The 144,179-nt window shown below is 43.3% G+C and overlaps 3 protein-coding genes across 10 annotated transcripts in view; 1 reads left to right on the top strand and 2 right to left on the bottom strand.

Annotated features, from left to right (window-relative positions):
- LOC119809666 (glutathione S-transferase A4) overlaps positions 1 to 23,047 on the bottom strand; it is a 25,074-nt gene extending 2,027 nt beyond the window's left edge. The window contains exons 1-7 of one of the 4 annotated variants that reach the window (XM_038322648.2): positions 22,937 to 23,038; positions 20,240 to 20,376; positions 20,088 to 20,135; positions 16,643 to 16,747; positions 15,313 to 15,364; positions 12,634 to 12,766; positions 4,086 to 4,227 (exon numbers count right to left, since the gene is read on the bottom strand). In XM_038322648.2, the coding sequence (XP_038178576.1) occupies positions 4,086 to 4,227; positions 12,634 to 12,766; positions 15,313 to 15,364; positions 16,643 to 16,747; positions 20,088 to 20,135; positions 20,240 to 20,296 (537 nt within the window). In that variant the 5' untranslated portion in view covers positions 20,297 to 20,376; positions 22,937 to 23,038. The other 3 variants (XM_038322649.2, XM_038322650.2, XM_038322651.2) reach the window with 3 other exon arrangements.
- Positions 23,048 to 38,947: 15,900 nt separating this feature from the next.
- On the bottom strand, positions 38,948 to 103,396 carry Cilk1 (ciliogenesis associated kinase 1). Of its 5 annotated transcripts, none has more exons than XM_038321794.1 (15): positions 102,646 to 103,396; positions 83,271 to 83,328; positions 79,997 to 80,269; positions 75,428 to 75,482; positions 70,498 to 70,619; positions 69,593 to 69,672; positions 59,378 to 59,510; positions 56,469 to 56,640; positions 54,250 to 54,417; positions 51,496 to 51,807; positions 48,475 to 48,665; positions 48,210 to 48,358; positions 45,384 to 45,512; positions 42,351 to 42,473; positions 38,948 to 41,493 (listed from the first exon to the last, which is right to left on the bottom strand). In XM_038321794.1, exons 3-15 carry the CDS (start codon positions 80,095 to 80,097, stop codon positions 41,339 to 41,341), a joined length of 1,890 nt encoding a protein of 629 aa, XP_038177722.1. In that variant the 5' UTR covers positions 80,098 to 80,269; positions 83,271 to 83,328; positions 102,646 to 103,396; the 3' UTR covers positions 38,948 to 41,338. The 5 variants fall into 5 exon arrangements, with proteins under 5 accessions (XP_038177722.1, XP_038177725.1, XP_038177723.1 ...); XM_038321797.1 differs by lacking the exon at positions 102,646 to 103,396 and adding an exon at positions 100,669 to 100,879; XM_038321795.1 differs by lacking the exon at positions 102,646 to 103,396 and adding an exon at positions 98,256 to 98,370.
- Fbxo9 (F-box protein 9) lies at positions 103,076 to 133,629 on the top strand. Its single transcript, XM_042054728.1, is given in 16 exon segments — positions 103,076 to 103,825; positions 106,981 to 107,064; positions 109,164 to 109,322; positions 110,796 to 110,853; positions 110,959 to 111,017; positions 113,059 to 113,159; positions 116,385 to 116,473; positions 116,476 to 116,514; positions 120,393 to 120,507; positions 127,989 to 128,038; positions 128,041 to 128,106; positions 128,286 to 128,376; positions 129,278 to 129,373; positions 129,653 to 129,746; positions 130,885 to 131,036; positions 133,107 to 133,629. Coding segments are annotated over 16 exon segments (1,365 nt in total). The 5' UTR covers positions 103,076 to 103,822; the 3' UTR covers positions 133,216 to 133,629.
- The last annotated feature ends 10,550 nt before the right edge of the window (positions 133,630 to 144,179 follow it).

Genomic DNA, 144,179 nt, shown 5'->3' with positions numbered 1-144,179 from the left:
TAGCAAGAACGGGTGAAGTCAACTCTCTTGCACGTACCATGAAATGATGGAATCTTTTTGGGAATGAGTCAGCGATTATCAAGGCCTATGTGGCAAAGCGCTGGCACTTTCTGAAAAGCATGGAGGGAGTGAAAGAAAACTGTACCTGCCAGTACAGGGACACATGGGAGCTAGGATTATTGGGAACCCAGCTGTTGGGACACAAATCAAAATAAGTCACCAAAGGAATCAGAAAACCAAACCAGAAAAATAAGCTAATTTTTCAGTACCCAGTGGAAAGCAGATATAAAAAGATACCAGAGTCAGCTTTGAGTAGCAAATACGTAAACTATGGTTAACTCCACAAAGAGGGATATATATATATATATATATATATATATATATATATATATATATATATATATATATATATTTGGGAAGAGGGTCTGGATAAGTGATTCAATGATTAAAAGCACATACACCTCTGTAACTCCAATTCCAGGGGATCTGGCGCCCTCTTCTGGCCTCTATGGGCATCAGAATCAGGCATGATACACAGACATGCAGGCAGGCAGAATACTCACACATATAAAATTCTTTTAAATCTAAAAAAAATTAATGAAAATAAAAAGGTCTTAAGCAAGTAAGTAACAGGATTGACATTTGTAAATGCCAAGTAATAGCTCCATAGAAACTCTGCTTTGGAAAATTATCTAAATGATCGAACAGGGGTGTAAGAAACTTCAACAAGAGCCTGTAACAGAAGACCCAGCAGAGGAATCTCCACCTGACGATGGATGGAGAAAATGACAGAGCCCCACATTGGAGCACCAGACTGAGCTCCCAAGGTCCTGATGAGGAGCAGAAGGAGGGAGATCATGAGAAAGAAAGTCAGGACCATGAGGGGTGCGTTCACCCATGGAGACAGTGGGACAGAACTAACAGGAGATCACCAACTCCAGTTGGAATGGGACTGATGGAACATATGACCAAACCGGACTCTCTGAATGTGGCCGACGGTGGAGGCTGACTGAGAAGCCAAGGACAATGGCGATGGGATTGGATTCTATGGCGTGGACAGGCTCTGTGTGGGCCTTATCAGCTTGGTTGCTCACCTTCCTGAACCTGGGGGGAGTTGGGAGGACCTTGGACTTAACATAGAGTAGGGAACCTTGATGGCTCCTTGGCCTGGAGAGGGAGGGAGTGGGGGTATGGGTTGAGGGGAGGGGAGGGAGGGAGGAGGAGGAGGGGAGGAGATGGAAATTTTTAATAAAAAAAGAAACTTCAACAAACCACAATTATCTATAATTGAAAAGAAAACACCTCCATTTATATTGAAAAACTGGGCAGAAATACATGAAACCAATTCTTACACTTCTCTTTTGGTGATGGGGACTAGTTATAGTTTCTGTTTATAGCCTATGTTTCTGATTAAGATCTTCAAATAAACTAAGCACAATAAACGTGGTGGTTTGAATGAGAATGACTCTCCCCGCCCATAGATTCATAGATTTGAATACTTGGTCACCAGGGAGTAGCACTCTTTGAAAGGATTAGGAGGGCTAGCCTTGTTTGAAGAAGCATGTCCCTGAGCTTGGGCTTTGAGGTCTCAAAAGCTCATTCCAAGCTCTTTCTGCTACCTGTGGATCCAGATGTAGAACTCTCAGCTATTTCTCCACATCTGCTTGCATGCCACTATGTTCCTCACCATGATGGGGACTAAACCTCTGAAACTGTAAACTATAAACAGCCCCAGTTAAATGTTTTCTTATATAAGAGTTGCCATGGTCATGGTGTCTCTTCGCAGCAATGGAATGGCAACTAAGACAAACATGCTAAAATCTATGATAGAAAATAGTATCAAGCTACTTATAAGATAAAACCAAAATAATACAAATAGCACCCTAATTGTTGCTATTTGAATATGCTAAGTATTTATTTTTAAGTATTAAATAAAAAGAAAGCATGCATCTTCATTGTTTATATAAACCACACTCCAGAGTAACTAAGTATGTCATGTAGGAGAGAGATTTGCATTCTGTCTCTGTCTAGCTATGTAGCCCAGGCTGATCTTGAACTTCACATTCTCCTCTGACTGATCTTCAAAGTTCTGAGAATACAGGAGTGCCCTATTGCGCTTGGTTTGGGAGTATCTTTGTGTAGAGAATAGTCTATATAGTGAGTGAAGACAGCTGGGCATGGTGAAACACACCTACAATCACATACGTAGGAGACAGGAGGAGAGTACACGGAACCTGTCTCAGATTGATAGATATATAGATAGATATATAGATAGATATATAGATAGATAGATATAGAGATAGATAGATAGATAGATAGATAGATAGATAGATAGATAGATAGATAGAGGAGATCAATATTTCACATCTAATAAATCAGCGTGGGCTGGCATTATCTATTGTACAAAGAACAACCATCAGACAACTTGTGCTCTTTGATGATTTACACAATGCCATCTATGAAGTATGCTGGGGGCCAAATAATTGGACCTGAGTCCAATCAAGATTATAATTCCAGATTCCAGGACATTCAGGAATAGAGGAGTAAGTTGTGTTGACTAAAAATCATGAAATCACAAAAAAATGCAATAGAAAAGGAGGGGAGACAAGAAAGGGGTAGCTAACAGAGAAAAGGGAAGCTTAAGTCTTCTAATTAGAATTGTAAAGTTAAGTTTGATCCAGATTTGAACAAACGAGTTATTTTTAAATGTTTAGAGAAGTACTGGGTAGACTCCCTGGTTTACAATCTACAGCATAAGCAGACTAAACTGTGTGACATTTTAGATGAAAGGGCTTCACTGGCCTTGTCCCTGGATCAAAGGAACTGTCTAGAACACTGAAGGGCTGACAGAACTCTGCGTCTCAGTTTACAAAGTATCCTACAACACCTTTTGTTGTGGGCCCTGCCCTAACAGGTCTTCCTCACCATTCCAAACACTGCCCTAGTGGCTTGCAATCTTTCAACATGTGTTGTGAAAACAGTTTCATTAGCATTTCCCACTAAATGTTGCACAAAAGTTTCCAATTTAAAAGCTTTTGTCTTTTTTATTCAGGCAGTTAGCTTCCAGTACTGGATTCAAGGTGAATTCAAGGTGGTTGATACCTTGGACTAGCAGCTTATTGATTCTTTAAAAAACAGAACAAAAATTGTTTCATTAGAGGCTCTATAATTTTGGGACCCATATTATTAAAGTTTGACCCTAGGGGCTAGAAAGATGACTCAGTAGTTAAGAACATTGTTTGCTTTTCCAAAGACCTGGGTTCAATTCCCAAACCCACATCGTAGTTCACAACCACCTGTAATCAATTCCAGAGGATCAGATGCCCTCTTCTGGCCTTCACGGGCATGGGCATTCATGAAATTCATGGCATACTTGCAGGCAAAACACCCATTCACATAAAATAAAAAAGTAAATATATTTTTTATAAGTTTTGACCCTGTCTTTGTTACTTTTTTATTGTTATGAAAAGACACCATGACTAAATCAGCCTCTGATGGAAGAGTTTATTTGGGGCTCACTGTTTCAAAGGATTAACATCTGTGATAATCGTGGTGGGGAACATAGCAGCAGGTAGGCTGGCATGGTGCTGGAGCAGTAGATGACACTTTACATCTTGAGACACAAGCATGAGGCAGAGTGAACTCACTAGAAATGGGGTGGGCTTTGAAACCTCAATGCCTGCCCCCAGTGACATACCTCCCTCCGATAAGACCACACTGCCTAATTCTTCCCAGACAGTTCCATAAAAAGGGGACCAAGTATTCAAACTATACAAGCCTATGGGAGCTATCTCACCCAAACCGCCAGAGACCCCACAGCAGGAAAGCTCTCACACAGCCAGGCCTTTAATATATGTGTTTTATTTTGTGTGACTGTATACGGGGGATATGTTTGCCATGGCATGAGGAGGCCAGAGGACAATTTATAGGAGTTGGTTCTCTCCTTCCACCATCTGAGCTTCCAAGACTGAATTCAAGTTTTTAGTCCTGACAGCAGGTACCTCTACCCACTGGTACCCATTTCACTTACCTTTTTGAACACTCATTCTTAAATATTCTGCATATTAGGAAGTATACAAGCTTACCTTTTCAAAGACAGGGAAGTAACGGGTTTTAGCTCTCTTCACTATTAGAGCATAGCTCTCCTCTTTTTCCTTCGGGGGTTTAAATGCAGCCTGGGCAATCATTATCATCAGGTCCAGCGTGCCATCGGTATACATATCAATCCTGAAAAAACACCATAGACTCCCATTGGAAAGGAGCCTTCAAGAGCAGGCTTCCCAGTGCAACACTGGACAGGATACATAGTGTTAGCAAGTGGTGTTTGATTCTCCCAAAAATCTTCCATTCTCAGGAATGAGTTCCAGAACCCAGTCTAGCTAGGTGACACAGTAGAGACTCTGAAGATGTTTACTGAACGTATGAAAAGTAATAGATGCCTCTAAGTCGAACCCTGCCACAAACAGAGTGGGATTGTGGTGGTTTGGAGATTTAAAAACATTTAATAAAAAGTAAGCATCAGGCTGGGCGGTGGTGGCACACGCCTTTAATCCCAGCACTCGGGAGGCAGAGGCAGGTGGATCTCTGAGAGTCTGAGGTCAACCTGATCTGCAGAGCAAGTTACAGGACAGCCAGAGCTGTTACACAGAGAAACCCTATTTCAAAAAACCAAAAGAAAGGAAAAAAGGAGGAAAGAAAAAGAAAAAAGTATACATCAAAACAGTATTTATAGGTCATGGAACTGCTTCTCCATCTGTTTCCGTGGGGAAGGCGTGGGAGTGTAGAGACAGATTGCTGCTTCTGAGCTTCGCGCATTCCCATGTGACGCTTTCTCGGTTTTCTAAATAATGGAGCTTGGCCTTTTCTACTACTGCACTTTCTATACGTACCGATCTCTCTAGCACGTCCATGTGTGCCATGATGAGATTTTTAGGGACCTGTACTTAACCCCAAACCTAGATTAAATTCTATAACTGAAAGTATTTTTCCTACCCTACATTCATTTACTTATCTGCCATGAAAACAAACTATTTATAATACAACTATAATAATACGACTATCCTTAGCCAGGTCTAGAACAGCATATAACAGAGCAGGTATCTGTGGCATATAGATGCAAAACAAAACAACAACAAGAAGAAACCCTACACCTTTTATCCTCCAGTATTTATGATGAGACCTGTCAGGCCCTTCTATGGGGGCTTGTTCCCAGGCTGACCTTGTGAATGACAAAAGAATACAATGGAAGTGTGAGGGAATAGTTCTGGGTTGAGCTTATGACACTTCCATCCTTTCCCTTTCACTCTTAGAATTCTGTCTGTGTTCCATGAGAAGATTAGAATAACAGTATGGAAGTTATATGGCCTCTTCTTCCCCCGAACCGACAATCTGCAGTACCCAAACCCAGAACTGCCTAGCTCACTACTGCTTGGCAGACATGTAAGTGAATCTAGCTGGGATAAACCCAGCCTAGGCCAGATAGAGGCCACCCAGAAACCTATAGACAAGTGCTTGCTCATTGAAATCTGTTTCAGGTTCACACCCGCTGTGGGAATTTCTTCAGTCAATAGCTTTTAGGTTACTGGCATATTTTGGGCATGGTCAAATGTACTGTATAAACAGATGTGAAATCATGTGCAGCCCGTTGGCTGATAGATTAGGTTCCTGTTCCCTGCTCACGCAGAGGACTGCTGATCTGTGAGTCCACCCCTAAATAAAGATATCTTTATTATACTCCATTCTGAACTAGTGTGGTACTTTTTTACTGTAATCAAAAACAGACTGGTGCCCAACATGGTATGAAGAGACATCAAAATGCCAAATGTTTTAATTGTGGTAGAACAAGACATTTGAGAAGGGATTGTAGACAGGCATTCATAGAAATAATGTCTCCCCTGGAAATGACAAAATAGAAGGTCTCAATCTTCTGGATTATGTAGAAGATGTGGCAAAGTCTGACACTGGACCAACAAGAGACAAACAAGGCAACCCATTACCATTAGGAAACTCCTTGTGGGGCCTCTCACAGGCCCCCAGGACAAACATAGTCCAATCATTCCCAGCCACTATGAAGGACTTGTCTCCTCAGGAAAATTTAAAAATCCAACCTGTTGTAAAAAAAGCATACTGTTCTGGATGATGGAATAAACATGGAGGATGAGTAAAAAATTCCCATAGCAAATAGGAAATGTATATCTTGACAGACTTCTATAAATGATCAAAGACCAAAGCTGAGAGTACTACTAAATAACATTGTAATTGAGAGATTACTGGACACAAGTGCAGATACATGAGTATCATTACTCCAGAATCTTGGCATCCAAATTGGCCTCTTCAAGAGACAGATATCCAATTCCTAGGAATTAGAACCCTATTTCAAGTAAAACAAAGCACGAGATGGGTTGAATGCATAGGGCCAAAAGGATAGAGAAGAAGGCTGAGGACGTAAGTAGCTAATATACCAGTGAATCTCTGGGGCCATGATCTGCTACAGCAATGGAATACCCGGATTAACATTCCTGTAGTCCTAGAAATGAGACATAAACCAACTCATGTTTCTGGGAAGGATATTATAAGGTACTATAAAAAAACAGTCACCAGTCATTCAGGCAGTACAAAAACACAAAACAACTAGCAAACATTCAGAGATACAAATGACCCTACCTTTAAAATGGCTAACTGAAGAACCAATATGAATTAAACAATGACCTTTTACAGAAGAGAAACTACAGGCTTTAGAACAGCTGGTACAGGAGCAACTAGATGAAACAACCATCCCTTGGAATTCTCCTGTATTTGTTCTTAAAAAGAAATCTGGAAAATGGAGAATGGTGACAGATCTAAGAGCTATCAACAAGGTCATTCACCCAATAGGCCTACTACAATCTGGAATTCCTTTGTCTTCCCTATTACCTAAAGGATGGCCTCTCATAGCTATTGATTTAAAAGATTATTTTTTCACTATACTTTTGCAAGAATAGAACAGAGAAAAACTTGCCTTCACAGTGCCTATTTATAGTAATTCTCAGCCTACTAGGAAATATCAATAGACCATCCTCCCACAGGGAATGTTCAATAGCTCCACCCAGTGTCAATATTTTGTAAGTCAGCCATTGGAAATAATACATAAAATATTATCTAAATCTATGATTTACCATTACATGAATGACTTTATGCTATCTGATTCAAATGTAGATACTTTAGAATGTTTGAAGAAGTAAAGAAAGTATTGCTTAAATGGGGATTACAAATTGCTCTTGAAAAAATACAAAGAGGGGATTCTATCAATTACTTAGGTTATAAAATAGGTTTACAGAAAATTAGAACATAAAAAGCACAAATTAGAAGAGATCCATTGTGGACTCTTAATGACTTTCAAAGATTGCTAGGAGACATTTCCAATCTACAACCCACTGTTGGGATAACACCCAATCTAATAATTCATTTAATAAATAAATAAAACCTTAGATGATGAGAAAGACTTAAATAGTCCCAGGGAATTAGCAGGTGAAGCTGAGAAAGAATTAACTTTGATTAAAGAGAAATTACAGAAGGCACATGTGGATTTGGTGGATCTGAATCTTAACTGCATTGTAGTAATATAGCCCACCAGAATTAACCCTATAGAAATTTTAATGCATAGGGAAGATATTATCTTAGAATGGATCTTTTACCACATAAACCAAGTAAAAAAAATTAAAAACTTATGTGGAAAAGGTCTTTGAATTAGTTATAAAAGGAAAATTGAGACTTTGTCAATTAGCTGGAATAGACCCAGTGAGATTATAGTACCTTTTACTAATGAAATTAAAAAATTATGGGAAGACAATGAACCCTGGCAAAGAGCTTGTGCTAATTTTTTAGGAGAGATTAATAGCAATTATCCCAAAAGCAATAGACTTAACTTTATAAAGAGAACTACTTGGATTCTTCCTCACATTGTATGTGACACACCAATAACCATAGCTCATACATTCTATACTGATGCAAATAAATCAGGAAAGGCAGGTTACAAATCAAGAGATTTAAGTAAAGTGGAATAAAGCCCTTATAATTCTGTCCAAAAGTCAGAATTCTATGCTATTCTCATGGTACTAAGTTATTTTGAAGAAACTCTCAATATAGTTCCTGACCCACAATATGCAGAAAGAGTTGTTTTGCACATTAAAATCACTGACTTTATATCAAATGATACAGAATTGACTTAATTATTCAATCAGGTTCAAGATATAATCAGGAATAAGCTTTGTCCCATATTTGTCCCATATACATAATACAAATCTGATCCCATATGGGTCTGCCAGGTCCTCTAGCTCAAGGTAATGCAAAACTTGATCGATTATTGATTGGAAGTGTGCTGAAGACCTCAGAATTTCATTAAAAATATCATGTCAATAGCAAAGGTTTAAAGAAAGAGTTTTCTATTACATGGCAACAAACTAAGAAGATTTTAATGTCCTACTTGCTCTTTCTATAACAATATACTGCTACCTGTAGGGAATAACCCAAAGGGTACTCAAAGGGATAAAATCTCGCAGTTTCACTTTGCAGAATTTGGAAAATTAAAATACGTACATCACACCATTGACACCTATTCAGGTTTTCAATGGGCAGCTATCTTGAGCTCAGAAAAGGCTGATTCAGTAATCACGCATTTATTAGAAGTTATGGCCATCATTGGTATACCTGCACAAATAAAGACAGATAATGGTTCCACATGTGTCTCTAAGAAAATGAAACAGTTTTTTGTTTATTATAATATAAAGCATATTATAGCTATACCAAACAATCTTACAGGTCAGACAGTCATAGAAAGATCAAACTGAACTATAAAGGATACATTAAACAAACAGAAAGGGATGGAAAATATCCCCAGAAATAGATTGCATAATGCTTTATTTACCTTGAATTTTCTTAATGCTAATGAGAAAGAAACAATGGCAGCAGAGTAACATTGGATAATAGAAAGAACTTCTGAATTAAATCATCCAATGTATTTCAAGAATGTGTTGGCTTGGGCTGGAGAGATGGCTCAGAGGTTAAGAGCATTGCTTGCTCTTCCAAAGGTCCTAAGTTCAATTCCCAGCAACCACATGGTGGCTCACAACCATCTATAGTGAGGTCTGGCACCCTCTTCTGGTCTGCAGGCATACACACAGACAGAATATTGTATACATAATAAATAAATATTTAAAAAAAAAAGAATGTGTTGGCTTCATAATGGAAACCAGGAGATGCTATGTTGGGGAAGGGGTTTTGCTTTTGTTTCCACAGGAGAAGAGAGGCTATGGATAGCATCAAAATTAATAAAAATTTAGTTTGAAAAAGAGAGACCTCTTGAGAAAGAGAAATGACAGCTTAGCTCATCCACAGAGGTGACAATCATTCAGGTGGTAAAGAAACCTCATAAGGGTTGGGGCAGGGTTCTGATCTTGTCTTTGCAGGAAAATACTCATCTTCAAAAAGTCAAGACAACTTGGACATCTAGATGCCTAAAGAAGAAAAGATAGCTATCCAGAAAGAATCACCAACCAAAGAGGAATCTGACTTATGGTACCATATCCTCTACAGGGTAAATTTTTATTATATAAATTTATTTATATAATAAAATAAAATATAAAATATAATATAATATATTTTATTATATATTTCTTAATACAATAAAAACATAAACCACTTAAAAATCAAAGGTGACTTTGGAGTTGGACAGTGGCTATTCTTCTCTAAATCCAAGCATGTTGTTAAAAAAAAAAATCAGAGTTTCTGTCTCATATCAAGAACCATCTGGTATAGGACAGAAAAAAGAAAGAATTTAGAAAAAAACTTTACTTCTCCCCATACCTATTTTGTCTCTATTGTACCTTTCATTAAATATATGTCTATATGAATAATGTTTAAGTTTTCCCCAATGAACAATAAATTATCCTGAAGTAATCTTTGAAGTTTCCAGGAAGAAGATGGGGCCCCACAACAATGATATCACCTGGTTGATATGACATCATGATGTTGATAGTGGTACTTTAAGATTGGTTTTGGGTACCAGCTGCTCAAGATGATTCCAACTTGGCTAGCTGAAATAGTATACCTTCTTATAACATTCTGGCCAGAACTTCAAATAAGAACTTCAGAAAAACCCTATCAACTATTCAGAGACTATTTACAATTATACCAGACAGCAATCTTGAAACTTAACCATCATTTTAGTTTTTACAGGATCCCATAGCAATAACATTGCCCCATGACAGCTGAAAGTAATTCTAGAAGATGATACATCCTCTCCCAACAAAGTCTGTCCTCAGGGTTAGGTACATCTATTAGGGGTTAATTACAAGTGGTATAGGGTTGGGATTGAGGTAGAAATTGTGTAAGCTCAGTGGTCTCTTTAAAAAAAAGGAATTGGATGGATTAATAGGTAGATTAGTGTGAGCTTATTCATAATAATAGTAATAAAGTAAATACTTGTGAGCTACTATTTATAGACAATCTACAATGCTATAAATTCTTGTATATTGTTACAAATTCAAATTATATATTATGTTGAATATGCTTCTATTTTTGTTTATAATATTTGTTTTTTTTACATTTATTTTTTATTTATCATGTATACAACATTCAGTCTGTGTGTATGCCTGAAGGCCAGAAGAGGGCACCAGACCTCATTACAGATGGTTGTGAGCCACCATGTGGTTGCTGGGAATTGAACTCAGGACCTTTGGAAGAGCAGGCAATGCTCTTAACCGCTGAGCCATCATCTCTCCAGTCCCTGTTTATAATATTTGTAAACCTATGCAAAGTTATTTTGTCATATTGTGTGCATGCATGTTTCTACCTTGGCTTAAGATATTTTGCATATTGATACAATTTCAGGACATATTTACCATATTGTACTATACATTTCTACCTCTGATCAAGATACTTATATACTATTTATATTTTGAGGTCCTTGTCTTCATTTGCTCCACAGTAGTTTAAAGATTGTCTAATATTCTAATATAAAGCTTTAGTCTTTAAGCTATATAAGTATTAAGATTGTAGGTCAATAGTCATCCATGTTTGTCATACTTATAGTTAGACTAATTGGATTCTTTAGATATACAGAGATTCTATTCTGCATAGATAGGTAATTTTCAACCATTCCAAAGAACTGTAGAACATGGCATTTAAATAACTTAGGATTCTGTTGATGCGAGACACCATTGCTCCTGGCAGATCTGATGTATTCCTGAGAGAATGTTGGGCACCAAAGACACTCCACTTAGAGCTTGTTTTCCTCTTGGCAAAACTGGCCTTTGGGCAAGGAACTGCTGATGCCTTGACCACTGACAAAATGCACAGTATCCAAACTGGACAAGCAGGATACAATAAAAAAAAAAAAAGACTGCCAAACCTTGCCAAGACAGGGTAAGATGGTTTTAAAATTTTATTGCCTCTGAAAATAGTCTGTCAGTTACTCTAGGCCTTAGCCAAAGTTGATAGCTCCAACATTGCAAATGAGACTTTGGGTGATTGCCCAGGTAGCCAGTTGTCTCTGTCATTTATTGCATCTTTTGGAAGTTGCTTGATTGTACTTCCTATTTACTCAAGTAATATTATTTCCCTTCTCAGGTCTTTGATGGGGTTAAAGACTAGATACTCATGGTTACTTTCCTCTCATGACTTAGCCAAGCTATTTCTAAGACAAGACTTAGACTCCTTAGGATAGGATAAGTATTGAAACATTTAGCATATGTTTCTTGCTTGATATTGTTTATGCTGAGCCAGGCGATGGTGGCGCACGCCTTTAATCCCAGCACTCGGGAGGCAGAGGCAGGCGGATCTCTGTGAGTTCGAGGCCAGCCTGGTCTACAAGAGCTAGTTCCAGGACAGGCTCTAAAAAAGCTGCAGAGAAACCCTGTCTCGAAAAACCAAAAAAAAAAAAAAAAAAAAAAAAAAAAAAAGATATTGTTTATGCTGGTTGTAATTCTAATTCTTACATTTGATATTTGTTTTTATTGTGTACAGTTTTGTATTAGGCTTAGAACTCTTTTATTTTAGATAAAAGGGGAGGTGCTGTGGGAATTCCCTCAGCCAGTAACCTTTAAGATACTGACCCATGTTGGTCATGGTCAAACGTACTATATGCACAGATGCAAAACTGTGCATGAGATCCTTGGCTGTTGGATTCGGTTTCTGTTCCCCACAAATGCAAAGGACTACTGATCTGTACGTCTACCCCTAAATAAAGAGACCTTTATTACACTCCATTCTGAGCTTATGTGGAACTATTTTATTGTAATCAACAACAGATAGCAAAGTAGATCATTGGTAATATGTTCAAGGTTTGCTTGCTTAATCAGTCATTCACATCTTCATGTAAAATACTTTACTAGGGCAATTTCTGAGATCATAGTTTTCTAGGCATGAATATGAGAATACTAAAAGCTGATTAGTATGGGTTATATTCAAAAGATGGGGTAGATATGTGCTCAGAATTCTGCACAAGCCCTGCCTCCTCTAGCAACAGCACCTCCCCTATGTTCCCTTACTCTCTCCCTTCAGTTCCGGTTGAACCATGTAATCAAATCAGGTTTCGGTTGGTATAAGACCACATATGCTTGGCTTAAAAATCTAGTAGAGGGATGAGCACTAAGGTACCTGAGTCTCTCCTTCAGGTCCTTCCCGTACAAGTTGTACTTGGCAGCAAGGTAGCTGAGGATGGCTCTAGACTGTGTCAGCGGCATTCCATCAATTTCAACCAAAGGGACTTGATCAAAAAGCAGGCGCCCATCTGCGATGTGAAAGAAGAGATGGTAAGATATTCATCTTCAATGATTTCAGCGGTTGCAGCTCATCTACAGGATGGCCCAACTAACTCCCCAGAATGGTTTCTGCTTAAAATGATAATGACAGGCCCCAGTAGGTAAGAAACGACAATCATTTATTTTGTGTTAAATCTGAGCTTTGTTTTATTACTTCATGCTTTTTTTTTGTATATGGAACAACAGCAATTTAAAAGAGTTTTCTGGGGGGCTGGAGAGATGGCTCAGCAGTTAAGAGCACTGACTGCTCTTCCCAAAGACCCGGGTTCAATTCCCAGTACCCACATGGCAGCTCACAACTGTCTGAAAATCCAATTCCAGGGGATCTGACACCTTCACACCAATGCACATAAAATAGTTAAATTAAAAAAAAATTGTAAAAAAAGATTTTTTTTTCTGTATTTATTCTAATGTATACATATTTATAAACTGTTTTATACAAATACATATACATATATTTTATACAATATATTTGTACATATGTTTATAGAAATACAGAGTAAATTTTACATATATATAAAAAGATCTGAAAGCTTAAGCTGTGTAACAGTGTTTGGGCATGAAGGTTGCCAAGAATGCCTCATCCCCAGATATTCTGAGCGGGGACTGAGGACTGAGAATATGCGTCTATTAAAAGCACATCGCTTGCTGCTGCTGTAGGGCATGACAGCAGGAAGGACACAGCCACAAGAGCACATCGCATGCAGTCATGCATTCTAGCCATGCACGCTGGAACGAGCTACCTACCTGAGCTTCGGCATCCTGTCTCTAACAATAATACCCATTTAGCAGGACTTTGAAAGGGGACAATAACTGCATAACAATGCCAGGAATCCAAGTAAATCAAACCAGGTTTTCACTGGTGACTGCTTACATAACTGTAGCTCACTGTTGCTCACCAGCAGGAAAACCTTTTGAGACTTGTGTAATTTTGTCCTTGGGGGGATACTGTAGTGTGTACACACACAGACTAAGATGCCTGTGGAGTCACTAGGCAAAATAACCTCTCCAAGGCTTAGGCAGCATCATGAAAGAGGGGCCAGAATGGATGCAAGAGTGAGAGGATGGGGAGGGATGCTGTGAGATGGTGCCTCTGGGTCAACTGCATCCACGGAATCACAGCAGCTATGGTTACTGTGCTTACTAGCTTAAGACTGGGCCCATCAACATTCCATCATGGAGAGAGGAGGGGCATTAGGGCCCCCATTCTTCCCTGAGGAGCCATTGATAGTTAATGGATCCTGGAGGAGGGGGAGTTATTGTCTTTAGTGGTATGGCCACTTGTAAAATGTCTGTGCTTTAGTAAACAACCTCTGAACCATGCTTGTGCAAACAATTCTAATTAAATTCAGTGAGTAAAAAAAAAAAGACATAAAAGTAGGAAGGGGACTGACAGAAAGAAGAAAGCATTCAGTGGGGGAACGGGGAGGATAGGCGAGGGTAATGGGGTGTTATCAAAATAATTCATACACAGGCTGGAGGGATGGCTCAGTGGTTGAGGGCGTTGCCTGCTCTTCCAAGGGTCCTGAGTTCAGTTTCCGGCAACCACATAGGGGCTCACAACCATCTAATGAGGTCTGGTGCCCTCTTCTGACCTTCGGGCATACACGCAGACAGAGCATTGTATACATAATAAATATTTTAAAAAAATAATTCATTCATACATATGAATGGAATTGTCAGAGAATAAATTTTAAAAGTAAAAAAATGAGCATGGTTCAGTCTCAAGTACATCCTGTGTGTCATAATTTGATAAATCTATTAAAAACACAAAGAAAAAATAGGTGTGAACCACAAAACTTTGGGGAAAGCCTCCTTACCCTGTTCCCAGCCACTGAGATAAGGTTAAGCCTTGCTAAAGGAAGTCAGGTGCTGAGCTGCTAAGGAACTATACTATTAATTAATTGAGGCTCGTGCTGTCAGATACTTGGTACATATGAAGGCTACAGAGATCCGATAGTGGATACAATAGCTTTGCATCAGGAAAACGGGGATTAATCAGACAGCGTTTGTAGGAATGTTGGTGCCAGTCCCTTCTAGAAGCTGCCATTCCTGAGACCTGTCTGTGTTCTGTATGATGACTATGTTGTGTGGGAAGAGCCTGCATTTCGTCCCAGCTAGCTTACACCCGAAATAATCACACAAATACTTTATTCATTTAAACACTGCCTGGCCCATTATTTCTAGCCTCTTATTGGCTAACTCTCACATCTTGATCTAACCCATTTCTATTAAATCTGTGTTTCACCACGTGACTGTGGCTTACCGGCAAGATTCTAACCTACGTCCATCTCAGGCCGGAGATTCATGGTGTCTGCCACTCTGCCCTTCTTCCCAGTATTCTGTTCTGTCTTCCCCGCCTACCTGAGATCTGCCCTATCAACTAGGCCAAGGCAGTTTCTTTAATAACCAACGAAAGCAACACAAATACAGAAGGACCTCCTACACCATGACTGTATTTCCAGAAACAAGTTTTGGTTTTTACCTAGACAGCATCGAATGACTCAAAGCTCACCCTTTTTCAACTTCTCATATTGTTCTCTTGTCTCCAGAAATTCTTCTTCAAACTAGAGTAAGGAGAGAGAGACACGGTTATAACTTTAAGATGGGAAGCAGGGAGACAGAGCGATTCCGACACCTTTTGGAAATGCCTTATAGCTTTCAGAGTGAAATCTAAAAGGGAACCGCAAAGCTGTCAGCTCCCACCTAAAAGTAAGATGGGGCATGTATTTAGAGATTAACTGTCAGGGGTGTCCAGCCTTTTGACACTGTGACATGATGTTGTTGTCTACAATGTATTGGCTGCATTCATAGCTATCCTGGGATGCATGTGGCTGGGGAGCTTCAGGTCAGATGAGCCTGAAGGGATGAAGGGGTTTACCTACATCAAGGATCCCCAAGCCCCTGTTTTCCCACTTTTGTTTTGCCTGGACTAGCTCTTCTCTTACTCCAAACACTTGTCTTTGCCCCAAACTTCTCCAGTGATTTTCCCTCCTTTTTTTTTTTAAAGATTTATTTATTTATTTATTATGTATGCAACATTCTCCTTTCATGTATGCCCACACACCAGAGGAGGGCGCCAGATCTCATTACAGATGGTTGTGAGCCACCACGTGGTTGCTGGGAATTGAGCTCAGGTCCTCTGGAAGAGCAACCGGTGCTCTTAACTACTGAGCCATCTCTCCAGCCCAATTTTCCCTCTTTGCCCCCCTTCTTCCTATTTGGTTTTTATAATTTTTCCTTCCTACCAGATCAAATTCAGTTTATCTTTGGCACTAATATATTCAAAGAAAAAGATCCAAAGATCCCACTCAAGTGAGGCTGTAGTCAGGGTGGTTTTGTCTTTCACAGCTTGAGATGGTGTGGGACAGATGAGCAAGCTAAGGAAGAGTCCTTATAGGGAAAAATGGAAAACAAAGACAGCAGTAAGCCCTTACTCCAGAGGGCCTGGTGTGCAGACTGAGAGAGACAATTCTAGGCCAACTCTATAAAGTCAGGAGCAGGGGTTAGAGATAAGGGAAGAGCCAGTTAACAGATCACACATCTGGGCTGGGGCTCCAGCGGGCAGCCATGAACATTCCATCAGTGAGGTGCTCAGGTAGGGGTGAAATGGCCTCAGAAAAACCAACCAGTCCAGTGGAGAGAATGGGCTAGATGTACAGTTCTTCCTCTAAGATCTTTTCATCTCTAGGAGCTTCAGACAACCCCAGGCCTTCATCTCCCCTCTACCCCTGCACTGCACGCATGACTGTAAACTCCCTGCTCTTCTCCTATCTAAGAAAACAGCTGGAAAGAAAGGAAAGAAGGGGCTGGGCCTTAAGTACCATCCCTAACCAGAAACCAACCTCCACTCCCGCCGCAGCCAGCAGCCAGCGGATAGACTCCATCCTGCCTCTGCCCTGAAAGTAGTAGAGCTTGGGCTTGGTTTCCATGACTCCTGGTTCAGTTTCCTAGGGGGCAGCAGTAAAAAGTACATTTGAAAAACAAAGTAGCACACAGTGTATGCTTGTCACCGTTTATAGCCAGGATGAAACAGGGTAAGCAAAGTTCTTGTGCAGGGATACACATACACACACACACACACACACACACACACACACACACACACACGAGGTAAAGCTATGGAGAAAAATCACAAAGGCAGGACAAAGGGGTGGCTCTATGAACATCTGGCTAGGACTGGGGAGGGGCATTTGAGGTTTCTTGGCTGTCAACAAGGTCCCGCTTCTTGAACAGAAATAGCAGTCTTTAAAATTAGCCACTTACATGTGTATAAATTGTTTGCTTTATGCTTTATAAATGTTGTCGCTCACAACTAGAGACACAAAAGCAAACTATACTCAATAAGGGTATTGTTAGGGCCCAAGACCCCAGACCTGTAAGCCAAAAGAGTCTACAAGAATTGTTTTTCAGATTAAGACATAGTTTCAAGTTCCTGGGACAGGGCTTTCATATCTAAAAGAACATCTTGCAGTTGTCTGTGCCGCATTCTTCCCCAGATGGTATTTTTCAGACAACTTCCCCTTTGGCCTAGGGCTCAGTAGTTCTCCATTCCCCTCTAACCTTACCCCTCCCTGCCAGATCTACCCTATAAAAAACAGAACCCTGCTTGCAATAAACAGAGCCTTGACGCATCTCAGACTGACTCTGTCTTTTTTTTTCCCTTTCCCCCCATTATTCCTAGGTGATGCCTCCTCGAGACCCATAAATTACCTGGCCTGCTGGACAGGTCAGGGTATATTATTTGATATCACCTCTGATATTTGGAGAAAGGAACGAGGAATTGATATAATGGTTTCCCGAATATCTCTGAAAAAAAAATCTTAGCCTGGTCTACAAGAGCTAGTTCCAGGACAGGCTCCAAAGCTACAGAGAAACCCTGTCTCGAAAAACAAACAAACAAAAAAAAAAACAAAAAAAAAAATCTTTTCTAACATCAGCAAAGAGGCAGGCCTGCTTGAACTGGAATGTCCAGTGGGAACTTGGAGCCTTTAATTGGTGCCAAAGACTTTATTTTTCCAGGTAATAAGATGTCAACAAAATAGCAAAAAATATGTTAATCATAATGACAATTTAGAAAATACCAAGCTGGGGCTGGAGAGATGGCTCAGTGGTTAGCAGCGCCGACTACTCTTCCAGAGGATCTGGGTCCAATTCCCAGCATCCAGATGGCAGCTCACAACTGTCTATAACTCCAGTTCTGGGGGACCTGACACCCTCATACCAATACACATAAAATAAAATTAAATATATTAGGTTTTAAAAAGAAAGAAAATGCCAAGTTTAGAGCTAGCTAACTTCATAACCCACTTTCTCCAATAGACAGGTCATTTGAACGAAAATTAAACAGAGAAACATCTGAATTAAATGACATCATAAATCAAATGGACCACAATGTAATAAAGCCTAAAATCAATGAATTACTAGTAGTTATACAAACTCATGGAGATTAAAAACCACATTACTGAATGATGGCTGGGTTTAAGAAACAACCAATAGGAAAACTTATGAAAATTCCTAAAATCAAATGAAAATTAAAACAAACACAACAAAAATATCTGGAACACATTAAAACCAGCACTAAGAGGGAAATTTATGCTCTGGAAATTAGGAAAAGGGTTGGAGATATGTCTAGGCAGTTATGAGCACTTGCTACTCTTGTTTAGGACCCCAGTTCAATTCCCAGGACCCATCTGGCAGCTCATAACTATCTGTAACTCCAGTTCCAACCCCAGCTCCAAAACAATCAAATGCCCTCTCTGGTCTCCTTGAGCACTGTATGTATTTGGTGCACGTATACACATGCAGGCAAAGCACTCAGACAGATAAAATATACATATGTATGTGTATATTTTACTTAGAAAGAGAACAAATACATGACTTGATACATCTCCAGAATTTGGAAAAACAAGAACAAATCAAACCCAAGTCTAGTAGATGGGAAGAAATAAAATAAATTTGAGCAAAATGAATGAAATAGATATAAAGAAAACACAAAGAATCAACAAATCTTAAAAGCTGGTTCTTGAAGAAGCTAAACAAGCTCAATAGATTGTTGATCCAATTAATCAAAAAAACAAAACCAAAAAACCAAAAAACAAAATCAGTCATGAACAAGAAAACATTACCACAGACACCAAAGAAAGTCAGACTAGCATAAGGGAATACTTTAGAAACCTATACTCAATTAAGTTACAAAATCTTAAAGAAATGTATGAATTTCTAGATGCACCCAAACCACCAAATTTAAACCAAAAAGAGATCAGAAACCCAAAGAGATCCATAACAAACAAGGAAATTGAAGCAGTAACAAAGAGAGGTCCCCACCCTACAGACCTTTAGTAAGAAGAATGAGGCGGGAACAAGACATCTTCCAACTAGACAACGGCTACGGAATTCCATTAGACGTTCAACGAAGATATGCAGCTAACATTTCTTGTATTCGTTTAAAAAAAAGAAAGTGATAGAAAGACAAGGAGCACTCCCAAACCCCTTCAAACCCAGACCAGTATACAAAGGAGCATTTGAACAGTGGTGAGAAAACCAAGGCATCGTCAGTCCTGTGTCTCTCATCCAGCTTCTGCTTGAGTTGGTCTGAATTAAATTATTTTTAAATATGCAAAGTGCTACTTTTTTCAGTAACCACTTCTTCGTGCACAAAGAAAAAAGTGGCACCTGGGCATAGTGGCACCTGGGCATAGTGGCACACATCCCAGGCTGAGGCCAGGGAATCCTGTTGCATGTCTCCAAGTGTCTGGTCATTTGGCAAAATTATTTAGCATCTGCTCTGTGTATCTAAGTTTCCTTAGATATGCTGTTCCCAAATATATTTTGCTAAAATGCATTATGATCAATTAGGTCGGCCTCACACATAGAGATTAAAGTTTTTGCCAAAAGAAAAAATTATCACAATTTTTTTGGTTAAGTATATTGAAAGATATAGTATCATTAAAACAAAATACCATACTGTTGGCCTGTGGGTGTGTGTGTGTGTGTGTGTGTGTGTGCAGTGATAGAATATTTGCTTCACAAGCAGAAAGTCCTGGGTTTCACACACACACACACACACACACACGGTGAGCACACATATAACACAGCATTACAGAAATTGCACAGAGCCTTACGGAACGTCGTAGGTCACTTTCTTCTGTTATTTGCTTTCAGTTGCTATGATAAAAACTCTGACCGACAACACTTGCTTTACTTTTCCTGGACATAGTCTGTTGAGGGAAGCCAAGGCGGGGCTGAAGCAGAGACTTCTGAGGCATGGAAGGAACACTTTCTACTTACTGGCCTGCATCTCGGGTCTTGCTTAGGCCGTTGTTTTAGACTAGAACTCTGAAAGGCGAGAATGGACTTGAGAACCAACAAATCAAAAAACTCCGGTTCCTACTCCTCGAGAGTTGGCCAAGTATGTACTGAGTTAAACAGAGCTAGCTCACCAAGTGGGCTTTTGGTGCGATGACGTTGGGAGCTGAGGTTTCAGAATGGGAGCGCATGCGCGCAGCAGTTCATTCCAGAGCTCATTTGGGTTGAGCAGAGAGCAGCCATGTGTGACAGCTTTCGGCTAACTGGGTCACTGCTTAGAGAAAAGGAAGTAAGTCCAAAATCTTCTAGAAGACTGAAGAACACTACTCCTACTACAATTGCACGAGTTAAGCCACAGGTACTAGCTGAAAATTTCAGCTCTAAACCAGGCAGGAGAATGGTCTAGGGTTGCCCGGGCTACAAAGAGAGTTCATCGCCAGCTTGAGCTATTTAGTGAGACACCGTGTCAAAATAAAAGTAAAAAGAGGGCTGGAGACATAGCTTAGAGCAGTTACTGAGTATAAACAAGGCCCTAGTACAACCGAGCAATAAAAGAAAAAGAAAAATTGCACCTCTCTTTTTAACTAGGTTCTATGAGCCTCAATCTTCTCATTCATTCAAGACCAATGGTGTTCTTCATATCCGTTCATTGATAACTCGTTTGGTTAGCTATGACATTGAGAGGAGATAACATGCAAATCGCTGAACATAGCAACCGAAAACTGACCCTTCTACCTCCCAGATGAGACCCTTCTACCTCCCAGATGACGGCAACATTTGCATGTGGGAAAAGAGGACCCTTGTTTCTGTCAGGAGGGAGCAGCGCTCTCCAGAGCGCACTTCTGGATCGCCGGAAGCAGTTCCTAGGTGCCGCTTAGGAAGGTAGAGATGGGGCTGGAGAGATGGCTCAACTGGTAATAGCCTTGGCTGCTCTTCCAGAGGAATCAGTTTCATTTTCCAGCACCCACATGGCAGCTCACAACAGCCTATAAGTCCAGTTTCAGGGAGGATCTGACACCCTACTGTACACATGTGGTGCCCAGACATACACGCGGGCAAAACATACACTTTTTTTTTTTTTTTTTTTTTTTTTTTAAGGAAAAGAATTGAGGAGACCTGGTCCAGATGAAATTTGGGAAACTGAGTCTAGAACGAAAATTCAACCAGCCTGCCCTGGGGCTCTTGTCTACTTTTCCCATAAACTAACCACTGGGCCAACACGGGGACATGGGTCTTTTGTGTTGGATGTCGCCAGCTAGCATAGGCTCCTGCTTGAAATCAGCCCCTCCAAAAAGCTCCCAATTAGTTATGTGGATTTTTATTGCAGCCACACAGCACCCCTGTGGGACAAAGGGTCTGACCTGGGTGCTTGGTTATCTACTCCCCATCTTTCTTACTCAGACACTACACTTTTTATCAATTAAGTGGATTGATTGGTTTATGTTCCCCAAATGCCAAGGGCTTACACACTTTCTTAGATAAAAAACGTAAAGCCAAGCAAGAGACTCTTACCTACCTAGGTCCTCATAGCTACTCAAGAATAAACCAAGTGAGCTGCCCTGTGGTCTTTAAAGACTAGGGCGGGCAAGTCTGAGAACAACAACAAGTGAATCATAGCGTTTTTTTTTTTTTTTTTTTTTTTTTTTTTTTTTTTTTTTTTTTTTTTTTTTTTAAAGCCCTAGCTTCTCAGCGCAGCACAGCGCCCTCCCTACACGAGTAGGGCGGAAAACTTCAGAGTTGGATTGTTTGGGTGGAATCTTCCCAACACCTGGAGTAGACACGTAAATGCTGAAAGATTTTGTTTACCATTGAAGCGTTATGGCACGCTATGGCTGCCGCCTATCTCCTTTTCAAATAGGAAAAAAAAATATATTTGAAATTTTTCTAGGGAGGAACAAATATATAGTGGCTCAAATACTAATAAAATTTTTTTTTAATTTTCTGCTTTGTATCTTATGTCAATCAGTGTCAGTTAAAACCCCACTTAAACCTTACATGCTTTTGAAGCTAGAGTTGCTGTATAATGAATGAGAGTGTTTTAGCATGCCCAGCCATACAGAAGCTGTGCACAGACAGTGCAAGCCTGTAAGGCCATGAATGGATGCCCATCTGCTAGCTTCTCCAGTTACACACACTCCCCGGTAAGCAGGGAGGGAAGTTAGGACAAGTAATAAAGATGAACTTTCAAGATGGCTGGCTTCTTCTACACCCTCCTGGCTGGAGACAAAGGCCAGGCCCCTTCAAACAAGGCTTTGGAGGCTTTTTCCTCCTACTAGCCGGCCCACTGAGGAAAAACCAGCTCAGCAAATTCCAAGCAGGATCAGGATGTGTTTACACAACGGGTCGCAGGCCTGCAAAACACCTTTCCTTCCAACTGACCAACCCTAAATTAGGGGAGGATAAACAACTCTTCAGAGACTTAAGACCCCAGCCCTGCTGAGGGGCTTTCACTCTGTGTGTGGCGCCTCATCCCCAGCAAATGCCCCTCGACTGCTGATTCTGTCTGCTCTTGTCTGCGGTGTTTGAGATCTCGTCACTGCCACCTCCTGAGGTCGAGGTCTTTCCTGCCTTTTAATAATTTATTTGGCAGAGAAAGCGAACCCTACCAAGACCCCTGGATCGTATCAATCACTTATCTTCTATGCAGAAAAATTTGTGCCTTTTACCTGGCCTACACGAGCTTTGAAATAATGGCCATCAAATAAATCACAAATTAAAACAATTGCCGATTATAAGCTGTAGATTTAGTGTAACTATTCAGTGCAAAAGGAGTACACACACACACACACACACACACACACACACACACAAGCACAAGCACACACACTAACCTTATTCTTCTGGTCTCCAGGCACTGGAGAAAGAAGCTGCTAAATCTGTTAAATGAAAGTTCGGAGCCCTTCAGAGTTGATCGCAATCTTCCGCCCACCAGCCAGTGAGCTTTTAGGAAGTGCGCAAGCCTCCAAGGCTTCAGTTTACACTTGCAGCTCATTAACTCTTTGTTCCCCGGGGAGAACTGGTGTGCTGGAGGAACTTTCCCTGGCTCATTCAACAGACATCTCTGAGTACACTCTTTGGGAGGTGTCGGCACGACAGAGGGGGCATGGCGATTCCACTTCTTGTGCTGGCAGTGTTTACATTCTATTTGGGGGGAAGCTAGGAAATATAAACATAGACAAATGCGCTGTATTCAAAATATATTGAATGGTTATAGCTTGAAGATCCGTGGATTAGTTATATGTCAACAAAATCATAAAGAAGAGTAGAGAAAAACAGGCAAATGGGAACATTTATGCTATGGCTCATTTTTGTGCTGCTAAAACAGAATCCTTGAGACTCAAGAGTTTATTTTTGAAAACAAACTAAAAGTTTACTGACAGTTCAGCAGGTTGGGCAATCTGAAATTGAGGGGCTTTCACCCAAAAAGGAAGGCTATCTTCCTGCCTCATTCTACAGTACAAGGACAAATGAAAGGAAAAAGTGTGTCCTCCTTAACAAGAAAGGGAGGGGGCAAAGCCATGCCTGCATCCTAGGAGTGGATTCCTAAGGACTGCATGAATTTGCCCCTCCCTTTCTGTCTCATTAAGGAAGAGCTTTTCTCTTTCATTTTACCCTATATTGTAGAATGAGGCAGAGGCATAAACAACTGTTTGAAACAAAGACATGATTGCCATTCCTGGAGCAGGCAGTACAGAACCATATGCAGTTAAGGTTTCAGGTGGAGACATAGCCCAATCCTTAGGAAACAGAGTGTTAATCATAAACAGGAATCAACCTAGTTTGTCTTAATAGAAGATGACCTTAAAGCCAAAGATGGAGGCAGGCTGGTTCTTCAACCCATCCCCACTCCTCAGTACCAGTAACCCACTCATGACAGCAGAGCCCTCATGGGTCTCATCACCTCCTAAAAAGTGCTGCCCCTCAAAACTTGCATAATGCATCATGGGTTAAGCTTCCTCCATAACAGGCCTGGCAGAGACAAAGATACTAGAAGACACTTTGTGTCTCTAATCTGACTATTGAACAAAGGGCCTCAAAGAAATGGGGCTCTCACCAGGAATCTCAGAAGGGCCTGGCCAGAACTGGACAGGGCCTTGCCTTCTGCGAAGTGATTTCTTTCTCACAGTCTCTAACAACTTGTCAGAGCACCTTATAAAATGCCACCGAAATCCAGAAAAATGACGAGTCTTTGTGGACAGGACGTCGAGACCAGGACTGCTTGGATATACCTACCTTGGAATATCTGTTTAAACTTTGATCTCACTTCAGGACCTAGAAGACAGACTGGGAAGGTGGGGGATGGCTAGATGACCATATGAACCAAATCTCCTTTTTCTGTTTTCCACTTTTAAATAGGCCATCTTAATGTGCTCATTGAGGGTGTGTGGCTAAGTCTGACTGAGGAAGAAGCTGGCCATCTTGGAAATCTGCTACTTTTCTTATTCTCTCCCTATCTGTCTCCCTGCTGGGGAGTCTTTCTGGAGTGTAGACTCTAATCCTAGTCTCTCACTTCCACATCGGAATACAGAATTTGGGGTAAACAGAAATCTGTTTTTCCCAACCTCAGGTTTGGCTCTACAAGAACCATTTTATCAGCCGGGCGGTGGTGGCGCACGCCTTTAATCCCAGCACTCGGGAGGCAGAGGCAGGCGGATCTCTGTGCGTTCGAGGCCAGCCTGGTCTACAAGAGATAGTTCCAGGACAGGCTCTAAAAAAGCTGCAGAGAAACCCTGTCTCGAAAAACCAAAAAAAAAAAAAAAAAAAAAAAAAAAGAAAAAAAAAAAAAAAAAAGAACCATCTTATCCTCTTTAAGGTGAGAACTGTCTGTTTTGTTTTGTTTTGCGCTGAAGAATCCTAGTAGGATGATGAGGCTCACAAGAGCCAGAGAAATTAAATTTGCAAGACTCATGAAGTTACGCCTTGAGATTGAATTAACAAACAGTCATGACGGGGAGGAGACTCTTTTGGGCAGCCGACTTCAAGCTGTCCAGTGAGCTCTGGCGATGCAGCACTCATTGCCTATGCTGAGGCGGACTTCTCAATGATGTAGCTACCCTACTCCTGAGAGATCATTCAATCAAGCTCCTGTACATAGCCATGACCATGGTCAACTAATTGGTTTACAAATATAAATAGGGTTCTAGATCAGCTCCTCGTGTCTGTCAGCGCCGCCCAATCTGGGATGAATAGGTATTGTTTGCATCTCTCCAGGAAAAGCCAGAAAGCACAGCAGAATCTGCACAAGGACCTACAGATCTAAATGTGTGTTGGGGAGAGGCAGTCCTGTGCTCCCTGCTGTGGGAGCACAAGTTGTCTAAGGGCAGGACAACCTTTTGGGGAACCCCAGGGTGTCTCCCTCTAGGCATTATGGGGTGACATGCCTCCTTGTTGAATGGGATCTACCATGTGAGTGAGTACAGGGGTGTCATCCAAACAGCTGATGGACCAGAGAACATGTTGCCATCCCTGAAAGTATCATGTATGGGCTATGCTCTCAGGCAGCACTGTGTGGCCACTGCCATGGGAGACAGGAGATGCAGCTGTGCTGAGCTGTCTGCCTAGGAAACAAGGGGGGACTTACAGTGAGAAAGAAGATGCGTGGAGAGTATTCACATGCCACTCTGATTTGGTAGGAGGAACAGAAAAAAGAGTAGAGGAGAAGGAGGAATTGTCTTACCATGTCTTACAGCTGGTGGTCTATAAGGGAAAGAGAGTACATATTAGAATCTATACTCAAAAGCCTTTCCTTACCATGGTGTCTTAGGGTTTCTAGTTTTGAGAAGAGACACCACGACCACAGCAATTCTTATAAAGGAAAACATTTAATTGGGGTGGCTTACAGTTCAAAGATTTGGTCCACTATCATCATGGCAGAACACGGTGACATGAAGACAGGCATGGTGCTGGAGAAGGAGCTGAGAGTCCTACATCTTTTTGGGGGGAAGGGGTGAGGTTGAAGACAGGGTTTCTCTGTCTTTGGCTGTCCAGGAACTCACTCTGTAGACCTGGCTGACCTCAAACTCACAGATCTCTGCCTGCCTCTGGCTCCTGAGTGCTGGGATTAAAGGTGTGTGCCACCACTGCCCAGCTGAGACCTACCTGTTGATCCACAGGCAGCAGGAGGAAGAACAGTAGCACACTGGCCAGACTTGTGTTTATAAGACCTCAAAGCCCACCCCTACAGTGACAAACTTCCTCCAACAAGATCATTCCTCCTAATAGTGCCACTGCTATGGGCCAAACAGTCACACACATGAGTCTGTGGGGCCCGTTCCTATTCAAAACACCACAGATGGGAAGAATCGGTACCGAGAAAGCAAGGTTGAAGAGCTAGGTAACACCTCTCCAGGTCCGACTTTAATGTGGGGGATGGAGAAACCCATGTTTTGGCATGCTGACGAGGATAGGACTATTCACAGCAGAATTGAGAAAAAACTCATCTCTGTAGGGACAGTGAGGTTGCTATGGGGCTTTAGTGGTCTGGCTGGGCCCCATGGGATGTGGTGGTCTTTATGTCATAGGAGAGACTTCGGGGTTGGTGCGATTTAGACCAGCATACAAACTGGGTTTATCATGAGAGACTAAAACATTTAGGAGTGGGTGAAGACAAGGGAAAGAAGACAATGGGCCTGCCCAGGTCACTCAAAAGGACATGTGGCATGACTTATGTCAAGGTAGAATTTCTAGAGAAAGGACTGACCTGAAGTTCTCTGTTCATCTGCTCTGGAACGCTAGAACCTGAATGGAAGCATCCTAAGGGAGTAAAAAGAGTAGATGTTAGAACGGTACAGGTGAGCAAGATTAAAGTAAACCTACAGGTTAAGTATACTACACACCCAATGGAAAGTGTACACAAGGTAGAAATTGTATACCCAGACCTAAGCCATTTTAGCAGCCAGGGGTGGCTAACCATGGCAATGGCCACGGTCCTGGGCCATAACCTGTCAGAACCAGGGAGCTGGCTCCAGTAACAGACCTAACAGGAAGAGCATAGCCCTCCTCTATCACGATCCTGGACTGAGCTAAGCACTGTGAGCCAGTCTTGCTGTGCTGTTGTGGGTAGGAAGATGTGTGATGGCCTCCCGACAGAAGCTGTGAGAGTGAGGGTGAGTATGGCTCCTCCCAACACTCCCCTTGTCACAGTTGGTGACAGCAATGACGACATCTTTTCATCCTTTTTTTTTAAAGAAAGATTTATTTTTATTTTGTGTGTGTGTATGAGTGTTTTGTTTGCATATTTGTCTACCACATGTGTGCAATGCCCACATATCCGAGAAGAGGGCATCAGGTACCCTGGAACTGGAGATACAGACAGCTGTGAGCTGTCATTTCAGTGCTGGGAACTGAACCCAGGTCCTCTGCAAGAGCAGCAAGTGCTTCGCACTGCTGATCCATCTCTCCGGCCCCCAAGAGAGAGAGATTTTCATTCTATGCTAGACCTTAGTAATGCTTCCTCTTTAGTATCCCTTTAATTATCCAAGTCCTTTGCTGCCCTGGAGTGGAGAATGCTTTGAGTCTGAACCAGTTTTACCCTGTTGATTTCAACCAGGGGCAGTTGCTGAAGCCACAGGTGATAACATGAGGAAGAAGTCCAGAGTTACAAGTAACTTCTTCCCCACACCCCAATTCCTGAAAAGGTGTTTTAGTTAACAAAGGGAGGCTCATAAAGATCCACAGGGACAGATAACCTTAACTTCCTTCAAGGGAGTGGAGCTGGTCATAAAAGACACCTGGAAACTTTCTCGTTTCATTTTCAACAAAGGAAACTAGGTACCCACAGGGGAGGGGCAGGAAAGGTGAGCACCCACACTGACATCAAGTGTCACATTTCAAGTGCTTCACAGACACAGGGCTGCCATATAAGGACACTGCAGAATAGAACACCTCTGTCTGCCACTGCAGTCCCAGATGGCACCAGTCTCTCAAGCATACTTGACGGTGTTTCTCTGCAGGCCACTTACCTCTAAGTTTGCTGTCACTGGGAAAACAGCCCAGCACTTTCTTCAACACCTGTGGCCAACCCTTTAACTGCCAAACCCCGGGTGAGGTACAGGTATGGGTTCAACTGGGCCTTAGAGGGGTCAGGCATTGAACACAGGTGAAGACAGAAGTCTCATGCCCTGTAAGTAGGAGCTGGTGTTACACAGGAAAGTGGAGTCATAGTTACAGAGATCTGTTGTCCCTCAGTAGAAGCTTAAGTTGGGCCTGGACCCTGCTTATGGCTGGCTGCTGGTGGTTAGCCAAAAAGATGGCTGCAGGGGGGGGAGGGGAAGCAGGCTGCCCAGAGGTTTAAATGGGATCCTTTATTGACTTACTTCTGTATAGGAAGCAGATAGCATGAAGGAGACAGAAATGGGAGGAATGCTGCACTGGAGAAAAAGGAAGGGGCACAAAGAGGTTAGCTGGAGGTGGAGAGTCTGATAGGGAGGGGGGAGGGAGGGAGGGATAGAGGAAGGGAGGGGGGAGGGAGGAAGCTGGGCAGAGTGGGGAAAGGCCACTTTCATCCTCCAGCTATGGAATTCCTGAACACAGAGCCACGATAATTTTAAATCTGCATTCCCTCTTGCCAGTAGGGCTTTAGGACATGGTTTCCCAAATATTCAGCCTTTGCTCTTCCACAGAAACATCTTTTTTTCCCTTAAATCAGCTCTGAACACGGTTGCTTTCACTGCTGCACTCGTCATTCTGCAACATGGGAACTGCTCTTCTGACTCCAGAAATTCGGGGGGGGGGGGGAGATTATCCCCCTAGAAGGCAAATGTCCTTACAGGTGAAAGATTGAAAATACAAAGTTAAACTGCTGTCTGGAGAAGCAAGAGAGAAAGAACCCATTAGCAGCCACGTCTTGGTCTCCAAATAATACAACCCATGAAGAAAAAGCAGGGCTCCTGAGAGTGAAGACCACTCTGTGATCTGTGATGACCAGAGAGTGAGGAAGTCTCAAAGATGAAAAAGCATGTTAAAGGCCAAGGCATTATTTTATGAGATTCCCTAGCCACATTTGGAATAACCGAGAAAAAACAAACAACAAAAAATAAAACAAAAAAGGTATTTGATACACATAATAATGATGATGCCAAAAAGTAGGGAGTAAATAAAAGCTGTTTTGCAGAAGAACTAGAGCTAATTAATGAAAAGTCAGTGCTAATTAAAGATAAAATTACAAAACCACCAGTGTTCTAATGACTTATTTTGGTAAAGATCATAATGGCTATTGAAAGTTTGAGGGAATGTCTGGATATCACCCGTGGATTTCCTGATTATTATGAAGAGAAAAATGTATCATGTATCTTTATAACAGAAAAGCACAGAGAATTTACCAACTACCTAATCATTAAACTTAATTTCCAAAGGAGGACATTCAGATGTCCTCCTGTTCCTCCTGTTGTGACACTTAGAAGGGCAAAGTAACACCGGAAAAACAAAAACAAACAAACAAAACAACAACAACCCCAGCACAAACAGTCCTGCAACCACAAGGTAAAAATCAGGCCTATCCACGACAGGGAACCATTCTGTGAGCTAACAGCCTGGACTCAAGGTCAAAGACGCGGTGGGAGACAGGTATTATTCTCAGTGAACTCTGCTTGATGCTCTCAATACTGTCAAGGTGTTGAAATAAGGGAAAGGCTGAGAAACCATCGGAGTTTTTGGGAAACTGAGGAAACAAGAGTAAATACAGCAGTGATCTCTGGAATAGCAAGAGGACCTCAGTGGAAAAGCATCGCGAACCCCTGATCTGCTGTCCATTTACTCACGCACCAGTGACTTTCGTTCTCCAACCGTTATGTAAGGTGTTAGCACCACGTCACAAGTTTTCTATAAATCTAACGTTATTCCCAAGGGAAGGTTTACAAACCTCGTTCAGTGAACTGCGACATGCTACTAAAGGTTCTGCACAGGACAGACTGCTTTGATGATATCAGCCTGCTAATTGTGGTGGGCGTGATAATCCTTCCTGCCAGAAATACTTATGTGTGGCACTCCCACGGGAAACAATGTCTGGATTAAAATACTCCAACAAATCAAGAAGAGGCAGGAGGCACACCGAACAGGATCAGCATAAATTGATTACTGTCTATCAGGGTAGGGCTGCACACATAGAATTTATGCAATGTTTTGTTTGTTGGTATCTGAACCGTTCCATAGGAAACTAAAAGAATAGAACAGAAGCAAAAATGCACATGCAGGCAAGGAACCAAGGCTGCCAACTGGGCACCAGGAACAGAAAACTCGCCTAGAGGGTGTATAATTAATAAAACTGGCAAAATTCACGTAAATTCTCTTTGTCCTTATTAACTAACAGATATCCATTGGCCTTGACTCAGAAACCAAGGGTATCATAAGGGAGTGGGGGTGAACCTTCCGTTAATTATATTGTGTTTTCAAAGAAAAGTCCCCTACGGGAAGGATTTTCTGGCTGAATGGGACCTGCTGTAATGTGGATGAAAGACTCAGTGTCAGTGGGCCGGGTACCTCTAGCTCCAGCATCAGCGAAAGCTCATCTCACGGAATGCGACTATTCCGCTCAGATAGAGGGAGGACGTCTTGATGGCCTTTTGACTTTCTGAAAAATCGAAAGCAGCACAGAGCGGCGAGGTGTGTCCTCAACAGTGTTCTGGGCATAATAAAACGTTCAGGATTTGAGAACGTAAGTGTTTTCTTTTATTGTTGCGTTTCCTCTCACACAAAACGTGAAGGAAAGAGCAAAACCTTAGCCTTGGCTTTCATATTGTCTGTCTCTTATTCTGGACCCGGGGAAGCTGGGGCCGTTCGTTTGTAAAGGCATTATCCTGCCAGGGCAGAACTCCACAAATTCTACACACACTGCCATGGTCCGCGCCGGGTCACGTGAGCATCTCGAGGCCGGAGATGCTTGGGGTCTGCCGTCCAGACCGCCTCAGCAGAGCTGCCGACCGGCGCCGAGGACACACGGGAGGCGGGGTGCACTCGGGACGCGGACGCGGCTCTCACAGCAGAGCCAGGGCTCAGGGCACGTCACGCGCAGACAAAGCCGAGGGCGGAGCTCCAGGAAGGCCTCGCCAATCCAAACGGCTACGTTTAGCATACTCCGCCCGGCTACAAAGCATTCTGGGTAATTTGAAAACAATCTAAACTTAATCACTTTTACCTTAATAGCAGAAGGGAGATAAAATTCACCTTTTAGCACGAGAAACTATTTAGGTTTTGTTACGAGGTTATATAATGGCAGGGAAGAATCAGAAAAAGTCGACCTATATGTAAAGAGACAAATTTTCACGAGTTTATAAGGCCGGCACGCTCCACCGTTCTCTCGGATGTGAGGGCGATCTGGCTGCGACATCTGTCACCCCATTGATCGCCAGGGTTGATTCGGCTGATCTGGCTGGCTAGGCGGGTGTCCCCTTCCTCCCTCACCGCTCCATGTGCGTCCCTCCCGAAGCTGCGCGCTCGGTCGAAGAGGACGACCTTCCCCGAATAGAGGAGGACCGGTCTTCGGTCAAGGGTATACGAGTAGCTGCGCTCCCCTGCTAGAACCTCCAAACAAGCTCTCAAGGTCCATTTGTAGGAGAACGTAGGGTAGTCAAGCTTCCAAGACTCCAGACACATCCAAATGAGGCGCTGCATGTGGCAGTCTGCCTTTCTTTTGTCCCTAAAACCTTACTTTTTTTATTTAATTTTTTCTAATTTAAATTTATTTAAATAGCACTGGCTGTTTTGGGAGTCTTCTGTTTTGGGAGATCTGGGTTTAAAGGGGTGAGCTACCCCACCCAGCTTAGGAAAATATTATTACTGTAACTGTAGTAGTCAAGAAAGTCATCCCATTTAACAAGCCAGACTCGTGGTGAGAGGGGAACTTTAGAGAAAGGGTAAGAAAACCCGAAATGCTGGAGGAGTTCAAAGTATTATGAAAGTGTGCTTAGATTAGAAAAGAGATTTTAAAAAAGAGAAAGAAAAAGGGGGGGAGGAAAGGAGAATTTACACTTTTCTGTAGCATTTAGAAAAGCCGGCCGATTTGGGAAGCTGCAGGCATTCTGAGAAGGTAAGGCCTTATGTTATTCATTGTAAGGCTAATTACTCTACCTTTTTAGCACGACTTACAGTACCTCCTCCCTAGGGTGGTCCTTTATTTAGGTGATTGACCTGGCCCAAGTAGAATACCAGGTCTCCACCCAGAGGAGAAATTCTATTCTCTTGATCAGGAGTTTTTTCTTAATATGCATCTATTGCTATACACTAATATCCACCCCGCTCAAGAGGTAACCCTTAATTATTAATATCTGGCCTCTGGCAAGAACTTGGCTGCCAAGAGGCCCCAATTGTTATGTCTGGCTTTTATTTTTATTACATTACTTATTATTTATTTTTATGTTGATGGACTTTGTCAAGTTGGGAGCATAGGCACCAGCCCCTCGCATCTATCCCAGTCCCCAGGCCTGGTCTGGCCTCCAAATCCCAGCAGGCCAGGTCCTGACCCCTCCCTGGGGGTGGAGTCAGGACCACTCCCCCACCCAGGGCATTTAAATGAGCCTCCAAAAGAGGAACTAGTAGTCTCCCATTTCCTTCCTCCTGGTGGTCACGTTTCCGTGGCTTCCCGGTTCCCCCTCAGGGCCACCTGAGAGCGCAGAACTCCCATTAAACCTGGATATTTTTAAATTTTGCTTGATTGGGAATTTTGCGTCGACAGGGAGCTCGCATAAGGAAATATTCCTAACAGACTTCTTGCCTATGTGTAGGTGTGTGCACCACATGTGTACCTAGTGACTGAGGAGTTTACAAGAGGGTGTTGGATCTCCTGAAACTGGAGTTCCTGATGGTTGTGAGCCACATATGGGTGCTGAGGACAGAACCTGCGTCCTCTGCAAGAGCCGTAAGTGCGTTAGGCCTTTGTTTCTGGCTCTTAGCCAAGAAATAAACTTGTTACTTTCCTTTGGGATCCTAGCCTAGGCAATTTCTACCTCCTGTTCTCACCAGCCCCTTTAAAGAGGTAACCCTAACTGCCACTAGGAATTGGATTGGTGACTGACCTTGATGCTTCCACAAGATTGCAAGCGTTGGGTGAAGGAACTCTAGCCGGTCCAAGAAGGACCTTGGATCAGACAGGTCCTGCCCTTTCCCCATTCCCTCAGCCTTACAGAACTGTTAGATTACAGTCCTGGAGCTAGTCGTCAAGGTCTATTATTTTCTTTGTCCACTGAGGCTGACTATCAAGGTCCATCCTGCCCCACTCATCCCATTCCAGACCCTGCCCCTTTGTGTGTGTGTGTGTGTGTGTGTGTGTGTGTGTGTGTGTGAGAGAGAGAGAGAGAGAGAGAGAGAGAGAGAGAGAGAGAGAGAGAGAGAGGGGAAGAGGGAGGGAAGGAGGGAGGGAGGGAGTGAGAGAGAGAGTGTGTCTGTGTGTGTCTCCCCACACTCAGGAGGTTTCTCATGTTTTTCTCATTCCCTGGGAGTTGCTTAGTTCATTAAAGCTGGACTTTTAATTCTGCCTAATCTGATCCATTGCATTGGCAGAGAGACTTAATATTGGGGTACAGAAACCTTTCGCCAGCTATTGTTATGCCCAAATCTGCCAAGTCCCCGCAAAAGTCAACAAGGAAACCGAGTCCCCGTATGTAAAAACAAAGAGCCTTTATTTTAATCAAGTTTGCAAACTCAGTCTCTCCGCATGTCCAACGTATTGTAATAACTGGATAGTTAGAATTGGGTTTTTATAGTAGTAAAGGTGGGGGTGAGGGGTCTCGGAGATTTAGGACCCCTGATTGGCTGACATTTGTCTAGGGGTGTCCTGGTGAGGTGTGCTGGCAGGTAATTCTATCTACAGCGGCTGGAATCTTAGGCATTTCCTTTGTACGATCTGTTCTTGGGTGGGTGGTGCTCTGGTAATCTGTTTGTGTTTTTTCCTGCTGCCAGGTATTCCTTCAGGGTAAACTACTGAGACTCAGACCTCTTATTAAATTTATCGAAGGCCGAGTTCTACTCTGGCAGGTGACAATGGTTGGAAATAGAGAACTTCCTATGGGTGACCTGCCCATACTTAGCTTGTCATGGCTGCCCTCACACTATCACAATACTAAAGTCCAGTGTTAGGATCCAAGAGAAGCACCCAGAGAAGACCAACAGCCACGTATGCAATAACAAGAGCGCTTTATTAATTCCAGCATTGGGCTGGCACTTGGCGACCCCCAAAGAAGGTCATAAGCTCCTTTTAAGTGGAGCTAGGGGAATTCCACAGAGGAGGGATTAATCTGGGGCTGGCTGATTGGTGGAGGAAGGATTAGCATGGGGACTGATTGATGAAAGGTGCTAGTGGTTAAGGTTCTTCCAGTAACAGGGTAGGGAAAGCTATCTTTAGTTATCAGGAGACTGGGGGACACCTGCTGAGCCAGCAAAGGGACGTTGGGGGCCTGCTGAGGCTGCAGAAGGGGACCATGGGATACTTGCTAAGCTAGCAGAAGGCTGTGGTTTTTCTGAGGATTGCTTGTTTAGATCTGTCCCATTTTAGTGAACTAAACTTAGATTTAGTAACTAAAGCTTAGATTTCTGTCAGGCTACTAGGGGAGCCTGGTTTACACCTCCCATTCCCACACCCCCCAGCTCTTTCACCAGCAATTGATATTCGCCTTTTGGCTCATCTAATTAACATACCCAATGAAAATTAAACACCTCATCCTAACATGGGGTTCCCCTTTTATATTTGCCTGTGGCCACTTTGTCTCCTCTAGCCAGGGGCAGCCTTTTGTTCCCCAGGACAAACACCCCTTCCCTATCTCCCTTGTTCCTTTTCCCTTCTATTTCCTGCCTTTTGTCCCTCTGGGGTAAATAAATCTTCTTTTGTTGAGAACTTGACCTTGGGGGTGTCTTGTGCCAATTTTGAGATCCCTTCATTGGATATGGATGTAGCAGTTGGGGTACCCCTAAAAGACCCCATCTAAAAGACCCCAAAAGTGCATCAGTGGTTTTGTACAACTTTCAAGTGTAGGGAAGAATAGGTTTCTGGAAACAGACTTAAGGAAGACATGCAGAAAGTCTCTCTCTGTCCCACCAGCCAGTTTCCAAATTACAACACAGAGATTTATTAATTATGAAAGCTCAGCCGAAAGCTTAGGCTTATTTCTAACTAGCTCTTACATCTTAGACTAACCCATTTCTATTAACTTACTTTCTGCCTGGTGGCTTTATTATGTCATCTCTGTATGAAGAGTCCAAGAATAAGAAAATAAAAATGTAGATTCTAAAAATAAAAATGTAGAAATAAAGAAATATAAAGTTATAAGTCTAGGAGAACGAGAACAGACTATCAGCAGCTTTCTCAGCAGATCAAGGCTCAATCATTACAGTGAGCTATTTTCTCGGATGCTTGGGAAGCCTCCATCAGCTTAGATCATTTCATTTTACAACTGGCTGTTTTATTTACAAGGTCAGAGCTTCTCCCTGCAAATTGAGACTGGTGTCCTAGCCATCCTTGATAAACTACAGATGTGAACTGAGTTAACCTTTAAGAGACAGAGATGCATGATATATATATGTGGGTAGGTATTTTTTAGAATTGTTCTTACAATTTCCAACCAAATGTACTATATGTTTGTGTTAATTTATTGGGATGACCTGCTCATGTAAATTATCAAGACAAAATAGGAGCATATGTCGTCTTAATTGGTGCTCTGGGCTAGGCATTGTCTCTGTTATGGGAAACTGGCACCATTAAAGTGGAGGCATGTGGCTTCAGTATACACTGCCTGGAGGTACCATTTTTCCTTAGCAAGAATAAAATTCTTAGTGAGAAATAGTTGTGCAAATAACATCTCAAATGGACTTAAGCCTGAAGAATGGGGAGTGTTATGATTTTAGCCACAATAAGGCTCACACTTCTGGGTTCTAGGGCCATGCATGTGCAGACAAGCCCTCAGGCAGAAGTGCCTAACGGCCCCTGGGATGTTAAAGGTTCACGTGTGAGCCACATGTGGTATTGTTGCATCATCCACGTATGACTCAGCTAAGCACTTGCAAGCATGCGTGAGCCCCGTTATCTGTGTATGACGTAACCATGCGCTAGGTAGCCCTTAAAAGCTGAAGGCACCCCATTTCCAGCTCTCCCCCCTCTCTCCCCCTCCCCCTTTCTCTCTCTGCACACTGACCTTCACCAGGCCTGTACACCTCCCCCAATAAACTCCTAAGTGGGTTTGTTGCGTGTTCCGTGTTTCCTTCTCACTCACGCCAGGTAATTTCAGGGAGTTTCATCCCTTGGACTGTAAAGAGACATATCAATCATTTTTGTCTTTGTTTATATTTTTGTTGTGTAATAATTTCCTCTGAGAACCTTCTATCTTTAAACTGCTTATGACCCAGTATATTAAAGGGGAAGGTGAAATATTCTATTCTGCAAAGAAGCTCATTAAGTTCAGGGAGTAAACAATTAAAAGGTTTCCAGAAGTCCCTAAAACCAACCAAATACACTAAGCCCTCCCTCTCCACGCACATATATATGTGCAGTAAGACCCACTAAGCTACTTTCAGACAAACTGAGCTGTCTAAAAGGACAGCCTCTAGCCGGATGTGGTGGCACTTGGGAGGCAGAAGCAAGGAGGTCTCTGTGAGTTCGAGGTCAGTTTGGGGCCCATGGTGAGATGCTGTCTCAAAAGCAGGCCTTTAATCCCACCACTCAGGAGGTAGAGGAAAGTGGATCTCTGTGAATTTGAGGCCAGCCTGCTCTACAGCATGAGTTCCAGGGCAGCCAGAAACCTGTTTTGAAGGACCCAATCCACACCAAACAACAACAAAAACAACAACAGTTAACAATATTGTCTTCTCGGTTACTGGCTAGTGAAAGGAGCCAAAAAGAATGAAAACACTCAAATCTATTTTTCTTAAATTGTAGCTTTATTTGGAGGAGAAGTTTCCATATATAATGTTAACACCATCAAACAACTTCGGATAAAACCACTCAAAAAGGAACATTTTGTTTCATAAGGGTCTCTCTTTACTTCCTGTGCTTTGACTTCTAGTTAAAGGAAGATCACTTTATAGTCAAATCAGTGGAGCTAAACCCCGTTCTGTACTGAGAATATGGGAGATCAGAGGCTTCATCCAGGAGGTGTTCAAGTCACATTATCAGTGTTCAAGGAAAAACCAATACCAATTAAGACGACACATGCCCCTATTTTGTCTTTATAATTTACATGAGCCGGTCATCCCAATAAATTAATACAAACATACAGTACATTTGGTTGGGAATTGTAAGAACAATTCTAAAAAACACCTACCCACATATATTAAACGAACACATCGCTACAGTATGCTTAAAACGTAAAACAATGAACAAAACATATTCTTAAAAACATATTGCTTCTGGTCATACAGTTGGAAGAATCTGTGTCCCCCCCCCCCCCATACCCCAATGGCACAAAGCAATGGCTCAATGTTATGGAAATGGGACTTTATAGGACAATATGGTGCCATTAACTCCAACAGTACTTATACTGGAATTGAAAGTGAAGTCTTTCTTTGACACGCTTTGGCTTCATATATTCATTCAGGTCTTGATATTTCTAGAACGTGACAGTGACACTCTCAGATATATGTAGTCCTTAGGCAAGCACTATGTCTGAAACATTGTTTTAAGATCAGTTTTCTACATTCATGGGACTTATAGTAAAGAAAACATGATTAACAGTGGTTTTTCTGCAAATGCAGTTTCCCTTGTCTCTGTGAGGCAAACCCTAGCACCTTAGCACCAAAACTGGCCCCAAATGAGCTACTCTGTACCATTTCCTGACTTGCCAGAAAGCTGTTTTTGTTTTTGGTGGTTTTGTTTTGCTTAAATAATACATCTCTTTTATTTAAAAAGCATTTGATTTAATGCAGTGTTAATTTAAATTTTATCTCTATGGGTGTTTTCTCTGCATTCGTAACTGTGCACATGTGCACGCCTGACCTGATGCCCTCAGGCCAAAAGAGGGTAGATTCCTTGGAACTAGAGTCATAGATGGTTGTGAGCCACCTTGTTTGTGCTGGGAAATCTAACCTGGGTTCTCTGGAAGAGCAGTGGGTGCTCCACCTCTGAACCACTCTCCTGCACCCCCAAAAACTGTGTGATTATAAATGAGATCTAGTAATGGCTAGGTGCAGCCTAACTCCTCACTCCTGCCAGTGTTCGCTTTACATTGCATAATTCCACAGTAGCTAAAAATACATGCAGCAGGCAAACTCGACTATCTCTGTTTAAAGAGGTCTGCTTCCTTCTATAGTACATAGCTTGTATATAATTTCTCCTTTACCCATTTTGATGAGGGAGAAGGACTTCTGAGGTGTTTTGCTAGTTCTTTAGAACTTGGTTTCTCGTCATCTAATTTTCTTAGCTACTAGCCGTTTCTTTCATGTAATCGAGTATATTTAACTCCTCAAGGGACACTTTTGCTAGAAAAGGAAGGAGAGCGAAGGCAGGGCTACAAAGCATTAGGAAAACAATTTTAACGTTCCATAACCAGGTAGCTAGGATTTTGTCAATTAAAAAAGAATGTAATGACCTTAGTTAACACTAGCTAGATTGAGAGAATGTGGTGTTAATGATTTATTGGTATATCTAAGTGGTATCTACAATTTAGAGCCAACTTTCCAGCTAGCTGAGCAGGATTTGAGATTATCTTCTTATACATAATATAGAAAAGAGAAAATAAATATTAACCTCGCAGTAAAGGACTCATGCCTCAACACACAGTTTGTTGGTTTGAATATAATACAGAAATGAATGGTTTCAAGTTGTGTTTGCTTCTACATTTTCTAAAGCCTTGCTGCTAGCTTGCTGACAGGGAAAACATCCCTATCAAACCCAAGCCCACTATGCGCCTTCTTCATGCCCCTCACGGTCAAAGTGCTTAGTCAAGTGTATTTTTGAGTCAGATTCTCCAAAGCATCAATTACTTTCTGATTTTAGGGCAGACAGAGCCCATTGGAAGTCATTACTAATACATCAAAGCTATCATTAACCCATTTATTAGGTTGGACCATACGGGAATGTCTGCATTTACCTTACCCTACCATTTCAACCTCTAGAAATGATCATTTCATATGGTTTACTTTGCTGTATTTTGGAAACTGTAATCAAAAGAGTCATTTGGGCCCTGGGAGAACATGAATTAATACACCATTGGGGATTGCTATTGCACACATTGGCAGTGACCCTTCCTTTTGTAAGGTAACCACGAGTGGAGGCAGATGTGCAATACAGAGATGGAAGAACGGGGATCCTCCACATCGTTCTGTCTCCAAACTAGCTTCGTCACTTGCAGAATTGCTGTAAACATTCCTCTCAATGGAATAGCCTGTCCAACAGAGGTCTCACCCTTGAAAGAGACCACACAAGGTAGGGGTTGAGATGTGGCACAGTCTGGACATGACATCGTCACAATTGTCTTCTCAGGTAAGTTGAAATTCTCCCCCAAGTCTTCCCCACTCCTAAAATTGTCCTGAGAAGTTGATTGGATAGTTTAGGAGCTGCCTCTCGTCAGGTGCAGAGAGCTGAGTTGAACGCAACATTCGTTCTCAGTTAAAAAATGAAACAGCATGTTGGCGCACACCTTTAATCCTAGCACTCAGGAAGCAGAGGCAGGCGGATCTCTGTGAGTCTGAGGCCAGCCTGGTCTACAGAGTGAGTTCCAGGACAACCAGGGCCACATAGAAGACACTTGGCTCTTTTGGTCATTCATCTTGGCAGGGATAAAAGTTTAATTGATTGTATTGATATATGTTAGGAAATTTTTACAATAAAACAATGAAAAATTATAATAAAAAGGTACCTTTGACATAAAAAAAGCTTCCCTTTGAAGGGAGTTTAACAAGATTTTATAAAGATTGTATGTGTGTTTGTGTTAGTGGGTGGGTATTTACACTCATGCCAGTGCCGGCAGAGGCCAGAAGAGGGCATCGGATCCCTTGGAACTGGAGTGGCTGAGTCATCTCTCAACCCAGAGTTTTTAAAAATGGAAAAAAGCACGGACCACAGGGGTGGGAGGGAGCCTCCTCTCTGGCTCTAGGGAGGTAGGTGTAGACATTGCAATGGGCTGAACCTCCCCACCCGGCCTCCACGGCTTGGCTGACTTTTAGCTAAGTGGTGTTTTCTGAGTCTGCTGTGGGTGAGGAAGGCTTGCTGGCAGTGCTGTGGGAAGGAGGTAAGTCCTGGCTGGTAGGCCCCATGAAGCAAGGAAAGCTCACCTGAACAATGCCTGGTGACCACAGTTCCTGCCATCTCCCTCGCTGGCTGTCCCTGCCCAACCCCTCCCTTCACCCTCATCCCAGGTGTGCACTGTGTGAAACTGGAGGCCAGTGGGGATTTTAACCAATGGAGAGCAGCAACCTTGTCAATAAAAAAAAAAAAAAAAAAAAAGAAAGCAGAAATGTGATAGTTTAGTGTGATTATGCTTGGTTTTTATCTGAATATTTGCAACCGTATTTATGAGTGCTATAAAATTTCACAAATTCTCTGTTCTGTGACAGCTTAGAGTAGAAGAATAGTATAAAGATGGTAGGTTGGGGCTGTGAGGCATGTACAAAGCCCCGGGTTAAAACCAAGCACGGCAGCACTCAGGAAGCTAGAGGCAGAAAGGTCAGAAGCTCATGCGATCCTCAGCTACTCAGTGAGTGGTCGGTAAGCCTGGGTTACATAAGACCATGTCTCCAAACAATAACAACAACAACAATGACAACAAAACAATTTCCGCCCCCAGAGCAACCAATAAGTGCTGTTAAGAAAAACAGGAGATGGGCCACTTTCCTAAGATCAGTCCAAGAAAGCCTAAAGGGCCAAATGAGCCACATTTAAAAGTAGCCACTTCACAATATTTGAATATATTGAGTAAATAATCCCTTGTCGTACAGCATTAAACTGCACCCTGTCACAATACTGCATCAGTACCATATATCTCAAAATCTGTATAAAATATCATGTGGAACAACAAACAAAAATTACTTAATCTTTAAAAAGTCCATTACAAAGTTGACTGTATAAAATGCTAAAACATAATCCATATATACAAAATGTTGTTAAGAAAATAATGAGACCCAGTTTTAGAATAAAATAATTTTATACAAAAAGAGGGTATTGCATTCAAATCAATATTTTTAAAAAAAACATTTAAAAGAAACTTTGAAATGTGTTAGTTCAGAACAACTGTGAGCGTGAGTGCATCTCCACCACCACGCGGTTCTGGTTCTGCAGGTACCATGGGAGCTGAGGGAGAATGGCCTCCCGGCCGAGACAGTCACCGACGGGATGGGTACTTGGAAGACCAGTCTATCCTCCCGTGTACAGGCTGGGCGGCTGGAGGTCGTGGAATCAACCCAGGAGTGCTCCTAGGCTGGGTGTGAAAAAAAGGTCGCCCCGGGTGAGGTCTCATGGCCTTCAGGGAAGAATAGCCTGCAATGGAAGAGAAATGCTGAGCTGACCCATGTGGGAACCAAGCAGGAAAGCACGGCACAGGGACAAAAGTCTGGGGCATCCAGGAGGAACATTAGCCTGCCTCCTGCAGGCAACAAGAAATCTTCCAAAGAAGACTGGCCTAGTCAGAATCCCAGTGCCACTTTTGGCCCCTCTTCTTCTCTCATCTACAATCTGTCAGAAAATCCTGTTGGCCCTCGGTCCCCTGTGGACTCAGAATCTGGTGAATTGTTATCAACCGTTAACAACCCTGGCCTAAGCTATGGCTCCTGCTTCTAACATTGCTCCCATTTACTCTACTGACAGCAATCAGCTGGAGGATGCCTGTGCAAATGGCGGTCCACACAAAACCTCCTACTGATGCCAAGATCAGCCAATGACAATCCACTTAGTCTTTGTACAGGGACCCACTCTCCAGGCTCTATCATCCCAGACTTCCTCAGGCTACTCCCCTATCTCTCTTGCCCCTGTGCAGCCTGTATTTTGGCCTCTCCACTGTTCCCTGGATTTGCTAAGCCTGAGATGCTCAAAAGCCTGTCTACTCAAGAATCCCATGCCAATCACAGTGCTCGAGTGCTTGTCCACCAACCTCCTCCCTGTCTTTGGCTTTTTCCTTAGCGCTTATGAACATCAGCCTTTAGTATATATAATTATACACACACATTTATGTAATGTAAAAGCAAGTGTAAATATATATTTACATTTATTCATTTCACACGTGATCTACAGACGGGCAGGGAGCGCTGCCTGATGCCTTCTGTCCACACTGTTTCTGTACAAGGCAGCTGTTAGGTCACTACTGGATGACGTTACAGATGTTTTTAAATGTAACTCACCGGGGGAGGGGTCGGCCAGGGGCGCAAGGTGTACCCTCTGCATAACAGAACCGATTTCTTTCTTCAGGAAGGAAGGGATGTAACCGCTAGTCAGTCCGCTGGAACTCGTGGAGCCTGAGCCAACTGAGGCGTGGAAAGGAAAGTCGTTACTACAGAGACAGACTCCATTATACCGAGAGTGCACAACAGTTTGCTTTTATTTTCTTGGGAAGAAAAAAGAATGTGGAGAGTTCTGAGAACGTAATCCACCACACCACAATTAGAGAGGCCAGCCCGGCATAGGAAGAGCCTTCTCCAACATAGCATCTATGCAGGCGGCTGTTAAATAAGGAACCTATTTGATAATTTCCATGTTGTTTTCCAAAGAATTGGTTTAGCCTGTTCTGAAACTTTCTTTTTCTACCCCATCCTATGGGATATCCTTTATGTCAGTTATACATAATGCACAGCTGAACATAATTCACTTAACTGATCGCACATAGGAAATTTTATTTATTTAAGTTATACATATAAACCAAATATCCTGTTGATAATTGGAAAAACTAACTAAGAATAAAAATATTTTTAAACTGGGTGGTGGTGGTACATGCCTTCAGTCCCAACACTTAGGAGACAGAGGCACGCAGATCTCTGTGAGTTTGAGAGGCCAGCCTGATCTACAAAGTGAGTTCTAGGACAGCCAGAGCTGTTACACAGAGAAACCCTGTCTTGAACAGATATATACATATATATTTAAATTTGTTATTATTGTGTCTGTATGCTGTGTGTGGCAGTATGAATGCCATGGCGAGCATGTGGAGGCCAGAGGACACCTGCGGGGTTAGTTCTCTCCTTCCACATTTACATGGGTTCCAGGAATTGAACTCAGGGCTCCAGGCTTGCACAGTAAGAACCATTAGCTGCTGAGCCATCTCATCGGCCCCTAATAAAAATGTCCTAAAAAAGGGGCTGGAGAGATGGCTCAGAGGTTAAGAGCATTGCCTGCTCTTCCAAAGGTCCTGAGTTCAATTCCCAGCAACCACATGGTGGCTCACAACCATCTGTAATGGGGTCTGGTGCTCTCTTCTGGCCTGAAGGCACACACACAGACAGAATATTGTATACATAATAAATAAATAAACAAATACTTTAAAAAATGTCCTAAAAATTCATTGTTTATGTCTACCCGCCATTACTCTTTCCCTAATTCCCTTTCCCTCTCTTTTCTGACGTAGAGTCTCACTACAGAGCCCAGGCTGGCCCCAAATGGGCAGTCTTCCTGCCTTAGGTTCCCGAGAGCTGGGATTATAGGTGTGTACCATCAGCTCGTTTATATCATTTCCATCTGAGAGTGGGGTGAGGGCGGACCGCAAGCTGCCCTCTTTTGTATTCCAGGGGGTTAATGGTATAACGTGAAATAGCAGGTAACCAGCTAACACAGACAGACAAATGAGTATTTCTAAAACTGACCATTATGACTTAAAAGCATGCAGGGATGATGGAGAATGATATTACTGGCCACTGAACAGACACAAATTCCACCTGTGAGGAAGTGCTAATGGTACAGTTGCTTTGTCTTGATAGCAAAAAAGGCATTCAATAATTGCTTAAGGCAGAGTGGGAACACGTCCTGGGGTGTATGTATAAGGTTGGTCAGATATAGTCATTGTGCAGTACTGGTTAATAAGGAGATAGGAAGAAAAATGAGAGGAGAATTTGAACAAGTCTTCACTGACCCCCCAAGGGGGGAAAATCACTAAACACGAGTGGCATGGGAGGTCCTTCTATGTGTTGCTTTTATTGGTTAATGAATAAAGAACTGGCTTGGCCTATAGCATGGGAGGAGGAAGGCGGAGTTAGAGAGACGCTATGGAGCCACTGCCGGAAATAGGCGTGCTGAAACTTTGCTGGTAGGCCACGACCTTATGGCGATATACAGATGAATAGAAATGGGTTAAATTAAGATGTAAGAATTAGCCAATAAGAAACTAGAGCTAATGGGCCAAGCAGTGTTATGATTCATACAGTTTCTGTGTGATTATTTCGGGTCTAAACTAGCTGGGTGGCCGGGAAGAACAAGTGGCCTCCTTCCAACACATGAGGAACAAACTTCCTTCTTAAAGACTTACAAGTTTAGACACAGGTCACCATTTTACATCAGATCAAGACTCACTTTAGTCTTGGGTACCAAATGTCACCAAGAATGAGGCACAACCCCTTCACCTAGCTGGGGAGCAATCTGACAATATCTTTAAAGATCAAGATGGTGTACCCTTCAACCTAAAATGCTGATTCCAGCAGAGGACCTGGCGCCTGTGTGCATACTAACATGAGCACAGTAGTGTATGGTGTGGGGTGGTGCGCGGCAGTGCAGGGCGGTGGGGGAATGGTGTGGTGTGTTGGAGGGAGGACTTAGCTAGACGCTGGGTCTTGAGTGTGTTCTTAGGTGGGGTATGATGGACACAGTATTCCTAAGTGGAACCTAATGGAAGAAGGGGAGCTGGGAAGGTTAGGTGTGTACTAGGTGCTGTGGAAGAGGAACTAGCTCTCAGCAAGGGCTGGGAAACAGCATGGGGAAATTGTACCAGGCTAATCAGTATGGAGGACTTTATTTTTTAAAATGCAAACAGGGGGTGGGTGCTGATAACCTGTCCATCTTCCAATCAGAAGGGATTCCGATGTTCTGGGTAGGGCAGGCTTACCAGTTGGAAAGTCCAGTTGGCGCAGAGAAGACCAAACCAACATTGACCTTAGGTCCAGGTGCCCAAAGCACACCAGGGTGTCAGGGGTCAAATCTGCTAAGTTTTTAAACTTATTTTTGGCTTTCCCCTGGGTCAGGGACTGCTCTACTTCCCATCTTCCTGGAGGTCAGAGCTGAACCCTGAGGGCTACTGTCCAGAAAGGGAACAAGAAAAAAGAAGGGAAGCCCAAGAGATGCCTGTGTTTTAGACCAGAAAGGCCTCACCCCACAGTTCTCTATGTGCCCCTCCCTCAACCCTGCAGCATCCAGAGAACTTGCTTCTGGTCACTCAGGAGGTAATAATTATTACTTACCTGAAGTTATTTTGCTCACTACTGAAACTGTTCCTGAAGACTTTCCAGACAAACCAGAACTGGACCATGGGTTTGATGGAGGAAAGTCCTTGCCTGGATTTGGAAGCACGCCATTTCTTATATTTATTCCTAGTAGAGAAGAAAATGAACTTAAAATGCAAAATAAACCAGACAGACAGAAGCAGTGGTACATCTCACAACGGAATATTAGTCAGCCCTAAAAAGAACAGGGTCTTGCCATCTGCTGTGACATGGACTTTAGCCCACGGAAAGCAAGCTGGCACACAAAGAAAAAGAATGCATGGTCTCACTCACACGGGGAAGCTAAAAAAAAATAAAAAAAATACAGAGATTATAAAATAAATATATAGAGATAATTGAAAGAACAAAACAAAACCCCAAACCCCGAAAACCAAGCCTACAGTTGTTGCCAGGGGCCCAGGGACAAACAGAAGGAATGTGAAAGTGACAGTCCGAGACCAGAGTAGGATCTGCTATCCAGGCACGGCTCTAAAAGTCCATTAACTGAGGACCACCGCTAACAAAACTCAACTACATATGAAAGCTTTCCTGAAAGTGTACATTTTTGTTGTTCTTGCCATAAAAACAATTAATGGTAACTCCATGACAGAGTGGATACTTTGTCACTGTTAGGTCCAAAGCAGCCCCACCCCCAGTAGCAGCACAGCTGACAGTGAGGTAGATTACAGTCTGGTTCAGCTCAGACTGGACTCTGACTAGGTAAACAGAAGGATTGCAGCTGGATAACAAAAGCCCCAAATCAGCATTCCTGTGACACATGTGAAGTGGGTTTCTGTTTGTCAGGAAGAACCAATATTTCCTTATCCTCCACTACCGTAGACAACCTCCAGCAATGGGCGTCTAGCCCTATTAACACATACTGTAAAACACATCCAAGTCCCCAGACTAGCTCCCAGGTTATTTTGGCTTGCATGCCTGTCCCACCTGCAGCTACCTGCTCCCCTTAAAACTGACAAGGCTTTCCCAACTTTTGCTAGTCTCTCTGACTTCCAATACATAGCCACAGCAGATTTGAATTTCCCCAGATAAACAGTTCCTTCTACCCATGGAATGGTCCAGTTTGGGGGTTCCACTGCACCCCTGCTGCGGTGGTTTGATGAGGAATTGTCTACCCTTCCCCCCCCCATAGTCTCATATATTTGACTGCTTGGTCATTAGGGATTACTGCTACTTGAGAGGGATTAAGAGGTGTGATTTTGTTGGAGGAAGTGTGTCACTGGGGATGGGCTTTGGTTTCAAAAGCTCAAGCCAGGCCCAGTGCCCCTCTCTTCCTCCTGCCTGTGGATCTGGATGAAGAACCCTCCCAGTTCCTTCTCTAGCACCATGTCTGTCTGTGTGCCACCGTGCTGACAACAGACTGAACTGCAAGCCAGTCCCAACTCAATGCTTTCCTTTCTAAGAGCTGCTATGGTCGTGGTGCCTCTTCACAGCACTAGCACAGTGACTAAGACACTCACAGTCACCCTAGTGTGTTTCTTGCTATTTATGTGAGACCTGTGACATGACGTTAGATGCCTCGATCAGACACAGTAAAGATCATTTGAAATGTAAAACAAATCTTATACGAAATTTCAAAAATAAAATACAGAACACATGAAATTTCTGTGGTGCGAAACCCCCTAGAAACTGATGATGGTGTCATCTGACAGATGCAAAGGGAAGAGGCCATCTTTGCGTGGAGCACGTTGTCTCATTTGAAAGTAGTCTGAGAAGTTTTCTTAGGCCTCAACTATCAGATCTGTCCACATCTTCACTTTCTGGTGCTCTCCCTCAGGACTCCTAAATGTTCTCATTTGCTCTCTTCCCAGATGACTTCTTGTCTGTCACTCAAGTTCTCTCCATTCCCCACCCCCACCCCATACTCTGCAGCCCTTGGTTTCTTTTTGTGTCTGTTGTCTGAGGCTCCACCTTCTCACATGGCCTGGACCACCCTCGACGTTAGCTGCTGTTGACTTCACTGTGCCAACAGGCCTCATTAATGCTGCTTCTTCCCACGCAAGGCCACCCAGGACAGAACAGAGAAGCCTTGAAGCTGACCTCAAGACAAACCTCTGCCATGCTCCATGTCCTTGCCGATGCCAGGCTCCACAGCTGTTCTTTAGAGCTGAGGCTCACCCACCCTTTATCATCCTCCTTCCGCCTGGATCCCTCCACACTTGTCACCCTGGGAACTATCGGTGAAGGGGAAGCCTAGCCCAAAACCTTGTTTTGTAAGGCGTGTCCCCCTTGGTTTAAAGGCGTGTCCCCCTTGGTCTAAAGGCGTGTCCCTCTTAGGCGTGTCCCTCTTAGGCGTGTCCCCCTTAGGCTAATATTGACTTATAAAATCTTGCGGGCCTGCGGCCTGCCTGCTCTTTGTTTTCCTGCCTTCCTCGCTGGAACCTTGGATTTGTAAGTTCCCTTTCCTTTCCTTTATTAAAACTGAATTATATATATTAAAGCTTGTCTGGTGAATCATAACTGCCGATCAACCACGCACCTTCATATCGGTCTAGACGTCTAGGATAGCCGGCCTGAATTCACCACACTCCCAACCACAAGGGAACACGTTAATGCATCTGGAGGCTTTACTCCTGACTGCATTCCAGACTGGCTTCCCTGCCTCTCACCCAGGTGACAGCTGCAGCTTGCAGGCCCACTAACTGCAGACTCAAGTCCTCTAAGAACTTTCAAGGATTCTCTAATCTCAAAAAATTCTCTGGAAGAGAATCTATAAACACATGCGATCCCGGGGATAAAGGCTGGTATTGGTGACTAGAGGCCAGGCGCGGGCACCCTCTCGGTTACCAGGCAAGTAGCGAGAGTGCTTCAAGTAGTGCTGCTTCGCTGCAGATCGCTGGGTCGGCGTGTCTCTCCTCTGGGAGGAAGCCTGGGTCGAGACACTGGTTCCTGTGCCCACCGGCTCTGATGGCTTCAGGTCCAAAACGCTTTCAAACCTGAATGAAGAGAATGTGGCTTAAGTCAGGAGACAGGCACCGTGACACATCATCAGAGAGATCCTGGTAACCCCAGATCCAAGCCAGCCTGCTCCTGGGGACAGCAGCACACTTGCCTGCAGAGGGTGTCATCGCTCTGTCTCTTCTTGTTTTTCACATCTATCCTGGTGAGAGAGGGACTGAACTCTAAGTCGTCCAAGTCGGCCCATTCGTCGGAGCCCTTTGTGGACCTGGAGATGAGACCCCATCGTCTCCTGCTCTTCGGCTTGATCTCGCCATTCTTGTGTTCCAGGCCAGCTAGAGTTTTCTGCGTGCACAGAAGGAAAAGAAAAACAACATTATCGGGGTTCATCCACCAATAATCTGCGCGTATGCTTGAGAGTGTGAGTGTGTGTGTGTATGTGTGTGTATGTGTGTCTGTCTGTCTGTGTGCATGCTGGGGACGGAATCCGCAGCTAGGTGCTGTATATTACCCTGAGCCGTAACCTCAGCCCATGTGCAATTTCTATTCTGCATTTCCTTTGTTACAGCAGGAAGGACCTGGAGTACCCCCAGGCCTCATTCCTCTGCAAGGGCAGCTGTGGAAAGTGCAGACCCACACTGCCTGCCTCTAGCTCATCCTGCACCAACCACAGTCCGTCCTTCCTTCCTTCCTTCCTTCCTTCCTTCCTTCCTTCCTTCCTTCCTTTGTAAACCAAAGTTCACAAAGTTACATGGAACAAGAATGCAAGAGAGGAAGATATAATAAAGTATCCCTATTATCCTCCTGATGCAGTGACAGAGTGGAGCAATTCCAGGTTCCGGTCTGTCCTGGTGAGGAACCTGAGGCAACAGTCCCGTTAACATCCATGATCAAGAGTAGGCAGCAACGAATGAATACATGTGTGCTCATGCTCAGCTCACGCTTTCCATGCACAAAGGCCAGTGCCCAGCCTGTGGACTGGTGCTGTGCACATAGAGGGTGGGGCTTCCCACCTCAAAGAACCCAGTAAGAAAAGCCCTTGGCTTGGGAGGCAGTGCTGTGGCTCTAAGCACGCGCTGCTTCAGCAGAGGACTGGAGTTCAGCTCTAAGCGCCCACATCAGACAGCTTGTAATCAAGACCGTAATTCACCAGAGAATTCAACACTTCTGACCTTGGAGCATGCACACCCTCCCCCCTCCCCCTGACAATTTTACATAATGAAAATAAATCTTAAGAAGAAAAAAGATTCCTCCTAGGCATGCCCACAGGCTAACCTAATTGAGACAATTCCTCACTAGACTTGGTCCCCAGATGAGTCTACATTGCATCAGGCTGACAAAGCAAACCACCACAGGGCATACGATTCTTCTGACATATTAGAAAGATGGCTAAATTCTAACTTGGGCCTTTGTTATAACAGACAAGTGATTATTGCAAATCTTAGTTACCCTGCTGTATTACATCTAATGATGCAAGCAATGGCTTTTCGGTAGCCTGGGAATTATCTCTGATACAATCTTTGATGTACAGAATTAGTACAATGGGGATTTCCAAACAGGTCACTTCCCAGTCTTGAGAAGGTGTAAAGTACCAAGAGATGGATGCCCACAGCCATGGGAAATACACATTGTATGGGTTGGAATTCTGGTGGACAGTTGTCCAGAAAAGGGCCCTCTTGTGCATGAAGGTATCAGGGCGTGAGACGTGACAGCACTGTGAAGCAAAGGGTAACTCCGGCCCTCCGGCAGGTTGTCATTCTACTGATCCAACACACACTGTTTGTTTAAAAATTGGCTGAACAAAGATTTGTGCTCACTTAACAGCCCAGCATTGACATCAATTCATAACGATAATATAAAACAGTCTACAGACAGAAGAATGACTTCAGCACCTTAGGATTTTCATTACAGGTATTAGGACCTTCCATTGTCAAGAACAAACTGGTCTGGGAGAGGGGACACAGGTTAAGATCTTCTTCCTCAGATGAAGAAACTGACTCCGTAGGGACGAAGAACAGTGCCCAGCGCTCACTGACATATTAGTTAGGGTTTCTATAGCTGTGAGAAAACACCATGACCATGGAGGAAATGGCTCACTTCATTTTCCAATCCATCTCTGAGGGAAGTCAGGGCGGGAGCTCAAGCAGGGCAGGCACCTGGAGGCAGGAGCAGGAACAGAAGCCATGGCAACTGTCTTGCTCCTCAAGTCTTGCTCATCTTGCTTTCTTATACACCCCAGGATCGCCAACGGTGGGACCACATATAGTGGTCCCTCCCACATCAACCACTAATTAAAAAAATACACCACAGGCTTGGCCACAGGCCAATATTACGGGGGGGGGCATTTTCTCACTTGAGGTTCCTTCTTCTCAACTAACTCTAGCTTGGATCAAACTGACATAAAACATGCTAGTACTATATGTATTTTGATATTATATACTAGGTAGTATTCTAAATTCTTCTCAAGTATTAACAAATTCAGTTCTCAAAACATTTACATTAGGTGAACATTATAACTGTTTCTATTTAACAGGTGGGATATATGGAGAGAAGCCAGGTAACTTGCTTAAGGATACTAAGCTACTGAAGAACAGAACTCTGGTTACAGAGCCCAGCTTGCTACCATTACTCCAGCTGCTAGCAGGAGTGTGTGATGGTTTGAATTAGAATGTCCATAGGCTCGGATGTTTGAGTACTGGGTCTCCAGTTGGTGGTGCTGTTTGGGTAGGGTTAGGATGCGTGCCCTGGCTGGAGGGAGTATGTCACTGGGGTGGGCTTTGTGGTTTTAAAGTCATGCACCATCCCAGTGTGCTCTCTTTGCTTGGTATCTACAGCTCAAGAAGTGAGCCCTCAGCCTCCTGTCCCTACTCCCATGCCTTTGTTCTGCTGTCATGGGCTCTGGAACCATCCACCCAAATAAACCCCTTCTAAGTAACTTCTATCATGGTGTTTATCAGAGCAACAGCAAAAGATCTAATACAGAATGGTACTGTTAATGGAAAAGGCAGAAAGTGAATTCAGGTATTCTATCAAGGGCCTTCTCAAAATGCCATGGTACTGGGAAAATACATGTATAAGATTTCATGCACCGAAAAGGAAAATATTTCACACAGTATTTGTAGCCAGAAGAGAATTAACTGAGACTACAGTTTCTTTGTGAACACGTGACACTTACTGGCTGAAGAGTCTTATTGTGGAGGGACGGGAAGAATGTTGGGCTTGGCTTGCCCTCCTGAAGATGGCTGAGCTGATCTGCCCTGGAAGTTTCACCTTTGTAGGGGTATACAAAATGCTGAGGGGGCTGACTGGTTTGGTTTGGTCGTGAAGAAATCAGTGTTTGTGCCTTGGGTGGGGGCTGGACAGGAGGGGCTGGCTTGATGTGAGGAGGTGGGGCTGTCTTGTCTTGGACATCTTTCTGTGGTTTTCCTGAATCCCGTGTGATGCTGCCCAGTGGGTGTCCAATCTGGAAGTAAGGATACCGAAGTGCCTGGAATGACAAATGAGGCATTAGAAGGAAAAGTCCAGAAGGGACAGTAAATACCATCAGGACCAATGGACTAGAGTTCACGTGGCCAGTTCACTACAGGCTCTTAGCTCCAACCTGCTATAAAATAATATACTGTATTGGTAACCCCCTTCTGTTTTTTCCATATCTGAGTTAATATAAAATTTACATATTAGTTGCAATACTTAAAATTATTTGGATAAAGCAGACGGTATGAATCTAGGAATGGTGGGACAAGCCCATAATCCTAGCACTCAGGAAAGCAGAGGCAGGAGGATCAGAAGTCAAAGGCCAGACCTGGTCAAACAGAAAGTTCAGGCTGGACTATATAAGATCTTGTCTCAAAACCAACTAACCAACATCAAGAACAGCAGAGCAGGCAGGAAGTATCTCTGCCACACCCAGGCTGCACCAAGAGTACAACACAGGACACACTCAGACCTTCCCAGAAGACAAGGGTTGCCTGCCAGTTGATGGATGATTGAGTTCCCAGTCAACCAACCCATAAACCTTAATGTGCAGAAGCTTACAATTCTTTATGAAATTCTATATGTATTCCCCGAATTTGTTAATGGAAATAACTATTTTCTTAATGAGTTTGGATCATAAACATCTATAATTAGTGTGTGTAAGTGCAGCCTCAGAGGCCTGGACTATGGCACATAACTAGAAAGAATTCTTTGCAGCCCCTGGCATTTTTGAAAGTCTGATCTGATTTGGGGGCATTTTTAGCTTTTCTGATACCATTCCTCCATTGGTTTTAGTTATATGAGTTTCGTCGTATTTGTTTAACTTAATATTTTATAGGTATCCTATAGAAAATAAAGTGGCTCATCAGAAATTTTCCTTGCTGCCCTAAAACCATTTGCGAATTTTACCATCAGCAGTGCATGGTCTTTCTAACCGTGTCTGACCAGCCAGAGGCTGCTGGCACCAGGCTGTAGCTGCCTCTTTAGGATGTTGGGAAAGAACTTTCCACCCCTTTAACTATCCCCAGCTGTCACCTCTCCAGCTACCACAGATTCTACCTCCACACTGGTGCTTTCTGCCAACAGCTCTGCTGCTTCTATGATAAAAGCTTACAGATCATCTTCTCTGGTCAGAGCTGGTCATTTATTTGATGCTCTGAGCAATGTGATTAATTGTTCATGAGCCAAGCAGACAAAGGCTCAAACAGAACTAATGTAAAAGCAGGCTTGCAGGCGGCAGGTGAGGGACAAGGGCTACCTTGGCTCTTTTGGGTACATTTCATAATTTATCAGCATAGTTCGGGGAAAGTGGGCGGGAAGACATTCGGAAGCCCTGCCACCTGGGTTATAGGCAGCTGCACTACCTGTACCAGCTACTGAATAAGTGATTGGGGGAAATCATTCTCACTTTCTAAGATTTAATTTTCTTACCTACAGAAGGGAAAACAAAAATATTTACCACATAGAATCATCATTAGGTTGAAATCACATGAAACATACCACGACATGTACAAAGTACATGAAAATGCCAGCTGCAATTACTGTGTAGCCTGGCTGTGTCTGTCGGCCATTCTGACTCTGCTGTCTGTACACGAGGGAGCTGGTTTGGTAAGCTACCTTTCAACAGTCAGTGCTGGCTCATCACCAAACTACTGAGCAATCTGAACTCATAGAGAACACTTTTAAAATACCTTTGAAGACAGACAGACATATACACACTTCTTTTCTGAGCCATTCTTTATTCCTTGACAATTTGACGTTTATCTTCATTTGTTCTCTTTTCTGTTTTGAGACAGAGTTTCTCTGTGTAGCCCTGGCTGTCCTGGAACTCTTCTGTTGGCCAAACTGGCTTTGAACTCAAGAGATGTGCCTGTCTCTGCTTCCTGAGTACTGGGACTAAAGGTGTGTGCCACCATGCCCTGCTGACAATTTTATATTTATTTTCATTTGCAGATTACCCCCCCCCCCCTCTCTCTCTCTCTCTCTCTCTCTCTCTTTCTCATACACACACACACACAGACACACACACACATATATATGTTGTATCAGATACCAATGTTAATGTTCAAAGCAAGTAAGACTGTTTAATCTTAACTATTGTAATTATGCCTAACAAGTTTCAGATTACTTTAAATTCCTCCAATATTTTCAGTCATGTTACCAAATGAAGTCTTGCCATGCGATTCATTGAAATATCCAGTGTTGGGGCTGGAGAGATGGCTCAGAGGTTAAGAGCATTGCCTGCTCTTCCAAAGGTCCTGAGTTCAATTCCCAGCAACCACATGGTGGCTCACAACCATCTGTAATGAGGTCTGGTGCCTTCTTCTGGCCTTCAGGTATACACAGAGACAGAATAGTGTATACATAATAAATAAATATTAAAAAAAAAGAAATACCCAGTGTTAGGTATAAGCTTTCTTAGGAAACACTTCCAACAGAACAAAACCAGGCAAACCTGACTAGCGGTCGGTCGTTTCTTGGGATCCCACTGCAGCAGGTCTCTCAGGAGCTGAATGGCTTCGCTGCTAGCATTTGGAATCAGAGTTTTTAAGTTATTGGGTATGCACTGGGGCCAGAGGAAATTCATAGCACTTGACAGCTGGTAGCCTTCAGGCCAGTCAGTCTGCAGGAAAAGACAGGAAACGCTGCTGAGCCAGTGCCGTGACTGGGGTTAGGAGTCTTCATGAGTGCCCGGAAACAGAGGCGATGGTCGCGTGACTCCACTAGGCAGGTGTAGATGATGAGGCCCAGCTCCCCTAACAGACTACAGAGCATGAAATCTGAGAGACAGCGGGAAAGACAGTGACTCGCCATCAGCTCAGCTTGTTTTACAAGCTTTACAGGAGACTGTCTACCTCGCAAGGACAGGGGATTGAAGTCCATAGCATTTTCCCTGCTGTGCTCCCTGACACACGGGTTTTGGAAATTGCTAGCATGGTATCTTTGAGGGGGAAGACCAAATAAAATGAAGTAAAGCAAAATACCTATTCCTGGCCCAGTAGACCTGTGAAACTCCATGTGTTCCTGTATCGCCAATGACTAAATATTTACGCTGAGAGGACTAGCACAGCTGTCCTCTCCACACCCCGGTTCTCACGCTTCACATCTGGGGCCCTGGAGGCTGGAGGGAAAGCTGGGAAATCTGAACGGAGAGGCTCGAGGCTCCTCCAGTCCTAACACAGTATCTGTTCTGATAGAATTTTGACCCCTCCCTGGAGCCAGCAGGCACCATGTACATCATCCACTCAGACAGTTCTTGGGTGAATGCTGAGTGTCCTGAAATAATTCAATATAAATCTTTCTCTTAGAAATGTCACTGTCCTTAAAAGACAAAAATAGGACATTTATTTTAAAATACAGTAACGAAAAATGTCGAAGGCCACCAGCGGGGTAGATATGGATACAGAGAGGAAGGGAGCCAGCAGAGGACTTGGAAAGCCTTATCATTAGAAGGGTGGCAGTAATGACCCATTCAAACAATTTTTAAAAAAAAATTAACTTTTTCTAGCATGTTTCAGGCCCTAGATTTGAAACCTAGTGCCTCACGCAGATACACATACATGTACAAAGAAAAAAATGGGGAAGAGAGAGAAGAAAGAGAGAAGGAGGGAGGGAAAATAAAGATCGAATTCATAACAGCAATAGTACTGGGAGCTGGGGAGATAGAGACAAGACGAATCTATTAAGAGCAAAGAACACAGATACAGCAGAGACAGGAGAAGCAGTGGGGGGGGGGGAGGAGTGCCACTGAGTCCTATGGAGGAAGAAGGGGTCTTGACGGTCACTAAAGAGACATTCACTCAGGCGAGACACAGAAATGGGACATTCCAGGGTACAGAGCCAGGCTGGGCACTGCAATGAAGCAAGGAGTTGAGGGGCTGGGCAATGAATGAATACCTTCAAGCAAGGACCACATTATAACCAGGAAGGAAAATCTAGTTACAGACTGTCAGAGAGATAAGCTGGAGGGAAAAGCCTGGAAAGTGGGGGGGGGGGCGGGCAAGCAATGACGCCCACAGTTCCAGCTCTGACTCTGCAAAGACAAACAGCCTCAGCTGAGCATGGTGGGGCACGCCTTTACTCCCGGCACTTCAAAAGGAGGCAGAGGCAGGCAGATCTCTGTGGAGTCCAGGCCAGCCTGGGCTCCATGGTGAGACCTGGTCTCAAAAACCCAAATCCAAACTCAAACCCAACAAACTCCAGAGTGATATGACACTCAGTCTCAAGACTGGCCCTCTAGGGACTATGATGAGACCACAGATAGAAATAGGCCATGAAGAAAGGAAGCAAGTTAAATGGTAAGCCCTGAGCTTCAAGGGATTTCAGTCAGAGGTGATGGAGCAAGAAGAAAGGCCCCAAACAGCATTAAAGATCTGAAGAGCTGTACAGGAGAGAGAGAAGCAGGGGTGCAGATTGCCTTCGTGCCCGTATGAATGGAGAAATTCTGTAAAGGGATGAGATGATATCAAGAGGAAGTAGAGAGAGGCATGACAAACACCGCAGCTGTAAGCAGAAGGAAGAGGAGAAGCTGGCTTTGCTAGAGGACCTGGGTAGAGGAGCGCGGTCAGGGTCAAGAGAGAGACTGTAGAGCAGTCTGGCGTGTTGGTGCTGCACAGCACTGTGGAGAGGCAGAGCAGGAAGCTGCTGCTTATGGCTCATGGTCTATGGCATTACCTTCTTCGGTGTTCCCAACACTTGGCAAATTTTGAAAATCGTGTCAATTTCACTGGCCCCAGGGAAAAGAGGCCGGAGGGTGTACACCTCTGCCATGATGCAGCCCACTGCCCAGACATCAATGGGGGAGCTGTAGTTGGTAGACCTCAGGAGTACTTCTGGAGCCCTATACCTGAAAAGAAAAAGTTAACAGCTAGCTATTGCTTCTACTGCTCAGAAGGTAAATTCATTAACAAGTAACTCTTAATTACAATATATATATTTTCATAAATCCAGTGTGATACATGGGCTTACAAGGACTTGACAACTGTTATGGCCAATAATAAAAATAATAGTTTTAGGGTTGCGAAGATAGCTCAGTGGGCAAGGACCCTTGCATGTAAGTATGAGGACTTGAATTCAAATCCCTAGCACCCAAATAAAAAGCTTCATGTGCCTGTTACTCCAGCATTCAGAAACAGAGACAGGGGAGTTCATGCACTTACAGGCTACCCAGCCTAGCCCAAAAGGTGAACTTTTCAGCTCACTGAGAGACCCTGTCTCAAGGAAATAAGGCTGACAGTGATAGAGAAAGACACTCAGTGTCCTCCTCTAGCCTCTCCATAGGTGTGAGCACCTACATAGTCACTTGTATGTACTACACACATATACAATACATACACTCTATACACACATGAAAGAGAGAGAAGGAGGAAGGACAGAAGAGAAATAAAAGAAGTTGAGATTTACTCTGTCTTCTTAAACCTTTTCCATTTGTGACTCTACTTCACGAGAAATTTTTATACCTCCTCAGGTATAAAGGTATATTAAATAGGCATAAAAATTTAAGAAATTACATTTATTTTAATCAATTCTGTAGTGTACATATAATTTTACTATTTATTAAAGATGAAAGCAAAAATTTACCTAATGATTTTTTTCCAAGACAGGGTTTCTCTGTGTAGCCTGGTTGTCCTGTAACTTTCTATATAGACCAGGCTGGCCTTGAACTTAGATATCTGCCTGCCTCTGCCTCCCGAGTGCTGGGACTAATGGTGTGCACCATCACATCTGGCGAGATAGAGTGTTAGGTAGCCCAGGCTGGCCAATATCACTCTGTAGCTCCTCCTGCCCCCATCTCCCAGTGCTGGAATTACAAGCATGAGCCAGCACACCTGGTTTAATGAGGTGCTGAGGGTTGAGCCAGGACTCGATGCATGGTTGGTGGGCACTCTATTCACTGAGCCATAGTCTCAGCCCCATCTAATGACTTTCTTTTTTTTTTAAAAAAATATTTTTTTATTATGTATACAACAGTCTGCCTCCATGCATGCCCGCACGCCAGAAGAGAGCACCAGATCTCAGTACAGATGGTTGTGAGCCACCATGTGGTTGCTGGGAATTGAACTCAGGACCTCTGGAAGAGCAGCCAGTGCTCTTAACCACTGAGCCATCTCTCCAGCCCCGACTTCCTTTAAATGAAACTCAACTAGCCAATCAAACACCAACTTTAAAAGCCAAACACTCTACCACAATCCAATCCAAAGAGATACTGGGAATGGTAGGAAAATATTAAAAGTCTCTGTTTTCTACAGTTAAACTATTATGTTTTTCTACAAGAGCAAAGAGTCCATCCACATCACTGCAGTTATACCATACGGTAGTCTTGAATCTGAGCTGCAAGGCTTTGGGCAGCCTCACTGGTACTGCGTGGCTGGCAGCATACGCACTGAAGAGCACACACGCCATGTTCGGACCCAAAGCAGCAGTGAAGTCCTGCATGCAACCTGGGGTCACAGCCAGCAATTCTGGCTCATTGCACCGTTGAGTCTGAGTTAGTTCTCAGTTGTACATTCAGAAGCCTTTCACCATTGCCCGATTTTTCACAACCCCGCATTCGGTTACCTGACCACATGCGGGACTGCAGCCCACAGTTTTAAAAGCTAGACTCCACTCCCCCCGAGTTGTCTACTAAGCATGTGTCTACAGGAGTCTCTTCCTCCTTCTCTTCCAATGCCTTTAAAGAATTCTGAGTGGGGGTGTGTGCACAGGAGACAGGAGGTGTTGGGTCCCTCTGGAGCTGGGTTACAAATGTCTGGTTATAAGCCACCTGATGAAGGAGGGGGACTGCACTTGGGTCCTCTCCGATAACAGACAAACTCTACTGTTCAGCCACCTCTCTTGCACACACGAATCCCCTCTGCATCTTCAGAAACACAGATGGAATTGGGTGGGAAAAAAAAGAGAGAGCAGGGAAGAAGGTTTTGGGGAAAATACCCTCAGAAAAAACTTTCATACAAAAATTATTTAGACAAGGGCTGGAGAATTGGCTTGGCCATTAAGAGCACAGGTTGCTTTTGCAGAGGAACCGGGTTCAATTCCTAGCACCTACATGACAGCTCACAACCATCTGTAATTCTAGTTCCAGAGGATCTGACCACTCAGGCACCAGGCATGCACATGGTACACGTACACACATATATGCAGGCAAAACACTCATACACATAAAATAATAAATCTAAAAACTTTAAAAATTATTTAGACTGTGGACAGCATGTTGGCTTTCCTTTTAAAATTGCTAAATTGCTTTGAACACAAGCTTATATCTTAATTCAGTAACAAAATACCTGCAGTATTTGAACTATTTGTGTCTTTTTAGTGAGAAGTTAGTGTTTATGATTAATGCTGTCCTCAGCATAAAGTTTTATTGTTTCTGTTGTTTTGATTTTTTTTTTTTTTTGAGACAGGGTCTCACTAAGTAACCCTGGCCAGCCTGGAACTCACGCTATAGACCAGGCTGGCAAGGCACTCACAAAGATCCACCTGCCTCCTGGGAATAAGAAGTGTGTGTCACCACACCTGGCCTTATGTATAAACTGTATCTTTTGAAAGAAGCACAATTAAGTAATTTTGAGAGAAAAAGCCTTTACCATCTAGTAGACACATAGTCTGTGTACGGAGGTCTTGATCGGATTTCTCGGGCCAATCCAAAGTCTGCAATTTTCACAAGTTCTGGTCCCATGCAGAGGAGGTTCTCAGGCTTTAGGTCCCGGTGGAAGAAGCCTGCAGAGACAGTGAAGGAATCCAAATGCATGCTCCTTTCTGTACTACTTTCTGCAACTCTAACATCTGACAACATCTGTAACAAACAACTCTAACATTGGCATTAAATGTATACTGTAACTATAATAAATATACACACACATATAAAATCAAAAAAAAATTTTAAGAGACAAAGGATTAGCTGGGTGAGGGGGAGTACACCTTTAATCCCAGTATTTGGGAGGTACAGGCAGGCTGATCTCTATGAGTTTGAGACCAGCCTGGTCTAGAAAGTGAGTTTCAGGACAGTCAAGAGAACACCTGGTCTTGAAAAACCACAACACACACACACATGCACACACACACACACAGAGAGACAGAGAGAGAGAGAGAGAGAGAGAGAGAGAGAGAGAGAGAGAGAGAGAGAGAGAGACAGAGAGACAGAGACAGAGAGAGGGAGGAAGGGAGGGAGGGAGAAAGAGAGAGAGAGGATTGATGGATATGGTCTACTCTGACCTATGATTCTGATATGGCCGTGACATTGTTTAAGAGTATTTACTAATTTGCCCAATGTGTAGCTCACATCGTGAGGAGCAAAGATCACTCAATGAATGAGAGAGGTCTCAGCCTCAGTGGTGCTGTGGAGATGCAGCAAGGATGATATTTAATGTGAGAGTCTACCAGGCACACACAAACATCCAGTGACTAGCAAACCCAAACCACCTCCTGCCTGAGGTACCACCCACAAACATCACTCAGGAAGCTTCTCCATCTGACTGGAAGGCTTGAATGGGAAAGACAACTTAGTTGATGCCACTGACGGTGTTATTAGTTATGAGTTATCATCTCTAACATTATATTCTGTACCATCCTTGAAAGCTGTATCCTTAACAGGATCCTGACTGGATGTCGCCATTTTCATCCCTGCATCAGCTTGTCCAAAACTACCTAAAAACAATCTCTCCTTCTCAAACTCTAATACTATCACCAAGTACCCGGTAGTTCTGTTGAATCCATTCCTTTGATAGTGATGGGCAGGTCCTGCATTTCCTTTAGAATACCTCCTGGCCTTTCTCCCTTCCACTCCGCCTTCCAACCTGCTCTCCCGGCCTGGGACTACACCATCGCTTTTTCTTAGTCTCCTTCCTCAGCTTCTTTGAACTCTACATATTCTAGTAATTTAAACACTGTCTCCCCCACAACACACACAGAGACATACAGACACACAGACACACACACCCCTTTGCCATAGCCTCTTTAAGTAATTTAATAAATCTGATCTCTTTTATTTCTACCTAAAGAGATAAATGTATTTTCTAACTGGGGAGAGAACTCTGTGGTAAAGGATTTGACTAACATCCATGATGCCCTAGGTTCAATCACCCATACTGCAAAGCGTATTTCCCAATACTGATCACCAGTTATATAGAGTGTGTTTCACTCAGGTGAAATTCGTCATTCTCTTTAAGTTTACTGTGGAGAATGTTAAGTTACCTGCTGTGGGATAATCTTTTTATACACTGCAAAGATGTGTCACTTGGATTGGTTTAATAAAAGCTGATTGGTCAGAGGCCAGGCAGGAATTATATAGGCAGGACAACCAAACTAGGAGGATTCGGAGGATGATGGGAGAAGAAGGGTAGAGTCAGAGGAGATGCTAGCCAGCCGAGGAAGCAGGACATGCAGAAATGAGGTAACAAGCCACGAATCACATGGCAAAGCATAGATAAGAAATATGGGTTAATTTAAATGTAAGAGTTAGCTAATAAGAAGCCTGAGCATTTATAATTAATATTAAGTTTCCGAGTCAGTTATTTGGGAAGCAGCTGCCGGTTATTTATTTGGGAGCAGAGGGTCCGGTCAGGAAAACTCTGCCAATGTTTACCCCCTTAATAATGTGCCCTTGTTCCTTTTTATCTATATCAATCCCAATCTTAACCATTCTCCAAGGTTTACTGAGTTGTCCTTTGTCTAAGAATCCACCTTATAGGTGGGTAGTCATGGCACACGGCTTTAATCCCAGAACTCAGGCCAGTCTGGTTTACACAGTGAGTTCCAGGACAGCCGGGGCTATACAGAGAAACCCTGTTATCAACAAACCAAAACCGAACAAATGAACAAACATTTCACATGCTGCCATTCTTGCATTCTTCCACTCTGTCAAGAAATATTTGGCGCCATAACAAGTAATGAATTGGGCCCTGTGGATTGAAAGTCACCTAAATGTCATGGTTCTTGGTCTTTCCTTCACAGGGAGAGCAGACCTTTCCCCTGATCGTGTGTAGAGTTCTACCGTTTACAGATATGGTCACCATTCTCGCTGAGTAGAGAGAAGCACTTTAGCAGTCAAGGCCTTTTACATGTCTGGATGCCTCGCCTGCGAGAAAAAGCGTGGCAGTCTCACAACATACGGCTGATGAGTGAACTGAGGGAAGAGTGAAGGAACTTCACAGTGACGAATCTACATGGACCAAATGCGCAGGGCCAAGAGAGCGGGTCAGAGCAGTGAGGAGGATGCAGGACAGAAAGTCCTAAAAGACAGCAGCCGAGAGCGGGGTGACAAGTGCAATGGCTCACAAGCAGGGTGGGGACAACGAGGGCTCACTGTTGGATGTCCACACGACAGAGGGCATTCCTGGAGCACTAAACAACCAGCCAAGGCTATTTTCCAAGCTTGCGTCTGCTCTAGCAGAAAGTAATTGTGATATATTTACATGTCAAAATGCAGAATATGCAATGAATGATGGAAAGTAGCAATGGTTTAATAAAAGGGCATTCCTCTGTGTTTGTTATCTGGGAGACAACTGGGCTTAGCATCAGGTCAATTTCCAAATGCATAGTTGTATAGCATAATGATGGGTCTGCAGACCAAGTGGCTGGCTTAGCTGAACTCTACGCCTACATGAAGACTAAGGCACAAAAATGATCACAGACATTCAGGGAGAACACAGGTCAAGAGTTAAGAAGCACTTCCTTCACAACACAGGGCCACCTGTTGCACATCTCAAGGAACTGGGATCAGAGTCAGGTCTGGGTTAGACAGGAGACAGACACAGCAGGGTGTCTGTTTTACAGCGTACATGGATTTGTAGGTATCAGTTCGTGCACTGAGACTCACTTAGACTTCAGGGCTTCATCTTTATTCTGCCACCGTCCTGACACAGACCCGATGGCCTTCCATAGACCAATTTCAAGAATTCTAACGAGCTTTGTAGTAAACCAAATACAAATAATTATAAGAACCAAACTTGAGGTTCTTAGCTTACGAAACTTAGAGCAATTCAGTATCAGTCAAGAACGGCCTTTCCAATAAAAGAAAAAAATCTGACATAGCGAAATCCAGATGGTTTATTATCAGCCCAGAAAAACATTATCTGCCCACCAGATGAGTGGTGTCTGTTCTAAGTCTTGGTATAACCGAGTCACTGTGTTGGGAACCTTTATTCTTGCAAACACTTGCCAGTTCTCAGAAGGCCTGGCTGTATGTACCTATCTTGGAAATGAATTAAGAATTATGCAATTATTAGAATCATCTTTTGTCAACCTACCTAGGACCCTTGAAAACTGTGAGACAATTTCTCTCCCTAAAAATTCAAGCACTCTAAAAACTCTCCAGTGAAAGAAGAAATGGCAGGCATCCTTTTCTTACTGAACAGATGGGAAAACCCAGTCATGGGCAGAGGGCAAAGAAATGCTCACAATCCCACCAAAAAAATACGTCACAGCCTAATGGTGCCAAGCACTACTCTCTCCCTCTCGGCTCCCACACCTAAACCTTTGTGGCTTTGATCCTCTCAAGACCAGATCAACACTGAGTCTCCTAGTAGAATTTCCCTTCCTCCTCTAATTGGGGGTAATTATTATTTATAAACTTATGTGGCATTTCTCTTACAGTGACTCATTTGTTCTCCAACATCCTCCACCCATGGCAACTCACTCCGTCTAGAACACCTACACCAGCTCCCATCTTCTCCAGTTCAGTTCGTCCTATCACACTGGGGCTCACACGAGCATCACTTGAACACACCTCCTCTTTTCTGTGTCCACTGTGAGCCACGCTCTTCTGCGCACCCAGCACCCTCCCCCGACAGAAGGCTTCATCCTTTCCCTCATGGCTTACTCGTCTTAATTCTAGTTTCACAGAGAACATGCACATGAATCAAAAGGGGGATGAGGAATCAGACCCCTCACTTATTCCTCTAAGTAGGTTCTTTTCATACGTCATCTGTTTCAGTGAAACATGACTATTTCCATTTAAAGAGACAATGCAGCTTAGGATGTGAATGTGTAGACCAGCAGGAACGCCTAGTCATTTAACCCTCTGGTGCCTGAGTTTCCTCATGGGTGAAATAGAGCCTAGCATAGCTCACAGGCTTATTTTGCAGGATGAAACACACTGCATCCATAAAGCTTTTAGAGGGTAGTGTCCACACATGAGTCCCTTGCAAGAGCCCGTCATGTGAATGGCTAACAGAAAGTTCTCTCTGGCAACCTCCCCCAAACCGTCAACGTGGGCTTGTGTATGTGCTATCATTTTTTACAGATAAGAATTAAAGCTTGTGAGGCTAGTGACAAGTGCCACTTGTGAGGGGGTGGCACTAGAACTCTGCTCCGATTCCTGCCTAGGTCTGTGCTCTGCTGAGGTGTGCAGTGTGGCCCATAAGCCCCCTTCTGCCTCCTGACTTGACAATGGGAATCCTAACTGTGCCATTAGACATCATGTGACAGCAGAGTTCTGCCACAGTAAGAACCTTCCTGTTCAAATGCCTTCCGAACGCAGAAAAAAGACCCTTCATTTAAGTTCAGGATTCCACCTGCCTGCTCAGCAACAGAAGAGTTTCCTCTTCCATTCTGACAGAAGATTTTCATGAATAACTTCAAGGAAGAAAGGAAAACCAAGGAAGGCTCAGAAGACTTTCCCTTGTCCATGTTTTATTACTGATGATACTGATTAAATAAGAGGAAATGATTAAAGAGTAATTAAATATGATTCACATAGCACATCTTCCTGCTGTAAAGGTGATTTCAGATAATTTTCATTCTCTTTTCCTCCCACCCTTCCTTGAATCTAAACCTATAGTGCTCACATCGAGAGAAAAAGTAGGCCACAGGAGCGGCGGCAGGTGGGTAGAGAGGGCTGTGCCAAGGTCACAGGCTTAAGACAGTGGGGAGGCTCAGAGACACAGCATCCCCTCCAGGGCAAAACACCACCCTCTAAACCACCAAATGCATTTTCAGCACCTGATGGGGAAGCGGGCTCTGGAAAGTCATAAGGGGTAAGGTCAGGGGGAGATACACAATTTGTATTATATTCCTGCAAGGACATGTGCTTTGGCATTGTTCAGACAGTATCAAGTACGGCCATGTGCTCTTGCCCCATGGGGGTAAAATACTCAGTGACATGAACTATGGCCATAGCAACTACATGCTGTGCTGTGCTTCCCTCTCCGAGGAGTAGACTCCCCAGGGGCAGACTGTACCTTCTCACTGTGAGAACGAGCTATGGGGAAGGGCTGGAACCACTAGACAGCTCTATGAAGTGTGTCAGATAGTCCTTTTGTCACAACAGGAGAGGGGTACATGTGCACGTAACTAACCAAAGTCATCAACACACAAACCCTCTAAGTTAAAAACAAAATCAGATTTATTTATTAGTCGTGTATGTGTACAGGTGTTACCAGGGCATGCGTGTGGAGGTCAGAGGGCAACTCACTCCATTGAAAATGAACTCGGACTACAGGGAAACCCTGTCTCGAAAAACCAAAAAAAAAAAAAAAAAAAAAAAAAAAAAAAAAAAAAAAAAAAAAAAAAAAAGAAAATGAACTCGGTTTGCCAGGCTTGGTGGTAAGTGCTCTTACCCACTGAGCATTTCTCTGGCCCCAGACCCTTGTTTTATATATTTAAAAACAATGTAACAAACAAACAAACAAAAGGAGCCAGGACTTGAGACTTTAGTGTCTACTCCATTACCACCATTACCATCTGCTTCCTCTAAGCCTCCCCAACAGTGGAGGGTTGCACTCCTCCACTAAGCCACGGCTGCAGTGAGATCTCTGCAGAGCTTTAAGCCTCTCAGAGATGCAGTTGCCTCTTCTTTGAAAGCCATAGTTACTATCTGTTCTTTCTACCTGTGAAGTGGATGAGAAAGTGAGAAAGGTAATGGATGAAGTTAGCTCCAATCAGAACTGGGCGTACAGCTGTTTGGAAAAATGTCCGCCATCACCTCTGGGGATGGCCAGGGTAGTGAGGCTGTGAGCACAGCCTAACTGCCTCCATGATGTGGGAGGGTCTTCTGTTTTGTGTTGATTTCATTGGTTAATAAAGAAACTGCCTTGGCCATTTGATAGGCCAGCCCTTAGGTGGGTGGAGTAGACAGAACAGAATGCTGGGAGGAAGAGGGAAGTGAGGCAATCGCCATGCCTCTCCTCTCTGGGTCAGTCGCCATGGAGCCAGCCGCCAGGTCAGACATGCTGAATCTTTCCCGGTAAGACACCACCTTGTGGTGCTACACAGATTATTAGAAATGGGTTAAGCAAGATATGAGAGTTAGCTAATAAGAGGCTGAAACTAATGGGACAGGCAATATTTAAATGAATACAGTTTGTGTGTCGTTATTTTGGGGCATAAGCTAGCCAGGCGGCCGTGAGCTGGGCGGCAGGAACACAGCCCGCTGCTCCCCACTACACCTCCACAGCTGAATCTTCCTCTGCAGTCTTTGCACACACACTCTCAATGTGTAAGGCCTGAAAGTAATGGTAGTACAGAGCTCCAAAGGACTCTTGAAGGGTGCTAAATTGTTAGCTCAAGATAATTACACCACTCGGGAGGCAGAGGCAGGCAAATCTCTGTGAGTTCGAGACCAGCCTGGTCTACAAGAGCTAGCTCCAGGACAGGCTCTAAAAGCTGCAGAGAAACCCTGTCTCGAAAAAACCAAAAAAAAAAAAAAAAAGATAATTACACCAGCTGGGTGGTGATGGCGGCGCACGCCTTTAATCCCAGCACTTGGGAGGCAGAGGCAGACGGATCTCTGTGAGTTCGAGGTCAGCCTGGTCTACAGAGTGAGTTCCAGGACAGGCTTCAAAGCTACAGAGAAACCTTGTCTCAAAAGAAAACCAAAAAAAAATTTAAAAAAAAAAGAGAGAAAAGATATTTACACTAAATCTAGTAATTGCCAAAAAGGTTCAATCCAGTCTCCTTACTGAGTAATGAATCCATTTGTTTGTGCAATGTTTACAGTGGCAACATCCATAGACTGAGAATGTATGGGCTTCTTCCAGTGCCTACATGCTAAGATGACCTCAAATGACCTTCTCAGAGCACTTCTGTCTTCTCCCACAGATGTCCATGTCTTGGCTACGTATTCATGGGAAAGTTTTCCACCCAGCCTCATCTGATCTGCAGTGAGAACCGGCGAGGCTCCAGGGAGATTACTGCCTCTAGTCACTGCTGCTTAACTTTTCACAAGCTCAGCGAAGAGGAAAAACACAAACAGAGAGTTTCCTGGAGGGCACACAAGTATGCTTCCCTTTGGACATTCTAAATCTCTCTGTGGAATACCCACACCATCCCTGAAGTGAGTCACACTGGGGCAGGGCAGAAATGTTTTCTCTGATCAGGTGACAAAACTGGCCTATGCAGCCTGTCACGTGTTCGTATAAAATCACGTGGCACACTATCCCCTGCAAAGGGTCCACAATAAAGTGCTTTCCTGGCCAGGGTATCAAGAATAATTCTGGGCCCAGTAAGATGGCTCAGCAGGTGAAAGTGCTTGCTTCCAAGCCCGATGACGTGAGTTCAAAAACCCATGTGAAGGTGGATGGAAGGGGATTTATTGCCAGACGCCTGCAGCTGTCCTCTGTACCCATGCTGTGACACATGTATGTGCATGTGTACACACACACACACACACGCACAAATTAGATAAATAAATGTAAAACGAAGGTATTAATTTAAAAAATAGTAGTTTTGCTTTTGGTAACTAGTCAAGTTTTAAATCAAAAACTACACATGTTCTAACTGATTCTATTTCACATTTTCCATTGTATAACAAGCTCAGAAACAAATCTGTTGTCTGCTTCTTCTACTGAAATAAATTTGCTTGCATACTGGACAAATCCTCCAAACAGTATAGGCTATTACTAATGCTGTTGGTTACCCTCCATAACCAGAGTATAAGACCCTGTTGCTGAAGTCACCATTTACTTACGCCATCAAACATGGAGAAATCAAGCTAGTGTCAACTAGAAGCTTAAACCCTGCAACCTACAACCATGACCTGCCTTCAAAATACACTGGTGCAATAGTGGCACAAAGGTAATGGGAGCAACCAACCACTGTTTAAAAAATGAGATTTAAGGCCTGTTCTATGAGATGGAACCCACACTTGATACCACAATGAGGCCAAGAAACTAAGACTAGATAGGTCATGGGCCCAAGAGGAGACCCTACTACTATAGCAATAAAACAACTTGGAATGACATATTGCTACATGTACCTAGATCAGTGTATGGTTCATCCCTCATTGGAAATGCTTCTTCTTGCAATAGATGGCAACTAACACAGAGACCCACAACTGGACAGTGTGCAGACAATGGGAGACCTTGGAGTATTCAGCCCTGAATGGGATGTCTTTCATCAAACCCTTCTCCTCAAGGCTCAGGGGTCTATGCAGAGAGGAGGCAGAAGGATTGTGAGAGTGAGAGGTGGGGCATGACTCTAAAGAAACAGCATCCTCAGACGCAACAGGGCTGACACATACCATTTCAACGCACAGAGACTGTGACTGCACACAGAAGACCTGTTCAAATCCATGACAGACAAAATCTGAGCAGAAATGGACACAAAGACCCAGCCCTCCTTAATCAAGGAGCTACATGACACTCACTGAGTAAGGGAAAATCAATCTTTTCCAGTGGAGTGATATATCAACCACACTCCAACTCCAGCCTATTGTTGAGGTGCAGGTGGACAATGCAAAACAGATTCCACATTTTTGTGTGTGCTTTTTTTTGGTTGTAATTTAGTAATAGTTGACTTTTTTTGAGAAAGAAAAAGAACATAAAATTGGGTGGGTAGGCTGTCTCGAAACCCCCCCCCCCCAAAAAGAAATTGGGTGGGTAGGGAGGTGAGGAGGATATAGAAGGACTTGGGGGAGGGGAAAGAATATGATCAAAATATATTATATGAAAACATTTTAAAATAATAAGTAAAAAAAAAGAATTGGGCATAATATGACTGATCACTTTACATTCCTACTACCATTCCCACCCTAGTGGACTATATCCTTTCTTTTTATTTTTCTTCAGGCAGGGTCTTACTATGTAACCTTGGCTGGCCTCAAACTTGCTATGTAGACCAGGCTGGTCTCAAACTCACAGAGCTCTGCCTGCCTTTGCCTCCGAGTGCTGGGATAGAAGGACTGTGCCACCACACTCAGCCATCTTCCCTCTTAAACCGTGAGCAAGAATAAATGCTTGATTTCCCTAAAAAATGAAATAAAGAAAAAGAAAAAACCAAAAAACAAAAGAAAGGAAAAGAAAAAGAAAACAAATAAAGAAGGGAAGAAAGAAAGAGTGGCTTTGTCTTCCTGTCTTGTTTTGCTTTTGCCCCTTCTTCAGTTGGCTAAGTTTTAATTTATTTTGCTTTTCTATATTGTATAAAATTTTAGGACACTCTGGAATATAAATGATATAGGAAAATGAGCAGCACAGTGCAGAGATGCTAGTGTGGGCTATGCACAACACATGACTACCTCAGAATTCTGATCTGAGGTCTACTGTGGGCTTCACACAACACATGATTACTTCAGAATTCTGACCTGAGGTCTCTTGTTGATACATCAGAAAATGGTGGGAAATAATTTCTAGATCTATATATAACTAACAAGCTCAGTGCTAAAACTGAAGAACACACACACACACACACACACACACACACACACACACACACACACACACAAGCAAATTCAGAAATCAAAATCCCGAGGGAACATCCTCCGAAAGCCATTGTCAGCTTGTCAGCTCTACAGCCATTAATACTTCCTGTGTTATCCACCTGATGACATTTCACTGCTATTCAGAAACACAATATTGCAAGTATCTTACCGTGTTTATGAATGAATGCCAGTCCTTGCAATATCTGATACATTATATTCCGTATAGCAGACTCTGGAAACAACTTATTTCTGTATGGGCCAGAAGAAAACAAAGTTAAAAGGCTGAGTTTCTGTAGTAAAAGGAAACTACTCTATTATATAGTATGAAATTAAGAAATTTTTATCAGATCCTTTGATGATAAACAGCAGAGAAAAATAATCTCTTTTTGATACAGTGAAGCTAAGTGATAAACACCAATTCTATTAAGCTCTATTATAAAAAAGAATAAACTTTTACAATAATAAATAAAACTGTAACACTGTGTTTAAAAATAAGCTAGACATGGTGCCCACACCTGTAATCTCAGAACTCAGAAGGTTCACATAGAAGAATCTTGAGTTTCAGGCCAGCCTAAGAAGGAAACTTTCTCAAAACAAAACAAAACAACAACAATACAAAATGAATTTCTATATTGCAAGCTGCTTCCTGGGAGTTGTCTCAAGGCTCCCGGGCACGGGAATGTGGTTGGATCCTTCACCTAGCTGGCAGATTGTCATGAAATCCACAGGCATGGCTGTTGAAGGACTACAGAAAGACCTAGAAAAGTGAAGTAAGCGAAGCAAAAAATACATCGCCTTTGCAATATTAATTCATAAGAATGTTCTGACTATGAGACTGGAAAGACGGCTCAGAGGTTAAGAACACATATTGCTCTCACAGAGGACCCTTGAGAGTTCAATTCCCAGCACCCATACTGGAGTGGCTCGCTGTAACTCCAGCACTAGTGGGGAGCTGACACCTCTGGCCTTGGTGGGCACTCACACACATATGCATGCCTACACGTATAATTAAAAAGAATAAAAATAAATCTCAAAGACACTTGGTTAAAAAGTAAGGTCATGACTAAGGCACACCGTTCTTTAATGAGCTGGTAAAGGTTTTCCTTCATGTACTCGAAGATGAAATAGAGATGATCGTTTTCCCTGATGACTTCTTTCAGCTTTACAATGTTGGCGTGATTGAGCTTCTTTAAAGACTGAAACAGGCGAGAAAGAGAAACAAACAAAATCAGAAAACAAGTGTCTCTAACAGGGAAAGCCGCCCTAAGCACAATTAGAAAGGGATTTCTATTTGAGAACGCAAACATGGCATGAATTACATCTGATTGACAACTTAGTAAACAGTACTTCTCTGAAGTCAACATAACTTTATCTAGAAACATGACTTTGATGAATTGACTAGAGGGTAGGCATATGATCACTAGCTGGTATCCCTGGCTGCACCCAGCCTGGAGCAGTAGGGCAGGACTATTTTTGTGGCAATAGGCCCAGGCTATTTTAGGCTCCCTCCCTCCAGATCATGGAATTCAGGCTGTGAAAGAGGCTAGAGGGGAACCAATAAAGAAAGCCACGGCTTTAAATCTTCCAGTGCTGGAGGATGCAGCCGGTTAAGGGTCCAGACAGCAGCCTGCAGACTCGGTCAACAGGAAATGCCTCAAAGGACTGAGGCTGATAGCCTGATTCTCTAGACTTTCTTCAGCCTCATGTGCCTGAGACAAAATGCTCCTTCTTACAATGTGTGTTGTGGGAATTCATTCCGCCAATAGTTTTGGGGTACTGGTCTTAGGGTGTGGCTTCTGTGTGTGGATACCTTCTCTTAAAAGGAAAAGGAGGGGGCTCTCTCGCTTTCCTATGTGTTGGCTGGAGACTGGATTGCTGAATCCATTGGCCCCAGGGCAGAACGGAAGACTGTGGTGGTTCTCTACCTTGTTTTTATTAGTAAATGTCCCTTAATAAATCTTTGTTATCCTTTTATTTGAGCTCTTGTGGCTTCACATAACATTGCCTGCAACTGTGAGTTCTAATTACTGGGGCAGGAGTAGGGTAGGGACGTGGGGAGGGGGATGAAGACATCGGTAACAAAGGTGAGAGAGTCAGGCAGAAGCCGAGAAACATGGACATGATTCAGAAGATGATACTTCTGATTACTCCTCGTACACATGTAGTTTTCTAAGGCCATTTGAGTGTAGCCCTGTACATACGACTTTCCATAAACACCACCTGCTAACGATGAACAAAAGCGCTGTCCTGTTAGTGACCAGCAATCAGTATCTAGAGACACCCAGTCATTGGGAGGGCTACCTGGATGATCAGAATTTGAACCTTAAAAAGTCTTTGCCCCTACAGGGCAATGAAGTCAATAATGACAAATTATAGAAGGTTCTCTTATCTTTTCATTAAAAAGAACATCCTTTTAATAAGACAAACAGAATGTGTGCAGAAGGAAGAGTTAAAGTGAACATCCAAATCCCGAAGGATCCAAATATCAGACCTCGATCCACGCAGCTCAGAAGAGAGAGGAAACACAGGTAGTGGATGAAGCCCAGGTTCGGCCCTCAGGCTGTGGTCTGTCTGAAACATGACTGACAGGCCGAGGCCTAGGAGCAGCTTCGAGCTCCAATTTTAGTGAGGCTATTGAGCAAGATACATTTTCTGTCCATCTAATCTGTAGAGTTCATAGAATTTTACAGTATTCACTTTACAAAGATTTCCAGAAAGAAGCATCTTATGTGGTCATAGAAAAGTTCCTGAAGGAGTAGAGACAAACCACTTGTGTAAGAGCAGATAAGCATCAGTAGTGACCTAAAATGAACCAATAGTTCCCACAGGGACATACGCCACAGATGAACCAATAGTATCAATTTTGACCCCTTCAGGAATTGGTCAACACTTTCCTCCCTGTTAAAACTATAATGTATTATACCCTAAGAATAAGCCTGGTGTAAGGCGGTGTCTGATTCTCAGAGGCCAGCAGCCCAGCTGGGAGCATAGCATATGAATTTAAAATGCATGTAATACATGGCTTGGCTCGGTGGCATGTGTTGCACGCCTTTGATCATATAGCAATTGGTTGGCAGAGGCAGGTGGATCTCTCTAAGACCAAGGCCAGTCTGAATTACACAGTGAGACCCTGTCTCAAAATCAAGCAAATAATGAATGTAACAAATAAAGAAGACATATTAAAGGTCAAAGGTAAGGTAGAGACAAAAGCACATGATAGTTAATCCTCACTATCAACTTGATGGGACTTACAATCACTTAAGAGAGACACACCTCTAGGCATGACTTTGAGGGAGCTTCCAGAAACACTTAGCTTGAGAAGGAAGACCCACTCTGAGTGTGGGCAACACCAGGCTTGAGGTCCTGAACAGAATAAAAAGGGGAAAGAGGAAGGCAGGCTTGATGATGGATACCTATAATGCCAGTATTTGGGAGCTGAAGGCAAAAAGAACCAGGAGTTCATGGCCAGTCATGACTACATAGTGGACTTGAGGCCAACCTGATTACATGAGATTTTGTATCAACAAAGAGAAGGAAGAGAAAAGGCAAGCTAATACCAGCATTTATTGCTCCTCCTCCTGATACAGATTTGATACAGAACAATGGCATCACTCTTGCTGTATACTAGTATCTTGATGATACTAGTACACTGTGCATCTCCTCAACCTGTGAACCAAAATAAGCCCTTTGTCCCTGAAGCTGAATTTGTATGAGTATCAACAAAGGTAGGCAGGCAGGGTGTGCATTTCTGGGATAGTCAATGTACAGGGTGTGCATTTCTGACAAAGTCAATGTACAGTCAGTTGGCAGGGTGTGCATTTCTAGGAGAGCCAACGTACAGTCAGTAGGCAGGGTGTGCATTTCCAGGAGAGCCAACGTACAGTCAGTAGGCAGGGTGTGCATTTCTGGGAGAGCCAATGTACAGCCAGCTGGCAGGGTGTGCATTTCCGGAAGAGTCACGTATAGTCAGTTGTACAGAAAAGTGAAAGTTTACCATCCAAACCGAGGGCACCCACAAAGCTTCATGTCATCAACAGAGTGCCGAGGGTCATGCTTTGCTCTTTACCCGTGATGCTTTGGGATCCCAGAGCTTTTACTCTCTGAGGAAGAGATTAGCATATTACTGGAGTCACTGGTGAAATCTGCCCACTACCTGTTCTTGGAGGGTCCGAGAGCTAGAAGCGGATTCTACAGATGAGTATTTATAATCACTTTCATGACAGAGAATACTACTCTTATGATTCTTTTTGTACTTTATTTTATGTGTGTTGGAGCCCCGAGAACTGCTGCAGTTCTGAGCCATCCATGTGTGTGCTGGGAAGGGAACCAAACTGGGCCCTCCATAAGCGCAAGTGTTTTTAGTTTCTTAGCCATCTCTCTAGCCCTGAACATCTTGAACCTTAATTAAGCTTAATGAGTTTTTTTTTTTGGGAGGAGGGGGAGTTCGAGACAGGGTTTCTCTGTAGCTTTGGAGCCTGTCCTGGAGCTAGCTCTTGTAGACCAGGCTGGCCTCGAACTCACAGAGATCCGCCCACCTCTGCCTCCCGAATCCTGGAATTAAAGACATGCACTACGACTGCCAGGCCTAGTTAAGCTTAATGTTACAGTCTCCCATCAAATACATACTATTTTTCCCACTGAAAGACTTGCAATAATATTATATTCAATTATTATTTTTATATGCTATAATTTTTTCTTCTTTGTTTTTCTTTGTGTGTGTGTGTGTGTGTGTGTGTGTTTGAGACAGAATCTCTCTAGCTGTCCTGGAATGTGTTATGTAGACCAGGCTGTTCTCAAACTCACAGAGATATACCTGCCTTTGCCTACCGAGTTCTGAGTTTAAAACTGTGTGCCACCATGCCTGGCTGCTCTTCTTCTACTTTAAAAAACAAAACAAAACAAGGTCTTACCATGTAGGTTTGACTGGCCTGCAGCTCACTACAAAGACCAGGCTGGCCTTGAACTCCGAGAGCCACCTGCCTCGGCTTCCTAAGTGCTGGTATTAAAGTCATGCACCATCATACCTGACAGAATATTTTCCACTTGTTACATACACAAACAATATTTTTTGGTTTATGGAGTCTAAAAGAGTTATGACCTTGCCCTTTATGAACAAAGTATGTGTGTCCCTGCTCTAGACTGTACTAAAGGGCTGGTTTCATATCCAACTGGGCTTTTCAAACAGCGGTGAGTGAGAGGCCTAACAATGGATGAATCTCCCTCCAGCGCACAAGGAAAAGCCTAGTGGTCAGTCTACCTGTGGAGATGTTCCAGGAGGACTAAAGCAGAATGGAGAGGAGAAAGGAAGGAGAGAAAGAAAAGGGAACAAAAGTAAAGGTCAAGGGCTGGGTTGGACCTCTGCTCTAGAGCATCCGCCAAGTAGGCACGAGGTCCTGGGATTGCGCACCAGCACTGGACAGAAAAACAAAAAAACCAGGCATGGTGGAGCCTGTAAATCAAAGCAGCTGGGAAGCTGCAGAGCTAAGGAGGATTTCTAGCTCAAAGCCAACCTGGGCTACATAGGCACACTTCGTCTGGAAAAAAGAAAGAGAAGGAAAGGAACAAAACCAGTGAAGACACACGCTATGCAACGCTGACAAAGCGCTATGTTAGGCAAAGGATCCATCACACACTGCAACAGAGTGCAAAGAAACGCAAGAGTCACTGCTTTGTACCCAGGAAAAACAAGCTAGAGGGAGACAGATCTTCCTGTGCCTCAGTGGATAGGGATGACACCTATGGAGGCAACAGTCCACCAAATCAACACTTACTCAAAGATACTGTTGAAGAAATCCATCAACGACAAAAGTATTCTAGTAATAATACATTCATTAAGTAATGCAGTGATTTTCCACTTTCGGATACCAGCTGTATCAGATCCTTTCTCTTTCATAGCATTAACGAAAAAATGCAAATGGATGACTACTGCAACTCTAAATCTAGCCATGAATACAGCTGTGCTAAGCAGCCAAACAGAACTATTCCCTGGTAAATTCATAAATACCTTAACTTCTCGAAGGTTCATGCATTCTTCCCAGGAGTAAAACTTTCTTTTCATTCTGAAAGAGAAGAAAAAGAAATAGCATGCTTATTGCGAGTGACAGGCCGAACACCATTTCTTAAAAATGTTTTCATCCAGGGCTGCAGAGGTAGCTGTGCTAAGAGCACTGCATGCGCCTGCAGAGAACACATGCAGTCCCACACCCATGCAGGCAGCTCGAATTGCCTGCAACCCAGCTCCAGGGGACCCAATGTCATTTTCTGGCCTCTGGAGGCACACATGTGCACACATGTTACAGCATATATGAATGCACACACAAATAAAAATTAACTTTTTTCATTCTAAACCTAACCAATGTTGGTTTCAATTTTTATAAAATATTATACCATCTAAAGAAGCTCTTATTTTAAAAAACATGGTAAGACAGTCCAATCTAAGCCACTAAACTTCCCAGCTGCAATAGGAACCTGGCGCACTGCTGGTTTTTGGTCAGCCTGACACAAATCCAGACATTTCTGGAAAGAAGGACCCTCAACTGAGAAAACACCCCATTAGAGTGGCCTGCAGGTAAGTCTGTGTGTGGGCCACTGTCTTGATTAGTGATTGAGGCTAGTGGGTCCAGCTCACTGTAGGCATCCTGAGCAGCTGGTTTGGGTTGTATAAAAAAGCAGGCTGAGCTGAGCAAGCCACAAGGGCAAGCCTCCTCTCTGGCCTCTGCTTCAGCTCCTACCTCCAGGTAGGACTTCCTTCAGCCATGGAGTGTGACCTGAGAGTTGAATAAAGAAATAAGCCCTTTCCTCCACACCAGCTGGTCCTGGTGTTTATCACAGCAACAGAAACCCTAACCAGGCTACCTGGTGTAGCACAAAGAGTCAGGTCTGCTGTCCGACTCTACCACTAACAAACTAACTTGGCCCAAAGGCAACCCCCTCAGGTTTCTTCTATCTAGGCCAGTACCGGCCAACAGAACTTTTGTTGTCGGTGGAAATCTTTGGTGATGTCCACAAATACAGAATAAGGCAGAAAGTGCTAGTTAAGTGCTATAAAAAGAGAAGGGAAAGGAGGAGGAAGAGGAAGAGGAAGAAGGGGAGATGATGAAGGTGGGAGGGACATACATTGGGAAGGTCCATGGGAGAGTTGGGAATGGATAGGACCAAGATACATTGTACATATGTGTGAAACCTTCAAAGAATCAATTAAATAATAAGTTAATTATGTGGCTATATTGAGCTAGTACCCCACAGAAAGTGGGTTTTAATGTACATGCAGATCCAGATATGGTATCTTACCATTTGCGGTGGCTGAAGGAGATGTCTATGCCCAATGGTCTAGAATACTGGAATACTTGGTCTCAAGTTGGTGGCTGTTTAGGAAAGTTTAGGAAGTGTGGCTTTGTTAGAGAAAGTATGTCAGGCGGGTGGGCTGTGAGGTTTCAAAAGACTTGCCCCATTTCGGGTGAGGACACTTGGTTTTTTGTCTGTGGTTCCAGATGTAAGCTCTCGGCTGCTGGTCTGCTTGCCTATAACCTGCTCCCTCAGCTCCGCCACCATGGAAGTAAGAATTACTAGGCACCTGCAGTAGGGCCAACCACAAGATGATCTGGGCAGAAAGGAGTTAGGGAAAAGTTCACGGCACTGAAAGGCTGGAGAGGAGAACAAAGAGGCAAGAGGGCATCGATAAGAGACAAAGCTAGGGAAACAGGCCAACCGCGTTAGAGGTCACAGAGTTTGATGACTCTGAAAGCAAGCGATGTCACACTGGACTCTCCCAGGCTTCGGTGTAGGAAGTTCATTTAGAAGGTGATTCCCAGAAGCCAGGGCAAAGGGCAGCAAAACTAAGGGAAAGTTGAAGGATCAAGTAAAAGATACGTGAGTGTGCTGGTGCCAAGAGCAGTGACTGGGCCCAGCTCTGCTGTGGGCACTAAAGGCAGAGGAGACTGGAGGAAGTCAGGACAGGAACTCAAACGAAATGGAGACCTGAGGCAGGAGCTGATGCAGAGGCCATGGAAGGCTGATGCTTACTGGCTTGCTCCATCTGGCTTGTTCAGTTTGCTTTTTTTTTTTTTTTAAGAACCCAGGACCACCATCCTAGGGTGGGCACCACCCAGAATGGGCTGAACCTCTCCCATCAAGTTCTTATATGGCTGCCTACAACCTGACCTCATGGAGGCCTCTCTTTTTTCTTTTTATTCAAAGATTTATTAATTATGTATACAGTATTCTGCCTGCATGCATCCCTGCCTGTCAGAAGAGGGCACCAGATGGTTGTGAGCCACCATGTGGTTGCTGGGAATTGAACTCAGGACCTCTGGAAGAGCAGCCAGGGTTCTTAACCTCTGAGCCATCTCTCCAGCCCTGGAGGCATTTTCTTAGATGAGGTTTCCTCCTCTCAGATGATGTTAGTTTGTGTCAAGCTGACAGAAAACCATCCAGCACAGGGCTGCAAAGAGCAGGAAGACAAGGAGAATGTTTAACACTAGTGGTTTTAATGAACTGTCTTTTCAGGTTGGTATGAGAAGTGACATGACCGGAAGCCAAGAGCCCTATAGAGGACCTGGTGGTCGGATGGTAAATGGTAATAGGTTGGAAGTGAGGTTCTAGTAGGAATGGAGTAGGTAGACCAGATGGACATTTAGTACAATGGACAGGACTGGATGAGTGGAGGTGAGGTGTAAGTGGGAGCGAAGTCAAGAGAACTCAGGCTTTGAGCTGGCTGGAGATAGGGAAACCAGAGTCATAAGAAACACTACACTTCTGTAACACATGCTTGGGAGGCAAGGCATAAGACTATGGATTCAAAGCCAGCCTAGACCACAGAGCAAGACTGTCTCATAGAAACAAAACAAAGATAAGAAGGATAAACATGTCTGGAATAAAAGTGGAACGTGCTATGCTGGATGTAAGTTCAGTTTGGATGTAAGAATGATTCGTAAAGGGTTACAGGACTTAGTGCCCAGCAGGCAGACTCTAATTTGGTCCCCAAAGACCTCTATCTTCGTCTATTTATAACTGTGCATACCCTTTCTCCTTCAATAGCTTACTTCTGGCCAGTAAGGGCACATCATTTTGAGAGGAAGTCATTTCTATGACTGTTTTGTAAGAGTAAAAAGATCTGACTTCCATATAAGAAGACTTTTTCTTAAAAAATTATTTATTTAATGTATACATGTACAACAGGGCACTATGTATAGTATGTGTGTGAAAGTGGTCACAGAAACCAAAAGAGAGTATTAGATCCCTTGGAACTGGAGTTACAGGTTGTTGAACTGTGTAGTTCTGCTGGGGCTGAATTCCAATCCACTATAAGAGGAATAAGAGTCTTATTTTTTGTTTTGTTTTTTATTTTTTTGGAGACAAGGTTTCTCTGTAGCTTTGGTGCATGATCTGGAACTAGCTCTTATAGATCAGGCTGGCCTCAAACTAACAGAGATCCACCTGCCGCTGACTCCCAAGTGGTGTAGGAGGTCCTTCTATGTGTTGCCTTCATTGGTTGAATAAAGAAACTGCCTTGGCCTTTTGATAGGGCAGCAGCTTAGGTAGGTGGGGAGGCAGAATGGAATGCTGGGAGTAAGAAGGGCAGAGTTGAGACACCATGATTCTCCTGCCCAAGATGGACGCTGGTTAGACTCATGTCAGTTAGCCATAGTCAAGTGGCGATACACATTAATGGAAAGGGGTTAAACTAATATGTGAGTTAGCCAATAAGAGGCTAGAGATAATGGGCCAGGCAGTAATTTAATTAATACAATTTCTGTGTGGTTATTTTGGGGTTAAGCTAGCTGGGCGGCCGGTAGCCGGGCAGCAGGATGCAGCCCGCTCCTCATACTACACCCAAGCGCTGGAATTAAAAGCGTATGCCACCACCGCCCGGCTGAAATAAGAGTTCTTAACTGCTGAGCCATCTCTCAGTCCCTTACTGCTTTCCTACTGCCTATATCTCAATGGTGCAAGTCACCGTATTGTGAACTACTCTTTGGAGCAGTCCACATGGCAAAGGACTAAGAGGCAGTCTCCGGCTGACAAGTAGCAGAGAACCCAGACCCTCAGGTCAACAATGTACAAGGTTAACTGCAACCTAAAGTCACAGGAGTGAGCTTGGAAGCAGAGACTTTCTCTGCCCAGCTGCCAATAACACCATAGTTTTGAGCAACATTTTGATTGCAGCCTCAGAAGAGACTTTGGACCAGATAACTCTGCTAAGTTGTGCTGACCTGCAGAAACTGAGATAGAAGGTGTGTATGTTGCTCTAATCTATAAGTTTGGAGTGAATTGCTATACGGTCACAGGTAACTAACGCAATAGGTCTGAACTTTGGCTGCAAAAGCTAAGTATGAGGTAGGAGTGACACAGACAGCAGATATAAACACATTTCCTCTTCTGGAAAATGAATTAAACCTCATCAGAAGTCGTACAGTTTCTTTATGACTTTAGAATCATCACTTAATGTTCTTGATGGCTCCCATCCGTTCCCCTTTAGAAATGTTTCAAAGACAGGGAATGGACAGAATAGAGCTGAAATCATCGTGATAGGCAGTCCTGACCATGAGCTCACAAGAGCAAAGAAGGAACTTACTTTTTAATGGCAATTAGTTCTCCAGACTCAATGCTTCTTCCCAGCAGGACAGAACCATAGGTCCCATCCCCAAGCTGCTTGATCGTTGTGTATCTATTCATGATGCACCTGCTCTGTCAGGACACTCATCTCAGGGCCGAGATGGTCCAGTCCTGCAGCAGTAGCAGGCCTCCCCAGACTGTAACCAGATTTTTCGATGGCAGCACCAGCACAGGGTATCCAATAGAACGTGATTATCTCCCAAATACATATTTTCAAAGGTCAGTCTTCTGCCTGTAGAAAAACATGGAGGATTAGGTCAGGTGCCAATGAACATTTTGGATCTGCATACTTTTGTAGTCTAAAACAACGGTCAGTGAACTGTGGTCACTAGACTGTCATTCATTCATTTAAATAAAGTTTTATTGGGTCAAAGCATAGATACATTTGCTGGTTATCTCTATCCACAACAGCAGAACTGAGTATTTCTGACATTGTATAGCTGAGAGTAGTCATGTTCTGGAGCCAGAGAAAAAGCTGTCAACTCCTGGCTTGCATACTCTCTTTCAAATACAAATAAGTGCCTTCATAAAATTAGAGATAGTATGTTTTGAAATTGACGAAATGAATTAGCTCCAATTAGGTGCTCTTCTGGTAAAACTGCATAACTATGGTGTATGAGGGCTGCTGAACTAAGAGGATCCATGCTAAACACGTTCTCTGCACATCAGCTACAATTAGCAGTGTAAACAAACAGACGCCGAGGAAGCCAGTGCCACACTGCAGAAGGAAACTGACATGTGCCTCATGAACTATTTGTAGCTAAGCATCAACAGCTCCATTTTTTTCTTTCAGATGATTGGGAGCTAAACAGAGAATGAATTATTCAAGGCCTATATAGAAATACAGCAACTTCAGTGCTACCCATTGTTGTAGGTTTTTTTTTAAATGTCATTGGTATTTTTTTTTCTCAAAACACACAATTGAGAGTCATTCAGTCTGCCTATAATAAGGAAGCTTTGTAATCCAGGTGACTACAATGCTCTTAGTCAAACACTCACAACATAAACACTTAATAAAAACAGTGAAGGTATACTGTGGCTGCCAAACTAGTCCTGTGAAGATTCAAATGATAGAAGATGACTGAAGGGCATGCCTTTCTGTATCTAACTTCTGTCTACGCAGCTTCTTCTTCCAAAAGAATTCCAATCAATAAATGGAAAATGAAAGGGGGGAAGAAGAAATGTACAACTAAGTAAATGGTACAGTAAGACTTGTAGTTGCCAAGGCTCACTGATACATGAAGAAACTAATGGGTGAAAAGAGGACATTTGTGTAATCTCAAATATACTGGTTAACTACTAGGAAGGGCACAACTTTACAGAAAGAAATAGAAAAAAACCTAAAAAATAACAACAAAACAATAACAACCCCCCCAACCAAACCCCAAAATGAACTAAAAATGTCTCCTTAGCTGCTGGTAGTGGCATACTCAAGCAAGAAGGGGGCGGATCTCTTGTGAGTTTGAGACCATCCTGGTGTAAAAGGGACATCCAAGTCAGCCAGAGCTTCACAATGAGGTTGTCTTGAAATAAAACAAAACCCCCAAACATCCTTGTGCCAAAGGTAAGTTCAACATCCTCACTAATGAGATGTGATTAATAAATTCTAGATGCAATGCACCAAGAAAGGCACAACACCAGTCAGTGTGCTTAAAAATGCAGTCTACAGAATTTGCTTAAGAATGCAGAATCTCAGCTGGGTGTGGGGGAGCATGCCTTCAATCCCAGCACTTGGGAGGCAGAGGCAGATGGATCTCTAAGAGTTTGAGACCAGCCTAGTCTACAAAGCGAGTTCCAGAACAGCCAGAGCTGTTAGACAGAGAAACCTTGTCTTACAAAACCTAAACGAAACAAAACAAAAACAGAATCTCAGTCAATTTAATCACAAAGAAACAACATGCAGACCCCAAATGAGGGACACAGCATAGTGTACAATCAACTGGCCAGTAGTATTCCAGAGTCCAGATCACAAGACAGGAGCAGACAGAGGAACTGTAAGGTTACAGGCAGTTAAGGAGCTGAGACAGCTAAAGTCAAACACGGGATCCAAGATAAGATCATCAGAGGAGGAAGACAAGGGAGATGATGAAATGCACCTACGGTGTGCAGTTTAGTCAGTAATGTTACTATGCCTATAGTCATTCTTTAGTCTTGATCACGGCTCTACAGTTACCTAAGATGGAGATGCCAAGTGCAGTTTCTAATACTTTTGTTTGCAAATTTCCTCTGTCTAAGATAAGATTAACACTAAGAAACAACAATAAAAAAAAATAAACCTAGACTGTGTTCTTGTAAAAAGTTGTGCATGACTTGAGACTCCTTGGGAAATATACCGGCAGTCCTGACTTCCCTACTCGCTCTCCCACCACTGAGAGAGCACGTAGCACTCCAGCTCAGCCCACTCCCACTCCATTCCTTCCCCTGCAAGGGCATTTTGTTTCTTCCTGCCCTTCAGGATCAGATTCCCTAGCTTCTTTGTGCTATTCTTTACAGTGATGTGTTCCGCTGCTGGCTGATACATATGCATAAAGCACATAAATATTAATAAATATGTGTAAATAAGGGCCCTTCTTTCAAAGATCTTAACCATGGTAAGGAATGAGGGGGGTGGTATTTCAAGTAGGCCCAGAGTACCAGTTATTTGGGAGGGAATATGGAGCAGGGTCAGTTGGCTTGGTGTCCACATGGGTCTGTTCCAATTGGGCTTAGGAGGCAATAAGAGAAGCAAATAAGCTGAGTCATGAAGGAAAGTTAGGGGTGTTGTACGGCGAACAGGAATGATAGCGACATGAGGAGCAGCGAGGAAAACAAGGGTTTAAACTTAGGATAGAGGAGGAAAAGTAGGTAACTTGGAGGCGTAATTCCAGCATTTCATTCTGGAGAACCCCAGATACCTTTGTGTAAGTGGGTGCATGTGTGTGCGTGCGTGCGTGTGTGGTGTTTGCACGTGGGCAAAGGTGCACTGACCTGTGCATGCACTCATAAAGACCAGAGGTCAACTCTGACTATCTTCCTTTACCTCCCTCCACCTTGTTTCTTTGAGACCGGGTCTCTAACTGGGCCTGGAGCTCAATGTTTTGGCTACACTGGCTAAACAGCGAGCTCCAGGATCCGTTCTCTCTGCACTGCCCTCTTTCCTAGCACTGGGATCACATCTGCACAGCCAGGCTTTACATATGGGTGCTAAGGACAAACTCAAGCCTTCATGCTTGCACAGCAAACTCTTTACTCACTGGGCTGTATCTTCTCAGCTGCCCATGCTTATAAACATAGCTTCGGCTGGATTCTACTCTGAAAGAGAAGAAAATGCTGTATAAAAAGACATTATCCAGTCAATGGAAGCAACCAGATAAGTGCAAGTAAATTAGATAAATATTGTATCTGTCTTAAATTTACTGAAGTTGATGCCTATGCAGGGCTCAGCAATAGCACTTGCGTTATTATTGGAAAATACACAGAAAGATCTAGAGATAAAGGACAATGATGGATGTGATTGCAGCTTCATATGGGATTATGTTCTGATAAAGCCACCGTAAGCTGAAAATAATGTGAATTGAAAATACATCTGATATTCCTAGCCTACCAATGCTATCCTTTAGCCTTGCCCACCTTCTACCGGCTAAGCACACCTGGGCTACTTTATCAAGTATTAAATATCTTCTACACACAGAGATGTGCATTTTCTGTAGACATGAGGGAATGTAAACACAAACACAATATAATGCCAGCAAGGGGAGGTAGGTTTGGGAGCTTCCACATGCTCCTGTAGCTCTTCTGTAAATCTAACATTTCTATAGCTTAAAAGTTTAAACGTTTCTTCTCAAAGAGGTAGAAAGAGGGGATCTTTTAAAAAGGCACATAGGCCACAATGAACAGTTTACCATCATTTAAAACATATGAATGCAGATTTTCTTAATATGACCTTTCCAGACTCCCTCATTCTTCCATGTATGATCATTTTATCATGGACTATTTGCATTGAGGACTTGCTTCAAGCTGACACAAAGAACATCTGGCCACAGCCAAGAAACAGCAGCGGTGCCACGCCTGACCCCTCCTTCACTATGGTCACCCTCATCTACTTTGCAGTATGCTTACTTTCTGTGGGCACCCATAGCTGCTTCTGCAGTGGTTTCTTCCAGAAACCAACCAACCAGCGCACCCACCCACCCACCAAACAAACAACAACAAAAGCAAACAACAACACAACTCATTGGAGCTCTGACTTGTCAAGAATCACCTAACTAATGAACTACATTCTTTAAGTTTTTATTATTATTTTGTGTCTTTGTGTGTGCTGTGTATTTGGAAAGACATGATGCTGGGGAAGTGGGTAGGTGTGGCATGGCGTGAGTGGGGAGGTCAGAGGACAACTTTGTGGAGTCAGTTCTTCTGCCCTTATGTGGGTTCCTGGGATCAAACTCAGGTCACCAGGCTTGTGGTTTTGCAAGTACCTTTCCCTGCTGAGCCATTCTACTAGCCCCATAAAGAAACATTTATTACTTATTTATTTTTTATTTAGGTTATATCTGCTCTGTTCTTTAGATAATGGTAAGTTGTTGCTTTTTAAAACTAGGGGACTGCAATGACCAGGCTGCATTTTTGTTGTTGTTGTTGTTGTTGTTGTTTTCTAGTTCATTAGATACTTTTCTTCCTGTCCAACCAATCTTGCATGCTTCTATTCAAGCTAATCTCTACATGTTTAGTGTTCGGAAGAAACCATGTCATGAAAGTGTGTATGCACATAAAGTTAGTAATCAAGTGTTGCTTGGCTTCCTGCGGCCTTAACTGCACAGCTTCCCTCATAGGACCCATTTTCCATTCCTTAATTATCTCTGGCACTCACCTCTGAATCCTCTTACGCTTTTCCACCTCCTTGATGAATTGTGTTGCCTAAAGCTTAATAACAATTATATTACAGCGTTGTGTGGGCACCTCCGCTTCTCTTTTTGAAAGCCTTATACTACCAATTATTAACAAAAGCCTTTGCTTTGCAGTTAATGCACCACTATTTCCTTATCCATGTAAATTGGATAATTGCAACAATGCCTTCCTGGATCACTAAGAAAAGGACACACTGAATCATCCAACACACAAATTCCCTAGCAATTCCTCCTTGTAACAATTTGTCATTATTATCAAGAAACAAAAATCAATTATTGTGACAAGATCTGACTGACAGTGTGTCAGGGTAGAAGCTTTGTATGCTGCTATGTCAAGTAATTACATAATGATTGTATGGCAGATTGGTCTAGTGCCTCTTCATGCACTGATGTCAAATTGACCATGTACAATTCTAGTCAAATTTTGCTGGCCCACCCCTAAGAGGCAGGTTGAGTGGGAACCAGCTTTGATAGTTTTAAAAGCTCTCTGAGGAGGGCTATGGCGTATGGAAGGCAAGGGCAGTGGAGAGAACTAGCACCTCAGAGTGGGGCCCAGTTATGAAGGGGGTTGTGTATCACATAGGAGCTTTAGTCTTTATCCTGCAGAGGGAAACCTCCAGAGTCTTGCAGAGAAACACAAGAGAAAGATTCCCCCAGAGACTGAATAGTTGTTAGAGCGGAGAAAGCAAAGGCAGAAAGTAGGGGCCACTGCCATGGTTGAGTGACATATGACAGAGGCCTAAACAAAGGCAATCGACCTGACTTAATCAGAAACATGAGTAGACACAAGTTTGGGATGTGGAATATATGATTATGTTATTTGGACGATGGAAAGAGATTTTTTTTTTTAAATCTTAGTACCTGGGGTGCTGAATTAGAACTATACGGAATACTTCTCATCTAAGGATGTAGCTCAGTGGTACACCATGTGCCTACTTGCACATGGCCTGGGTTTGATCCTTATTGAACTGCAAACTAACTATCAAACAAACTAACAAAAATCAACAAAACCACCCCTAAAACCAAACAACTGTTGGACATGCTCACTGGGCAACTGTAGATAACTTTCTAAAAGTTCCACCTTCCCCCTCAGAGAGCACACTTGTGGAACTTAATTTAGAAACATAATACTCAGACTAAGCTGATATGTTTCAAGATTTCACGGCATTTCATTTACATAAACACAACAGGAATGGTGTCTACTGGACTGCGCAACATGGCAATGCTGGGCTCAAACCAAACTGAACTGCTGTTCACTTCTAGATGCCAAACTTTAAAGAGATACTTTAAAGAACACAGTAAGGGTCCTCAATGAGAGCACAGATTGCTGGAGGCACAGGAGGTTGGGGAGCCATAAAATTTTCTCAAGTATGCAGAAACGGTATTAGAGAAAAGGATCCTGAGAACAGAGCCACTCACCACAGGGAGCCGTTTCCTTCTCCAACCTTAATTACTTTCCATACTTAAAAAATAGTCAAGCTAGCACCACGCAGAAAGCCAAGTTAAAATCAATTCTAAGCATATCCAAGCAAGAAGAGGTTAAACATCTGAGATCAGGATTGTTCAGTTACTACTTTTGTGGCCCAAACAGGAAGAGGATGCTCAGTTACTCTGGGACACAACGGGGTGACTGACAGACAACACAAAGAGGAAGAGAGGGTGTTCTGGCAGATGCTGTAGCTGGCCCACTCAACAACAACTTTACCCTTCCTTAGCTTATAGGACCCTGATTTTATGCCAGATCAGCAGATTCAGGTCTAGAAGCCACCTGCTCTAGTCCTAGGCTTTAATTTAAACCCAGCAAAGACATGGCACTTCCTACTAAAAACAGTAAGAGATGGGACGACAGCCCCAGCACATGGTATCAAAAGGGAAGTGAGTGGGTGATGGCAGAGGAGGGCTGTAGTCGGAATGAGACCGGTGACCGAGAAGCAGCCTGAGATTTGTCTTGACCGCGGCTGTATAAAGCTGTGCTGTACTGGAGACGTCAATGCAAAGATGAGACCTCATCTGTTAAGGGTGAACAGAAAGACATGAATGAGCTCAGTCCTGTTTGCCACCAGCAGGGCTGCCATACACTCCCCAAACATACCTGCCTTTGAGTCTTGCTGGATGACCTAACTAAATATCCTTGATGCTGGATGACCTAATTAAATGTCCTTGATGCTGAACTCATTCGTCTATCAAGAACAGGTAAAGGCGTTCGATACAGCAGGGCAAGGCTACACTGGCAGGAAGGTAATAAACTGACTTTCATTCAGCATTATTTTGAGTCAGTTGTTCATCATTATGAAAAAATACTTGGCACAAACAACTTAAAAGGAGAAATGATACGTTTTGGTTCAGCGTTTCAGAAGTTTCAACCCTCAGTTGGCTGCCTTTGTTGTTTCTGGACTGTGGAAAAGCCGAACATTGCAACATGCGCTATCAGGCATGTCCGACCTTTAACACTGGAAATGATGTCTACAAAGCTCACACTCAAGAAACACACAATCGGGCTGGAGAGATGGCTTAGAGGTTAAGAGCACTGGCTGCTCTTCCAGAGGTCCTGAGTTCAATTCCCAGCAACCACATGGTGGCTCACAACCATCTGTACTGAGATCTGACGTGCGGGCATACATCGAGGCAGAATGTTGTATACATAATAAATAAATAAATCTTTAAAAAAAAGAAACACACAATCAAGTTACAAAAAAACAATCCAACCAAATAACCCACAAAAATATCTTAATGTTTTAAGCTTATGATTTATGTTAGATGTATGCATAGTTATCATCTGCCATGCATCCTTTGAGTCAAAGAATGAACACACCATTAAAGCAAAGTCGTACTCAGGGCCAACAGAAAGTAGAAAGAGATACAGTGGGAACCTAGGGGACACATCCTCAGTGATCCACTTCCTCAGCTAGCACTGACCTCCGAAGGTTCCCATCACCACCGGATGCCACTGTCAAATCATGAACCCACTGATTAGGTCAGAACCCTCAGGACCCAACCAGCTCTCAAGGACTGCATCCACTAGCTGAGGACTAAGCCCTGGGCACGTGAACCATTTCATTTTTAAGCCATAACAGTCATAAGAATTGAAGAAGCTATAGTCAGAGACATGCAAGTTACTGTCTACTTGCCTGAGGTTTGCTTTGTGCTTGAACCTACTGTGTTTTCATTTTGAAAGAACACACGACATAATTACAACTCAAAGCTTCAATAAGAAATGTCCAGAATTTACTGATAGCAATCAGAGATGCCTGGAGAACTAGCTGGCCAAAACAGAGGGTTCCCTTCTTCACCCCAGAGTATTTTTACATGCAATTTCCCTTGGGCCTTTAAGAACCCTGTGTGGTGGGTTCAATCCCCAGTACAGCACAAACTGACCATGGTGGTGCAGGACGTTCTGAAGTTCAGGGTCATCCTTGACCACCTGAGTTTGAAACTAGTGTGATATACATGAGACCCTGTTTCGAAACAACCAAAAGAAACCACAGCACTACTTGGAATCCGAACTCTGAGTCAAGTTTCCCCACTCCTCTTCACATTTACCTATGATTCACTGAGAGCAGAGGGCAGCTTCAAACGGCTGCGGCTGCGTTCTTTACAGTTTGCTTAAAAGACCAACGACTGCCTTTTCCACAGTTGTGAGGCAATTCGTATTTGTGTATCCACAATAATGTACAATAGAGATGGTTATTGTACTTTTTTTGTTTGTTTTTGGAGACAGGGTTTCTGTGTAGCTTTGGAGCCTGTCCAGGCTGGCCTTGAACTCATAAAGACTGGTCTGTCTCTGCCTCCCTAGTGCTGGGATTAAAGGCACGCACCACCCCCACTGCCCAGCTTGCATTGGTTAGTTCTGCCTTTGTTATAATGTATTTGACTAAAGCAAGGTGGCGAGGAAGGCTCCAAGTGAAGAACTGCCTGGTCTTGCCCAGATCGGCTCACACATCCAATTGGACCTCCCGTCCTGTCCCCCGGACAGACACAGCTACGGGTCCTTGCTCACAGTGTCATATAGCAGCCTGTCCTCATCTGTGCCAGCCCCTGCCCTGTGGTGAGGGACCCAGTGGACAGTCCTCTGCAGGGTGCAGCCCACACCTCTCTATCCTTTGTGCTTTCACAGTGCACACTCCTTTTGCACACAGCAGGTTCTCAAAGGCTGGTCCAAATTTGAAGTTTAGACTTCACTATTTATTTTCTGTCCCTCCTTGGGTACAAAAAACTCACAGCGTGTCTGTTTCTTCACGGCCAAAACAAAGATCAGGTAGTCGTTTGAGCTCTCTGGAAGCATTTTGAAGTTCTAAAGCGGAAGAAGAGTGAACAGCACAGGGCTGTTGGAGCTGAAGGCCTCTTAGGCCTCCAGTCACAGGGAGGCTCCCCCATGCTGTTTGGGGAGCCTTTTGTATCAGGGCAATGCTCTATCTAAACAGAAAAAGGCTTTCCTTCAAAGAGTTCTGGCAAATGTTTGAAATAAACCTTAGCATTTTCCTAGCGAGGTGACATTGGTGCAAACCTTCCTGTGCCTGCCCCAGTTCCTTCCTCTTTCTGTTCAGGACTGTGTAGCATGCTCATTCACAGCCTGGACACCAGGCCTGGGACAGCAACTCTAGTCCATTCTTTATTGTGGAACCTTAATGGTTGATGGTCAAGGAGTCAGTGTCACGGTTACATAGAAATATAAACTTATGTACAGACTGGGGATTTCTAGCTGTCATCTCCAAAGCCACTTACACTCTCCAGCTCTGAGAAGAGCTAGCTCACACACAGCCTTGGAGGTTTTCTGCTGAGGTTCTGTTGCTTTCCCCTGCCCCACAGTTAAGTCTGCTTGTATGCAAGCCCCTAACGACCCTTCCCACGGGCCTTCCCAAGTGCACTGCACTTACAGGTTTCTAATTACTCTCTGGTTCCTAGTTCAAATCTGGAACAACTTTCTGAGTAACTTAATACTGTGAAGTTCTTTTATAAGCTGCCTAAAAACAGTCCACATCTTTCCTGTTTCTCTCCCAGGACCTAATTCTTCCACCCGTACACACTTAAACAAATCTTATAAGCATTTTGGACTCTGGACAGCTATGCTTTCCTGCTAGGAATAGTAACTGTGAGACTGACCATCTTCTTTCTGGAGAACTTGCCTTGCCTGCCCCTGGACAAAGGAGAGCATTAAAGACGCCTGCAGCCCCTGCACTGACTGCACGGGAGAAGAGGAAACCCATCCTCTGCTTGCTGCCTTCTACGCCCGGGAACTGTGAAGGAAGAGTTCTTTTAGGCTCTGTTTGAAGGTGCAGCTGTCAGATGGGGAAATCATGGCAGAAGGAAGCAAGTGGTTACATGGCATCCTCAGAGGGAAGCAGGAAGAGAACACAGCCAATGCCCAGCCCTCTTCTCAATTTTATCCAGTCTGGGACTCAGCCTTGGGACGGTGCCACCCACATTCAGGGTGGGTCTTCCCTGCTAAGTTTCTGGAAACGCATCCACAGATTTAGCCAGTGGCATGTTTCCATGGTGAGTCTAAATCTTGTCAAGTTGGAATTCCAACACATTTAACTCAGTTTACGATCCTTCACTAAAACGCATTAAGGATAAAATGGCAGCTTGATATGAAAATAAGAAAAGAGCGGGGACCAGTAAACGTTTTCTGTGAAGGACCAGTAAATCCTCGAGGCTCCAAAGCTCCACATCCCTTGCTCACCCGTCACTGGAGGAGAGGAGCAGAGGAGTGGTCACAAATGACATGGCTGCAGGCCACCACAACTTTATTCACAAAAACAGGCGGACAGCAGGACCTACTTCCCAGGCCATAGGTTCCTAACCCCCCAAACAGGAAATCCCTATGTAAATAGAAACACTCTCCATATAAACATTTTACAAGGCCACATTTACCAAAATATAGTCATCCCCAGATTCCACCTCCAGGAGGGTGGAGGTTTTAGCATAATCACAATTGCATCCCTAGTACTGGGATCTGGCAGACAGCTGGGGACACAGAATAGGCACCAAAACAGTGTGCTGATGAGCACTTCATAGACCTATGAAGTGTCACTCTGACTGTAGGTGATCTCCCTGCTTCATTAAGTCACTCCCACCACTATTCCTCCCAGCCCCCTTTCTGGAAAAATGGGTCAACCACATTAGGACTCAAAATATGGGCCCTTCTAAAATTGTTGCAGTAATTTTACATGGATGTCTTGATAGATCTTGTTTTCTTTTCCTTCAGCTTCATCTGAAATCATTTTTAATACTTACTTTTGAAGAAAAATAATCCAAAAAGACCGAGAATTAACCATCATTTTTGTGAACTACAAGTCTATGAAGAAGCATAGTATTTTGGAATATTTGTATATACATGACATTTGTATATACTTTAAACGTAGACCACAGATCACAGGCATAGTTAAGAGGGTAATTTCATGGAGTATTTTTATTATGTCTACATTTCAACCACAATCTATTAAAGAATCAGCTGTGAAAATCATACAAGTTTGTTGGCAGCTATGGACCCCCCAGACCCTGAATTTCTTATAAACAACTTGTTATGCTTGCAGCTTCTTTGAGCAAAACAACTGTTTTCCTGTGTTTGAAGCGGCTCTGAGCACGAGACCCTCAGGAGTTCTTGATGGCAGGGGAGTGGTTTCTGGTGGGTTTGTCTGGGGCATGGCTATCAGTTAAGGACCCCTATATAAGCTCCCCTGGAACACAATAAAGGGGGCATTCCTGTTTCAAGGACGACCTGTCTCCCTCCCTCCCTCCCTCCCCCATCTCTGTCTCTCTCAGTCTCTGTCTCTCTCTGTCTCTCTCTCTCCCTCTGTGTGTGTGTGTGTATGTTTCCAGCTCCTTTCCTGGCCCGCGAACTGTACTGTAGCATGTAGTGCACAGAACAGGTGTAGTATGCTGCACAAGTTCAACTGTGAATGTTATGTTGGACCTTAAAAAGTTTCACATTTGGGGGCTAGAGAGGAGAGATAGCTCAGTGGTTTTAGCACTGACTGTTCTTCCGAAAGACCTGGATTCAATTCCCAGCACCCATGTGGCAGTTAACAACTGTCTGTAACTCTGATTGCAGGGGATTGGACACCCTCATACAGACATTCATGCAGGCAAAACACCAATGTACACAAACTAAAAATAGTTTAAAAAAGTTTCACATTTGAAACATCAGAATTTTGTTGTTTTGGTTAGAGACGGTATGGTCAAGTAAGTAACTGGATATTGTAACCCTACAACTTAGTTCTGAAGAATAACATTTTTATTACTTTTTAAGTTTTAGATTTATTTACTTCATGTGGATGAGTGTTTTACCTGTATGTATGCATATATCCCAGGTGTGTGCCTGCTGCCCAGGAAGGTCAGAAGCGTACATTAGGTCCCCCAGGACTTTAGTTATAGATAATTGTGAACCACCATGTGGGTGCTGGGAATCAAACCTGGGCCCTCTGCTCAAGGGACCAGTGTCCTTAACTGCTGAGCCATCTCTCCTGCTTGTGAGCATTACATTTTAATGTGGTCTCTATGGCCACCATATTAGTAGCACTTTATCCTGTGTTATGCTATGCCTATAAACATTACATTACAAAACTACTTATAATAATCTTCACTCAAGAAAAATATGTTTCTGCTGGGTATAGTAACCCCAGTACTTGAGAGGCAGAGGCAAGTGGTTCACTAGGAGCTTGAGGCCAGCCTAGACAACATGACAAGTTCCAGGGCCAGCACAGGCTAAAGGATGAGACTGTCTTAAATAAATATAAATAAGATAAAATAAAAATAAAACCACCATGTTTTAAATGTGTGCTTCTCACATACCCTCGGCCATCACTAGACTGCAGTGGCAACAGAAGTCCTCTACCATTAAGGGAAAGAATCAAATGAAATATAAAGCACTACTGTGCCCATTCCATCTTAAAAACTGAGGAAAAGAAGCTGAAAAGCTATTTAAAGTATTAAATATTTTAAAATATGAGCTATAAAAATCCTTCTTTTGCCCATATCCAATGCCGATCTCTTGAACCCTGTCTTGGGGGAGGCAGCCCATGTAGAGAAATAGAAAAGCTTGCTTTAATTAATGTGGTATGATGATTTGAGTTGGTGGTCTTCTTCTGGCACCTCTGGGATTAATACAAGAAAACTTGAAAGTCTTTCTGTACATAAACTTGAGGACTATCTAGTACCACGACTTTGCAGGAGAGGTCAGAGACTCCCTATCAAACCTTTGCCATCTTCAGAGTGGCACACTTTTAAGGCGTGAAAGTGAACAGCCTTTCATCTACGAAAGGTGCATCAAATGCTCCTGCACACCTCTGTAAAAGGCTTGCGAATTCTTTTCTAATCCTGAACCCTCACCTGATTTCACAGATCTGCACGGAATGTGCGGTCTGCGCAGTGAGCTCGTGAGTTACCCTTCCTGTGAAGAGTCCACCTCTCAAAGGGTACGAAAGACACTTCAGTAGCTTCATGGGGAAATTAAGTACATAAGGGTTCAGCTTGGGCTGAACATTTCCACGAACTGTTCCACAGGGCTCCGATCCTATCACTGGCAGGTAGCTCAGGCTGAGCAGAGAGAAGCAGAGTGCCACAGCATTGAAGTTATCATCTCCGGTGCAGTCTGACCTGCTTCTTTTACTTCCTGGGCTTCAAGTACAGGCAGCTTCAATTTCTTCTTCCCACAATACTTCCCCGGGATTTTAATGCAATTTGCCCTAGAAACTGGTTGCTTCACCAAAGTCATTTTACAAAATAAGTTGTTGGAGTTTTGTCAGAGACAGGATCTCACTCTAGAGCCCAGCCTGGCCTAAAGCTCACTGTGTAGTCTAGGTTGATCTCAAGCACAGAAATCTCCATGCCTCAGCTCCTTGAGGGCTGGTATTACAGACGGGAGCCACCATACCTGGCCAGAATGTGTACTTCGACAAGGAAGTTAGCGTTGTAGTCCAAAGGTAAATCCTAACATAAGTAACTACGACCTCAGAATAACATGTGTATCATTCAGCACACACCTCTGCACACACTTAGTCAACCACATTATCTATAAACACTGAGCTCCAGCCAGAGTCTGACACTCGTGTCACAGGACGGCATGCCCAGGCCAGGTGTGGCACCTTATATCTGAAATGTCAGCACTCAAGAATGTCATGGAGCCAGGTGTAGTGGTGCCGCATGCCTTTAATTTCAGTACTCAGAAGGCAGAAACTGGTAGATCTCTGTGAGCTCAAGGCTAGTCTCAGGATAAAGTGCTACTAATATGGTGGCTAAATAGCAAGTTCCAGAACTACACAAGGAGACCCTACCCCCAAAATAAGTAAATTAGTAAATAAATTTAATTTAATTGTAAAACACTGGCATGGCCTTCAAAGAATGCTAATGAAGAATGAACGGTTAAGTGAGAAACTGCTTCTCAGTCTACACATCAGCTTGTACGGAAAGGTCACTGTCCTAGTCAATCTGACACAGCCTAGAGCCACCTGAGAAGGGAGCATCAATTGAAGGACTGCCTAGACTGATCCGGGGGGACTGTCTTGACTTTTGATAAGGGAGGGCCCTGCCCACTTTGGGTGGCACCATATCCTGAGCCGGTGGTCCTGGGCTGCATTAGAAAGCTCGGCAAGTATGAACTGTGAGCCAGTCAACAAACGGTGTTCCTCCATGGTTTCTGCTTCAAGTTCCCACCTGACTCCTTTCAATGATGGACTGACTGCAAGCCGAAAGGGAGAATAAATCCCCCTCCCCTAAGCTGCTTTTGGTCAATGTGTTCTATCGCAGCAACAGAGGGGAAACTACAATGGTCACCGTACCCAGAAGTGTGACCAGAAACCACCCGGTAAGTAGTCTAGCCTAAGCACACATAGTTAAAGCTAGGGTGATGGCTCACACTTTCAATCCCAACACTTGGGAGGCTGAGGGCTCCCTGGACTACAGAAGAACACTGTGTCTTAGTTAGGGTTTCTATTGCTGTGAAGAGACACCATGACCATGGCAGCTCTTATAAAGGAAAACACTTAATTGGGGCTGGCTTACAGTTCAGAGGTTTAGTCATGGTGGGAAGCATGGCAGCATGTGGGCAGATGTGCTGTAGAGGTAGCTGAGAGTTCTACATCTGAATTGGCGGGCAATAGGAAGAGAGCGGGACACTGAGCCTGGTTTGAGTTTCTGAAACCTCAAAGCCAGCGACACACTTCCTCCAACAAGACCACACCTACTCCAACAAGGCCACACCTCCCAAGAGTGCCACTCCCTATGAGTCTATGGGGGTCCATTTCCATTCAAACTACCACAGCCTCTGTCTCAAAAATCAAAACAAACAAAAATATATAAATAGATAAATATATATAATCATACATCTTCCACAAACAGATAAATACATCGGATAGGTATATTTTTTAACTTGACAAGATCCCACAAAATGAAGTAGAAGAGGTTGCTGATTTTTTCTTTTTAAAGGCAGAAATATTCCTGGCAAGGTTCAGAGGAAAAATAGCAACAGATCCCAGAAGCAGAGCTGTAGCCAGGAATAATGTAATCTCCAGCATTTTCAGTAGGGGTAAGATTCACTGCAAGGTTAGCGTGGTCCTCCTCTAGGCTCGACTATGAAATGTCTACTACAAATCTACCAAATGTTTGTTTAGGACCCTGCCAGGCACTGTGAAGGGATAAGCAGAGCTTGGGCAGCCATTACTGAGTAGGCACTGTAGACTGTCTTCACATTACAACTGCCTTGAAGAGAAGAGTAATGCTGGAAGAATCCAACAAAGCCATGTGACTGAAAAATAAATCAAGCCCAACCGTAATTTTTCCTGACTTTAAAACCACAAGGACAGACTGCCGTGCATAAAATAAGGTTCTACGTCTCAAAGACTAAAAAACTAAACCAAACTAACTAGATAGCAATATAATGACAGGCGAGTGAACAAAGTAAAGAAAAGGAGGAGAAATGAGTAATTAAAAAAAAAATAGGACTCACGGGACTGGGGAGTTGATGAGGGGCTGGCTGTGCAAGCGTGAAGACCCGAGTTCGATCCCCAGCACCACACATAAAGCAAAACCAGGCACAGAGGTGTACCGCTCGTCATCTACCTGAACCAGTGAGACCCTCAGTGTTGACCTCTGGCCACACACATCTACACATACATGCACCTGCACACACACACGAGCATATTTACAAAGGCTCAAAACGGTGTCCTCCCCCAGGGATGGGTGATATTTGCCTGAGTGAGTGTGGTTATAGAGAATGACATGATAGTGGCCCTTGGCTGACGGAGTCTGGCCCCCACAGTAAGACAACAGAAACAGAGAGTTTAGATATGAAGGATGAGGTCCACGATGAAAGGCCCTGCAATATCAGATGGGCTAGCGCAGAACTAAGATAAGAGACGGCAGAGATAGCTAAAGGCTGCTAGGCCAGGAGAGCTATAACAAAGTCGTCATGTGAAAAACTTAGACGAGGGCAACTGAATGACGAAGAGAACAGAAGGAAGCTTCTCACTCATTCACTCCCTGGGCTTACGAACAGGTGTGGGGCGCTAGCCAGGAGGTGATTCCAGTGTCCCAAGCTGCAGGAAGGGAAGGGCAGCATTAGATTAGCTGTAGAGAAGGATCTATATGAAACACATTTCAAAGGTCTTGATGACTCACTGACACCAAGGATGATGGGGAGATGGTTAAAGATAGTTCAAGTGCTTGGAAGTCGAAACAATCCTCAGTGTTACTGGGACCTTAAAAAGCAAGAGGGGGAAAGAGAACAGTGCAGCTGTGAAAAGGGCTTTCGTGGGGTTGAACATCTAGTCAGCAGAACTCCAGATGCCCAGCTAGCTCCTCACACTGTAACAGGGAAGAAACTTCAGTAAGAGAGACGGTTTCTTTGTCACTGATATAAACGCTCAGTTCCCTTGGCAAGCATGGCAGGAGTCTGCCTACTCAGGCGGGCTCCATGGACCCTACAGCATACTCCTCCATTATCAGAAACTGGTTGGTCTCACTGAGAATTGAGGCTGCCCTCTTCCCTCCCACTCACCAGTGTGACCGAAGAAAGGGATAAGGCAAAGTAGAAAGGGAAGAGCAGAAAGTGTTTGGGGCTACTGTAAGGTTGCACCTCTGAGGCAGAGGCTGACCCAGGATGCCATTTGAAAACAGGGAGGCAGAGGCAGGAGGATCTCTAATCCCAGCACTCAGGAGGCAGAGGCAGGCAGATCTCTAATCCCAGCACTCAGGAGGCAGAGGCAGGAGGATCTCTGTGAGTTCGAGGCCAGCCTGGTCTACAAAGCGAGTTCTAGGACAGCCAGGGCTACACAGAGAAACCCTGTCTAGAAAAACCAAAAACTCCCAGCACTGTCCTGAGTTCTGCTGTGACTTCCCAGTGTTCTATAATCCTAGGCCCTTAGGAAGGCCTTAAAGAATCTACCAGATTGTAGTGCTTTTTTGCTCAGAAACTATTTCAGATTTGCATATTTATACATACATTAACTCCTGGAACAGTCATGCATACAGTCAGTACACAGATTTCTCAAGTAATTTATATGCTGACTACACTAATTTAAAGCTCTTTTAGATTTGTATGATGCAAGGGCACCATGCATTCCTGGGACACACCCCGAAGCCCCGACTCACCAGGAAATGGGTGCAATGAAAACTGTTATTAAACTCCTCTTACTACAAAGAGCAATGGGGCCACATTCATAAAACAAAACTGTCAATAGCTCAGAGATCTAGTCCGGTGTGCAAAATCCAGTGTAAACTGTCCTCAGCTTAGCAAAAGCTACTCTTTAGTAAGAAGTGGAAGCGAATACCCTCCTCTGCAGAAAGACGTATTAATTTTACCCCCTGTACGAGCCATAAATGCTAGTGTCAAACTTTTAAAAGGTTAACACCACAAAATAAATGGTTGCTCTGAAAAAAAAAAAAAACCCAAAAAACCCTTTCAATATCTTCCTCCAAACGTCTGGCTGGAGTAGTAGGAAAGAAATCAGAGTAGAAAGAAATCTGGGGGAAAATGGTTGCGAGTAAGTGTTGAGTGTTCTTGTTTAGACCCCTGTGCGGCTGCCACGGGCCTAGTTAGGGAAATGGTAAGCCCAAGTCATCAGCACCGACCCACCCGCATCCCCACCCGGATCCCCCCACCCGCGAGGGGTTTCAAGTCGGCTAGGATGCTCAGCTTCTTCAGACTGAAAGGTAAACACACCCATCAAGAGCCCCGGGGTCGGGAGTTTTCACGGCAGAGACGAGATCCAAAGGACGGAGGTCCACGGAGAAAGCCGCAGTCCGTAGCCTTCCAGGCTGTGAGTTCGCTCGGGTCAGCCGGTACCGCCCAACACCCAGCGACAGGTCGCGGCGCAGCCCTCCAGCCCCAGCCCCACTTACTGGCGGCGATTGCAGCCTGGCGGCGCGTGCACTCGAGCGGCCCGGCAGGCAAGGGTAGTGGGATCCGAGCGGGCGAGCCCGGCAAATCCACACCCGGCAGCGCGTGGCATCCAGCAGGCACCCGCCGCTCCGCGGCCTCCGGTAGCAAAACAAACAAAAGACAGAGAGTGGCTTCTAGTGGGGGACGACCGGCCGCTTTCCCTGGAAAAGCTGCCCTGCAGCTCCCCTCGCTGGCCCCGCGCAGCCCTGCACCGCCACTATCTTCCGGACGCTCGGCAGAGGGCAGCGCTGAGCCCACCTAGGAGCTGCAGACCCACCACCTGCCAGGCAGGCTGAACCGGTACACTCAAAGAAGGGAAACCCTGCTGAAAACATTTTCCTGCTTGCGATTAAATTGTATACTCACAACGAATTTTGGTGTCTGTATTTAACCACCGTAGAAAACCGCTTTCGGCATTGTTTTAACTTAAGTTTGAATGATCGGGTGTATACCTTTCCACGTGGGAAACCATCCAGTTGCAATCTGCGCTTGCTCTCCTTCCCACGCAGCTGTAGGAAATCTAACACTATTTGCAGTTCTGCACCCTGGGAGTTGTGACTCTTGCGGGTAGGAGGGGGCTACGACCCTTTCACAGGTGTCACCGGAGACCATGGGAAAACAGTATTTACATGCACTGGGGAATAAAGGCAGGCAGGTCTATGTGAATTCTAGGTCAGTTTGGTCTACATAGTGTGTTCCAGGATAGCCGGGACGATATAAAGAGACCCTGTCTCAAAAATCCGAAAATAAATAAATAAATAAATAATACTGTGGACGTTATCTGAAATCATCTTAAGGGATGACTCTGAAGCACTTTGAAAGCTCCAAACGACCCCCTCTCTCCCTGCCCTTGGAGTTCATTGTTCCACAGAGGTACCCTTAAAAAGCTAGTAAAAACAAATTGCTAGGCCTCACACCAGAAGTTCCTGGGGTAGATGCTGCTAGTCTGGAGACCCACACGGTTCTAAACAACACTATTTTGCCACAGTAGCCTTTTTCCACCGTTGATCTTTTTGTGTGTTTAACTCTCTCTGTTTGGGCTTGACCTTGACACTGAGATGGTGGAAGCAGAAAGATCAAGCGTTCAAAGCCAACTCAGGCTACACCAGAGCTTGTCTTAAAAATAAAATAATCCCCAGCTCATCACCATAACAATTTCATTACTAACTTCTGAATCCCCACCCCTGAATTTACCAAAGCTGCAAGCACTTACTGCTTCTGTTTCTGTTGAAGAAATCTACAAGAGAGTCAAGTTCCTGTAGGCTTCTGCCAACATTTTTATCTACCTCTTTGCTTACCTCTATGACAGCCAACCCACGCGGCAAGTGGAAAATCACAAATCATCATCAGTGAATGTAAGACAAAGAGCCTAATTAGTCATATGGTGTCATAAAAGGCAATTTTAAAAGTAACTAAAATGATTGAGTTTTAGTATAATTTAATGGACCAAGCTAGTCTACCTTGCAAATACGGGAACTATCTCGATCTACTTTGGCAGAGGCCCACTGGGTTACTAACTAGCTTGGATTAGGAATTCTGGCCCTTGGGAAATGATAACCCTGTAGATACATGTTGAGATCATAAAAACCTGTGGTGAGGGCTCCAGGATAGCCCAACAAAAATCGAACAACAGCTGTGAGTTATAACTGCGTTAATAAAACAGGCTCTCTCACTACGAAGCAAACAGCGCTTCAATAAAGCAGGTACGCAATTTCTCTTCACAAATATTTATTTTATTAAGCTTTACTATTTCATTAACTTGTTAGGAAAGCAGAAAACATCTGTGTTAGTTGGTCAGCCTACATTGACCATTCAACACTTTTCAATGAAACCAACTAGTTCTGAAACTATTTCAAATTATTTTTCTTTTGAAAACTGATCTTTAAAAAATTCCAATCTCTTTTGTTATAATCCCCCCCTTTTTTCATTTAAAACCTATTTTAAAAAGATAATTAGGAGAAAAAATTTTCTTGGAAGACCTAAATTTTAGAGTCTCCTTAAAAACAAAGAGAACTATTGAATTTTTGGTCTCCATTGAATAGAAAGGTAGTTTTAATAGATGTCTAACTTAGTATACAAATAAAAACATCCACAAGAAAGGACCTTTATAAAACATAGGATTTAGGCAAGATGTGTCCACTGCAGCAACAGTGGCATAGGTAAAATCAACTGCTTTCTGATTGGCTCTGAGACCTGCTCCACAGGAAGGAATTCACACTTGTTACAATAAGACTTGTCAAAAGTCCACGGCTCAGGAGGTTCTAGGTTCTATGGAGGAGACCCATGACTGTTGGTTTACGAAGTGGACATGCTGTGAAACTGCCTTTTAAGTATCTGTTTATACCCAGAGACCAGCACTGCTCTCAACCTTACCTAGTCAGGGAAGTGTCTTCTGCGGTGGGCAGCAGTTAATGCAGACTCATAACTGGTTAAAGGGATTCTGTCTGAGGTAGAGGGTCATCATCCTTTCCTTTGCTGGAAAGCAGGGAGCTGGAGAGACAGTTTGGCTATTAAGAGCACTTACTGCTTTTGTAGAGGCCCGGATTTAGGTCCCCAGAATCTATGTGAAATGGTTCACCACTCACCTGTCCCTCACACATGTGGTGCACATAAACTTACGCACACACACATACATAAACATACAAAAAAGTAAGGAAAATATTTTTTAAAAGGGAATTAGCCATGTATGGTGGCATATGCCTTTAATTCCAGCACTCTGGAGGCAGAAACAAGCAAAACTCTGTGAGTTCAAAGCCAGCCTGGTCTACAGAGTGAGTTCCAGAATAGCCAGGGTTGTTACAGAGAAATCCTGTCTGAAAAAACAAAGATTAAAAAAGGAATTAGAAAGCAGGAAAGAAATCTTGGGAAGTCTGAGCAGTGTTATGCCCAGATCCATGAAGTTCCCCAAAAACCAACAAGGAAACCAAGTCCCGTACATAAAAGCAAAGAGTCTTTATTTTATACAAGTTTGTAAACCCGGTCTCTCCGTGTGACCAACATATTGGAATAATTGGAGAGCCCTGAGCTCAGTTAGAGTTGGGTTTTTATAGTAGTAAAGGTGGGGGTGAGGGATTTTTAAGGTTCAGGACCCCTGATTGGCTGACATTTGTCTAGGGGTGTCCTGGTGAGTGTGCTGGCAGTGATCCTACCTACAACAGTTGGAACATCAGGAATTTCCTTTGGACAGTCTGTTCTTGGGTGGTGCCTGGGTAATCTCAGTTAATGTGGTCCTTCCTGCAACCAGGTATTGCCTCCAGGAAAACTACTGAGACTCAGGCCTCTATAAAGCTTATCATGGCTGGGCCCTACACTGGCTGGTGGTAATGGTTGGAAGTTAAGAACTTCCTTTGGGTGGCCTGTTTCTGTTAAGCTTATCATGGTTGGCTGAGTCCTAAAAGCAGAGTCATTAATAAAAGAACTTAAAAATGAATACAAGAAGAAAGGAAAAGCCTAGGGTTGGCAAGCTATAAACCCTGAACCAACAGGAGGAAGAGAACAGAGCAGACCAGCAGGTATGCATGGTGTCTGCAGTCATATGACAGGAAGGGTGACTCTGGAGAAGGAGCAAGGAACCTCAAAGCCTTAGAGAGTTGAAAAGCATGCTTAGGTTCTGGCTACAATCTTAAAGAAAAAGAAGGGGGGAAAAGTGTTCAGGCAGACCTGAACAGACTGACCCAGGTGAACACGTTACGCTGTCTTCCAGAGAATGTACGGAGATGGAAATTCTGGAAAGGAAAATTACATTATCTTATGAACCCATCTTGGGGTGTTCCCTTAGCCAAGTGTCTGACCTATTCCACTAGATTAATTCTTAATGCAGGAGACAAGGGCAGTCTCCACATAGAGGTGGATTCCACATTTACAAAACGGTGGTACATGCTTTTAATCCCAGCACTCTGGAGGCAGAGGCAGGCGGATCTCTGAGTTTGAGGCCAGCCTGAACTACAGTGCTCCAGGATGGTCAGCGATACACCACAGAGAAACCCTTTCTCGAAAAACCAAAAACCCAAACCAAAAACCTGGGGAGAATAAGTGACAGTGCCCGGCACTAAACGGGACGTCTATATCCATTCCCCAGCTCCAGGAACATTAAAGATGGAGTGGAGAGAATGTGAGAACCCTTGGGATCGGGAGGAGTGCTCGAAAATGCTTCTTTCTGGACATGACATGATAGTTGTCATTAACCCACTGCAGTTATGATTATTTGTACAAAATCAAGTCAACAAGATCGGGCAATATTCCAGCAGGCAACAAACACTAACTGGACTCGGTGGATGACAAACTAAAAGAACAACACACATAGGATTTGCAATTTCTTACTGTAATCAAGCTGTACCCCTTCCCTTTTACCTCCATTTCTCTGCCGAAGACGTACTTCACTCATGAGCTCCAGAATAAAGTAGCACAATAAAATTTTAAATTCTGTGAAGTCGGATGAATGTAGAGTCCTGGTGGTTAGGTCCTGACACCTTACAGAAACTCAATAAATGTTGTCTAAATGTCTGTGCAAGGCTACGAAGCCCGTAAGTTTTGCTAGCATATGTCTGTAGGTGAAAAAGTTCTAAAACGTGCAATCCAAGTGCCTCCTATTGACGTGGAATCGGATGTTTGGGCTTTAAGAAGTGGCACAGGGCTGGGGGTGGGTGAGTGTTAAGTTCCGGCTCAACGTGGTACAGCCGACTACAAATCCCGACGTGCCTCGTTGCGTCATTCCCCCCCTTCAGGAATCGGGTTTCGGGCCTAGGAAAGGCACGTCCTTCCTCCGTGGTATTGTGGGATCTGTAGTTCGACCTGCTTAGCGTTGGCTGTTCCCACTCTCCGGCTGCGCGCACGAGCGTCTGTTATCTTCGGTCCTGAGTCTGTGGGGTGCAATGACTGTTACGTCTCTTCGCATTCCGACGGGGGCCCCCAGTGTCCCAGGCCGCCTAAACTACAGTTCCCTAGCGTCCGATTAGGATCGCCTCAGGGACTCAACTCCAAATTCAGGTTTAAACATCTGGAGCTATCGTCTGCTCCCTCCTGCCTGGGGTGTCCTCAAGACCAAAACCAGACGGGTTGAGTGAGGCGGGGCTGCCCGGCCACGCGGAGGGCTGCACACAGTAGGCCCCTCAGCCTTGCCCGCCACGGGCGGCTGCTAACCCGGCAGTCGGCGGCGGCCGTGCGCATGCGCGGCGCGGCGGCGCAGTTTCCGCAGCAGAGCAGGCAGCTCCGGCGCTGCGTCCAGATCGCTCGTGTCGGGCCGACGCTCGTTTCCTCGCTCGGTGCTCGGCCTCCGCTGGCGACCGGCGACCCCTCCGCAGCTCGAGTCCCCGGCCGCCGCAGCGCGCCTATCCCCGGCCCCCTGTCCCGCGAAGATGGCTGCCGTACGCCGGGCCCGCAGTTACTGCCGCTGCTTGGTGCGCTTCTCCGACCGAGAACTCTGCTAAGCCCCGCTGCAGCAGACGGACAGGAGTAGACACCAGGCAGCCGCCACCCCTCTGGGAGCCGGGCGCGGGGAGCCCCTCGATTGGGCCGGTCGCCCGCCAGCATGGTAACCGCGGGGGGCGGGCAGCTCGGGCTGGGCCGTCGGGGCGGGAAGGCGGCCCCAGGTGAGGGTAAGCTTTGACGGCCAGCGGAGGAAAAGCCGGCTTCGGCGCCCCAAGACCGGCAGAGCAGGGAGTGGGGGCTGAGGTGCGCGGTCCTGGCCTCTGCGCCAGGGAGGTGGCTCTGGAAAGCGGAGACACTTGTTGATTGCTCCTGTTCTGGCTGCCAGGCCCACAGACGATCTCTGCGTCTTCGGGAGCCCCGAGTTTAGGACGCACGCACGCCCCCGAGGCTTCAGTGGCCCGGCTAGGATGATGATATTGGCCGGCAGACCTGGCAGACTTGGAGGACTGCGATCTAATTTCGTGGTAGCGAGGGCCTAAGCCGCTTCCCTGTGTGCAGATGGAGCGACTGTGCTAAGCTGCTCCCTGTCTGACAGCTCAGGTCTCACGGGACTGTGGAATGTGTAGTCTGCAATGACTAAGAAACTAATCTCCGGCTAGGGCTGAACGAATTAAGAGCGAAAGGTATAGACTGACTGGAACACTCAAGTGATTGTCGTTCCTTGAGTGAATTGGCTGAAACGATTTATTTTTAATCAGGAACAGTCCACCGAAGGGAACAAATACTTTCAATCCAAAATTAAGGTAACAAAAAGGTAATTGGGAAACAAAAAGGTAATTGGGAAAAGCTGCTAAGATGAACTTTTATCTGACTTTTGACCATAAGTAGGAGCAGCTAAGTGAGGAAAATGGTAGTCCAGGTCCAGAGTAAGCAGCGCCAACTGGCGTGAGCGAGGGAAGCTCTTCAGATGGAGTTAGCTTAGTCTGACTGCCAGGTAAGAGCTAGAAGGCTGCCCGACTAAAAGGATACTCCGTTGGACTCTGTCTTCTCTTATTAGCTGGCTGAGGGTTTGCAGTGATAAGTCGACTCTTAAAAAAGAGAAGTATGCTTCTGGGGGGGGGGGGCGGGATTTATGCATTTCAGAGTCCCGCATGTATTTCCTAGTAGATCAGTTTCTTATTGCAACAGAATTCTTGAGATCATTTATAAAGAATTCATTTTGGCCCAAGGTTCTGGAGGATCAACTCTGGATCCAAGTGCTTTGAGTTTCTAATGAAACAGCACATCATGGCAGGAACACATGAACGAAATGTTCACCTCGGGAGTCGGGACACAGAAAAGAAAGGGGCCCCACAGTGTGTTTCAAGGATTTATCCCCCATGACTCAAGCACTCCCGCTAGGTCAGATTCTACAGGTACCTTCAATGTCCAGGAGTGCCAACCTAAGGGACCATGCCTTTTGGAGGTTCTAAGCCTTTTTATCCAAACCCAGGCTCCAGACTTAGAGCTGATGCTTCTTCATTTACGTCTTCACTGATGTAACCTTTATAGAGCAGCAAGCGTTTCACTGTGTACCAGCTAGTCAAGTGTTATTGGCCCTCTGCTTGGAATCTGGTTGCCCGAGATAAGGGATGAGCAGAGCTTGTTTATGTTGCGCTGTGTGTGGTGCAAGTCTGTCTGGTTGCTCTGTTCAGAGATCCATGGTTCCCTGTGTGTGCAGGTACATATGTGTATGAAATTGTACATGTCACCTTGTGCATGTGTGTATACATACTCGAGGCAGGAAAATTGGTTTTGTTCTTATTCTTAGCTAACTTTCAGGGTTCTTTCCCTCGTTGCCACATTTCTGTGTAGGACCAATCACACTGAGTGTTGAGCAAGTTCCCCTTGCTGGTAAGTTATTAGCTAACAGGCTGCGCTGAGGCAGTGCTTCCTTGTCCTGGGAAGTGGGGTTATTTTAGTTATTTGTTTTACTGAAACAAAAAGGATACAATGGAAATTATAAACTGAAACATGTTTTAAGCCCAAAGCTGCATACTGTAATTCAATTCACCTTTATTCCACTTGAAGTCACTCCAGTGTAAAAGATTGGGTTTATAATAGATAAAATAGAAGAGGTTGATATGGTTGGGGTATAACTAAGTGGAAGTGGCTCAATGGTAGAGTACTTGTTTACCATGTACAAGGCTCTGGACTCAATTTCTTAGCACTGAGAAAAAAAAAAAGGAAAAGGAGAAGGGCTTCCTTCCCTCCCTGCTTTCCTTCCTTCCTTCAGACAAGGTCTCACCGTATACTCTTTCTCTGGCCTACACTCACTGTAGACCAGGCTGGCCTCTACCTCAAGGAGATTTGCCTGCCTCTTTCTTTGTGGAGATTAAAGGCATGTGATAGCATGCCAGGTTGAGGTGGATCCCCTGGATGTATGCCACCATGTGGGTGCTGAAAACGGAACTGGCTCATCTGGAAGTGCAGAATGCTTTTAACTGCAGAATTGTCTTCAGCTCCCAAACTAAAGCCTAGTGGTTGATTCTACGGTATTACAAAAATTAAAGTCCAAATTTTCTTTCATTAGCATCATTTAAACTTACCAAAGTAGATTTCTGGAGAGAAGCAATTGTATTTCATTGGCACGAGACATCATAGTCTCCCTAACTTGCTGAACTTTATGAACACAAAATTGTTCTGAAAAATGTTTTGCTTTTAGTTAGATTGAAATAATTGTGTTTGGAACACCGCTGAAAGGATTTATTGGCTGCATTTCAGGACACCTGGGCCCTGCTGGAAAATACGTCACCTGTGAGGTGGTCTTCAGAGAGCAGCGACTCACCAGACTTTATTCCATTTCCTCTTCTAGATCCAGGCACAGTTTATAGAAAATAAGAGGCCAAAGAAACATTTACAGATAGCAAATTCTAGACTCAGAATGACTTATTTGTTTGTAGACAGGGTTTCCCTGTATATCCCTGGCTGTACTGGAACTCACTCTGTAGACCAGGCTGGCCTCAAACTCACAAGAGTTCCACCTGTTTCTGCCTCTCAAGTGCTGGGATTAAAAGTGTATGCCGCCACCACCTGGCTCAAAATGACTTTTGCATGAGTGGAATTGATACTACAGTTTTGGGAAAAGATTTTAAGATTTATGGTGATAATAACACACTCCTGTGGTGTAGTAGAGAATATGTTTCTCAGGCTAATTCTCCTTTGGAATAAACAGCAGGGTCCTAAATGTTCTGTTCAGCCTCTGTCAGAGTGTGTTTCACAAACTCAAGGGCGTCGTACTAGTTGACAATTTCTGATGTTGTTCTGGTGTGTTCTCAGGCAGAAGCGGAGGAAGATTGTCATTCTGATGCCGTCAGCGTTGGTGATGATGAAAATGAGAGCCCTGCGGAGAGAGACCTGCAGGCACGTGTCTCCAGTTCCGTATGGAACGCCTGTCCCTTGTGTAGAAACTAGTCCCATTGGGAGCATCTGTCAGCTCTTTGCATGGAGTTTAGCTGGACTTTCATATTCTTTTTTGTTTGTTTTTTGAGATTTAGTCTTGGCTATCCTGAAACTTCCTCTGTAGACCAGAATAACCTCACATGCACTACCATTGCCTGGCTTAGACTTTCATATTCTTTATAGCATACATAAATCATACTTTTTCTTTAAAAATAGATATCAATAACTGAAGCTTTGGAGTTCAGTATGTAATTTAAAATTTTTTTTATTACTTTTATTTATTTGCGTGTGCATGTGTGCACGTGTACGCCCATGTGGAGGTCAGAGGACAATTTGTGGGAGTCATTTCTTTTCTTCTACCGCATGGGTCTTAGGGATAGAACTTGGGTCAGTAGGCATGGCAGTAAGTGCTTTTACCTACTGAACTATTGCTTTGGTCCCCAGAATGTAGGTTTAAAGTATTCAGTAGTACGTAAGCATGACTCAAAACTTGTAACCTTAAATAACAAGATTGATGTTTGTTCACTTAGAAGTTCCAAGCCTGTGCATAACAAAAGGCATATAAAGTCGAAGGAACTAGCTTGGACAACTGCTTGCCGTGTGAACAAAGGTTTAGAATCCTCAGTATATAGATTTTGTGCATAAATCAGAGGAACACAAGACAGAAAGGTGAACGGACAGTTAATGGAAAAATATGAATGGCTATTAAATATTTGAAGAGATAATATGCCTCATTAATAATTTAACTGGATTATTGAATGATGTCCATTTCTGTCTGGACTGTGAAACCACTTGCACAATACACTTGGGATTATAAGCGGCCATTATTTTTCTTATAGGTACACAAGCAATGTGTGTCAAAACTAAAAGTAGCCTTCCCTTTTGATACAGCAAGTCTCCAGGAAATTAAATCTAAGGAAATAGCGGGAAAAATGAGTAAATATACATGTTAAAAGATGTTTATCGTAGTGTTACTTATATAGAAAAGTGTCACATGACCTAAATAGCCATTACTCGTTCTAAGGCATGGTGGAAACATGATATGAAATACACTATAGCCATTTCCAAGGATGAGATAAATATTGTTTATTACACTCAACTTAAAATTACTGTAGTTAAATTAATTATTAGAATTCTAAACTTAATATTACTTATCTATTTGGTACATGTCATTTAGTAAATAATGAATGTAGGTCTGCAGGCCAGACATGACTGTAACATGTTAGAAGAGTATGGGAACCAAAGCCCTGTACAGAACATTCTTAGAACATCTATGACACATTTTCTAAAAGTTACTCACAAATAACATACATGATTCTGGATTGAGATCCTTGGGAAGAAAACAGAGAAGTGGAAATTGCTCTTCAGGACTCTTAAGAGTCAGTGCCTTGGGAGGGAGGAGGGAAATGGAGATAAGAGGAAGAAGCCCAGCTCTAGTGCAGTCTTAATGGACTTCCTGAGCTGGTCTTGTGGGGTTCTGAGGATAAACTGCCCTCACGGGGAGCCAGGTCATCAAGTGGGGAGCCTGAAGGCACCCTGCTGAGGCAGTACCCAGATGGGGTGAAAACATGGCTGGTTTTAGAAGTTGGGGTAACAATTTCTCTTTTAAAATCAATCAACCACATAAGGGGTTTGACTTTGTGCGTGTTTTATATTGAAATGACCTGTGTTTAGAAGGATTTCCTTTTGGCGTATAGAATGTTTATTAAAGAGAAGAACTTTGGGCTGAGCTATAGAACTTCTTAGCTTTGTAATATCTACTGAATGTGCGTCATTCACAGAAGTTCAGCCCCCACGCCAGGGCTTATTCTCCAGTACTTTCAGGCTTTCTATTGTATAGATAGACTTACTTTCAGCTGATATACATTCTTTAAAGTTTTAAGCAGAAAACTTTTTTAAGGTATGATTATCAAGTATTTGGTTAGAGAGAGAGAGAGATTGATTTTTCTGACCTTAGAATTTCAAGAAAGTACATTGAAATAAATGCTGGGCATATTATTAAATCACTCCAGAGTCTCACTATCTTCTCTTGATGTTTCTTCAAATACCCTTTATTACAGGCACAGCTCCAGATGTTCAGAGCTCAGTGGATGTTTGAACTTGCCCCAGGCGTAGGTTCTAGTAATTTAGAAACTCGGCCTTGCAGAGCAGGAAGAGGCTCCATACTGAAAGCAGCTGCAGACACCAAAGGAAGGCAGGAACTGGCAAAGGAAGAAACGGTAAGTGTTAAAATGATCTAATAATTCCTCTTTATCAGTTCTGGTGATAGAGACTTGTGTTTGTAAAGTAAAATGACGTTTTTCTGATGTGGAGACATTTTTACTAATGTTCCCCCTTACCTGTCCTGCACTGCTTCTGTTTGGGGTGGTGTTAATACTGTAATGAGAAACGTCCCCCATAGTTTTGGGTGTTTTGAGTGCCCGGTCCCTGCTGACACTGTTGGAAGAAGTATGTCGCTAGAGCTAGGCTTCGAGAGTTGAAAGACTCAGGCCATTTCAAGTTTGCTCTCTGCTTCATGCTCGCTGTTTAAAGAGCTGAGCGCTCAGTTTCCTGTTCTTGAAGCATGCCTTCACTCCATCCCGCCATGGACTCCATGCCTCTGGAACCGTGAACCCAAATAAACTTTTTCTTTTCTAAGTTGCTTCAGTCGGACATCTTATCACAGTAATTAATACCGGCTTATTTTCCTATCACCTAACATTTTCATGTAAGTTTGTTGTTTATTTATTGCCTCTTAAGATTCACCTAGTGTCTGAAAAAATGGATGTCTGGAATTTACAGCAATAGTCCTAAAGGTGGAGGTGGAAATTTTCAAATGCTCTAGCCTTTTCTAAGGATGTTTGTTTGCTGGCTTTTTTGTTTGTTTTGATTTTGTCTTGAGACAGGTTCTCACCCTGTAGTCCAGGTGGCCTGGAACTCTCTGTGTAGGTCACAGTGGCCTAGAGCTTACCATGCTCTCCCTGCCTGAGCCTCCTGTGTGCCTTGCTGCATCTCACTTGGCACCTGGGCACTTGGTTTTTGGGAGCTCTAGTTGTGTGTTTTGTTACATTTTAAACTGAACATGTTGTCATGTTATATCAATCATTACCTTAATCTGGAGAGTTCGTAGCTGTTCACACTGGAAGTACTGTACGTGCTGGCCGCTCGCCTGACCCCTGTCACTGTCTTCCTCGCCCATGGGGGCTGTCCTCACCCTGCCATCACAATCCCAGCAGGGGTGCCCAGAGCGTGAGTCTTTACCAGGTGGAATGTGTGTTTTCTGTGTCACTCACACAGTAAGAGCCACCTGTGTCCCCAAGATTTTCATTTTCCCTCAAGGGTTTTTTTTTTCTTTACTTTCTTTCTTCTTTTTTTTTTTTTTTTGGTTTTGCTTTTGAGTTGATAATCCATTTTGAGTTATTTTTATGTAAACTGAGAGGCTTAGGTCAAAATCCATTATTTTGCTTTCGAGATGTACAATTCTGTAGCATCATTTGAAAATGTTGTCTTTCTACTATAAATTTACTTCCTATTATTTATTATTTAGTTTTTGTATAGGGTTTCATGAAACCTACACTGTCCCACACGTATGGATGACCCTACTGCCTCTGCCTCTCGAGTGCCGGATTGAGGTCTTGTGCCATCATACCTGGTTCGTCTACCTACCATACAGATTTTCGAAGCTTTTTTTAAAAAACCTTTTTATTTCACAGGCTCGAGAACTCTTCCTGAAAGCAGTAGAAGAAGAACAAAATGGAGCTCTCTATGAAGGTAAAACCCAGCTTCTAAATTGTAGCTCATTAGCGTATTCACTTGTGCTGGAATTTATTTGCTATAGAGCATTGTCCTCCCTACCATGGGAATTACTTCTTTAAGTTAAGAAGACAAAAATTGGGCACAGTAGTGCATGCCTGCAGCTGGAAGATCCTTGCAGGGTTTGAAATGGTCTACAAAAATGAGTTCGAGGCCAGCCAGGGCTACATAGTAAAGACCCCTTCTCACCAAAATAATTAATTAGGTAAAATGAATGAATTGTATATAACTTGTTTCCAAAGTACATTGCAGGATAGTATTATATTTGTAGAATGAGTAAAATAAATTTTCTATATTTAGTTTTGTGTTAGTTTTCATTAGTAAAATAAAAATCACATTGTGTTCTTTCCATGTGTGAAAGTATTTCGGATGCATGAAATACAAAGGGTGAAATCAAAGAACACCAGTTGGTCTTTCTAAGCTTGACTTTACATTTTACCAAGGCAGGTGCTGTAGCTTTTGTCTCTATCAGCCGTATGGAAATGCATTCATGAAATGGAGAGGTGGCTCAGTGGTGGAGTTCTTGCTTGCTGTGTGTAATGCATGACCTGGGCTCTATCTCCAGCAAGGAGTGGGGTAGATAATGTACACATAAACAGAGTACTTGCACTCCTTTCTTTATGAGATTGTTTTTGGTGGTAATGATAGTAATTGGGGCATGAAAAACTGTTTGAGATTAAGGTCTTATTTGGAAAACACATGGAAAATAACATCATTTGAAGTTACTGTATTTTGTTGGAAATTTCTACTGGTCAAGACTATGTAAATCTGCATAAGTTTTGTGAGGCTTCCACCTGTAATCAATGTGTGGTCCTAGATTCATAGTATGGGAACATGGCAGAATAATTAGCAAATGGAATAACCTTCAGCCTGAAGAAAGAGAGCTAGTCAACAGCTGCAGCGCCAGTGGGAGAGATAGAGGAGTGTCCCAGCCATACACCTCTTACCCACAGAGTTACGGAAAGCAGGATTTAAAACTGGAGCCATAGTGGTGCATACCTGTAGTCAATGCTTGGCAGGGGCCGAGGCAGAGGATTGCCACAAGGTTAAGGCCAATATCAGCTATATATTGAGTATACAAGACTAACCAGGGGAAACAAGACCCTGTCTCCAAAAACAAAAACAAAACAAAACAAAAAAAAAACCAAAGCAGCAAAAATAGTTGTTATGGGTCTATAGAGATGGGTCTATACAGTGCTCACACTTCCTGTAACTCTAGTACCAGGGCATCTGACCTTCTTCTGTCCTCCTTGGGCACCTACACATAGACAGAAATAAAAAATAATTGGGGGAAGGGCCAGGGAGGCCTCAACTCTACACACTACACACACACACACACACACACACACACACACACACACACACAAAAACTATAGGAAACTAAGATGTTTCTGAGGAAGGGAAGAAAAAAAATCATCCCCAGGTTGAAGTACACCAACACCAGTAGTCATCCCTGAAAAGATACACACAGGTAACAAACAGACCGAGCAGCTTATATGTAGGATATATTTGTATCTACAGGAATATATATGTATTTACAAATTATTAAAAGAAGAAGCCATGAATTTGAAACAGATAAAGGAGAGGTATATGTGAGGGTGTTGGAGGAAGGGAAAGGGTGGAGGAAATGTAATTATACTTATGATCTCAAAGAGTTATTTAAAAAAGTAGAAATAAAAATGTTACATTAAAATACTAATATTTAAAGTTTATTTAGCTGAATAAGGGCACATTGGGTTGAAGGAAATTGGATTTGAAGGGTGAATTATATCCAGCATTTTATTTTCTTCAACTTTGTGATACAAGAAAAATTTATTCAGAAGTAATTATTTTGACCTATAACAATTGCATTTTTTTTGAACCCCCACAAAAGAAACACCCACATAGAATCAATCTGATGAGTCATAGATGGTGAGAAGAACATGGGAAGGATGACAAGGTAGTTGTAAACACATCTCAAGTTACACAACCCTCTTAGTGCTGGGAAGATAGGAGCCTGAGCAGACAATGGCTTGGAGATGTGTTTGTTCAGTATGCTACTATTGCATGTCTGAAGTGTTCAGCTGTTCATAGAGGAAGTCTGCCAACCACAGTTAAGGGCAGTCAGAGTAACTGACAGAAATGTGTGGCCATAAACTAATTTAGCTTTGTCTCTGCTTTTAGCCATCAAGTTTCTACCGTAGAGCTATGCAACTTGTACTGACTATTGAGTTCAAGATTACTTATACCCGGTCTCCAGATGGTGATGGCGTTGGAAACAGCTAGTGCGTGTATAATTTGACAGACAGTAATGTATAAAGATATAAGCTAAGTGCTTTTTTGCCATTCTGACTCTGAACTTGCTAAGATGGTGATGCTGTTTCTGTTAGTGTCATGTTTACTGTGTCTTCATTTGTAAGTAGACTTATTTAATTAGAGAAATTTTAAGATTTTATATCTTGAGTAGATGTAACAAGCAATAAGGTGATGAAAGTTTTTATTTTATTTTTAAAAGATTTATTTTGTATACAACATTCTGCCTCCATGTATGCCCGCACTCCAGCAGAGGGCGCCAGATCTCATTACAGATGGCTGTGAGCCACCACGTGGTTGCTGGGAATTGAACTCAGGATCTCTGGAAGAGCAATCCAATGCTCTTAACCACTGAGCCATCTCTCCAGCCCCAATGGATGAAAGTTTTTAAAATTAAATTGATGATTATTGAAAAGAATCAATTAAAGAATATTTTTTAACCTTCTGAAAATCTATTTGAAGTAGAAGTACTAAATAAATGTAGTTTAGGCTAGGTGAAAAAATATAGTAAGACTAATGCTTGAGTTGGGTGGTAGGTATATAGACTAGTTTCTGTGTTTGAATCTTTTGACAGTTCAAAAAAAATGTATCTTGTTAGCAAAATGCTAACCTATAGTGATTTCATTCTCTTACTGTATATAGAATGAGTATTATTAAACCTGTCGATAGCATTGCTTAAAAGCATAGGTACAAAGGTATAAGCATTGAGAAGAAGTCCTGTTTCATTGTACCTCTGACAAGCACTCCATCAGTTATGAAGGAGCAATGATGGGTTACAACTGAGGAACGATTAAAGAGTATATCTCAAAGCCAGTGATTTTTATCAATATGGTTATAAAATTGTTTTGGCCTAACTTTTCTCCAAAGCACCAACTTGATGGAATTAACAAGGAAAGATGTTTGTGTCCAGGAGAAAATGTCAGGGCATTCACAAAATGGCATTTACAGGGCTAGGAATATAACTCAGTTAGTAGAGTGCTTGCCCAGCATGCATAAACCCAGGGTTTGATCCCCAGCACCATGTAAAAGTGTGGTGTTGTAGACAGAACATTTCTGTCCTGCCCTGTCTCACAGCCATTGAGTCCCAAAATAAACACACAGAGGCTGATATTAATTATAAATTGTTTGGGCCTGTTAGCTCAGGCTTATTAATGAACTGGCTCTTATAACTTAACCCATAGATTCTTGTCTTATGTTTAGCCACATGGCTTGGTACCTTTTCTCAGGAAGGCCTTCTCATCTTGGTCCTCTTCATCTTGGCTGGTGACTGACTGTCTTTCCCTCTTCTCAGAATTCGCTTAGTCTGGTATCCCCACCTATACTTCCTGCCTGGCTACTGGTCAATCAGCATTTTATTAAGCCAATATGAGTGACAATCTTTATAGTTTGCAAGAGGGATCATCCCACATTTATTTCCCATTTTTTCTTTGCAAAATAAGAACTTGGAATCTAATCTCCTATGTTTAGCTTTTTCCTATTATCCTAACAGTTTGTAATCAACACTCAAAACAAAGACAACATCCATAATTCATTTTTTGGGGGGGGGGGGATGTGGATGAAGTTTTCTATGCTACTTCCTGCATATTTGGTTGTGCTGGTATCTTGTGGGGACCCAAAGAAAATTGAGGATGGATTATGGTCAAGTCCTGACTGGAATATTCTGTGAGGCTTGATCATCTCTGGCAGCAGCCTTGAAACTGGTCTGGATGCAGAAATCAGAAGAAACCCACAACAGAGGTGCTCTGAAATGTTGGGATCAATCTGGGCCATCCATTCCCATTGGAGATTTTAGGGGTTCTTCCTCTGTCAAACCTTATATTCTTAACCAGAATGAATCCACAGCTCTCATTTTCTGTGGAAATAAAAAGCAGAACCTCTTTCCCATAGTAAACATTATCCTTTGACGTAAATTTTGAGAGTCAGGGATATTTTCAAATATATAGGTTGGATTAATCCAGCAGCATTTATAATCAGATGTCTTTAGCAACCGTTACTCCTTCCTCAGCAGTCAAACAATTCAAAGACAACACAATACCATACAGTATCCAGACAGATATCTCTCTGTAATTTCCATCTTCACATGGCTTGTTTTTTGTTTTTTGTTTTTTGTATTTTTTTTGTTTTTTTCTGGAACTCACTCGTAGACCATCTGGCCTCGAGCATTACCAACACAGCAGGGTTTTTGATGCACATACCTTTTGACACAGCACTTGGAAGGGTGAGATGGGAGTCTGTTCAGCATCACCTTTGAATGTGTAGAGAACTGAGGGATAGCCAGAAGCTAATGCAACTCTGTTTCATTAAGGGGTGGGGAACCATTCCCATAGAGGGATGAGGTTTTTTTTGTTGTTATTTGTTTTGTTTTTTTGTTTGTTTGTTTTGGTGACAGGGCTTCACAGTGTGGGCCCCGCTATCTTAGAACTTACTCTGTAGACTAGCTGACCTCAAACTCATAGAGATCCACCTGCCCTCTGCCTCCCCCTGCCCCCAAGTGCTGGGATTAAAATTTGTGTCACCACCACCTTCTTTATTACGAGAGTTTACTAAGGAATTATTTGGTGCTTAATTTGCTCCTGTCATGAAATAATTAACTTACATTTTTCAGTATATATGCTTAAAGTGCAAACAAAATGACGGCCTTCATCTTTGGGTGGGTGCCTGTGGTGGTAATTACATTTGTTCTTTTTCCTTCCGTCTTGCTGGTCCTCTTCTTCCTCCCAGAACCAGTGTTCTTTAACACAGAAAAAATCAGCATTTTGAATTGGATAAGTCCGTATTATAGACATCTGCTGAAGTCGTATTAATTGCCGTTTTAAAACTTCCAGCCCCTGAGGGCTCTGCATGGTATACCCTCAGACAAACTCCCCCACACAAAAAATTCATTAAAGAATTTACACAAAATTTCAAAATCAATGTTTTCCTAACTCATAAAAATATCTACAATTAAACTAATTAAATCTCAATACCTGAGCCTAAAAATCTTAACTTTTTGCATACTTAATGTTTTGTTTGGGCAAGCAGGGTATGGTACTTTGCAGCATGGCAGGACACACATTAGCACATATCTATTTTACCGTAGTAAGAGAGGCATGTTTCTTATATGAGTATTTCTGAAGCCATTTGAAGGTGCTGTAGCAGTTTTAACTGTGTGCTCTTCTGATCTGAGGCACTGAGTTTCCCTCACCCTCTTGTTGCAGCATGGAAGACAGCGACGATGGCAGCAAGATGGCAGATCTCTTGTCGTACTTCCAGCAGCAGCTCACATTCCAGGAGTCTGTGCTCAGACTGTTCAGCCTGAGCTTGGAGACCAGTCAACTCACATATCAGGTGTGGCTGCTTCTTGGGTGTTTTCACTCAGAAACACTCCAGCCTGGTGTAGAGTCCGACGTGATGGGCGATCTAGTTATGATATAAACAGCTAGAGATGTAAATCTGCGCTTCTTAGAATCTGAAACAACAGAGCTGGTGGCGCAGGAGATCGGGCGCCATACTTTTCAGTGAAGCCCTTTGGAAGCTGGAGGAACACTGGTGCTAATAAACATATCAGGCAGAGTGGACAGTAGTCCTCAAATGTTCAGAAGTTATCATTTTCATTTACTAAATACTGCTTATTTATGGGAGGACTTTAAAATTTTCTTAAATAAAAATAACTTTAGTATTAACTGTAGGCCAAGTTTTTTGTGGGGATTGCCTATGATCAGCTCTGTCCTGCCAGCCACCCTCAGATAACCACAGAGACTTAATATTAATTGTAAATGCTTAGCTAATAGCTTAGGCTTGTTTTTAGCTAGCTTTATAACTGGAATCAACCCATTTCTGTTAATCAGTGGGCTGCCCTGAGGCTTGTTTACCTCATCTATGTACTTCTCATCCTGCTTGCTCTGCAGCTCATGGCTCTGCCTTTCTTTTTCCCAGCATCCTCTCTGTCCCCAAAATCCTGCTTAGCTACTGACCATCACAGTGACATATAATCACATTTCCCCCCTTTTGTCTGAATAAAAAAGAAAGGTTTTAATTTAACATAGTAAAACTACATATAACAAAACAGTTATCAAGTGAGAATTACAGTTACAATATCCAGTGATTTATATTTGGCAAAATTTAGAGAAAATATTCTATTATTTATCTTGTCTTTGTGAGTTTTAACATTTTATTCCTAATTGCCTTTTATCATAGCTATGAAAAACTTTTAACTCTAAGTATTTAGTCTTTAAACTTGATCAAAGACCCCAAAGAGGTGTAATGTTACCTAATAACAGGGACATCTGGCTGCCTGAACAGTCAACCAAAGTTCTTTTGTAACATTGGGACATCCGTCTTTGGCTTATAGGTCTAATATTTCTGACAGACTTTTCTGAGAAGCAAGGAATGTCCTTCCTTGTCTTGGCAAAGTTTGGCAGTTGCTTTCTTTTGCATCCTGCTGGTCCAGTTTGGATAACAACTGAGGCAAGGGGAGGGTTTTTTTTTTTTTCTTTTTTTTTTTTGCCCAAATTTTGTCATAAAGACAGCAAACTTTATATGGAGGTTCTTTGGTATTTATCTTCTTTTGAAGTAAATTAGTACTGTCAGGAACAGATACGTCTCACTGTCATGAAAAGCCTTAGGTCATTAAACATATTAAATGCCACATTACATAGGTCTTTGTAGTGTTGAAGACCTTTTATCTATCTAATACATCTGTTTAACCTTAAAAACATAACCTAATGTGACTACAAGTTTGATTATTATAGATGACTACTAATCTGTATTTCCTGATTATACATTACATTTTAAAATAAGCTGCATAAGTACAATACTTCAAATAAGAGTAGAAACACACAAATAGTATAACAAAATTAACTTTAGATTTGTATCACTAAAATTAAAATCCATGCCAATTTAAAAAATATTTTGAGGATCAATAGTTGTTTTGGGTTAAAGTAGATTCAACAATCTACCATTTTATCTCATCATTTCTCTACCATATCCTCCTTTTTTCCATTAGAGATTTTTTAATTTAACTCCTTTGTTTTGTTTTTTTTCCTGACTATGACTAATAACAACGTGTAACCAACCCCCCCAAACAGTGGCAACATCCATAATCCACTTTTTGGGAATGGGTGTTGTTTTTTTTAAGACTACTCCTGCTCTCAGTGGGTGCTGGTATCTTTGGGGGAACCTTAAGAAAATCAGATAATTATTAAGTCTTGACTGGAGTAGTTTGTGAGGCTGGACCATCTCAGCCAGCAGCCTTGAAGCTGTTCTGGATGCAGAATTCTAAGGAGACTGTAGCAGGGGCATTCTGAGATGCTGGATCACCTAGGCCACCCATTTTCATTGGTGTCTGGTCCCCTTGTTTTGAAAATACAAATAAACTTTAAAAGATAACATATATGTCTGTATTAATCCAGGTATAAACTGTGTGTTGTACACAAGCTAACCAAAGATGATTTTTTTGTTTTGTTTTATGGTTGAGCAGGTAAAACAAACATTATGTGTTTTGTAGTTTTTCTAGGTTTATTTCTTTATGTCTGTAGCCAGGATTTTCAGGGGGTCTTCCCTGATCAAACTTGATCCATATCAATGTGGAATTAACTCATAGCCTAAAAGCATAACCTCTCCCCCAAAGTAACACACCTTTTGACTTCCATTTTGAAATTGATAGATTTTTTTAAATATATTGGTGGTTTAATCTAGTGGCTTTAATAATCAAATGTTTCTAAGTGCTAAAGGTCCTTTATCAAGAGTCAAAAAATTCAAAACAACACAACATACAGGATCTAGACCCTGTGTACTTCCCATCTTTACATGACTTAATACACACCACACACACACACACACACACAACACTTCTTTCTTAAGGACTTTATTATTTTTAAACTATTTTTTATTCTATAACTGTATTTATCCTTTTTCCCCCTCTCCTAAGCCTGTGTATATTCTAAATTCACTGTAACCTATCTAGAGGTTTCCTTTGTCTGGATCTGTCCTTAATATGTATCTGTATCTTTTTTTGTCTGCATGAGCAAACTTAAACCACGTGTAACTTAACTCATGGCATGTTGGCGGCTGGCTCCTCCCCTCTTGATTCCCTGAGAGCTTAGCCTCATGCCATAGGTGCCAGGGAGCCACATTTATGCCCCAACTCTGGGAAGTTTTTGGGGTCCATGCTGCCACTGAGAAGTGCAGTGTTCAGTGGCAGGACCTCTTAAAAGGGCCATGGCTGTGTTTGCTGCTAGCACTGAGCCAGGAAGCTGCCTCTTCTAGGAGCCATGCCTCTGTTGCTAGCCCCAAGCCTACCTGAGAGAAGGCAGTTACCAGGAAGCCGACTTTGACTCTGTTTTCATGTGTTTAGAATCTTTTTTAAAGCTTGATCTCAGATTTTATGTGGCTCTGTGTTGTCTGACAGTGGGCGCCATTTGTAGGTGAAGTTTTTCTGAATAACCACAGATCAGCTCTGTCCTGCCAGCCACTCCCAAAAAACCACACAGAGATAGGAAAATGCTTGGATTTAGGATAGTTTTCAGCTAGCCTTTTTTTGTCTTGGTTTGTTTTTTGTTTTTGTTTTTTTGAGGCAGGGTTTCTTTGTGAAACAGTCCTGGATGTTTCTGGAACTCACTCTGTAGACCAAACTAGCCTTGAACTCACAAGAGATCTATCTGCTTCTGGCTCCTAAGTGCTGGGATTAAAGGCATGTACCACCACCACCCTGACTTTAGCTAGCTTAAATTAACCCATTATATTAATCTATGTGCTGCCCCAACACCACATTTACCTCATCTATGTACTTCCCAATCCTGCTCACTCTGCATCTCCTGGTGTCTTCTCAGGACTCTGTCCTTCTTCCCAGCATCTCTCTCTGCCTTGAAAATCTTACTCACTACTGGCCCATTTAGCTTTTTTATTAGACCAATCACAATGGCATATATTCACACAGTGTGAAGAATATCCACAGTTATCTATATGAATCATATGTTTTTAATATATTTTAATAATTTTAATATATAATAATTGTGCAGGGGAAAATGGTACTTTAGGTAGCACCAAATCTTTCCTGAAAAATAAAGATTCCCATGTATCAGTGTATGAGCTATTGTTTCTGCTGGGTAGTTAGGGCTGTTCAGTCTGTGTCTGAGCAGTGTGAGGCTGTGATGTACAGGGTTCTCAGAATGCACAAGTGCACCAAGAGAATGAGGGAGTCACTGAAGGCTGATTTTCTGTTGCAGTCCTGCCTATGGAGGTCCTGATGTACATCTTCCGATGGGTGGTTTCAAGTGACTTGGATCTCAGATCGTTAGAGCAGTTGTCACTGGTGTGCAGAGGATTCTATATCTGTGCCAGGTACTTGTTTTTAGAAATGACTCAGACAGTATGAAAAAGATGATAGCCTTTTGTCAGTTTTGACAAAAAACAAAACAAAAACAAACCATGATGTTCGGAGTAAAAGCTTAAATAGAACCTGTGCAAAACTGTACTTAATGTGATTTTTCTTGAATAACAACATTTAAAAGTTAGAATGTGCTGGGTTTCCAGAGTATAAACACTGAAGCAGATGTGGTCACATTGACTACTTCCACGGCTCCCATGACAGTTCAGCTGATGTGGAAGAAAATATATTCACAGTGTTGGTATAATAACTCTAAACCCATTAGGTGTTAATGACTTAAATTTAGCTCTACTAGACTTTTGTTTTGACTCCTTAAATTAACAAGTGCATACCTTAAAATGTTGTTGTATGAAGAGTATCATAGCACAATATGAAGTCATTTGGATCTGATTCTTCAGAGGTTTCTTACACAAAAATATATACGTAGTCCTTAGCATCTGGAATTTATTTTATAACTTTAGTCCTTAAAATTCAAATGCATTATTTTTAAATAGCCTAATTCCATTTAGAATCTAATATTTTGCACAAACTATTTGAATTAAAGCATGGGTTTGTAATAATTCTGTATTGGTCTGTTGCATAAATATCTACTAAGCAGCATTGGATTGCTGCCTATTCTTTTAAATTGGTCAACCAATCAGTATTACTCCATTAATTATAGGTGAGAAGACATGTCAGTTTGGTAAATAAAGCAAAATTTCTGGAATGAAACTTGATATATCGTCATAAAATGAGAAATTATTAAAGAAGGAAACCTGACGCTGGAGGCCTGGCCAGCGGTTAGGAACATGCGGACTCTCAGAGGTCCCAGACATTTATATTTCTTTTGAGATCTGTTTAGATTCTTGCTCAAATTTTTAATAGTTAGTATTTTCTTGGTGTGTAGTCAAGAAACAATTCTTGATGAATTATTTGTGTATTTTAGATACTAATCCTCTTATCAGATCTGTAGCAGGTAAAGATTTTCCATTCTGTAGGGATCTCTTTACTCACATGATGGTGCCCTTTGTTCTATAGAAGCTTTCCAGTTTTATTAAGTCACATTTATCAATTATTGGTCTTAAAAACATTTTTAAATGTTTATTTTTATTTTATGTTGCATTGATGTTTTGCCTGCATTTATGTCTGTGTAAGGGTATTGGATCCCTGGAACTGGAGTTACTGACAGTTGAGCTGCCTTGTGTATGCTGAGAATTGAGCGTTGGTCATCTGGAGGCGCAGTCAGTGCTCTTGACGACTGAACCATCCCTCCAGACATTAATAATTGTTGCTCTTACTGCCAGTAGTAGGATTGCTAGATCATATGATTATATTTGTAATATTTTACCACCTTCAGGAGTGACTGTACTAGTGTGCATTCATTCCAGTAGGTACAGCCCTTTTCTCCCCATAGCTGGCTAACGTTTGCCATTTTCCCCTGTCAGAATCTAACAAGAGACAAGTGACAGACAGTTCAACATGAGTCTTTAAAACAGTTTTTATCATATTACTTATTTGTGTGTTTGTATGTGTGTGAGTGTCCAAGTACCGCAGCATGAATGGAGGTCAGAGATCAGTTTGCCAGAGTCAGTCCTCTGTCCAGGCGTTCTGTCTTTCAGTTGGAAAGTTCATCTTCTTGTATATAAGGTAATTCCCGATATGAGAGAATTTATTGTTATCATTGTTTTCTAGTTAGCCTGTAGTTCCCTTCCCTCTCCTGTCTGTTTTGGATGAGGTGGTTTTGCCTAGCAGCATGTTTTTATTTCCTGTTTTTTATATTTAGTGTGTCTATTACAGGTTTGTACTTGGATTTACCATGAAAGCTACAAAAGTCATCTTAATAATTATTTGAAGCTGATACCAGTTTGCACACAGACTTTGCCCTCCACACTTTGATTCCACTCTCTGTATATTCAAATTCTTAAAAGAAATTGACTTTATTTCACGTGTGCGAATATTTTTCTACATGCATGTCTGCACCACATATGTGCCTAATGTCTGAAGAGGAAGAGGGTATTGGGTCCACTAGAGCTGGAGTTTACAGATGGTTTGTGAGCTGCTGTGTGTGCTGGGAACTGAGCCAAGATCCTCCGCGAGAGCCGTCAAAGCTCTTAGCCCCTATATTCGAGTTCTTGATGTTGTGGTTTGAACGTGAGGTATTTGTGTTGTTTATCAGCACTCTTTTCTTCCATCTTAGGAAACTCTAATATTCCTGTCACAGGTCTGCTGGGAAAATCTTCTCTCTCTGGGAACAGCTCCATCTCCCTGTGTCTGAAGGGTGGTTCTCATAGGAACAGGACCGGGTGGCATTTTTGCTTGTTTCTAAGAGTTTGTTTGTTGGTTTATTTTGGGTTTTGAAGCAAGGTCTGGCCTGGTACTCACTGTGTAGCCCAGGTTGGCCTCAAGTGCAAAGCAGTCCTCTTGACTCAGCCTCCCAGGTCCTGGTTCTATCAGCATGCACCTAATTTTATTTTAGCTAATGTATGAAAAGATAAAAGTAATTTCTATATTAATAGTTCTATATAATGTATGATATGTGTATGTTGCATACTGTATAATTACATTAACCATATTTACTTCTGTTTTTGTACTAGGCAAGTACATTTTATAAAACTACACCTTAGCATTTGTTATTTTGAGACTAGGTATTGCTATGTAGTCCAGGATGGCCTTGAACTATATATATTTATTTCAGGTTGTCTTCTAATTCCAAATCTCTATGCTTCAGCATTTGAAGTGCTAGGATTACAGGTTAATGCCACTATGCCTGGCTTACTTCTTTCTTCTTGGTGGAACTCAAAATTCTTGTACTGTTTCAAAGTACACAGCATATTGACCTTGATGCCTACTCTACTATGTCTCAGCACTGGCCCTTCTTGTCCTAGTTGTAACTCAGTGCCATTGATCAACCCCTGCCCCCCTCCACCCCTCACCCCCCATAGTGTGGTAACGAGCAGGCCTGCTTTTCATCCCGCCCGGCTTCCGCAAGGCTAGCTTTATACCCAAAATAACAACACACAAATTATATTCTTTTAAACACTGCCTGGCCCATTAGTTTCAGCCTCTTATTAGCTAATTCTCACATATCTTGCTTTAACCCATATTTAGTAATGTGTGTAGCACCACGAGGTGGTGTCTTACTGGGAAAGATTCAGCACGTCTGACCTGGTGGCTGGCTCCATGGCATCTGACCCAGAGAGAAGAGGCATACTAACTTCCCTTCTTCCCAGCATTCTGTTCTGTCTACTCCACCCACCTAAGGGCTGGCCTATCAAATGGGCCAAGGCAGTTTCTTTATTAGCCAATGAGAGTCCTCCATCACCCCCTTCTCTACTCCTCTTCCAGTGACGTAAGCAGAAGGCCACCATTGTACTCTCGTTGTTATAGGATCCGCATAACGAGTGAGATACGTGGCGGTTGTCACTACATCTTACATAACTTAATGACCCGTAGTTCCATCCAAGGTGATACAAATTGCATGATTTTATTCTTTTTATGTCTAAATAGTGTTGCTGTGTATATATGCTATGTTTTTTTATTGATTTTTGAGCTCTACATTTTTCTCTGCTCCCCTCCCTGCCTCTCCCCTTCCCTTCAGACCTCCTCCAAGGTCCCCATGCTCCCAATTTACTCAGGAGATCTTGTCCTTTTCTACTCCCCATGTAGATTAGATCCATGTAAGTCTCTCTTAGTGTCCTCATTGTTGTCTAAGTTCTCTGGGATTGTGGTTTGTAGGCTGGCTTTCTTTGCTGTGCTATGGTTTTTAAAGTCCACTCTCCTGCCGTTTGTTATCTGTGTGAACAGTGCTGCAGTGAGGTGAGGTGCAGATGCCTCTGTACACGGATTCATTTCCTGTGGATGCTCACCCATTACTGGGATTTGCTGCATCATGTGGACAGCCCTATTTGCCTCCCTCAAGGAACCTGCCATGACTGTACTAATTTGTGTTCTTCATAGTGAGTATTCTTCATGAAGTATGTGATATAATGTTTTGGTTGGCCTTCTCCCTGATGATTAGTGGTATGGAACACTTTTTCATGTTCCTGTTTATCATCAGAATATCTGTTTTTTGAGAAATGTCTGTTTAGATTTATTACTCATGTTTTAATTAGGTTATTGGTATTTTTTGCTATTGAGTATTTAGAATTTCTTATAAATGTCACCTTTCTCATGTGCAGATTTGGCCAGTGTGTTTCTCCCATTCTTTAGGCTATCTCTACATGCTATTAGATGTTTTCTTTGCTGTTTTCTTTCTTTTAAAAGAAACCTTTTAAATTATTATATTTGGTTATGTGTTCATTTGTACATGTATGTGGACAGCATTCGCCATGCCTGTGCAGGCCAGAGACAACTCATTGGAGTCAGTGTTCTCCCCCACCATCTGGATCCCAGGGACCAAATTCAGGTCATCAGTTTTAGTAGCAAGTGCCATCTTTTCTGAGCTATCCATTGACCCAGAAAGAAACCTTATTTTGAAGTAGTCTATCTCATCTCCTTTTGTTTTTATTTCCTGTACTTCTTGGAAACATTTTTCCCCCATTTAGTTGGGATATAGAGTCAGCTGGGGCTTTGGCCCTGCTTATTAGAAGGAAGCTTAAATGTATGACATCTTTGTGATTGATTTCTTTGGCTCTGCTTGATGTCAGCGGTGTCTCTGAGCACCTGATCGTCTAGACTGCAGTGAGGTCACCAGGCAAGATACAGCTTCACAGTGGGCGCAGACTCATGTGTCCTCAGGCTCCTCTGCGTCCTGATTGTATGAGATGCCCAGAGGGCTGTCGTTAGGTCCGTCCTGACAAGCACCAGCAATACCAAGGACTGTGATGCCCACAGCTGTGGTTCTTGAACCATAGGATTTGAAAAAGACCTTGTTACAAACTCTTAGGATAGATGTGGGAAATGCCTGGACTTTGGTGCCAATGTCCAGTTTTTGGGAGCCATGAGGTTAGGAGTCACCTTGGCCTAGATTCCATTGTGATAAAAACCAAATTAGTGGTGAGGTCTGTGGCATCAGTAACCCCAGAAATAATTGATGCAAAGGGACAATGTGGGTGGCTCTGGGACTTGGACCTCTGATAGCCGCTTGTGGGAACCAGGTCTCAAGTGACAAATACAAGTTTTCTTTTGGTACCAGCAAGCGTGGTCCCATGTACACAGGCCTTATTGGGCTTATGTGGGTAAGAGTTGGGTTTGTGATTCTGGTGTATCTATACTCGTGGGGATAACCGGATGTGGTGGCTGTACTAGGATCCTATGGGTTTGAGTGTCTATAGTTCTGGGGCTTGTGGTTTTGGTATCTGTTGTCTGCAGGATGTGGATAAAATGTCCCTAGGTTGTGTGGGGGCAAATGTTGGTAGTCAGTCTTGGAAGTGCAGGGCATGAGTAAGGCAGGCTTGGGTCCAGGCACTGCCAGTGCTTTTTCTGGCCCCAGCAGCTGCAGCACTAATTGCTGTGGGCTGGGGAGGAGGTCTTTCATAGTTTCTGTTGGGGAGCCAAGTGCGTATGACAGCTTTTGGGTGTTTCTAGAGCTATGGGCCACAGATGGGACTTGTGGTAGAGTTCTGTCACTGGCAAAAAACAACAAAACGTATTAAGGTTTATTTTGGGTGATGGTGTTCACTTTGGTCCTATTGCCTCGAGGTCTCCAGCAAGGCAGAACATAATGATTTGGAGTATGTGGTGTGGGGCAGCTGTTGACTCTGATGCAGCTGGGAAGAAAGGTAGGAAGAAGCTAGCGTCCTGTCAGTCCTTTCAAGCCTGCCTAACATTCTGTCCCCTCCCAGTAGCCCTTAACTGAGGGTCAAGCTATAACACACAGGACTTTGGGGAACCTGGGTTGAAAGTGTATCAGGTTTTTTCCCCAGGTTCTGAGAGATAGTGGTGGATGGTGCTGGGTTTTGGCACTCACAGCTAGCTAGTCTCAAGGCAACCAGGCTGGAGAAGAACCCTATGGTAGTGGAACTGCCAGGGACTCGTATTCCTGGAGCTGCTGGAAGTGAGCAGACCAGGTAAAGCTGGGACCCTCTCATCAGCTGCAGTGCCAAGAGGACCCCCCAAGTGCCCCAGGAAAAATTGCACATGGGACTCTAGCTTGAGGCAGTGCACCTGATGATCTGAGAATGCTGAGTGGCTGGGAGGGCCCGCATCAGATGTTCCGCTCCGCTCGCCCCTAAGGATGAAGGACACCTAAACAGGCTGTTTGTAGCAGCCTTAGCTTCCGCCTTGTGAAGCACGGCAGCGCCGCTCCACACAGCCGACTCCTAGGACTTACTGTATTAACCCTGTAGCTAGTGCGGGCGGCCTGTGTGCCTGCTTAGCGTGTGCAAGGCCTTGGGCTTCAATTCCCAGCACACAGTCCTCCCCCCCAAAGCCTGTGAGGTCCCACAGTTAGAGCAGCCAGCCTGCTCTTGAACTGCTGTTGCCAACACTGAGCTACTTTCCTTTTCCTGGCAGCACAAAGACAGCCTGTCCCCAGCAGCTGGTACCGAAGCTGCAGTTCTTCCATTCTCTGCATTGCCCTTCCATTTAAGGCTCTTGCCACTTCTTGCTGTTTGCAGAGCTCTCCCTCACCCAGCTGACAGGATGCAGTCTCCCTTTGCTGTTGGATTCTATGGCAGTCCTGGCAAGGACTCTCTCCAGCTCCCTTGGGTCCTTCATCTTTGCTTAGCAGTTTGTTTGTTTCCTTCAGGGTTTAGAATGGGTCGTCCCATGCCCCTGATCTTTAGTAGAAGTTCCTGTTGGAAGTCTGTTGCTAGGCACATTGGAACTTTTTTGTTGTAATTTGGTTGGGATCCTTTGTTCATTCTGATTTCCTGAGTGTTTGTCTGTTTCCAGGTTGGGAAAGTTTTCTGTTGTTATTTCTTTAAATTGGCTTTCTGTCCCTTTTTTATCATTCTCTGTTGTCTGGAAGCACTGACTTTGCTTTGTTGATGCTGTCTCAGATTCTGTCACGTTTCCTTACTCCATTTCTCCCAGAGCTATTCCCGTGACAGCATGGTCATGCTCAGTTTCTAGTGGCGTGCAGCTCTGGTAAGCGGCACTCTCCTGCTTCAGGCATCCTCCTCCATCTCGCTCGCTTGCTCTCCTCTGCAGCCTGTGCTCCTGCTGGCTCTTTGCGGAGCCCATCATTCACACTCCAAACCCAAACCTTGCACTGGCCACACCTGCCAGGATAGTCTTCCCTGTCCCCTGTGGTCACCCTGTCCAAAGGACCAGTTTATTGAACAGTGTCGTTCCTGTCTAACTACTTCTGTGGTTGGATTTTACACTGAGCACTCTAGCTGCATATTCCTCTCACCAGTAAACAAAAGGTGCTCTGCCTGCTGCTTGAGACAGTGTTCTTAAAGGAGCTCAAACAAATAATTGTCCAATTAAAAAGAAATGCATGGTAGTCAAAATATTCATTGCTTCTAAGGATTAGCTTAACACTTATTGGTGATGTGCTTTTTACCTAGAGACCCCTGAAATATGGCGTTCTGGCTTGCTTGCAAGTGTGGGGCAGAGGCTGCATGAACTCGTCCCGTACTCATCCTGGAGAGAGATGTTTTTAGAACGGCCTCGTGTTCGCTTTGATGGTAAGTTCAACTCGGGAGATGTCATGATCTGCAGTGATCATTTTGATAAATGCACTGTTTTAAGTACATTTCTGTAATAGACTAAAGTATGTATGAGCATAATTAAGGGAAACAACACTATGGTATATGATTCTGACTTAAATTGTATTTATGTACTCTTAAGACAACTTTTTTTCTAGGCGTGTACATCAGTAAAACCACATATATCCGCCAGGGAGAGCAGTCTCTGGATGGTTTCTATAGAGCCTGGCACCAAGTGGAATACTACAGGTAAAGCTGTGTACACAGAGTGAGTGAGAGCTCTCGCCAGTATCAGCTCCTTAGTTATTCAGTCTGTTTTCTGTTGCTTATGATTTATCCACAAAATGATCCTCAGTACTTTTATCCAGTATTATGATAGGAACTGCACTTAAAAACCAAAAGATTAATATAAATTTTATAATTCCTTCAGCTCCTAGTTGCTAGTCCAGAGCCCTTTTTCTTTGTTATGATTATAACATACAAGGCTTTGTCCCTCCAGCTAGTGTTACCACGTATGGACTGCTGCTGAGAATAAGTAGATTAGTGCTGGTATATTGATTTATTGGGTTCCCACTTAGTTGGGTGTTCATTAGTGCCTTAGGAAATAGGGAACTTTAAGAAAGAGCCAAGTTGTTTTGTTTTTTTTTTTTTTTTTTTTTTTTGTAATTTGTTTTATTGTCTGAAGCTTGCTGCAAACTCACTACATAGTTAAGGATGACCTTGAACTTCTGATCCTCCAGCTTCCACCTCCTGATTGCCTAAAAATTGCAGAAGTATACCACCACAACCTAGTTTTAGCTGCTGGGGGTCAGCACAGGGCCTTGTCTGTGCTAAGTGACTACTCTGTCAATTAAGCTACATTCTGGCCTGCATCTGTGGCTTTAAAGAATCTGGATCAAAAGATCCAAGTTAATGTTTATGCAGTGAGTAAAATGGAAAGGTCAGCAGATCCCCAAGGGAGTTGATAGAATGCCTTAGATGTCCTTACAGGCTGGACTTTGTCGTGCATGCGCTCCTATCTTAGCGGTGCTTTGCCCGATGGTATTTTCAGGTCCGGGTTTCACAGCTATGACCAAGTGTAGGTACTGCAAACTAATAAGGGCATGTTTATATTGTGTGTAGTGGTGTTGGTGTTTTTCTTTTTATTTAGGTACATAAGATTCTTTCCCGATGGCCATGTGATGATGTTGACAACCCCTGAGGAGCCTCAGTCCATTGTTCCCCGTTTAAGAACTAGGAACACCAGGTAGTGTTTTTATATAGCTTTCTAGCCAGTCCATATTTTCAGATTTAACCTCCTCTAGCTGAATATGTATGACTTAGAAGCAGGCACAGGGCTTGGGGGAAACAGTCTCCAGAAGCCTTTACCTAGGCAGCCTGTGTAATAGGTTTGGGGCTTCAGAGTTAAAGTTCATTCTCATCCTAGTAACCCTTTGCAGGCGAGTTGAGCAGGTGGTGGTGTAGCTCAGTTTCCTAGGTTACCCCAGTAACTGTAACTGGTTAAGATGTGTTTATTATTTCTTAGAACGGATGCAATTTTGCTGGGTCATTATCGCTTGTCACAAGATGCAGACAATCAGACCAAAGTATTTGCTGTACTAACTAAGAAAAAAGAAGAGGTGAGTATGCCCCCATGGAACTGGTGGTGTTCCTGTTCCGTAGCCCATTCATCCATGTGTTCCCAGCTAGGAGCACAGTGGTATTCTGGGGTAAGATGTGTGCTGACCTCCAGCAGGTCCACCAGAACAGCTGGAGTTTTCTGCTCTTTTATCTGGAACAGTGTGTTTGTCTTTCCAGAAAATTATTCTAGGATTCTTACACATAGGAATGTCTCTGTCCACCAGGGGGCCTGCTGCTTCCTGGACCACCTGCACAGATTACTCTTTTGCCAGACTTGCAGGGAGAGCATTTTGTTGAGAAAAAAAGCTACTCACTTCTGTTTTGTGAAGAACTATGCTTACTAATATATGTCACTGTCTGCAGTGCTCCAAATTCTTGGCAGATTAAAGAGCTATTATTTTCACACCTTTCTCTAAGTTCCTTTGTCCAGTCCTGGTGAAAAGTCACAGTGCGTATCTGTCACATCTCTTGTGAGGTAGCTGGAGCAAGTACGTGTCTGTTGCCTATGTAAGTGGTAGTTTTTGTGGGGTCCTTTTCTCTTCCTAGTGTCATACAGTGAGACAGTGCAGGGGCTTATCTGTGAGTCCCGTCATCCTGTGACCACATCCCTGGCTTCCCTGCCTCCTTTGATAGGCTCCTGGAATGTTGTGGTGCAACAGTCTGAAGAACAGAGATAATTACTGTGGCTGTGACTGTGTGTTTCCTGATGGCATCATTAGTTTATTTCTAATAAAAGCATTTAGGAATTCCCATGTAGCATGTTGGTATCCTTTTATAATGAAACCAGTCACAGTGTTCATAATTTGCAAAAGTATTATTAGAATGAAATTCATCACACCCATTTGTCTATGGACTATTTTATTGTTGTTGTAAAAGATGTTTTTCCTAGTAGAAGAAACTATTAGGATTAGGAGATAGAAGTTTTATTTGTGAAACTGCTGGGTTTAACCTCCCTGGTCCTCATTTCTTCAGCCATGTATTTAACATGAAGTTACGGTGATGGTGGGGGCAAACCTGGTATTTTACTTGCTGCTTTTTCAAGTCTGCAATGTGTAACTATTAAGTTACGTGTAGTGTGACTCTGACATCATATGTCCATACACGGTTATCATAGCTCACGAGTCTTTTCTTTTACAGAAACCACTTGACTATAAGTACAGATATTTTCGTCGTGTTCCTGTGCAAGAAGCAGATCACAGTTTTCATGTGGGGCTGCAGCTGTGTTCCAGTGGCCACCAGAGGTTCAACAAACTCATCTGGATCCACCACTCTTGTCACGTTACATACAAGTAGGTGAATGCAGGAAAGACTGCCAAGATTAGGGCCTGGAGAGACAGCTCAGCAGTTAAGGCCGCTTGCTGATTTTTCCAGAGGACCCAGGTTCAATCTGCAGCACCCATTTGGCAGCTCACAGCCATCCGTATCTCCAGTTCCAGGGCATTTGATGCTTTCTTCTGGCCTCCATAGGCACAAGACACACACGTGGTATACAGACATATGCAGGCAAAATAACCATACACATAAGAACAAATTTTAAAATAAAGAAGCCAGGACTAGCATAAAAGTATACTTTATATTCAGCTTGAGAAGCTGGATGTTTGGAATTCTTCAGTATCTTGTTACAAAGTAAAACCACAGTGTAAAATTACAATGAACCTTAAAAAAAGAAAAGAAAAGAAAAAGAAAAGAAAGGCTCAAATGTAAAACAGTTGAGCGTGAGTGAGGAAGTGGAGCCCCGCCGCTCCTGCCCAGTCAGTGCTTCCGCTTCAGTGCCCACAACCCCTCCATAGGAAGGGGACAGTCCTTCCGTAGAGCTGAGGCTCTGAGGCTGTGAGCGCAGTGCTCCTTCATTGGCTGCTGTAGACTCATCTCAAAGGTTGTTTTCCTATAGGTCACGTTAATGCCTTTTACTTCATTTCTGTTGGATTGTTCTTAGAGATTATACAATGATTTTAAAAATTATATTTACATAATTTTAAAAATTATCTGTTTTTAAGATAGTGCTCAGTATAACCCAAAGCCAAATGTTAATATTAAGTAGGTGTTTCCTGTTTAAAACTCTTAATTCTGTGAGATAGGGTTTAGTCTGATTACCTAATTGTTGTAGGGGGCCGCTTGTTGGTTCTCAGCCGCCTGGCTAGCTTAGACCTGAAATAATCACACAGAAACTGTATTAATTAAATCACTAGTTGGCCCATTAGCTCTAGCTTCTTATTGGCTAACTCTTACATATGAATTTAACCCATTTCTATTTATCTGTGTATCACCACAAGCTCGTGGCCTACCAGCAAAGTTTTTAGCACGTCTGTCTCTGGCTGCGGCTCCATGGTGTCTCCCTGACTCCGCCTTCCTCCTCCCATACTATAAGTCTAGTCAGTTTCTTTATTCATTAACCAATAAAAGCAACACATAGACAAAAGAACCTCCCACACCACCTAATTAATTAAGAATATCAAAATGAGCAGTACAGAAATAAAAAATTCAGAAATGCTAGGTCATGTGACTGCCAGTGTTATTGGTTGCTGACTTGAGAGAAGATTAGTGTTCTGGGGCTCTTGATGCAGGTTGAATCCAGAATTCTGGGAGAGAAGTTTTGAGGCAGGCTCCCATGGATGTGCTCTACAGACTTGACCAGCAGGGTCAACCTTCCTCAGTGCTCATTTGGAGGCTCTGCCTACCGAGAACGGCAGTGGGTCCCTCACATGCCAGCCTTTCCCCTCTTGATTCTATCTGTGATCTAAAGGCGATGGTTCCTGCTTTTCACAGTAAAACCCTTAAGTGGAAGGCAGCCAGTGAGTGTTGCCACCGTTTCTGCTTGCCCCTGTAGGAAGTAAGAATCACTCTCCAGGAGGAAACTGCTTTTAACTGCTGTGACCACAGTCTTGTACTCGTCAGAGTCACTTGATTTTCTACCCTGGCTGCTTTCTCTTCAGGAGTGCACTCTTTGGCTGCAGTGGCATGATTAGTGCCCCCTCAGCACCACACGCTTAGGACTTTGCCATTAATCAAATACTAAATCATTAGTTCTGTTGTATTTAACACTGGCTGCAGATTTGTCGATAGCCTTTGATTTGGAAATTCTTTTACGTATATGTAGAGGGTCATGATGAAGAATAACACATTACTTTAATTGCCAAATAGTAGAAACAACTTAACTTTCTAAAAAATTATTTAATAAGTTATGATACAAGCAGGGGTTATATGTTATGCAGCTAATACAAATGGTTTCTGAAGGAAGTTTTAAAGGTTTTACAGTGTGCCTTCATGGTTTAGACTTTAAACCCATCCTGTATGAGCATGCAGGGATTGCACGTAAACTGGAATTGCCTCATTCCAGTGGTTTTGTACTTTGTTTCTAGATCAACTGGTGAGACTGCAGTCAGTGCTTTTGAGATTGACAAGATGTACACCCCCTTGTTCTTCGCCAGAGTGAGGAGCTACACCGCGTTCTCTGAAAGGCCCCTGTAGAGCCTCGCCAGCATGCCGCTGCTGCATGAGCAGAGCCAAGCGCCAGAATCCCTAAGTTATATGTACATACATGGAGTTGGAACTATTTTAAGTTGTTGGAATTCCTTTAAGAAGAGCATAAATTATTTTTTTTATTTAAAGGGTAGTTGATTCCTGGGGTAATTTGTTTTGAAATTAGAAGTTGTTAAGTCCATTTATGTTGTAGTAAACTGTAATGTGGGGTTTTAAATCATGTTTTCAAGCAGGTTTCTGAGCAGATCTGCCATGTACACCCACACCCTCGCATACGTCAGGGAGCACACTGGATAGTACCTATTCCCGCATGACCTGTGTCCTTGAATCAGACTCGGAATGCGAAACCTGGTCTGGATTTGTTTGAAGCTGTTCAATAAAGATCGCAAATGTTTCTTTCAAGATGTGATGGCCTTTAAAAATGGGAGAGTGTTTAATAAATAGTCCTGGATAGCCAGCAAGGGCTTAGGAGCTCAGTCATCTTCGTCTTCACAGTTAACCCCAAACCCTGGGGACTCGAATCTCATCTGCAAGACTTAGATACGTAAGTGGGGGACAGTTGAGTTCGCTCAGGCAGAACTAACAAGCTCAGCCAACTGACTCGGGTCTTTCTTCAGAAGTGAACACTGGAGCATCCCGTAAGTGCTGTGAAAATAAAGGGCAGTGTGGACCAAGAGGAGAGGTAAGATGCATGAATCAAACAGTAGAGCAGATTATAAAAAAGGAAGAAAACATTGGAAAAAAGGTGCTTTTTTAAAAAAATTACTGGTTCTATGGGAATTTCACATCATACACCTCAATTCCACTTACCTCCCAGTCCCCCCATAGCCTCCCCCTCCCTTCCAATGGTCCCCCAAAAGAAAATTTAAAAAAAGCAAATAAAAGCAAGAACAAAACAAACCAACCAGCAAACAAAAAAACTTCTTTGCTTCTTCTTGCCTGCCTCTCCAACACCTCTTCATTGTTCTGGGGCAGTGTGCCACACAGTAGACCTCTTTGTTGCTCGGGGCAGTGTGCCACACAGACCTATTGCTACTGTTCCACAGCACCAGTTCCTTCGCCAGCTTCAGCAGGTCTAGATGGGGTAGATGTTAGTGTGGGCCAATTCTAGGCCCAGCTGTAGGTCTGGGTGGTAGCTGAGTTGGTCATTCCAGGCCACTGAGGCCACCCTCCTCAGATGACGGGGGTGGAGCCAGCTCCCCTACATACCATCAGGGTCAATTCTCTCACCTGTGGTGAGGGGTGGGGCCATCTCTCTGAGAGTTCAGCAAGAGGCTGAGCCAGCTTTCCCTGGGTTAGTGAAGGGCGGGGCCAGCTCACCATGGCCCTCTGGTTTCATCACCCATGGTTCCCATGGCCTCCAGACACAGGCCATAGACATCAACAGATCCCAGCTGCAGCTGGACTATAGACCCAGACCTGGTCCTCAGCAGCGACTTGGGCCTGGACTCTGGGGAGAAGCACTGAACACTCAGATTGGACTGTTCTGGTAGTGGCCTGGCCCCTGGACACCACAAAGGCCTCAGGTTGCAGCCCCAACCCCATGTTCTGTGCTACCTTTGGTGGCAATATGGGACTTGGACTTTAGCAGAGACGCCAGCTGCAATAGGACCACGGACCCAGACATGGTCCTTGGCAGCAGCTGGATCTGGATGTCACCATTGCCCCTGGTGGCAGTGCAGGCCAGTCAGGTCTACAAGGCCTCAGCAGCAGTGTGGCCCTCAGTCACCAACATGGCCTGCAACCTTGGCGTCTGCATGGCCTTCTATGGTAACACAGAGCTTGGCTGCAGTAAGGCCACAGATGCAGACACGACCCTCAGCTGCAGCTCTGGCTCAGATGTTACCACGCCATTGGGTAGCAGCAAAGGCCATTCAGATCTGCATGGCCCTGGCTGCATCATGGCCCTCGGACACTAACATGAACTCAGGTGGCTGGCCTGACCCTGGACATCCACGTGGTCCTCGGTGGCAGCAGGAGCCACATATGGGAAGACAGGTTTATTAAACATGACAAATATGACTGATTTTTGAATTTCAGATGAAATGTGAAATGCCAAAGTTAAAAGTTACCTTAGATATTGTTAATTGGCTAACTATCTGTTGCAGGAGGGGGGCTGCTTATTCTTCCTGGCCACCCAGCTAGCTTACACCTGAAATAATTACACAGAAACGGTATTAATTACATCACTGCTTGGTCTATTAGCTCTAACTTACTGGCTAACTCTTACAATCTTAGTTTAACCCATTTCTATTCATCTGTATGTCGCCATGTGGCAGTGACTTACCGGCAAAGGTTCAGCGTAGATGACTCTGGCAGCTCCATGGTGTCTCCCTGGCTCTGCCTTTCTTCCTCCCAGCATTCAGTTCTGCCTTCCCTGCCTACCTAAGTTCTGCCCTATTAACAGGCCAAGGCAGTTTCTTTATTAACCAATGAAAGCAACACATAGACAGAAAGACCTCCTACACCAACTATCCTCATGAAGGTGATGAAGAAAAATTTAAATTAATTTTTTTTGAGATAGTGTCTCACCATGTAGTTCTGGCTGTCTTGGAACTCAGTATGTAGACCAGGCTGGCCTTGAACTCAGAGATCCACCTGTCTCTGCCTCCCAAATGCTGAGATTAAAGGCATGTACCATCAGGCCTGGCCATATTTCTTTGATTTTTTTGAGATTATAATATAATTTATTAATTTTTCCTTTCCCTTTTCCCCATTCAAAATCTCTCATAGACTCGTCCTTGCTCTCTTTCAAATTCTTGCTCTCTCTCTCTCTCTCTCTGTCTGTCTCTCTCTGTCTCTCTGTCTCTCTCTCTCTCCCTCCTTCTTCCCCTCTCCCTCTCCCTCCCCACTTTCTTTTATTAATTGTTGTTATATACATTTATGTTCTCCCCCCTTTCTCCCTTTCCCTCTCACCCATTAGCATAACCTGTTCTGTCTGTATAATGTTACTCCTGCGTGTGTTTTGTGGGTTGACTGCTTAGTATTGAATAGCCAACTGGAGTGCTCTTCCTGGGAAGACGTTTGTCCTGGTCTCAGCATTTCTCAGCTGCCTGTCGTTCTTCCTGTGGGTTTGACATCTCCTGGGCTTTCTGTCATTCGTGTGAGCATGCCTATTCTCTGACCCTTACAATCTTCTGCAATGTTCCCTGAGCCTTGGGTGTGGAAGTGCCTTGTGGTTGTATCCATTGGGACTGGGGCTCACATAATGCATTTTGATGGTTGTGATTTTCTGTAATGGTCTCTGTTAGAGAAAAATTTCCTTGGCGACAGTGGCGGACTACTCTTATCTGTGGGAATAAGGATAAATATTTTACAGTGTAGTTAGGGATTATGCTGGTTTGGTAGATTAGCCTCCCCTTCCACAATGTTCTCTGAGCCTTGAGAGTGGGGAAGGAGTTGAAAGAGCCCCCCCCCCTCTTTTTTGAAACAGGGTCTCACTGTGTAGTCTGGCTGGCCTGGAGCTCATAGAGACCTGCCTGCCTATGCTGGGATTAAAGGCATGTACACCTGAGCGATTCTTTCAAAACCTTAACTTCAGTGTCATGTGAAAATAACCACTAAGTTGCCTAAGTCTTCTGGTCATTTTACTAAGAACTACAGTAAAATGTGTTCTTGCCACTAGGTGTCACTCTTGTCCCTGGTTTTTGATCTTCACAGTGTTGACCAGAGTGTGTGTCAGACTGAGGAAATTTTATCAACATCCCAGCTTGACTTAGTTCGAATCTCTGTGGCTGTGTTAAGACACCACTACTAGGGCTGGAGAGATGGCTCAGAGGTTAAGAACACTGGCTGCTCTTCCAAAGGTCCTGAGTTCAATTCCCAGCAACCACATAGTGGCTCACAACCATCTGTCATGGGGTCTGGTGCCCTCTTCTGGCCAGCAAGCATACATACAGACATTGTATACATAATAAATAAATAAATGTTTTAAAAAAATTCATGCCATGTCTATTAAAAAAAGAAAGAAAGAAAAGACACCACGACAAAGCTACTTGGGGCAGAAAGGGTTAGTTCACCCTCCAACTCTCAGGTCAGGCTTATCACTGGGGGAAGGAAAATCAGGGTAGGAACCTGGAGGCAGGAACTGAGGCAGAGGCTATGGAGGGGAGCTGCTTACTGGCTTGCTCCTAACAGTGTTCAACCTGCTTACTTATAGCACCCAGGACCACCTGTCCACATCAATCACTAAGTAAGAAGATGCACCACATAAGCCTTTCATCAGCTATGGCCTTGGAATGGAGGCTTCTTTGTCCTTGTTCCTACTATTATTCTTATCCCAGCGTAGGAGAGTACAGTAAGTGCCACAGTGCTCTGCTCACTTCCGGCATTCCCGTGGAACTACTTTGTAGGAAGTCAAGGCATCCCTCCCACTGCTGTGACTCCGAGGCCTTGGGAACACGCATGACTGAGGTGTTAGGATCGGTAGCGGCCATTTCCATCCAAGATCCCATGCCGATTTCTTCTTTTCTCATACAGTTTCTGAAATTCAGCCTGATTTCCTTGATGACTGACTCGGACCAATCCAGGCTTCAGACACAGGAAGGCAAGTCTTTGGACAGATTCTTCGGTGTGCCATCTCTGAGAACCTCCCAGGCTTGGGCCAAATCCCATCATTGTGGATATTGCCAAGAAAGGTCTTCCCCTTGTCTTATGATTTGTATTTTCTTTCTTTTATTTATTTTTCTGAGGCAGAGTCTGCTCAGGCAAGCCTCAAGCTCACTATGTGGCTGAGGGTGAGTTTGAACTCTTGATCCTTCTACCTCTACCTCCACATTGCAGGCAAGCATCACTGTGCTCACTCGGTGCAGTGCTGGGGATGGAAATAAGGTCCTCGCGCACGCTAAGCAAGCACTCTACCAACTGAGCTAGGTCTCCGCCCCGATTTGTATTACAGTATAAGGCTAAAGGCAAAGTTTCTCTTGCCTTATCCAGCTTCATCCGATGTAGAACAACCCATGGCTTCAGAGAAAAGGAATCTCTGTGGAGTGCACAGTGTGAAAAGCTGGGTGGGTGGTGCAGGGCGAGGACCATAAACCACATCAGAGTGCATTTGCACCTAGCACAAAATGCCATGCAGGTAGATGCTCGATAATGTGAGCTGACTCCAATAGACCCCCAGAGTATGCCTCTGAAGTCAAGGAGACTCTGGCCTTCTCTACCAACAGTGTGTCAGAGGAGGGGGCCCCAATCTCGAGCTCCCAGGACTCTTTGCCATTGCTAGTACCACTGAGGGCAAGAGATGCCCACAAACACGGCCTTCTTTAGACTGAAGACGTTTCGTCTATGGATCCTTTGATGTTTAAAGTGTTTCTTTTGAGTAATTGGGACTCTGACTAGGAAACATGGGGCCGTGTTCCTTCCACCAGGATGTGAATAATTAGGGCTCTGATTAGGAAACATGGAGCATGTTCCTTCCACCTGGAGGTGAGGCCTTTTGTTAACTTGGCCTTGACAGAAGGAAGAAAGCAGAAAGCCTGTGAGCTTGCTTAGACTGCTCTGGGTAGGACTCCCACTTTTACTAGAATTCACTGTCTTATCAAGGCCAGCCTCAAAAAGCAGAAAGAACAACAAACAATAAAAGAAACAAAACCCAACTGGAAGAGAAACAAAACCCAACAGGCAAAGAAATACAAGAGACACCAAAAGCCAGCGAAGAGACACCTTCAATAGAACAGAGCCTTAAACTCCTCAGAATGCTGAAATAGGTAAACCACAGGAAGACTTCCAAAGTTTTCTAGTAGAAATTGATCATTTACCTGAAAGAGTTTCACATTTAGGACCCAGGAACAGGCGGCAATGCTGAGGGAAAAGTCAGGAAAACAGATAAACAAGGAAGCTCGTGAGGCAGATGAAAACATCAGGCATGTGGGGGAATTTTCAGATAGGAAGTACAGACTTAAAAATGATGCAAGTGATTGAGAATCTTGATGAGTCAGAGGTGAACACCGGCAACAGACTCAGCTGAGCTTTTGGTTAGTTTGGATGAAGGTTTGTCTATTTTGTTGATTTTCTCGAAGAACCAATTCTTTGTCTCATTGATTCTTTATATTGTTTTCTTTGTTTCTATTTTGTTGATTTCAGCTCTCAATTTGATTATTCCCTGTCATATAGTTCTCTTGAGTGTTTACTTCTTGTTGTTCTAAAGTTTTCAAATGTTCTGTTAATTAACTAGTGTGGGATTTTTTCAGCTTTTTTATGTAGGCATTTAGTGCTCTTAACACTGCTTTCATTGTGTTCCATAAATTTGGGTATGCTGTGTGGTCATTTTCATTGAATTTTAGGAAGTCTTCAGTTTCTCTATTTCTTCCTTGAACACTTGATGATTCAGGTGAGCATTGTTTAATATCCAGGTGTTTGCAGGCTTTATGGAATTAGTATTGCTATTGAATTCTAGTTTTAAGCCATGGTGGTCTGATAAAATACATGGGGGTTATTCCATTTTTTTTTTTTTTTGGTATTTGTTGAGATTTGTTTTGTTACCACGTATGTGGTAAATTTTTGAGAGGGTTTCATGAGGTGCTGAGAAGAAAGAATATTCTTTTCTCTTTGGATGGACTATCCTATAGATGTCTTTTAAGTTCATTTGAGTTATTCTGTTAGTTCTCTTATTTTTCTGTTCATTTTTTGTCTGACTGACCTGTCCAGTGGTGAGAGTGGAGTGTTGAAGTCTCCCACTATTAGTGTGTGGGGTTTAATGTATGATTTAAGCTTTAGAAGTGTTTCTTTTATATATGAGTGTGCCCTTGTATTTGGGGCATTGATGTTTAGTATTGAGATTTCCTCTTGATAGATTTTTCCTGCGACTAATATTAAATGTCCTTCTTTGTCTTTTTTGATTGATTTTAGTTTGAAGTCTATTTTATTAGATATTAGGATAGCTACACCCACTTGTTTTTTAGGTCCATTTGATTGGAAAATCTTTTCCCAACCCTTTACTCTGAGGCAATGTCTGTCTTTGAGGTTGAGGTGTGTTTTTTGTATGCAGCAGAAGGATGGATTCTGTTTTTGTATCCAATCTGTTAGACTGTGCCTTTTTATAGGTGAGTTGAGTCCATTTATATTAAGGGATATTAATGACCAGTGATTGCTATCTCCTGTTAATTTAGTTTTCATTGTTGGTGATGTTAATTTGTGTGTTTTTCTTCTTCTTTGGGATTTGCTGCTATGAGATCATCAATTGTTTGTGTTTTTGTTGGTGTAGCCAACTTCCTTGGGTTGGCGTTTTCCTTCTAGTATTTTGTGTAGGGATGGGTTTGTGGCTAGGTATTGGTTAAATCTGGTTTTCTCATGGAAAATCTTGTTTTGTCCTTCCATGGTGATTGAAAGTTTTGCTGGGTATAATAGTCTGGGTTGGCATCCATGGTCTATAAATGTCTGCATAATACTTGACTATGACCTTCTGGCTTTCATTGTCTCCAATGAAAAGTCAAGTGTAATTCTGATATATCTGCCTTTATATGTTACTTGGCTTTTTTCCTTTTCAGCTCTTAATATTCTTTCTTTATTCTGTATCGTTAGTGTTTTGATTATTATGTGGCAAGGGGAGGTTTCTTTTTTTGATCCAGTATGTTTGGTATCCTGTATGCTTCTTGTATCTTCATAGGCATATCTTTTTTTAGGTTGGGAAGGTTTTCCTGTATGATTTTGTTAAATATATTTTCTGTGCGTTTGAGTTGAGTTTCTTCTCCTTCTATACCTATCATTCTTTGGTTTGGCCTTTTCATGGTGTCCCATATTTCCTGGATATTTTGGGTTAACCTTTTGTTAGATTTAATGTTTTCTTTGACTGATGAGTCTATTTCCTCTATTGTATCTTCAGCACTTGAGATTTTCTCCTTCATCTCTTGTATTCTGCTGTTTATGTTTGTGTTTGTGGTTTCTGATTGTTTTATCATGATTTCTATTTCTATAATTCCCTCGGCTTGTGTTTCTTTATTGTTTCTATTTCAGTCTTGAATAGTTTCTTTCATATGTTTGATTGCTTTTTCTTGGTTTTCTTTAAGGGATTTGCTGCTGCCTTCCAATTTTTTGTTTGTCTTTTCCTCCATTTCTTAGAGGGAATTTCTCATTTCCTCTTTAAGAGGTTCAAACATTCTCCTGCAGTTATTTTTTTTTAGGTAATTTTCTTCTGCTTCATCTATATTTGGTTGTTCAAGTTTTGCTGTTGAAGGGTCTCTAGATTTTACTGGTGTTGTGCTGCTCTTTGTGGAGGTGCATGTGTCTTACCTTGTCTACTCATCTTTTCCTCTAATTGGTGTGGTTGGGGCTGTCTGTGATTCTGGTGATTAATCTTCTAGGTGCCAGTGAATCCAAGGCTCAGATTGCTGTTCCTCATGGTACAGTCAGTGCCACGGTTCTAGTTACCTCATTGGTCACTCTGTGTTCCTGGAGGTCACTCAGTGCCCCTGGACTTTGCTCTGTTCCCATGGAATTTGCTCTCTCAGTCCTGCTCTGGCCTAGGTTGTCAGCTAAGACCTATTTCCTGAAATGTCCCTGGTCTGGATCCCCTCCTGCAGGGGTTCCTGGCTTGGGGTTGGTCCTGCAAAAGTCTCTGGCTCTGATCTACTCCCTCAGAGCTCCCAGACTCATGCCCAGACCTGCAGAGGTTTCTGGTTCCTGCCTACTCCCTTTGATGTCCCAGACTGATGCTCAGACCCACAGAGGTCCTGGCTTAGGCCACTTCCTCAGAGGTCCCAGACTCATAGGGGTTCTGGCTCAGGTCTACTCCCTTGAAGGTCCCAGATTCATGCTTCTACCCACATAGGTCTCTAACTCTGGCCCACTAGGTCAGTGGTTGCTCCCCTGTACCTGCTCCTGTGGAGTTCACTGTCTCAGGTCTGCTCTGGCCCAGATTGCTGGCTCAGTCCTGACTCCACAAATGTCCCTGGTCTTGATCCACTCCTGCTCCCATGGAACTTGCCATCTCAGGCCCTCTCTGGCCTAGGTAGTTGGCTTAGTCTTGCTTCCGTGGAGCTTGCTGCCTCAGGCCTTCTCTGGCCTAAATCTCTAGCCCAGTCCTGCTTCTACAAATAACCCTGGTCTGGATCTGCTCCTGCTCCCATGGAGTTCACTGTCCCAGGCCTGCTCTGGCCCAGGTTGCTGGCTCAGTCCTACTCCTGTGGAATTTGTTGCCTCAGGCCTGCTCTAGCACAAGGTCACTGGCTCAGACTGCTTCTGTAGAGTTTGCTGCCTCAGGCCTACTCTGGCCTAGGTTGTAGGTTCAGACCTGTTTCTGTAAACCTTGGTCTGGATCCACTCCTGCAGAGGTTCCTGGCTTGGGGTTGGTCCTGCAAAGGTCTCTGGCTCTGATCTACTTACTCAGAGTTCCCAGACATGGGTGCGCCCAGACCCACAGAGGACCTGGCTCGGGCTTACTCCCTTAGAGATCCCAGACTCACACAAGGACCCACAGAAGTTTTGGTTCCTGCCTACTGTCTTTGACATCCCTTACCAATGCCCAGACTCACAGAGGTCCTGGTTCAGGCCATAGACTTTTTTTTTAACTGATAGATGTAGGAGGGTTCATTCCATCCACTGTGGGCCGCACCATCCCTAACAGTTAGCAGCTTTCTTCCATTATTCCTGCTTCAAGCTCCTGCCTTGTGTTCTTACCTTGGCTTAAAAAACAAACAAAAAAACCACATTTTTTCTCCTCAAGTTGCTTTTGTTCATGATGTTTATCACATCAAAAAGAAAAGTTAACTAGAATAAAAGAAGATATGAAAAGGGCAGCTAAAACTCATATTTTGTGTTTTCTGCCAAGTAATATGTAAGAATTGTTGGGGACCAGTCTTCAAGGCGGGGGTTATCTGCAGGGAATTCCCATTCTTCCTGGTGATGTTGACTACCTGCCACTTCTCAACAAGACTAATCTTAAAATGAAGATTTCACTGGTAACAGCAGCTGCTTCCTTCTCCCTACCCCCAAACAAAACAAAACTGCCTGATTGGGAGTGACAAGAAATAATATTGCCTGACTTCCTTTGGCAGTTAAACAGTGATTTTTTTTCCTTTGAAACCTGATTCCCAGGAATTAGATGTAAAATGTTTCAAAAATTGAATATCTTGACCTGGGGAGATGACTCAGCAGATAAAAAGCTTGCCCCAAATGCATGAGGGCCAGAATTCATATCTCAACCTAGTCTGCCTGCAATCTGAGTACTCAGGAGACAGAGGGCGTCTAGAGCAAGCTGGATAGCTAGATGAACTGAATTAGGGACCTCCAGGGTCAGTGAGAAACTCTGCCTCAACATATAAGGAGGTCAACTGACCTGTGTCAACTTCTGGCTTCTGCGTGTATCATCACACACATGCGTGCTTACTTGTTCTCTCTCTCTCTCTCTCTCTCTCTCTCTCTCTCTCTCTCTCTCTCTCTCTTTCTCTCTCTCTCTCTCATACACACACACACACAAATACACACACAATCATACACACACACACACACTTGTATCCACACAAACATGCACACACTTGTACTCACACGTAGGCAGAAAAAATTAATAATCTAAGGATGAGGTGGTGGTGAGAAGCTGAAGAGAATATAAACCACTATTCTGGCTATGATTCTGAGGGGGTGGGGTTTTTATTTGCGCAGCAATCATCATATCAGCAAGGTGAATAAAACCTGAGCTCGTTCAAGTAGGATAAAACAAACAAACAAACAAAAAAAGATTGAGGGTCTACAGAGATAGTTCAGCAGTTAAGAACATCTATTATTGTTCCTGCAAAGCACCCAAGGTCAGCTCCCAGCACATAATCAGCTAGCTGACAGCTGCATGTAGCTCCACCTCCAGGGACTCAGAAGCCCCTGACCTCTATGGATGTCCATACTCGCAGACACATGCGTACATATAGTTCAAAACAAACAATTCCTTAAATATAAGATGAAAGACACAAAAAGATAGAAAGACCTTCCATGCTTATGGAAGATTTAATGTTGTTAAAATGCCC

This window comes from Arvicola amphibius, chromosome 3, assembly GCF_903992535.2.
Source record: "Arvicola amphibius chromosome 3, mArvAmp1.2, whole genome shotgun sequence".
NCBI lineage: Eukaryota > Metazoa > Chordata > Mammalia > Rodentia > Cricetidae > Arvicola > Arvicola amphibius.
The sequence above is the reverse complement of the archived record's forward strand: the minus strand, read 5'-3'. Positions and strand labels throughout refer to the sequence as shown.

What these genes read in the sequence shown, in the direction of transcription:
- Cilk1 (XM_038321794.1), bottom strand. Translation starts at nt 80,097, where the DNA reads ATGAATAGATACACAACGATCAAGCAGCTTGGGGATGGGACCTATGGT. An exon ending in GCACTCTCGCTACTTGCCTG is followed by an intron (nt 45,513 to 48,209) that starts GTAACCGAGAGG and finishes CTTCTCTACTAG; the next exon opens with GAATAAATATAAGAAATGGC. An exon ending in CCTGGCCGACCCCTCCCCCG is followed by an intron (nt 41,494 to 42,350) that starts GTGAGTTACATT and finishes CTTCCATTGCAG; the next exon opens with GCTATTCTTCCCTGAAGGCC.